This window comes from Pristis pectinata, chromosome 11 (genome assembly GCF_009764475.1).
Source record: "Pristis pectinata isolate sPriPec2 chromosome 11, sPriPec2.1.pri, whole genome shotgun sequence".
In the NCBI taxonomy this organism is placed as follows: domain Eukaryota; kingdom Metazoa; phylum Chordata; class Chondrichthyes; order Rhinopristiformes; family Pristidae; genus Pristis; species Pristis pectinata.
In genome coordinates this window covers 52,556,983-52,678,878 of record NC_067415.1, presented here as the reverse complement: position 1 = coordinate 52,678,878, position 121,896 = coordinate 52,556,983, and the positions used below count along the sequence as shown (strand labels likewise).

The 121,896-nt window shown below is 40.0% G+C and overlaps 1 protein-coding gene across 6 annotated transcripts; it reads left to right on the top strand.

The window, feature by feature from the left end:
• The first annotated feature begins 1,948 nt into the window (after window positions 1-1,948).
• tdrd3 (tudor domain containing 3) lies at window positions 1,949-77,400 on the top strand. Of its 6 annotated transcripts, XR_007957147.1 has the most exons (15): window positions 2,012-2,237; window positions 14,004-14,088; window positions 17,166-17,231; window positions 24,114-24,274; window positions 26,304-26,445; window positions 27,104-27,175; window positions 28,953-29,099; window positions 33,206-33,352; window positions 42,411-42,567; window positions 45,591-45,716; window positions 50,215-51,071; window positions 53,800-53,925; window positions 63,859-63,955; window positions 66,784-66,897; window positions 71,341-71,409. XR_007957147.1 is itself a non-coding variant. In XM_052026097.1 (14 exons), the coding sequence occupies exons 1-13, from the start codon at window positions 2,200-2,202 to the stop codon at window positions 71,458-71,460; spliced, it is 2,244 nt and encodes a 747-aa protein (XP_051882057.1). In that variant the 5' UTR covers window positions 2,012-2,199; the 3' UTR covers window positions 71,461-71,465; window positions 76,911-77,400. The 6 variants fall into 6 exon arrangements, 3 of the variants coding, with proteins under 3 accessions (XP_051882059.1, XP_051882057.1, XP_051882058.1); XR_007957146.1 differs by lacking the exon at window positions 66,784-66,897 and having other exon boundaries at window positions 71,341-71,407; XR_007957148.1 differs by lacking the exons at window positions 63,859-63,955; window positions 66,784-66,897; window positions 71,341-71,409 and adding exons at window positions 58,328-58,442; window positions 62,739-62,922.
• The last annotated feature ends 44,496 nt before the right edge of the window (window positions 77,401-121,896 follow it).

The following is a 121,896-nucleotide window of genomic DNA, read 5'->3' as shown; positions in this document are numbered from 1 at the left end:
TTTGAAATACAAACCAGGAAAAGAAATGGTGCTAACAGATGTACTATATCACATAAAATAACATGAAGTGAGAGGTCCAATAAAGACCCAGTAAATATGATATAAATAAAACTTTGTAAAATCAGGGAAGAGATCAACAAAGATGAGAAGTTAGAAATGCTTTCTCAAAAAGTTATTCACGGATGACTTGAAAAGGTGAAATGAACAAACAATATAGGTCAATCAAAAATAACATCTCACTGGAAAATGGTGTCCTATAACCCCTATTAAGAATTATCATACCAAAAAAGATGTTGGAAGATTGAATCCAGAAGACATATGAGAAAGACAGTTTGGACCTAACTTAGTTTTACTCCAATTGTAAGAGGTGTAGCCTATAGTGACAGTAAGGTTTGATTCTTCCTTTGCCTCTCTGCATTTGATAAGTGTCTTTTTGACTGAACATCCCCATCAGGATGAAATTACTGTGATGAACTTGCATCACTTTGTAAACTCTCCAAATTCCCTGGAGGTAAATTAGGTTCTAATATGACACACCAGGTATTTCAAATCCCTTGTTTTGAAATCAAAATTCAACCTGTTGTGGTTATTGTTGTAGATCTCAAGTTTCTCACCTTCCAATGAAAGAGAACATGGAGATACCATTCTTGGTTGGGCAAGAAAAAACAGCTCCCACATAATGCTCTGGCATCTTCTCCTTTTGTTCTTCTGGCCAACACTCCATGTTGACACCTCTATCTCTGTAGATGTCTGTCCAGTTTATGGCTAATTTTGGAGACAGCAATGCCAGACATATGCTAAATTGTATCTGAATTGTTGAGAGGGCAAGCAGCGTGTTACTTGATTTAATTATTACAAACCTGAAGCCCAGCAAAAATTACTGACAGAAAGTCATTGTTCATCATGACTGAGACAGGCAAGTAAGAAAGATGAAGAAGACTGCATCTTCCAGCAAAGACCTGAATTGATTGAACAAAAGTATCTGCCACGTCACTGACAACACAGCAACAAGTGAAAAGTTTAATTTCTACAAGAGTACTACAATGCACTAATGGACATTTTTTGTTCTAATTGTGTTGTTTCTTGTAAAAATTGTTTAATTTATGTTTTTCTTGTGAATGCTGCTTACGTGATACTATGTGCCTGTGATGCTGCTGCAAGTAAGTTTTTCATTGCACCTGTGCATACATTTGTTTGTGCATGTGACAATAAACTCGACTTTCCAGTAACATCACCAACACGATGCATGAACTCTTCGCAGAGGATGACAAGTTCACAAAGTGGGGATGCAATAACTCATCACGTAAGCGTTTTGTGAGGAATGCTTTAAGAAATTTGCCAAATTGTAACAGAATGTAAGTTATTTTAAAACCGATCATCCAACTTTAAGAAATGGGAACATTACATTACTCCAAGAACGACGAGGGATGCATTTGCTAGAGGCACAAGCATACCATTTGTACTTACAGTATCACATCATTTGTTACGGTAAGTTTTGTGTAGCAGCCACATTTTGGTTTATATGACAGCACATGGCCCACAATCCGAAAATAAACATGCAATACAATTAAGAAAGGAGGCTTTGCGAACAACGTTAATGATGCCGGGATACTTTGTGGAAGAGCAATAAAGTTCACCTCGACCCCTTCCCAACAGCTCTTTCTCTTACCAACAATATGAATAACTCAATTGCTTTTTGTCGAATCTTGCTGCGTTATTTCCAAATCAAAATCTATTTGATGGGATGGGAAAACAATCCTCAGAAGAAACGTTGATGTGTCCACGCAGGACAAACTCGAATCAGGAACGCGTTCCTTCGCAGGTCAGCAGGATTGAACCTTCCGCCAGATGAGCAGAAGATGCAGCGACTGTGCAACTCTCCAATTAGCCCCACCCCTTGTTCGCTCAGCTGCCGGTAATTTATGAATGGCCATGAGTCTCCGACGTTGACTGGATAATCCAACTGTCAATCATCGCACAGCTCGCGACGTGACTGTTGGCGCTTGTACGTCGTGACGTGTCTGTGAGGAGTTTGAGGGACGAGGTCGGTGAGCTGAGGCCTGTGTGGTCAGCCTACAGCTCTCTGCCGTTTAATATGAGGTTCGCCTGCTGTCTCTTGGCGGACTGTTGTGACCGGCGGCCTGCCTTCTTTTCGTGCACCGGTTTTGCTGCGTTCGCGTAAGGGGCGGCTTGGTGAAGATGGCGGATGTGGGCCCGGCTCTGGCCCGGGAAGGCTGGTGAGTGTCGTGTGTGGACAGGTGGCGTGAGGCTGTGGCGGGCACCGTGCAGTCACTGAGTCAACCCGCGGGGTCCGCTGGCCCTGCTACTGCCGCAGCTCCACTGGCTGTGGGTGGGCTCTGTACATGCATTATAGTTGGTTCCATTTGTACAATAAGCTTCACCAGAGTTTGTTCGTGTGAATCCGGGCATCTGCTCCCGCAGGGTTTGTGGAGTCGATGCCAGGTTGGCTCAGTGACAGGTCCTCTCCATGACACACACAGAGTTGTGAGTTTAAGTGATGGCGGATATGTAATGTTAAACCGACCTTGTTTTAGCTATTCATACTGCAGTGGTCAGTAAAGATCTAAAGAGCAGGGGATTGTGCCAATTTCCTGATCCCTGGAGAGGCACAAGAGACTGCAGATGCTGGAATCTGGAGCAGCTAACAAACTGTTGGAGGAACTCAGAGGGTCGAGCAGCATCTGTGGAAGGAAAGAAGTTGTCGACGTTTCTGGTTAAAACCCTGCATCAGGACTCTAATAATCCTCCCACAGATGCTGCTCGACCCGCTCTGAGTTCCTCCAGTAGATTGTCTGTTGCACCTGATCTCTGGATTTCTCGCTCCTGATCTCTAGATTTCTCTTCCTCTGCTCCTTTCTCCCTTGGTCTGCAGTTTGTTTATGACTTGCTTTCCCAGGAAATGTTTATTTCTTTAACCAATTAATTTTATTTTCCATTCATACTCATTTTCCTTAACACCTTTTGCCAATTTTAAAGTTGCCCTGGTCAGCATTCTTTCTTTGAACATGTCAAGATCAAGATAGTTCTCTTTACTGTGTGAAGATTCTGCTACATATGTTTGCTTAGATTGTCATCATTAATCTGAAATGGAAGGGGGTGGGTGGGAACAGAAACTATTGGAATACAGAAATGGTCAGGCAGCATTTGTAGAGGTATAACTGAGTTAATGTTGGAGATGCATCAAAGCAGGCCAGTCTGACACAAAGAAAAGGCTAGCTATTTAAAAATGTTGAATTGGGTATTGTCCTGAAGGTTGAAATGAACCTGGTTGGAAGATGAGGTACTGTTCCTCGCACTTACGATGGTTTTGCTGGAAATGTAAGAAGCCCAACACATAAGTTAGAATAGAAAATTAAAGCAATTACCAATAGGAAGCTTGTGGTTAATCTTCTGAATTGAACAAAGGTTTCTGCAGATTGGTCAATCGATCTGCATTTGGTTCTTAAGTTGTAGAGGAAACTACATCATAAACACCAAATGCAATGTAGTGAATTGCTGTTTTTTTGGAAAGAAAGTTTGGGGTCCTCAAATGGTAGGAAAGGGCAGATGTTATATCTCTTGGGTTGTGTATATATGTGCCACGAGATGGGGAGAGGTTGGTAAGATGGGAGAGTTAAGGATGGGAGGGTACTTTCAGAATGCTGAATGGGCAGGGAACTGTATGTTCAGTGGTAGAAACTCACTGAAGATAGTAAAATTGGTCCAGGATGATTTATTGAATTTGAGGTTGGAAGGTGAGAACAAGGGGAACCCTATCCTAGTTTAGCAGAGAAAGTGGGTGAGAACAGAACTGCTGGAAATAGAGGAAATGGGGTTAAGAGACCTGTCAGCTTGGTAGAGGGGAAGCCATGGTTAAGGAAAAAGGAAGATGCCCCAAAAGTTCTTGTGTGGGAAGTCTTCACATCAGACCAGATCAGACTTGATTGCTAGGTATCTTGATTGCTGCTTATCCCAAAGGAAAGGAATGCCTAGAGGAAGCAGGTTGAGAGAAGGAGAAATGAAGATAACCGGGAGTCTATGGGCTTGAATTAAATATTAGGCACAGACCTAGTCCCTGAGATCGTAATAATGAAATAAAGGGCAGAAGCAGAAATGGGCCATGTGAAAGTGAAAGCAGGTTAGAAATTGGTAGTAAAGTTAATGAAACTTTCCAGTTCAGTATAAATGCAAGCAGTTTTGCCAATACAGTTGTCAATGTAATGGAAAAAGAGTTGGTGGAAAAAGCCTTGAGTCTGACTTTTTTAATATCTTTGTCCATTTTTCCTGACTTTTAAATACATTTATTTAAATTACTTGCATTATTTAATACTAACTCCTTTGGATCATCAGCTAGTTTGGATCTTTTATTTCTCTTCTGAATTGCACCCTATTTGTTGGAAACTGTCTTGGATGAACATAAGAATGAACAACAGGAGCAGGCCATCTGGCCTTAGCAACGTGCTGTGCCATTCATCAAGATAATGGCTGATCTTCTACCTCAGTGCTGCTTTCTTGTGCTATCCCCATACCCCTTAATTCCCTTAATATCCAGTAATCTATTTTCTTTTTTGAATGCATTTGGTGTCTGAACCTCCACAGGTCTCAGCAGGAGAACCATTTCAAAGATTCACGGCCCAAGTCAACAAATTTCTCCTCATTCCAGTTGGAAATGACCTCCCCTTTATTCTGAGATACTGGCCCCTAACTCTAATATCCTCATCCAGGGGAAACTGCCTCCATGCATCCACCCTGTCAAGTCCTGTAAGAATGGCACAAATTTCAATGAGATCACCTCTCTTTGTTTTAAGCTGTAGGGAATACAGGCTTGGTTTGCTCTCTCTTCATGTGGCAAATTTGCCGTGTCAGAAATCAGTCTGGTGAATCTTCACTGCAGTTATTCTATGGTGAGTAAAAGAGACCAGAGCTGTATACAAAACACAAGAGGCATTTTCACCATGGCCTTACAAAATTGCAGCAAGTCATTTGCACTTCTGTAAATCCCCTAATAAAGGCTAACATAGCATTTGCCTTCCTAATTGCTTGGGGCATCTGCATGTTAACTTTCAGTAATTTGTGTACACTTACATTCAGTTTCCTTTGCATATCAATATTTCCCAATCTCTCTCCATTTAGAAAAAATACTGCGCTTTCCTTGTGCACCAAAGTGGATGACCACCTTATATCCACCTGCTCACTTGGGATGTCCATATCTCCTTGAAACCTCTTAATGGTCTCCTTGTACGCAATCCCACCTAATTTTGTATCATCAAACTTGGAACTGTGCTATTTGGTTCCTTCAGGCAAATCATCAATGCAGATTGTGAATAGTTGGGGCCCAAGCACAAATCCCACAGCTACGCCCCTAGAAATAGTCTGCCAATCTGAGAGACCTGTTTATTCCCACTCTGTCTGTAAACCAATTCTCAATTTATTATCCCCAATTCCACGTACCTTAATCTTGTTGATCAAGGTCCTCTGAAGGACCTTAGTGAAAGCCCTCTGAAATTCTATATATGCTACTTCTACTGTTACCTTTTTTATTAGTCACATCTTTAAGGACCTCCAATAGGTTAGTAAATTATTATTTCCCCTGCATAAATCCATGCTGACTCCACTCAAACCTGTTATTCTTGGTCTTATTACATTATTCATTATAAATGCACTATTGTTTCATAATTTGCTGTTTAAAGTCGAAGGAAGAATTATTAAGTAAGATTATGGTTTTCCATGGCCACACTAATTTTTATTTTATGGTTCTTCTGATCTTTCAGGTTGCTGCTGTTAAGGACTTTTGTAAATGTTATGAACTTCCAAACAATTAAGTTCAATAATATTATTAAAAATCCCAGGTTAATAGAAATCAGTAGAAAAAGGAAAATAAATAAACCATTTCCCTACACTTTTAATCAAGGTCACTGAGTCAATTCAAATGAGTGACTGGCAAAAGTCTGAGGAGCCAGACATGAAATGCATTCCTCTGCTCAGCTCGGGATTTTTGTGTTTCACCACCCTTATTCAGTGGTGAGTCCAGCAGTGGAGCAGGAGATGAGTGGGCTTCTGATCCATGTGATTCTGACATGAGTGCTTTATTATGCAGGCACGTAAGTCAGAATTGAACTGATCCACGAGGAGGACATTGCTAGTGGTTCTCTATAGAACCAAAAGTCAAAGTAAGGGAGGTTTGGCCCAATACCATTTTGGTAGGGTAGAGAAAGTGATCTGTATTTTCAAGGAGATGGCTAAAAATGTGGGGAGGCTTAAACTTCTTCCTAAAGGTGGTTAAGGAAACTTTGTTGAAATAAATTATTAAATCTTGAGGGTGAAGTTAAAAATAAACTACATGGGAGACCTACAAAGTGCAGGAAACATTGGCAAAGAGTAATAGCTACAAAAATAAGTTTGGAAGGTATATCAGAAACTCCCCACAATTTTTAAAATCATTTTGGGAAAAAGAATGTTGGGTATCATAGACCCCTTTAAAACAGAAAATGAAGCTATTGTAAATTAAATTTGCACAAGGAAGACATGTTATATGATTTCTATGCCTCTTATACAGATGAAGAGGATAGTAGAGTCATAGCACGGATATAGGCCCTTGGGCTCAACAAGTCCTTGCCAACCATGGTGCTCACCCAGCTCATCGTAATTTCCTGCGTTCGACCCATATGACTTCAAGCCCCACCCCTCTATGTACCTATCCAAGTGCTTCTTAAATGATACTATTGTATCCACCTCAACCACATTCTCTGGCAGCTCATTCCATATACTCACCACCCTCTGCATGATAAACTTGCCCCTTAGGTCCCTTTTTAAATCTTTCCCTTCTCATCCTAAACCTCTGCCCCCCTAGTTTTGGACTCTGCTACCTTGGGGAAAAGTCTGTTACCATCCACCTTGCCTATGCCTCTCATAATTTTAAACACCTCTATAAGGTCGCCCCTCATTCTCCTACATTCCAAAATGTACATCTAAAGGGGCTTTATACTGAATTAGGGACAAAGACTCTCTAAAATTAAAGCAAATCTGAGGATACACATGAAGCATGTAATGAAATGAAAAGTGACAGATGCCCAGGAATGAATGGTTTCCATCCATGGGTGTCAAATGAAGTTGGTGAGAAATTTGCAGATGCCTTAACTATAATTTTTTTTCAGTTCCCTAAACTTACAGAATTCTGGATATGATGGGGCTGTTTAAGGATTATGGGACAAGTAAATTGGGGTACTTTCAGCATCTGTGACAGGGATATTAGCTTAAAAAATGAGGATAAAATGATTGAATACCATTCTTAAAAAAATTCTATTGATGACAGCCAGCATGCATTGGTAAGTGTAGATGCTGGAATTTTGTAATGAAAGTACAATGTTGGAAATGTGTCATGTCCAGATACCATTGCTAGAGAACAAAACTGAGTTTGTTTCAAGTCGATAACCTTTCTGTCAATGATGGTTGCTGGCTGATGCTAAGTGTTCCAGCATTTACATTTTCTTCTGAATTTGTGAGCAGTTATTCTTGCTTGGTTAAAACATTCCCATGTTTTAGGTGTCTGAAGTTGTTTTATTTATTATTTTTAGATTGGTGTGTCATTGATAGGATCAGAATCTATTTCCCATTACCTAGCAGTGCTCTGTCACTTTCTTAAACAACTGCAATCTTTGTGGTGAAGGTACTCCCACAATATTGATTGGGAAGGGAGGCTCCAAGGTTTAGACCCAGTGACAATGAAGTAATGGTGATGTGGTGTCACATCAGGATAATGTGCGAATTGGAGGACAGCTTGCACTTGGTGGTATTTTTGTACTGCTTTTTCTGTTGGTATTCTTGGTGGTAGAGTTTGGTGATGTTGGAGTAGCTGAGGTGAATAACTAGAGTGCACTTAGTATGTGGAGCACGTTGCAGCTGTGATGAGATGCACATGGAGTGAATTACAGTTTCAGGTTGTGGAAGATGTGCTACTGAAGTTGGTTGCTTTGTCCTGGATGGTGTTGAGTTGCTGGAGTTCCAGTCATCCAGGCATTTTTAGAGTGTTTCATCACACTCTTGATTTGCACCTTGCAGATGGTGGAAAGGCTTTGAGTGTCAGTGAGTAATTCAGCATTTGACATGCCCTTGCAGTATTTGTGTGGCTGGTGTAGTTGAGCTTTTGACCACCAGGGTGTTCGTGGTGGTGGACTTGGCAGCAGTCACACCATTAAATGTAAAGGATTAAGGTTTTGGTTCTCTTGTGTTGTAGATGATCATTGCCTGGCAATTTTATGGTGCAAATGTTACTTGTCACCAATTGGCCCTTGCCCAGATTAGAGTTATAAAGAGATACAACCCTTTGACCCACTGATTCTGCGCTGACCATCACCCACCTACCCATCCACACTAATCCAAAATCTCATTTATTATTCCTGCCAATTTCCACCCCTTGTGAACACACCAGGGGGAATTTACAGTGGCCAATTAGCTTATCAATCTGCACTTCTTTAGGATGTGGGAGGAAACCAGAACACTTTGGAGTACTGCGAGAACGTGCAGACTCTACAGGTGCCAGCTGAATTTAGGATTATATTTTGTTTTGCTGCATGCTGGCATGGATTCCTTTGTATGCTGAGGAGTTGTGAATGAAATTGACCAATGTGCAATCAATCGTCAATGAACATTTTAACTTCTAACTTTATGATGCAAGGAAGGTCATTGAGCTAGAGATGTCTGAGTCAGCAATACTACTTCAGAACCCTTCTAAATAATGTCCTGGGGCTGAGAAATCACCAACCATCACAATCATCTTCATGTGCAAGATTTGATTTCCAAACCTTGAAGTTGTCCATTGCTTATCTTTTTACCACGGCTTCTTGCTGCCTCACTTAAGGCCAGTTACTCTCACCACATCCTGAAATTCAACTTTTTGGTTCATGTTTGTATCAAGTTTTTGAAGAGTTTGGAAGCTGATTAGTCTTGTTGAAACGTTTTTTGAGCAAATCGTTAAGTGCTATTTGAAGCACTGTTGATGACAGTTCTGTTGTCTTGCTGATAATAGTAGAATAGGTGATAATTAATTGGATCACAACTTCTCATGATTCTGACATGCTTAGGGAATTTGTCAGGGAGATGGCAGTATTCTCTGGAATAACTTGGCCAGTGTTCTGAATTATTCTAGAGTACAAGTCTTCAGGTCTACAGCTGAGATATTGTCTGATCTCATAGTTTTTGTATCCCATGTTCTCATTGGTTTTATGATGTCACATGAAGTATATCAAACTAGCTGGAGATTTGGCTTCTGTGATTTTGGAAGGATACCAAGATTGACACTTGTGAGTGCTTCAGCCTTCTCTTGGTAACTCGCATGTTGAATCCTGGTGTCATTGAGGAAAGGATGTTCACAGAGCTTTCCATTATCTCTTTTGTTTGTTAATGGTGGTGGATAATTGAGATGACGCAGAGCTTTGATTTGATGTATTTGTTGGGTTGCTGTTTTTGCTGTCATAAGCATGCAGCTTCACCAGGTTGCCACTTCATTTTTGGGTATGTCCTATGCCGCCCATCTGAAGTTTTCCTGGCTTGATGTCAGAGGTAGATGAAGATGTCAGACCATGAGAGTTTTGGTGGTGAAGATGAGACTTCATAAAAGTTCTCCTTGCCTGTGTTTAACCTGATGCCATGGGGTCTGGAGTTGCTGTTGAGGACTCCCACCTTTCCCTTTCCTCTGGTGGGTCTTCCTACCAGTGTAAAAGAAATATTTTTGTTAGATGATACTTTGCATAAGAAATGTTGCTTGATTTATCTGGGCTGTTTTTGAGGAAGACTTTGCAAGTTTCATTAGGCTGGGAGTCACTTTGCCTTGTTTGAACTTGATGCCCGGTTCATGCTTGGTAGCTTGTCCAGTTTTATCCTTTTTCTGTTTTATTGTAGTTGTTGTAATACAACAGTGGCTTTTTGATTAAAATATCAGAAAGCGGTCACAAATTCTTAATACTGTTAAATCTCAGGAATGATTTCTTGCTGTAAATATTGGATGAAGCTAAGCATCAAATATTGAACTCCAATCTGGTATTGGAGACACAAGAGACTGCAGATGCTGGAATCTGGAGCAAAAAACAAAATGCTAGAAGAACAGTGGGTCAGGCAACATCTATGGAGGGAAATCGACATTTCAGGTTGAGACACTTCAAGTGGTCTCTTGCTTTTTTTGCTCTGATCTGGTATTCTCTAGATTACATCTTTCTTTGTAAACTGAAAAAACTGGGGGGGTGGGGTGGGGTGGAGGGGAAGAAGGGTGAGTTCTTGGATATTGGAAGTAATCTTTAATTTAAAATCCTTTTCGGGGGGGGAAAAGGATCTGTGCTGTTAAAAATCATTCATAACAAAGTAGTTCTCTTGAATATTGTAAATCTGAAAATTGAATATCTGGGGATGCAAGAATTTCTCAGCAAGTGGCAACTCTGGAGAAAAATAAAGTTAACATTTTCAGTCATTGACTTTTAAGCACAACTCTTACCCTTAAGATGCCAACACGGGTTGAGCACTTATTTCTGGCTGATGTTCCAGTGCAATGTTGATGAAATCCTGTATTAGTGTAAGCATCACCTTTTGAATGAGCACCATTTTTGGAGAGCAAATGATTTGGTCCTTTATCCTGCACCCAACATCACGGGTTGCCTAGTTATCATCACATTTATGTTACTGGAATCTTTTGTGTGCACATTTGGCTGCTGTATTTCCTTCTACGCTTGTCACAACACTTCAGATTAGTTTGTTGTAACTTCCATGGGAGCAGTTTGAGGTTGTAAAAGGTGCTGTACAATGTGAATTCCTTCCTTTAATTGTATTTGATATAACATTGTGCTTTTGGAGGGGAGTAAATATTCATTAGATTGAATGGAAGTGTCCAGTTGTGTTCCTCCATGCGTTATTTTCATGCAGCTCTTTTTGATCTGATTTATTGATCTTAACTATAAATTTATATTCCATATAATTAGTTTTCAAATAACTTGTATCTTGGCGTTATAGACAGTAAGTGTGCTACTATGCACCTCATTAAGAACAAACTCAAATTTGTGGAATGAACAGACGTGGCAGATGTTGTTTAATATAAACTGTGAAAAGATGTATTTTGGAAGGAAAGATTAGTTGAATGACCTTTTCCCATGTTCTACAAGCCAACACAATTTCAACACGAAAGGAATACTCAAATATATACCAATCCACGGTATATATTTCCTTTGCAACAAACACAGTCTGTGCTTTAGCATTCAGTTAGAGTTTTGAATGCATCTTTAGGGATGGTACATGCTGCCTTCTGTGTATTTGCATTGTGATCCTATTCAAAAGAAGATTCAGACTGGATGCCTACTTCACGCACAAGGTAATTCACAAATGATCACTTAGCACCACAAACTCTTAAGAGACTCAACGTGTAAAAGTTGTGCCAATACTGCTTCATCTTTTTGGATGTATGAGTGGCAAAATTGTGCAATTGTGTAAAAGGTGTTTGAAAAAGCTCGGGATTCACGTAACAACATATTTGGAAATGGTAACCGGGGTTTCCCTTCCATCACCACCAATGCTGCCCTTACCCATATCTCCTCCACTTTCTGCACGTCTCCCCTCACCCCTTTCACAGCGACTCCCTTGTCCACTCGTCCCTCCCTGCCGATAACCCCCGGCACTTATGTATGCAACTGCACCAAGTGCTACACCTGTCCCTACACCATCTCCCTCACCACCATTCAAGGTCCCAGACAATCCTTCCAGGTGAGGCAGCGCTTCACCTGTGAATCCGAAGGTGTCATTTATTGCATCAGGTGCTCCTGGTGCGGCCTCCTGTACATTGGTGAGACCCGACGCAGATTGGGGGACCGCTTCATCGAGCACTTTCGCTCCATCCGCTGCAACAGCCAAGACCTCCCAATGGCCACCCACTTCAATTCTACATCCCACTCCCATACTGACATTTCTCTCCATGACCTCCTGTACTGCCACGTTGAGGCCAGGCACAGGTTGGAGGAACGACCCCTCATATTCCACCTTGGGAGTCTCCAACCTGATGGCCTCAACATCAGCCTAGGTAGAGGCTGATAAATATGATCCTGTGAATGTGATCATACCTAGCTATTTGACCACTTTGTAGATGTTTACTAAGTTACGCCCAACCCAACCTGACCATGGCCAGTCTGTATCTGACCCAAGTCTGAGTACATAGTTTTTCCATACTTGACCTGATCATGGCCGTAAGTATGACATTATTGATATGTTTGAGGCTGAAATGACAAATATAATGAAACTCTCAACTTGGTGTTTTTTGCTCATCTTGACCTGGATAAAGTGTTGAGCTGTACTGATACGGCACGGCCTACCTAGCCTACCTAAACCCAAATGTTTAATCAGAATACACAGCCAAGCAGAACTTGAGACTTATGGGTCAGACAGCACTTAGTTTGTGTGACTACCCTCTAAAATTTGTATGAGTTCCCAGATGATAATTAAAAGCTTTCTGCTCAGAATCTACCTGTTCCTTTGTGATGCTATGACATTGAGGATTTGGAAGCCATTTACCACAGAAATTCAGCCTCTGATCTCCTCTAGTTGCCCAAGCATTTGTGACATTGAGTCACAGTGTACCATGATTCTTCCCCAAGCGTCGATTTACTTATCTGGCACTATGTAATGCCAATGTTACTTCCCACTTCTCAGATCGAGCCTGGATGTTGTCCTTCTCTTGCAGGTAGATGTAGGTAAGAGCAAATGATATTGGGGCTAGACAGAAGAATATGTTATGTATAGATCTTGAAATAAATCTGTGTGTGTTGTCTCTTCACTTATTTTGTGGGTTGCAGATTAATTCCAATGAGAAAATTCCCTTTTTTGTTGCTAATGAACATCTTTATATGCAAATCCTGTCATTAAGATCATATTATCTTGGCATTCAATATGTACAAAAATCTGAAAAATTAAATAACTCTTCATACCTGCTTCATTGATCATAATATTGGGCAAAACCAATGAATGGGACTGGCATCAGATGCTGGAACTTAAAAAATGAAGACTGTACACTACCTGAAAATGTTGAATGCCAAACACAGTTCTTATCAATTTATTTTATGTTTAATTTGTTTCAAGTCTAAGATAGAAACAGTCTTTTGTACTTGGTGAAAGTGCCATGATGTTAGCCAGAGTTTGTAATACTCTTAATTCTGTCCCACATCGGGACGAGAGATTGTTGAAAAGTTGGAGATGGCTCCTACTGGAATTTTGATAACTGTACAGGTACATACTGAAAACATCATTTTTTCTTTACTGGTTAGTGGTAGTGAATGCTGACAATTCTAAATCTAGACCATAAATTTAGATTATCAGTGTTGCCCTTTTGATTATGTTGACATTTCCATTTTGCTTCTGTATGTTTAATGAAAAATGGCTGCTGCGGCCAAACAGGAAAGTAGAAATCATTTTGTTTCACTGGAATCCACGTTTCATGTCTTTTCCCCTGCTGCCACCGGTGTCTTGGGCTTTTTTTTTTATGGAAAGCACACGCCAGCTTAATGCTGCGAAATTGTACGTGGCTTTTTTGAATATTGTATTTGCAAATTAAAGTGACAATACTATACTAAAAGTTGGTATTAACTATCTAAAATTTATAAACAAATCTGATTTCTTAATTTTTACTTCAGTTGGTAAATCCAAAATTTCCACAACTTTTTTTTTCATGTGCCTTGAGAAAGTGGTATTACTTCTGCATCTGTGGAGCCATCAAATACTGCTCCACAGGAAGAGTGCGGTTTTGTTTAGTAAATCAAGGCTGTCTGTTTAAAACCATCTGCTATACAACTTTTTTTGAAGGAAAGTATTCCTCGGGTCTTGATCAAGAATGCTGATCAGTATAACTAAACTAATAGTGGTTTTTCAATTTTCAAGTTCATCCACAAAAGAAATGGAATGGATTTGCTTGAAAATAATTAATTTATGGATACTAAGGAGTTGCTAAAATATCTTCTATAAATGTATTTTTTTTAAACCAGGTATCTTTCTCAAGAAGGAATTGAAGCCTGTACTAGTTTGTCCACAAAATCTGATGTAAAAGATATCATTCGTATTGCACTAAATGTAAGTAATTGAGATGTTTGGTCATAACTTAATTCTTTGTGGTGTATGTTTGATTTAAATGTGTTGCTATTTTAGTAATAGCCACGTGTTTCCACATGAATTTATAGCCACTACAGGTGGTTCTGCTATAATGAATGTTTGCATAACGCAAATTGGTTGTAATATGGAGAAACAAAGGACTTGCAGATGCTGGAATCTAGGATGGAAAAACACGATGACACTGGAGAAACTCAGCAGGCCAGGCAGCATCCGTGGAGAAAAGCAGGTGGTCAAAGTTTCGGGTCAGGACCCTTCTTCAGGACTGAAGATAGGAAAAGGGGAGCCCAACCTATAGGAGGGAAAAGCAGAGCAGTGACAGGTGGACAAAAGAGGGGAGGCAGGGTAGGCACAAGGTGGTGATAGGTAGATGCAGGTAAGAGAGTGATAGGCAGGTGTGGGGGAGGAGGGAAGAGCAGATCCACTGGGGGATGGGTCAAGGGTAAGGAGAGAGAGGGGAAAAAAGAGACTGGGAATGGGAAGAAAAGAAGAAGCATGGTGGGGTGGGCGGAATTACCTAAACTGGGAGAATTCAATGTTCATGCCTTTAGGCTGCAAGGTTCCAAAATGGAAAATGAGGTGCTGTTCCTCCAGTTTTCCCTTTGAATTCCCTTTCCACTGCCAGAAGGAGGCCAAGGGCTGTCATATCAGTGATGGTGTTGGGGAGGAGGGGGATGGTGGGGGGCGGAGGGAGGGAGGAGGGAGGAGTTGAAGTGACTGGCAACGGGGAGATGCCGATTGTTCTAATGTGATCTATGGATTAGAGAACACTTTCATTACGCAGTTGCATTGATTATAGTGTGATCATGAAAACCTGTTTAAATCTGTGCTTTGAAGGCAGCTGCAGCCAGTGCTGCTATCTACAACTTTCTTTAAGGTAAGGTTTCTTAGGAATGTAACTATTGTTTCAGAGCAGAATCACCTGTATTTATTTGTCTCTTTACTATAGGGTATTGGTAAGAATATACCATGTCACATTTTTTCAAAGAATACTTGATTGCATTTTGTTGCCAGTATAGTTTAAACATGATTAATTATATACTCATTTAGAGTGCAGAAATAATTTGGTAAGTCAGATCCTTCTGACTGGCTGTCTCTTGTATGTCAAAATGTGCATGAGTATCATTAGTTGTTTGAGTAGTGATTTTTTTCAGTGTTTAAATTATGCCTTATGATTTGTACTTTGGAATGAGTTGAAATTCCACTGGACTGGTAATAACTTCTGTTGGTCTGTCTAAGACTTTTTCATCAATGGTACCCCAAATTATCTTGCGAAGAGGTCCTTGTGGTTTCTTTGATCCCATCCATTCCCCTGGTTTGCCATCTTTTAAGAAGCATAGTCATATTCTCTATTCTGTTGTTTGCAAGTATCAAATGTCCAAAATGTGTCAGCTTTTGTGTTATCTTCATGGCCTGAAGGGAACAAATAGGCTTTATTTGACCCAAGACTGAATGGCTGGCCCTTCTTGATGTTGGTGTTATCTTGAACAATCGTCTGCATCACCCCATCATAAATGAGTTTCTTCTTTTTCCTCCATCTCCTGCTTTTGCAACCATACCATGGATGTCATTGTATACCATCTGGCTATCTGATTCCTACAAAAAGCTAAAAGTACTTTAAAGCAGGTTTCTTTTAATCCACCATACTGATTTTTTGTGTGTGGTGAATCGCAATAGATGTAAATTGAGAGAGATTTTGGAATTATCAAATGTCGGGTAATACTAGTGTGAGAATGAGTGGTAATTGTACCTTGATTAATGTAACATGAAAAAGAGTATGCATACTCCATTTTGAAAGTTGGTATAGGGCAGAATTTCCATTCTGCCTATCCTGAAATGGATCACAATTGTTCTCTTGTAAGATCAAGTCATTATTTGCTTTTTATTCATAGAATCTTAAGGGGGATGGGGTCATTTTGTATTTTAAGGTATCCAATGTAGATTGGAGGACATATTTCATGCCATTAAGTAGCAAGAATAAAACAACAACAATCACTTGAGGCAGTAAACATCTGCTTTCATAATGGAAATTGAATGGCATGGGTTTGAGTTTAAAATTGTAGCACTCCTAACAACTTTTGAGTTAATTTGCCATACAAATATGCTACCTGGTTAAGTGTCAGCTTCAGTGGGGTTCCCACCAACTTAGTTAACTGCTTTTTATTTGTCCTTTGAGTGAAAAGAAAGTTTCTTGACCTGCTTTGGTTTTTTTTGCCAGTTAATGAACCTTCCACTAATGCAAACAATTCCTTTCCAATCATGAAAATTTAAGTGGTCAAGGACTTCACTGGCTTCTTAAAGCTTGTCAAAGAACGGTCTTCAATATCTTATCTCCATACCATGCTGAGCAAACAAAAATGGATTTTTAGAATGTTCCCAATACTCTGTGGAGGCCAAGTTGTTGAGATTGAAGGGTGAGGTTGCAGTGTTCAGCCAACAGCCTGCAATTTTTTTCCAGTCTACTTGCTGCCACGGTTCACCTGATGCCCCATCTTGATGATGTTAGAGTGGATCTTAGAAATTAGCTAACATTTGATGTACTTGGGGGTGGGGTGGGGGAGGAAGAGAAAGAAGATTGCAGTTCGAGGAGAGAAACAACTTGATGGATTATTGAAGCAGTATAAGTAAAAAGAAGCCAAGGAGAGAAGCGTTGCAAGGTGGTTCCACAGGAACTAAGTTTTAACATTGAGAACAACAAATGTAGCTCACTGTGGCAAATAAAGTGAACTACTTGATCAAAGAATTGAACAGAAGCTGTAAAATGCCATGTCAGCAGCACTTGGTTTTGTTTTTAATTATAAGAGAACTGTAGAATCTTCACACTTACAAATATCTTAATATTTTTAATGAAAATAGAAATCATTGTATCAAAAGACTGAAATGCCTACATTTAACAATCTTAATTAATTTCAGGAACCTTTTTGAATAAATGTTATAACAAGTTTTACTATATTATACAAATACTGAGTTACAAACATAAAGAAAAATCTCAATTCTTTCAGTGTACTGGTCTGAATTTTTTTCACATGTTTGTCCTCCAGAGTGATTTAAGAGCCATTGGGAAAAAATTTCTTCCAAATGAAATCAATGGTGGACGAATGGAACAGGTAAGATTTGGAGCAAAATATTTAATTAGCTGTCTTGTTTATTGGTGCATGGCTTGTGCCACCTTTTATGGGCAACTGGGTTATTCTTTGCAGAAATTTGCCCTTCCTCTGTGAGCTGTTGAGATGTCTCTAAAATAGTCACTTAGATAACTTTTCCAACAAATGTCAAAATATTTGTTTACTCATGACTTCTTGGTAATTCATTACATCTTCATATTTGAATGGGATGTCAGTGGCTTAAATTGTCTATTGTAAAATTAATACTGCCTCATAAGTGCGGGGATATTATACTATCGTGCAAGTTCACTGCAAATTATCTAAGAATTAAATAGACATAGTGCTGGATTACTTGAAAAGAAAAGCTGCCATGCAGTCCTGCACCTACCATTTTAACCATTGCATGATGCAGTACCAAAGGCATTCTTGGAATTTAGCAAGTTATTCAGCATTTAATTGTTTTTCCTTTTGTTTGCAAATAAATACGTATTATGGTCTAAGATAAATTTTAAATGGTTCTGCCTTTGAAGCAATATTTAACATTGGTGTGATAACAATTTGATGTTGTTAGAAAACCACAGTCAAATCAAGAGGTTCAAGTGTCAGAACAAATAAAATAGCACAAGTAAACCATCTGACCTCTTGTGCGTGCTCTGCCTTTCACTAACCTTTTTAACTTCTGTGTCATTTTCCTACATTAACCCTCTGTCCCTGATTCCCTAAATATCTAACAATCTACTGATCTCTAACTTTAACAGGCTTGGTGATTGAGCTTTCCCAGCCATCTTGAATCCTTGGAATTCCCTTATTCACTATCTCAGGGTGAAGATATTTCTTTTTAACTTTGTCTGGAATTGCTAACCCTTTGTTTGATACTGATCTCTGATTTTAGACACCGTAGCCAAGAGAATATCAGCTCCACAACTATCATAACAAGCTCCTGAAGAATCTTTGAATATTTCCATGAAATCATCTCTTATTCTTAACTCTGGTGAATAGAATCCCAATTTGCTCTGTCTCTCCTCATGTGACAAACCCATACGCCAGCGACCCGGTTTCAATTCCGGCCACTGTCTGTAAGGAGTTTATATGTTCTCCCGATGTCTGCGTGGTTGTCCTCCGGGTGCTCTGGTTTCCTCTCACATTCCAAAGACATACGAGTTAGGAAGTTGAGGGCATGCTATGTTGGTGTCGGAAGCGTGGCGACACTTGCAGGCTTCCCTCAACACTCTTCGCAAAAGGTGTATTTCACTGTGTGTTTCGATGTACATGTGACTAATAAAGATATATTATGCCAAGAATCAGATGGGTAAACCTTTCCACACTCCCGGTCTGAAGAGTGTGTCCTCCTTTAATTAGGGAGACCAGTCCTGTGTACAATATTCCAGGGGGCTGCATGTAGTTGGAGCAATACATCTTCACTTTATCCTCAAATATTCTTGCAATAAACACTTTTCTTATTTCCTGCTGAGCATTCATTTAATTTCAGTGATTTGTTTAAAGGATGCTTAAGTCTCTTGGAACACCAACATCTTTCAGCCTCCCCTTTTCTTTCCTCTGGTGTTGAGATGAGCTGCCACATAATGACTGCTGAAAATTAAAGCTACTGTTGCAGAATTAAGTCACCATAATGAAGTTGTCACAAATAACGTTGGTTTACCTCTTACTAGTTTTTGTTGGAAGAAAAACGTGTTAGTGCTTTTATTGCTGTAAGCCTCTCCTTTTTCTATAACTTCAAGATCTTTGTGTAATATGTGCACAGTTGCATGAGCACTAGTTGTGTGTGACCTGTGAAGGTGAACATAAGCTAGTCAAATGATGTATGGAGAAACATGGCCAAAACTCAGCCCATAGTGAAATTCTGCATACATACATTCAGCTGAATGCTGCTCATTTGTTTCTGCCAAGGTCTTTCCATTTAATTTATCATCCATTGTGGTAATTGCAGCATAAAGTTGAAACTACATTAAATTTCTGACTCTAAAATGAAAACTATTCAATATTGCTTTTGTATATGTGCATCAATATTTGAGATTCTCAACATGATGAGAGTGCAGTTAGAAAAGGATATAGGATCCTGAGATTCAGAGGCTTGGTTTTGTATGGTTTACCTTTAAGCATCTACGTACATGAGCTGTGTCAATTTATATTTCCACCAGCTCTTCAAAAAAAAATTTGCTCCTCAGAAAATTTGTTGGTTCCCATACATTTCTTTCAAAAAGAGTTGCAGCCATATTCAGCCACTTGAAAGCAATTGTAGAAAAGGTACAGCAAATAAGAGGAAATTTATATTTTAAATCTATATCCCAACATTTTTTATCAATAGGGAAGACAGGTTTTGTAGTGAAATAGTAAATGTGTGTCCTTACCACTAGAGGGTGCTATAGCATGCAATTTGTCATTCATGTATGGGCATTTTCTTAGAGCCACTTAAGTCTTTCGGATCAAACACCAGTGAGATTCAGAAATGAATGGATGAGATTGTGAGAGATATGTCAAGTTATTTTGCAAAAATCTTGCACTTAATGATCCACTATCAAACAGCAATACCCCATTTCAAGGTCATGCAGTGACCATAAATGGCAGTATGCAGCTCGACTGGGATAGTTTGCAAGTTGTGTTTTTTTTTCACCCCAATTCAAATCTCCTTCAACTTTTTCTTTGGAAAACAAAGCTATTCAGCACTAGATTCAATAATTCACTTGGAGATTACATCCTTCTCCCTCATGGTCATGGTCAAACAGCACAAAAGCCAAACTTTGCTACTTATTGTCATGTTTAAAGCAAATGATGGACCTAGATTCAGTCAGGTAACTGATTGCTGGGTGTTCAATCTTGTATACAAATCTTTAAAGGATACAGCTAAGTTATGTATGTAAATAATGTAGCTACATACAAGAAATAGATTAGTTATACAGCACAGAAACGGGCTCTTTGGCCCACCATGTCCATGCTGACATCAAATACCCATCTATACTTAACCCATTTACCAGCACTTGGTCCATAGCCTTGTTCTAGATTGTTCTGCTAGCTGTTTCTGGTTGTGTGGTGTGTTTCTTTTTGTTGGTGGGGCTGTGATTTTTGCTTGCTGTGACACATTCAGAAGAGAAGTTCTGCCCATCTTTAGGGGCAACCTGACACAGCTGACAGATCTTTTGGGCCAGTGGGAGAATAATATTTGTAAGCTAACTCTTAACATTTAAAAACTGAACCATTTGTAAGCTGAACAGACTATGGAAGCATTGTGGCACCAACATCTGGAGGAGAAAGGATAATGTGTTCCCATGTGGGAAATTGGAGTGGGATATATTACATTTTCTGATTGAACGTGTTCAAATGATGGTGGAAGTAGAACTGTGAATGGTGGGAAGTGGGCATATATGACACCGGTGAGGAAAAACTTGTGTAGATGGAGTTCCAGCAGGCTTGTGTAAACTGAATTCAAACAGGACAAAGTAACCAAGTAAATTTGATGGTGAACTTATTAGGGAACAAGAAGTGAGTTAAGAAACAAAGCACTGCAGATCCTCAAATCTAGATGAAAAGCACTATGATGATGGAGGAATTCAGCAGGCCAGGCAGTATCTGTGGAGAAAAGCAGGCGGTCAAGGTTTCAAGTCAGGACCCTTCTTCAGGACTGAAGATAGGAAAAGGGGGAAGCCCAATATATAGGAGGGAAAAGCAGAGCAGTGATAGGTGGACAAAAGAGGGGAGGTGGGGTGAGCACAAAGTGGAGATGGGTAGATGCAGGTGAGATAATGATAGGCAGGTGAGGGAGAGGAGGGGAGAGCAGATCCACTGGGGGATGGGTCAAAGGTAAGGACGAAAAAAAGGGGGGGGGGGGTAGAGAAAAGAAAGAGGCTAGGAAAGGGAAGAAAAGAGGCATGGTGAGGGGGGGGGGATTACTGAAAGTGAGAGAATTCAATGTTTGTGCCGTTAGACTGCAAGGTTCCGAGACGGAAAATGAGATGTTGTTCCTCTAGTTTGCGCTTGGACTTCTCCTGGCAGTGGAGGAGGATGAGGACTGACATGTCTGCAGTGGATTGGAAGTTGAAGTGACTGGCAACAGGGAGATGCAGATCGCGGTTATGGATGGAGCGTAGGTGTTCTGCGAAACGGTTACCGAGTCTGTGTTTGGTCTTGCCAATGTAGAGGAGGCCACACTTGGAGCACCAAATGCAGTAGATGATATTAAGGGAGGTGCACCTGAAAGGACTGTTTGGGTCCCTGGATGGAGGTGGTGTAGGAGCAGGTGTGGCACCTATGGCGGAGGCAGTGGAAAGTCCCTGGGGTGGGAGCAAGATGGGTGGGGAGGGAGGAGTGAACTAGGGAGTTGCAGAGAGAACAGTCCCTGCAAAAGGCAGAAAGGGGTGGGGAGGGGAAGATATGTTTGTTGGTGGGGGTCCCTTTGGAGATGGCGGAGGATGTGTTGGATACATAGGCTGGGAGGATGAAATGTGAGGGCAAGGGGGACCCTATCCCTGTTAGGTCTGGGAGGGGTGGGGATGGTGGCAGAGATGCGGGAGCAGATGAGGTGGAGGAATTGAGAAAAAGCAGTTCTTAATTTCTCTGCCTCCGCTGCATCTGCTCCCATGATGAGGCTTTCCACTCCAAGATGTCCAATTTCTTTACTGAACATGATTTCCCCTCTATTGTGGTCGAGAGAGCTCACACCTGCATCTCAACACTACTTGTCTGCCCACTGCTCAAGGACAGACCCATGGACAGTTCCAGTTCTTGCCAAGGCCAGCTTGTGAACTTTTGCAGTGTGCTTCAATGGATGGATCTATAAACTTGGGTGGTTGTATGAAGTATAGTAAGATCAGTGTACAAGGAAAAAATGCAAAACTGCGCAGCTGTTTAGCTGTTGTCAGTACTTGAGCTGTATGAACCGAACACTTTGTGTGGGGGGGGGGGGGGAGAAAAAAACAGCATGTGATTAATCAGAGCCATCATGATTTTATGAAGGAGAACTAGCACCCAAGTTGAAGATGCAGAGGATAGGATAAATAAGGGGAGACAGTGGATGGTCTATATCCAGATTGAAATGACTTTTGCTAAGATTGTGCATGTGATTTTTGTTTAAATAAGGGCTGAAAGGGATAGGGTCAGTACACTTAGATTGGCTGAATTGTACATCAGTTAGTATATTCATAGAGCACCACTAGCTATCTGCCACTCGCTGTTGGCTTGTCTGTAACTTCCATGTATGCACATTGAAATGTGGAAACTGGAGATGAGCTGAAGGTCGGATATTAGTGTATTAGCAACATTTTAAAAACAATTCCATGGCCTTTGACAGTGCTTGTGCACCACAATGGATCCATGATGATCCAGTGCATTAGTAAGGATTGAGAATGGATGAATGGCCGGAAAACTGTGCAGGAATAAGTGGGTTATTACAGGTTTGGAAGTCTGTAAATTGTGTGGCTACAGGGACCATTATTGTTAACTTCATCACAGTTTAAATATGATTTTGTGCTTTAAGTGAAAAGAGATTTTAAATCTCGACTTAGAACCATCAGTTTAGATAAAAAGACTGAGGAGGCTGTTCGGCATTTACTGGGTGATTATTCACAGCTTAAAATAGAGGGAAGAGGATGTCAAATGTAATACAATGTGAGGAAAACAAGGGATTAGTGTCTTTGGGAACGACAAAAGCAGAATAATTACTTGAAAAATCGTGGGTGATCTTTTATTTCAGCACCTCTTGAGTTCTCTAACTTCATATTCCAAGATCACATTTACATTATCAGCAACTGAGTCTCCGTAGCCTCTCAAGCTGGAGAATTTCAAAGGTTCACAACTCACTGATGAAGAAATTCCTTCTGGTCAATGTCCTGAACGGCCAGCCCGTTATGTTATGACTTGGAACCCTCGTTCTAGACACTCCAGATGATGGAAATATTATCTCTGTATCTACTCTGTCAAACCCACTAAGAATATTGCAAGTTTCTTTGAGATTATCACTTGTCCTTCAGAGCTAAAGGGAGTTGGGGACCTGGTCTACTTGAGTACTCTTCAAGCAACAGACCTACTACCCCAGAAATCAATCTTGTGAATTTATGCAGCATTTCTTTAATCAGAAATATATTCTGTAGTTTGGGAGTTCAGACCTGTGCACAGTATTCCACCAGGGTTCTCAGTAATTGAAACAAGATGCCTTGACTCATTTGCAAATACTTTTGCAATAAAGTCCAACTTGCTACCAGCCTTCTTAACTGCTTGCTGTACCCACACAATAACTTTCAGCGAATTGTGTATGAGATATCCAGGTCTCTTTCAACCTTTCATCATTTTGGGGGTGGTGGGGAGCAGGGGGGAAGCTTTTCTGTTTTCCCATCCTAGTGGACAATCTTGCATTTTTCTACATTTCATTACATTCTATTGGTCATGTTCTTGCCCATTCACTTAATCAGCCATGTCCCCATGAAAACTGCCTGCATCCACTGCACAGCCCACACTACCACTCAGCTTTGAATCATCAGCAATCTTGAATATAATTTACTCTCTTCTCTCTTCCAAATCGTGGTTAGAGGATTGTGAACAACTGCGGTCCCAGCACCTACCCATGTGGCAACCAATAGTCACAGCGTTCCTCCAGTTTTCTGTCCTCAGTCCATGCCAGTATACTACCCCCAATACATTGCACTTCAATTTTGTTCAATGATCTAGTGTATGACAATTTATTGAAGGCTTGCTCTTTGTTTTATGAGAGATGTTTCGTATTTTGTTTCTCTTGGCCTTGAGTAATCTGCTGAAGTGGGTAATGGAAAATGATTACACTGCTAGTCAAGTTAGTATTTCTATTTGTAGAAAGTAAAATGTTTTAATGTACAAATTTCTGATCTCTAGTTTGAATTCTAATTCTTTTATAACAATTAGCTTGAAGGCCCATGTGTCTTACAAATTCTGAAGATCAGGAACATCTCTGCTCCAAAAGATCACGAGGAGTCACAAGCTGCACCGAGAATGTTGCGGGTGCAGTTAACAGATGGGCACGTGAATTGCATAGGCGTAGAGTTCAGCCAACTATCTAAAATAAGGTAAATATCCTGTTTTTTTTATTGTAAATCTTCATTTTCTATTTTTTTTATTTTCTGTGCTATCTCTCTGAGCCAGAGACAGCATGGAAACAGACCCTTCAGCCCACTGAGTCTCTGCTGACCATCAAGCACCCAGCAGGAAATAGCTGTGCACCCAGACAGAGAAGAACACAGTATTTTCTCGTACGATGGAGGCCATTTGATCCTGGGTGTCTATCAATACCATGCAATACTAATTGCTTGTCCCCAGCAGTGCACCATATTTGCCATGCCAGCTTGCATGAATCTCAACTCACATCTGTGCCACTTGCCCTAACCTGTCCAACACTGGCCCTTGCAGGCAGCCACTGTATTTTGCCTTGATGGCTCACTTCCACCAAGCAATCTGGCAATGAGATTCCTTTAACTGTTTCATTGATGTGGAAGCACCAGTGGAGGGCTGAACCCTCAGCCAGATTCATTGCAGAACAGCACACAGAAGCAGTGAGGGCAAGGGTTCACGTCAGGTTCCCAGCACAGTAGTGCTGACAGTAATGCATCTTGAACAATCCCTTTTACCAATGATTCCACTTGCACTCTGTTTCAGGGAATGCATCCTGAACATCAAGTATATTTGCCTATGTACATTTGTCTGTGTATTTGACAATTCGGGATAAGTCTTTAACTGGGATGTTCTTTTAAAAAAAACTGAAAGCCCAATATCATGTTCCATTGTAGAGGAGATTAAACCAAGTTCAAATTGCAACTAGGATATTCTCTTTGTAAAACAAAATGGATATTTCCTAGAGAATAGTTCTTTTGTCATCAAAACAGAAAATGCTGGTAATACTCATTAGGTCAGGCAGCAACTGTAGAGGGGGAAAACAGTTCATGTTTCAAGTTGATAACTTTTGATCTAAGTTTCTTTTCTCAACCATCCATATGAAGGGCCAGAGAGGACTTGGTGCTTTATTCTGTTACATGAGGACATGCACAATAAATTGGCACTGATGGTGGTACTTGATTGTCAGAAGAAATTATCTTGCCACCTTTGTGTTCAGACTGAAAATTGAGTTGATGTCTTATTTTCAATTTCTCCATGCAAAGGAATAATGATGTGGTTAAATTTGAACTCTATTTAATCTATATGATTGTAGGAATTGATGTGCAAATGTCGCTGAATTGGAGTAGGAAATGTACCTTTTTTTTATTGAAGCGTTTGTAAGATGAGCCTGGAATAAAATGAGAATTGTTTTTGGGTATTACTGTAATGGTAAGCTTGACATTGATGGATAATAAACTTCAAATTTGTAAATAAAGTGCTGTGGTAGCTCTGAATTGGTAGTTCTGAATCATGAGACCACAAAATCAAATTTTAAAATTAATTGTATTGAGAACTTTTGATAGATGTAACCCTGGATTTCAAGCGTGTTGATCCTTGCACTTGGAGAAGTATATGGGCTGCATGGGCTAGCTACCTTATTGGTTGGGTTCTTCTATAATTTTTTTGTTGGAATGCTGCTTCCAGTACATGAAGTCGTTTTCAAGACTCTGATGAGCTGATAAAACAGGACATTGTGTAATTGCTGTAAACAATGTTGGATGTCATTAGTGAAGGAGGTAGTACAGTAAAAAAAATACTTTTTTATTTGTTCTTTAACCTATAACTTGATTGTTTAATTGGGATAGTTACATTTTCTTAAAGTTCTGATGTTCACCTTTGATTTAGAAAAGAAACTCACTATTCTTTTGTTTATATCTTTAACTTGTCATATACACTATGTTTGAAAGGACTGCATTGTCGTGTGCTGAAATTGATGTTAAATTTTTATTTCTATTACTGGCACTGCATACATTGCAAAACTTAATTATGCTTAAGATCACATTGTATGAATCAGTAGAAATGCTGCTAATGTTGATATTATGAAATGCACTTTTTTTTCTGTTAATCTGTCAACATTATTGAGCCAATTATTGAAATGTTACTTAAAATTTAAAAACCAGATCTGATTTCATGTCTAATTTTTTTTGCCAATTTGTTTCCCGGTAGCCTCAATACCCCACCTGGAACAAAAGTAAGATTATTTGGAACTATTAAAATAAGAAATGGATTTCTGTTGTTACACGACACCAACGTTCTTGTACTTGGTGGTGATGTGGATCAGCTAATTGAAAAATGGAAACTGCAAAGGGTAAAGTAACATTAACATTTCTAGCTTCAAGAATTCTCAATTTCTTTGCCAACCAAGTTAAAAGTAGGACTAATAATTATGAATTGTACATTGTCAATGAAGATGCAAGTTCAGTTTTGTGGATTTTCGAAAGAAATTATCTGCTATCAGTGACAAATCAGAAAGTAACGCATAACAATTAAAGAAAACAAATTTGTAGAAATTGCTCAATCAATGTTGCACGTCTATTGGAATAGTCACATTTTGTTGGCTGAAGAAATAACAAATTAATGTTTTGATTAAAAAATCTACTGGAATCCTAGTTTGTGCCATGCTTCTCACGTGGATCTTTTCATTCTCAGCATTAAGATTAAGGAGTGATATTAAACTGTCAGAAGTTTTTCACAGTAAGACATGAAAGCATTCTCTCATGTATACTTGAATCAATTAAAGTAGCTCTTCAATGGCTGAGCATTTTAAAATATTTGAAAATTAATAAGCTGTAGCTTTGTGTTCAGTTTTACTTTTAGAACATCATCTTTTAATTCTCCATGTCTACTTTTTACCAAATTTTTCTCAAACTTTGAATTTAATTAGTCAAAAGAAAATTAGATGTTCACTTTGTTTTCATTGTCTATTTGAAGAGCAAGGATAATCTTGTTAATATTTTTCCCCCTAGAGTTTGGCAAAGTACAATAGAAGTAATATTGGAGCTGAAGGTGGACCACCTCCTTTCGTCCCCTTTGGGCAGGTATGATTAAATTATGCCTTGCTTACAGAAATCCTCAACTGAAAAACAAAGACCTTGCATTTATATGGTATCTTCCAAGTACCTGGAATCTTTGCATAATAGATTTTGGTCGCTCTTGTTTTGCACGCAGCTAAATATATATCGGGTACCACTAATTCAAATGAATTTCATATCCATTTGTTTTAGTGATTGTAGTTGAGTTGTTGGTCACCACATCAGCAGAGGAATGTTCTCGTCGTATGGTGCCATCTGGACAGGCAGATGTGATCATAGTTTGTTACCTTCTGTGAATGTACTCCCTTCATATTTTAGTGAGAATAATGTGCTCCTGAAAATTAAAAAAACTGTAGATGCTGAAAATGTAAAATAAAAGGAGAAAATGTTGGAAATACTCAGCAAGTCAGGCCGCATCTGTGAGAAGAGAAACTGAATTGATTTCAGGTAGAAGACAAACACAGAAGGTCAGGTATCATCTTTCAAGTTCAAGTTACTTTATTGTCATTCACCCATATGCTATAAAAAACATATGGAGGAACGAGTCCCCCAGACTCTCTCAACGGAGGACAAACATAAAGTAGTTGTTAACATTTCAGGTCCAGAATCCTTTGTCAGAACTGGGAAAGAAGAGAAAGAGACAAGTTAATTTTCAGTAGGGGAAAAGGTGGGGAACAGATGGATAGAACAGGGATTATCTCTGATCGGGTAAATCTAAATGGGTAAGTGGGGTAGTTACAAGTACATTAAGTTTCTTTGACCATATAATGTGTTGTAAGTGGCAAGGCAGTGGGATGTGCCAAGCAGGCTAGACTATACCAATAGAATAAGAAAAACTGGCCAAAATAATGGGCAGAAATGGCCAGTTCTGAGAGATGGAAAGAATGAATAAATTATCTAAAGTTGGAGATGTTGCATATTATTCTATTTGCATAATCTAGTCTGCAGCGCATATCCCAGTCTCATTGCTCACAATCTATTGTGCAAGGAGGCTTAATGTGCTGGAGACTGTCTCCATAAACCCATTTGGACTCTCCTTATGAGATATTAGTCCCCTCTTCCTCCTCATTTGAGGCTGAAAACTAACTTGTTTTTCTGTCTTTTCCACTTCTGACAAAGAGTCCTGGACCTGAAATGTGACCTGCTTCTCCAAAGGTGTGGAATTTGCTCTTTTTATTTCAGATTATCAGTTAACTGTGGTGGTTCTTGACCTCTTTCTCTGTCCCAATATTCAATTAATCATTTTCTGTCATTGATGCCACCACCAAACATTTTTATTCTCTTCATCCCCGTCCTTTTTTTTTGCATCATCTCTGCTACAGCTAGGTCTTCCCCTCTTTCTCCTTCAACGCTCTCACTTTCCCACAGCTAGTTGCCTTTTGACTTGTTTGCTTCTTACTGTCTACTATTCAGAGTCTCAAACTTCTAGTTGTCCTTGAAGCTTACCACATTCATTGCTCATTATGCAGACAGCTATACATTAGATGATCAAATGCAGATGTGTGTCTGCCAGTGGCACACATTTCGATGCATCTGCACATCTGACCTGAAGCTTTTGATTGGCACTCCCCATAATTATGTGGGGATAACTTGGAAACGTGACATGTAATATATCATTTTTCAGTTCTCATTAATAGACATCAACTTGAAGTGTTTATCTGGATCAACCCATTTTTTTAATTTGTTTTATTATTTTGAAAGTTTGTATTTTTTTACCAAGTAATGTCTGTTGCTTAAGATGTAATGTTTTCATGTTGTACCTTCCTGTAATTTTTTGTTACAGAAATGCATGTCTCGTGATCAAGTTGATAGCAGAGAACTTGATAAAAGGAAAACACTACAAGTTACTAGCACAAATAAAACCGGGGGTGATGATGAATTTGAAAAGCAAAGGACTGCCGCTATTGCTGAAATTAGCAAGAATAAAGAGGTACCATATAACACTCATGATTGATAAATATTATTTTCTACGGCTGATCAAAATGTTCAAAATTGCAGGTGGGCCTCAAATCGTTATTTTGAAGATGCTGTTTCAGATTCTATTTCTCACATAAGCAAGCTTAGTTTTGTGTGGGACTATATGAGAAGGTAAATTTTATGGAGAAAGCGTAGACTGAGTAAAATGCTTTTATAACTTCATTTATTTGATTTTGTGGTTTGCGTGGATTTGGTGCAGATGTCTTTTGCTCCTTTTAATTGACTGCAGCCCAGGTTAACCAGTCTTTTTGTTCACCATCTTGGCTTTATTCACTGTTGCGTTTGAAGCTTCAGGATGTTAATGCTATCCCTTTAGAGTTCTGGTCTGACATGCCAAGCCTGCCTATTCTGCCCAAAAGTTTTCTTGATCAAAGTTCTTCTGATTCACGAGTAGTTTGCGTATCCTTTTATTCAATTCACCTGCATATCCTGCACTTCTGAAATAGAGCAACAGGGTAAAAATTGAAGACCCCAGTACTGATTTAAGAGTGTTAAGCATGATTTTGAGCAGATTGGGATACTTCAGATTGAAATTACTCTGGAGAAGCATTGAGATCTCCTCTCAAATGTTTTTCAGCATTCCCATTCACTTTCCTGGTCAGGTGAAGTGGTTCTTAGTTTGGTTATATACACAGAGTGCTTGACGGTTTATTTGATTTCTTGTCCTGTTTGAGATTTAACATCCAGACGTTCCAGTTGCTTCCAACATTTTTCAATTTGCTACTCAGCCCACTTATCCCATCTGTTTGAGGCCAGCAGCTTGCCCATCCGGCCTTGCTTTTGACCCCGCTTGTGTTGCTAATGATCAGCTGTCTACCAGTGCCTTCACTAGAGTTTTGCTGGCCCATGTTCATGGGCCTGTGTGGTCATATACTTTGGTTTCCAGTTCCTCCTCCTCTTCCTCCTCCCCCTCCTCCCTTTTAGTTGATGTAGATATTGAAAACAAAGGTGGTTGAATCAGTTTTGAATATTAGAGTCTGTTGTTGTCTTGAGGATTCCACTAATAGGTCAGATTGAATGCCAAAATGTGATTTGGTTCGGGCTACATCTGGTTATTACTGGTAAATCTACTTGAGATTGAGGCCATTGTTGATGCCTGCAGTATTGATGCTTCTGCTCACCAGTTTCTGCACTAAATCAGTTCCTTTTGACCCAGCAATAGAAAATGAGTAAAGAAGGAAAGCAGAAGAGAATATGAAGAGGATGATAGCAATGAAACACAAATTAAAGACAACCAAGCAACTGAGAAAGATGCAAGAAGTAGAAGGAAAAAGGCAGATGAACGTTGTAGGGAGGAGGTCAAGAATGATGTACTGGATACCTTGTGATGACATAATGGAAACCAGGGAGAGAGAATGGCATTAAGCAAGTGAGGGGATGATGGAAATGATAGCAGAGTTACTGACAAATGTAGGTGCAAGGGTAGGGGGAGATGTGGTTATTTTTTGAAAATGTGTACCAATTTCTTCAAGTGGATCAGAAGTAGTTGAGACTTCTTTGAGGCTCAAACTGGAGTTTTGAAGTAGATTATATCTTAAGATATTTACAGGCAAAGGCAGCTATTCATGAGCATTTGCTAGCACAGGATTTTGCCTCTGTAAAGTTGTGTGCGCAACCTTGATCTTTGGAGATGTGACTTTACTCAGTCCTCTCATCCTTGCACACTTAAAACAACTGTATTACATTTTAACAGCTGTTTAATATAAATTGAAAACACTTTGTGATTTTCATTTTGATTTTCGTGACTGCTTGACACCCTTGTCAGTTCTATAACATAGTCATAGTCATAGAAGGTTATGCCAGACTGCAACTTGTGTTACAGTCAGGCATAACTGCTCAGTTTTGCTATTTGTCACTGCCTGTGTTTTTGTTATTTGGGCACTTTGGTCCACGTTGTTGCTCTTGCTGTGTTTTGTTTTTTTAATGGCCCACATTTCTCCCTTTTGTCCATGTCCCCCATTTTCCCATTGGTACAGTAGCTGTCTTATTGCCAGTTTATTATTTCCCTTCTAGCCTGTGCTTCTGGTCCTGTTAAACTAGTGGTGAACAATATCTTTTCTACCAGAAGGGCCAGGTTTGCAATCCATACTGGTTCCAAGGCTCATTCAAGAAAAATACACTTAAATTGTACAAAAGCTTTTACAATGGCATATTCCATGCCTCTTGATCCAATACCGCCTCATTGTTTTATTCCATCTTTCCTCACATCCCAGTCTCTTGCATAATACTGTAAATTCTGGCAGCATCTATAGGGGATGAAACACAGATGATGGCTTTATTAGTAACCTTGCATCAGAATTGATGAAAGATCAAAGCTATAAAAAACACAGCTGGAGTAACTCAGCAGGTCAAGCAACGTCTGTGGTGGGGGTAGGGGGGAATTGTCCATGTTTCAGGTCAAGACCCTGGCATCAGGATTGAGAGTGGAAAGGAAAGAAGGCCACTACAAAGAGGAGGGGAGGGGTAAGACGTCATGGTAGGTGATGGGTGGACCAAAGAGGGGTTAAAGATGGTGGGCAGAATGAGCCAGGAGGGGCAGGGATGGAGTTGGACAACAATGTTGGTGGAAGAGACAAGATGGAGATTGAGACTGGAGGGTGATAAGCAGTGACATGAAGGCTAAAGGTGCTGGAAGGTGATAATGGGAACCATTAAGGGAGAGATGAAAGACAGATGGAACCAGATGGGGAGAGGATATGGTGGGTGAAGTATATGGTTAGTAGGTGGATGGAATAGGGAGGGAGAGAGGGATGGAAATGGGTGATAGGGGTTTGGAGGTGGAGTTTGGGAAAGGGAACAAAAATGGGAAGACTGGAGTTGAATTGTAAGGGCCAGAGGATGGGTAACACGGGAGGTAAGGGTTACCTGACAATGGAACATGCAATGATCATACCATTGGGTTGTGGACTACCTAGGCGGAATATAAGGTGTTTAGTTTGCGTTGGGCCTCACCCGACAGTGGAGAAGGCTGAGGATGGGTTGGCATGGGAAGGGGAATTGAAATGGCATTCAAGCAGGAGCTCGGGATAGCCATTGCAGACAGAGCACAGGTGTTCTGCAAACCAGTTGTCTAGTCTGCGCTTGGTCTCACCAGTGTTTAACATTTCCAGAATATTGTCTTATTTCAGACTTCCAACAGTTACTTTTCAACATCTCTAATGTTCTTTATTTATACCTGAGCCTCCCTTTTTTTGAATGGTTTAGTCATAACTGGAAACCCTTGAGGCAGAGGCAAACTCTCTAAAGGCAGCACCTCAAGTCATTCTGAAACAAAAAAATACATAAGCTCCGTGTGCTATTGTTTTTGGAAAGCAGGCAATTCATACATTTCTTGAAGGCAAAATTTCCAATTCCTGTCAGTCAGAAAGCCAAACATATTTCCTCACTCACCACCTTTTGTAATCAGTGTCTGTTTAATTTTTGAATATCTCAAGTTCATGTCCACTTATTCATCCCTAACAAGAGTAAAATCTGGGGAAGAGCCTTTGGCTGAGATTGTATTTCAAAGAATCCTATAACCCACTGTGCCTGCATCAGTTTTTTTTTGTTTAAAGGATTCGTTTAAAAACTACTGTAGTGACAGCAACAGACCTGGTCCTCCAAACAGTCACCAGTGGAAATGGACATGGGACTCCATTGGGATGGGGATTACTGGTGGCAGTAGGATAAAGGCAAGAGGTCGGCTTGCCATATTAGGACTTTGTATTCTAGGAGTGGTCTTTGGCTTTTTGGAGCCCATCATCAGGGGGGGGAAAATTATTTGAGAAGGATGACATAAATTTAATTCAGCAAATTATATACTTCCAATGGTTTCAGATATATCAAATGATTGAGATTTATTTCACTTAATCTGAACGTGGAATAAGTCTGAGACCATCTTTTACATCTGCGTGCTTTACTTTTCTGGTGCGAAGTTACGCAGCATAGAATTATTGGTCAAAATTTTAAGTGGAATTTCTAAAATTCTGCTCTTTTTAAGATCCTTAAATCTGCATTTAAATCAAGTATGGTCATAAGAGGGGAATTTTTGTATACTAATTTCCTTCTGTTGTAACCAAGGCGAAGACATTTGGTGGAGGGAACAATGCCCGGAGCAATTTAAACTCGAGTGGTGCAGGCAACAGAAGCAAGGACACCTTCCAGAAGAACAAAGAGGAAAGGAGTGCAAGAGTGGATGGGAAACCTGAAGGAGTATATCGAGAATTGGTAAAGTTTTAGATTTCGTGTATCTTTCATGTAAAATGTTACCAAATATTTTGCAGATTGATTGATTATGCAAAGTTTTTGTTGTTTTGGTTTAGCGTTAACTGTTTGCCTCCTAAACTAATTTTGTTGCATTCCTCTAAAGAGGTGGGTTTTAAACAAGTTGTAAAATCACTTTCTTGAACTTCTTGACATCTATCTCGTTCTATTTGGCTGAAGACTGATACTAAACTCCATGCTGGAAAATTGTGTAATTGTTCAGCAGAATCAGGTTTATTATTGCTGACATCTGTTGTGAAATTTGTTGTTTTGCAGCAGTAGTAGTACAATGCAAGATATAAAAATCACTAAGTTATAAATAAGTGCAAAAGAGGAATAACTAGGTAGTATTCTTGGACCGTTAGAAATCTGATGGCTGAGGTGAAGCTGTTCCTAAAACGTTGAGTGTAGGTCTTCAGGCTCTTGTACCTCCTTCCTGATGATAGTAATCCCGGATTGAGCACACCTTTTGTGAGCTAGGTAACTAATATTTCTGTCAAATTGGGTAACAAGGTAACTATCAGTCCTATTTTTCTTGGTCCCAAACTTGGAGGTTGGTAGTGATGATCCCAATTTATTTTTATTTATTTTTTGGGATCTGGACATCTGGCAGAGCCAGCACTTATTGCCCATCCCTAATTGCCCATGAGGGTGAAGTGGTGCGCTGCCTGCTTGAATTGCTGCAATGCTTCTACTGAAGGTACTTCAAGTGCTTTCAGGTAGGATATAGACCCAGTGCCAATGAAGGATAGAAAAAACTTAGTCGATTCAGAATATGTGTGATTTGAAAGGGAACTTATAGGTGATGGTATCCCCTTGCACTTGATGCCCTTGTCTATGGTGGGAGAGGTCATGGGTTTTGGGGATGTTGTCGGAGTGGCCGAGATGAATATGCATGTACATGCTGCAGTCACTATGGAGAGAATGAATGTTTGGAGTGCCAGTCTGTTGTGAGTGAGAAAACCGATTCAATGGGTCTCAAAAGCAAGGACTCTGAACACAGTCTGGCAGTAAGTGATTTTATTTTAAAAAAAGATGAGCGTGCAATAATGGTAACAGGAATAACACGCGCACAGTTTAGAGCGAGCGTGGGAAAATCGCACCAGGGATAAAATACACACACACACACATACACGACAAACTAGGTACATACAATCAGGGAAAAACAATATGATACCCGCCACCCCTTGACTCAGTGCAGGCACAGCTCTATGCTACTAGGGACACTAACTAAAACGCTCCTAAGCCTTTAACAGAGCACACCTCACCAATGATTTCTCCAGTGCTGTACTCAGCCTGGAGTGAAGCAGGGTGGTCCCTCAAAGATAGCAAAAAAGAGAGTGAGCTGAGCACACGTGGTGCCCTCTACCTGGGCTGGACCCTCCAGCACTATAATTTACAGGGGGCTAATGGCTCGGTGCCAGCAAGGACTAATTGATTACAAAGGCCATGGCCCAAGGCCAAGTACGAAGGTACTTAAAGGGGCCAATGGTCAGGTGTGCACTGATGGGCAGGGCCAAACCTTGATTTGCAGTGGTGTCTTCCAACCAAGTAGTGGGCACTGCTGTCACGTGACAGCCACGACCCTCCTCAATACACAGTCAAACATGCTGCTTTGTCATGGTCAATGTGAAGCTTCTTGAGAGAGTTGTTGGCATATTCCATCACTCTCGTGACTTGTGGCCTCGTGGTGTCAGGAGGTAAGTCGTTCATCACAGGATATCCAGCCATATTCCTTCTCTGGTAGGTATTGTATGTATGTGGCTGAACTGGTTGAGTTTCTAATCAATGGGGACCCTCAGGATATTGGTGGAGGAGTATTCAGCAATAGTAATGCAACTGAATGTCAAGTGTAGGTGTGGAACAGGTGGAAGGAGCTGAATGCTTAAGTGAGAAAATACCCACCTCCCCTTCACGTACATTTATTATCCTTGTTATGTTCTCCACAAAGCCCAACCCTCAGCATCCTGAGGGTTGGGTTTTGTTGAATTGGAATTGGTTTACTATTGTCACTTGTACCAAGGTACAATGAAAAACTTGTCTTGCATACTGTTCGTAGAGATCAATTTATTACACAGTGCATTGAGGTAAAATGGGTCTAACAAGGTAAAAGCACTAACTTTGCAGAGTATCACAGCTGTAGAGAAAGTGCAGTGCAAGTGGACAATAAGGTGCAAGGTCATAATGAGGTAGATTGTGAGGTCAAGAGTCCATTTTATAGTAGCAGGAAACTGTTCACTAGTCTTATAACAGCAGGATAGAAGCTGTCCTTGAGCTTGGCAGTACATACTTTCAGGGTGTTGTATATTTGCATATATATATTCAGGGAGATGTATATTCAAGGGAGAAGGGAGAAGAGAATGTCTGGAGTGGGTGGGGTCTTTGATTATGTTGGCTGCTTTACCGAGGCAGCGAGAAGTATAGACAGTCCACGGAGGGGAGGCTGGTTTTTGTGATGTGCTAAGCTGTATCCACAACTCTCCAGTTTCTTGCAGCCCTGGGCAGAGTAGTTGTCATTCCTAGCTGCGATACATCCAGCTAGGATGCTTTCTATGGTGCATCGATTTAATAAAAAAATTGGTGAGTGTCAAAGGGGACATGCCAAATTTCTTTAGCCTCCTGAGGAAGTAGGGGTGCTAGTGAGCTTTCTTGGCAGTGGCATTCATGTGGTTGGACCAGGACATGCTATTGGTGATGTTCACTCCCTGGAACTTGAAGCTCTCAACCCTTTCAACCTCAGCACCGTTGATGTAGACAGGAGTGTGTGCACCACCCCACTTCCTGAAGTCAATGACCAGCTCTTTTGTTTTGCTGACATGAGGGAAAAGTTGTTGTCATGGTACCATGTCTCTAAGCTCTCTATCTCTTTCCTGTACTGTAACTCATCCATATTTGAGATATGGCCCACTATGGTGGTATCATCTGCAGACTTGTAGGTAGAGTTAGAGCAGAATCTGGCCACTCAGTCTTGAGTGTAAAGGGAGTAGAGTAGGGGGCTGAGGACGCAGCCTTGTGGGGCACCAGTATTAAGAGTAATCATGCCAGAGGTGTTGCTGCCTTTCCTCACTGATTGTGATCTGTTGGTCAGGAAGTCAAGGATCCAGTTGCAAAGGGAGGTGTTGAGTCCCAGGTCTCGGAGTTTGCTTGGAATTATAGTATTGAATGCGGAGCTGCAGTCAATAAACAATAGTCTAATGTAGTGTCTTTACTGTCCAGGTGCTCCAGGGATGAGTATAGGGCCAGGGAGATGGCGTCTGCCATAGACCGGTTTCAATGGTAGGCGAATTGCAGTGGGTCATGGTTGCCTGGGAGGCTGGAGTTGATGTTTGTTAAGACCAGCTTCTCAAAACACTTCATGATGGTGGATGTCAGAGCCACTGGGTAGTAGTCGTTAAGGCATGTTACCTTGTTTTTCTTAGGTACTGGGATGGTAGGAGAATGGTCACCACTAATCAAATGTGGTATAGAAGCAATAATCACTGCACCATTGTATCATTTGATTTGACACCAATGTGACCTGCATGTCAGAGGGGTGTGCTTTCAATAGGGAATCATAAGTTTGAAAACCACATATCAGCTGGGGAACTTAGATGCAAGTAATTAAATAAGTCAAACTATGAAATTACCAGATTGAGACTAAAAACTCATCTGGTTTATTCACATCCCTCAGGAAATCTGTCCTCAACTGGTCTCAGACCCAGAGCCATGTGATTGAATCTTAACTCCACTCTGAAATGGCCTAGCAAGCCCTGTGATTCAAGGACAATTAGCAATTGGCATTTAATGGTGGTCTGGATAGTGACGCCCGTAACCTGTGAGTAAATGATAATATATGTAGTTGCATTACTGGATGATGATCTAGAGAAGCATGTTCAATTCCATTAAAATTTAGAGTTGAATTAAATGATTTTGGAGAAATAGAAATGCTGTGTCATGAAGGCATTGGATTAAAAAAAAACTCAGCTGGTTTGATACTGTTGTTTTGCAGAAGGAATCCCTATCTGATCTCTGTGTGACTAAAGATCTATGACAATGTGGTTGACTCTTAACTGCCCTCTGAAGTAGCATAGGAATTCAAAACTGCCAAAAATGTCAATAATATTGAAACTGAGAGACTATCAGGCATTGATTCGGGGAATATGCCTTGTTGATCCTGTAAAATCTTCATCCTTCTCACTAATATCTTGTAACTTGAGCTGAAATTGTGACGGACAAGTCAACAATAGGTATGGTTTTATTCTTGTAATCATACTGCTTCCCATCAGTGGTAAGATGGACCTGTAAATGGTGGCACTAGGGTATTCAGGGGAAGGGAGTAGCCTTATGAGTGCTCAAGGTTTATTCAAGACTTTGTGCACACTAATAGCAGTGGCTTAAACATGACCAAGAAAACAGTTAACAGGTTTGCACCATGGCTGAGGAATTGATATTTCTCCATGTTAATCAGAATTTGAATAAAACACTAAAGGCACAGAATGTGTTCTTTGGCAAATATATTTTGTTAAACTTGCTGCTTAGAGGTTGTATTGGATTTTTGTTTTGTGTATGTTTTTAAGATATTAGTCACATGTACATCAAAACACACAGTGAAATGTATCTTTTGCATAGAGTGTTCTGGGGGCAGCCCACAAGTGTCGCCACACTTCTGGTGCCAACATAGCATGCCCACAACTTCTTAACCCATATGTCTTTGGAATGTGGGAGGAAACCCACGCAGACACGGGGAGAACATACAAACTCCTTACAGACAGCAGCAGGAATTGAACCCAGGTCACTAGTGCCGCAATAGCGTTATGCTAACCACGACACTACCATGCCTGCCTATTAACTACTGTGCATGTCTAGATAATTTGCATGTATCTAGAAACTAGAGGTTTATTTTGAAAAAGCATTTATCACTTCAGAAGTCATGTGCTCATTTTTTTTTCATTTGAAGGTTTTGAAACATTGTTAATGGAAAGCCTAGAAAAATCTAGAGAGTTTCAAGAAAATGTCTTGTCTATCCCTGTATCTAATTGCTCCTTTGCTTATCAAAAATGTACCTACCTCTGTTTTAAAAATATTCCGAGACTCCCCTTTTGAGGGAAAAGTGTTCCTAAGACTTAAAACTACTTGCCTCATTTGTCTTATTTTTAAACTGTGATCCCGAGCTCAAGATTTTCCTCTGAGGAAACATCCTCTTCATGTTCACTACTTAGGATCTTATTTCAATCAAGTCCCCTCTTAGTCTTCTAAATTCCAGCTGATACAAGCCTAACCTGTCTAAGCATTCCTCAAAAAAAACAATTTGCCTATTCTAGGTATCAGTCCATAAAACCTCCTGAATTGCTTCCAAAGGATTAACACCTTTCCATGCTGCATGTCTATGACTACTAAGACAGCCAGTGCTGTATTGGTTTATTATTGTCACTTGTACCAAGGTACAGTGAAAAGCTAGTCTTACAAACCGATCGTACAGGTCAATTCATTACACAGTGCAGTTACATTGAGTTAGTACAAAGTGCATTGATGTAGTACAGGTAAAAACAGTAACAGTACAGAGTAAAGTGTCACAGCTACAGAGAAAGTGCAGTGCAATAAGGTGCAAGGTCACAACAAGGTAGGTCGTGAGATCATAGTCTATCTCATAGTATAAAGGAACCGTTCAATAGTCTTATCGCTGGGGTAGAAGCTGTCCTTGAGTCTGGTGATATGTGCCCTCAGGTACCTGTATCTTCTACCTGATGGAAGAGGAGAGAAGAGAGAATGTCCCAGGTGGGTGGGGTCTTTGATTTATGCTGGCTGCTTCACCAAGACGACAAGGGGTAAAGACAGAGCCCAAGGAGGGGAGGCTGGTGTCCGTGATGCGCTGGGCTGTGTCCACAACTCTCTGCAATTTCTTGCAGTCCTGGGCAGAGTTGATGTCATCTTATGCCTCGTACAACTGAAGAATAACTGCCTACTTTTGTATTGTGTTCCATTAGTTTTTTTTCCACTTGCCTTGCCTGAATACCAGCTTGCACTAGGTCAGCCAGATTGATTTGCATCTCAGAGCTCTGCAACTCTCACTGCTTAGGTGACAGGCTTTTTTTCTTTTTTCCTACCAAAGTGGATAATTTTACATTTTCCTTTCTATGCTTGATCTTTGCCCATTCACCAAACCTATCTGTATACTTTTTGATAGTTATTTTTAATCCTCTTCACATCTATATTTCCTTATTTTGGTATCATCAGCAAATTTAGCAATCATATATTCAATGCCTTCATTTAAATGAATTGGAAAAGGTTGAGGCCTCAGAACTTCTGGCCTATGTTCTACAACATCCATGTGTTTATACTGTTATCTTTGCAACCACTATTGGTTGAAGAATGGGGTTAATTTGAATGGACCAGTCAAGCGATGCTCATCAAGGCACGTCCTGAAGCTCCACAGGGTCCTGGTGATTTTGGCATTTTGATAGGACTATTCAGATAAATACCCTTGCACCCCACCAAGGTGTTTTTAAAAGTGCATGGGGGATGTTGGAGATGAATAGAGCAGCAAGAGCCATCTAATTTTATCTTTTAAAAATTGACTTAAAATATCAATCTGGTGCAGTATGGCTAAAATAAAAAATATATTTTTTTTTGAGAGGCCCTGAGTGATTTGGCTTATAAATATAGCCCTACAGCTAAGTAATTTGTGCACTGTTGGTTTAAATTCAATTATTTGGACAAAGTAGATGAAAATCTCTGTTGGCTTACAACATGTGAAGTGTGAAATGCTTTTGCTGTGGGATAGTTGCATATCAAAATGAAGCCCATTGGGGGAAATAAGACAGCTTTACCTTGGATTTAGCAGTGAATCTTACTTTTCTGACTACTCATTTGGAGAAGTAATTTATTCTGCTGAATTAAACTTTCTAATATTTTTGTTGTTAGGAGCAAAGTACTAAAGTTGAGGTCCTTAATCTCTGAATGATTCGTGCTTAACAACATTAAACTGGTGCTTGATGGGTTGCTTGGAGAGGAAGTTAAAAGCATTCCTGTGAATTTGGGATTCTGAGCTGCTTTTGGGAACAGTAAAATTTGAGTCTCTTACACTGTCTGAAGTTGAGTTTACTGTTCTTTTCTCACATCATCAATTATGGGATCCCATCTGCCTGCCAACAGTTCACATATGTCCTATCAGGTTGTTTCAATTTTCCCTCTAAGATGGCGTATCCAATGAAGTGAAAACATTGGGTTTAAACTCCTTGCTTTTAAGTTGTATAAACAGTAGACATAAAATTTTGCGTAATTTGCTTGTGAAGAATGGACCAGTTTATTGCTTTCAAAGTCCATTAATAACGCTAACCAATTCCTGATCAAAATTGTGCAGTTTGGTACAGTATAAACTACCCTGTACCTGATCCAGTAACAACCATTCCTATAGCACTGCTCAAATAAAGAATGATGTTCAAAACCTGGCAGTCAAAATAGTGGTTAAGCAAAAGCAGACAATGTAAAGTAAAATATACTGAGAGAAAATTTAAAGTATACATGTGGCAAGTTGAAGAGATTTCAGGCGGAATCTGTAAAAGACTAGCATGGTTGCTAAAATGAAGTGAAGACCATGGACTGTTTGCAGGAACAGAATAACCTTGGATATAGGCGTTGAGTAGCTTTGTGTCAAGTTGGGTAAGGTTCCAGTTATTCACCACTTATACCAACAAAGACCTGAACAAGCTGAGAAAGTTTTGGAGGTGACCTGGTGGAAATCTTTTAAATCTTGAAAATCAGGAAAAAGTAGGTAAATATGAACCAGCTACCACATGGTACATGATTTTGCCCAGGTCAACTTGTAAGCTTTTCAACATGGCTATTAATGGAAACATTAATAACTGATAAATGAACATGAAAGGAAGAAATAGGAATTGATTTGGAATGGCTGAGTTAAAAAAGATGTTTCTACTTTGAGCAGTTTGAGACTAAGGGACAAATAGCATTAATATCATTATCAATATCATTAATAAAAAGAGTATACAATTCGCAAGTGAAATTTATTCGAGTTTAGTAAGAATGTTGAACTCTATCATGATATGTAACTGAGGCAAGCAGTTTGGATAGATCTTGGGAAAACTCTCTAAACTATATGGGAGGAAGGAATGGAAAGTTGAGCTAATAGCTGAGCCAAAATGGGGCAAGAGGAAGTTTGCATGAAAAATAAACATGGGCATGGAATTGTAGGTCATAGCACCTATATTGTAAAATATAGCTGTAAAATTCTATCCAATATGTAAGCAACCATGACAGACATTGTCACTTTATATTGAATTATGAATATTGTGAGAGTAGTATTTTAGTTCTGAATATGTTTATTGGAAATTTTAAAAATGTTGTGATTGGTCACAAGAAGTCTAAAAATGCTTAGTTATACACAGAATATTGTTCAAAGATTGAGTTGATGAAAATATTGCGAGTTCTATTGGATACTTAAGCAATTTGAAAGAGGATCCAAGCGACTTAAGAAATAGACAAGCCAGTATGATTTGTGAAGGTAATTGTTTGACCTTGATTATTTTGAAGATTGCTAATAATAATTGATACATAGGATAGATATCCTTGTCATTGTCGCTGGGACAATTAAGGGTTGTTGCTGTTTGAAATAGAGAAGCAGTTTACAAACTTTCAAGGGATGACAAGACCTCCAGCATTATCAAGACATGTAAAATTATTTTATGTTGTGTATGGAACAGCTAAGCACTTACTTTGAGATTTGTTGTTTTTCTTTCGGGAAATTAGATTGGACTTCTACATGTATTAGTATGAAGTATTTACTATTTTGTCATATGGAATTAACTTGCTTTGCGGTTAGGATTTCTTAAAACTTGTGTCTGTATCTTAAATTAAAGCTTTGACAACTTGGATAACTTTTTTAGAAGAGGTTGAAAGATTGATCTTAATAAACTCCTCCATCAAATATGCTAAATAGTAAAATGCAGTACAATGGAGTTGCTTGGTGTTGAACAGTAATGGGGAGAAGTGTATTTTGTGTTGTTTAATGTTGTCTTCTCTGTTGTAGGTTGATGAGCGAGCTTTGCAGCACATAATTGAAATGGGTTTCAGCAAGGAGGAAGCAAGACAAGCTCTGATGGAGCACAGCAATAGTTTGGAAAATGCATTAAATTTTCTTCTCAACAGCATCAAAACGCAACCTCCTGTGCATAACCCCGTAAGAGGTAAAATCGAAGGAATTGTAGATTCACAATTCAACTTAATTTTCCTTAACTTCTGAATCCACGCTAATAAAATCAAGCATTTCTCTTTTTTTGTGTTTAAATTTATTAGTTTTTTGTTCAGTGCACCTGAATAAGGGTGTTGGGCCTACTGTCAGTGTTGAGGGTATGAAGCTGCATCTTACGTTCTTCTAATATTTACCTTTTACAATGTTTGATTAACTGTCATCAGTAGCTTTTGGAGAATCAGGGTGCACAGCACAAATATTAAGTGATATCACAATTAGACTTTTTTTAATTGTTAATTGTATTGCTATGAGTATTAATTTTTGTTTGCTTTGTACAGTTTATCTGCTTTTGCATTTAATGTGTACCTCTCATTTTTATAAGGAATTCAAATTGAGCAAAATGTTTACAAAATGGGTGGCACTGTGGCACAGCTAGTAGAACAGCTTCCTCTTGGCGTCAGAGACCCAGGTTCAGTCCTGACTGTGGGTGCAGTCAGTGTGGAGTTTGCACATTCTCCTTGTGCCTGTGTGGGTTTCCTCCGGGTGCTCCGGTTTCCCCTCTCATTCCAAAGATGTTCAGGCTGATATGTTAATTGGCTACTTTAAATTGCCTCTTGTGTGTAGGTGAGTGATAGAATCTGAGGCAAGTTGATAAGGATGTGGGAAGATGAGAGAAAAATAATTTGGACTAATGCAGGGTTTGTATAAATGGGTTGTTGATGGTCGGTAGGTATGTAATTGATGGGCCGGAGGGCCTGTTTCCATGTTTTATCTCTCTGTGACTGTATGAAAATCAAATTAAGTTCATTTGGGTGGGAGAGGAAATGAAAATGGTGTGGATTGAAAAATATGAATGTCCTGCACCATGAGTATTTGATTTTAATCTGGGAGTAGAAAGACTACTGGTTCATGAACTGTTTGCAGAATCTTTTACTCTCCAGTATTTTAATCATTACAACAAATTATAGGAAGTTGGTTGTCAAGAATTTTCAGTGAGAATTCAAGTGTTACAGCTCATTTAAAAAAAAACAGGATGTAAATTCGAAGTTTGGATATGATTTAAATTTTATCTTTGACTTTATTAAATATCTAGCAAATTACTGAAATCAGAATCTAACTGGGACAAATTTGGTCTAAAATTGTTTGCATATTATCCATACACTTTGTGGTAGAGGCTGGTGTTCTCTTTTGAATATTAATATTTTAATGAAAACCCTGCTACATTCTTAACATTGGTATAAAACATTTCTGAACAAGTATGGGATAAATTGTACAGACATTTTGACTTAAAGTTATGTAAGGGCTGAGGAGTTGGGAAATAGGAAAAAAGCTGCTGAGTGTTACATTCCAGCACTTCTCTAGAAATGTATATCTTTAAAGGTAAATGGACTGAGTGACAGTAGAAGTGGTTTAGTCATGTGGAGTGTGAAGTATCATACGTAGCTACTTGAAAAAGATCCAGGTTCATTTGCGAACTATATTCAACATATTCCTTCACTGAGGAGAAGTAATTGGATTAAGAATAGTGTTCTGGACTCTCACCAAAATATTAATGTACAAGTAGGAAAAAAAACTGCTTAATCTTTGAAAGAGCATTGTTTGAACAAGAACATTTTGGACTTTGGGCACTACTGATTATTGAGACATAAAGACTTCCTTTTAAACAAGAACTTTGAAAGTGATCTAGGCCATACTGGTGATGTGGATTTAATGTGATGAAGAGGTATAAAAGACTGGTAAATACAGTGACTTTTTGCAAATTAAATTGTGAATAAGAACAAAGTTTCACATACTTAAAAATATTAGAAAACAAATTCGGGACTTATTTCAGAAGATCTTAAATAACTAGACTGTTGAAACAGGTTTCCAAGTAATAGGGGGGATAAAGCAGTACTTGGACATTAACATCAGGGAGATGCAGATTTTAGAAACTTTGCAAAATTGTTTTGATGAGTCAAATAATCCTTAATGTGTATTGAAGGTCTCCAGCAGATAATTCAAAAAGTTGCATAAAAGCAGGCAAAATTGAGGTTATTGTAAACATAACCATTTTACTCCTTTTGCATTAATAAATGATGTGGTGTGGAGCATCAAATAAATGCTCACAGTTGGATTATCCATCTTTTGTGACATTTTCTGATTAATGACTTGGTGTTCTGAGGCACCAAATTCTAGATCAGGACTTCACATGGATGTATTCACTTGGATTAGATGTAAACACAGAGTGAGCTTAATGTTTATATAAGACAATTACACAGTTTGGTACACAAAAGTTCCTCACTGTCTTGTACAACCTCTTTTTTTATGACTAATACCTGTCAAAACTTGGGCATGTTTATCTACATTGCTTTGCTGTTGTCTCAAATGGTCAAATTTCCACTAGTCTTCAGGTAAAGTGCAGGACTGGAAAATATTTGCTAGAAACGAAGTCTCAAGAAACAGTTTATAGCTACGGTACAGACCACATTTCCATCACAGTCCTCTGCCAGGGCATGTAACATCTTGCTATCATACAAGACACATTGAAATGTTTGCTCAATGAAAATTGGGTACACATGAGCAGAATTTGAGTTTTGGAGGGGGTTAATGCGAGGCAAATAAGAAATTTGAAAGTTAGAATGAGATTAAATTTTACATCTTCCACAAAAGGGAACATACTTGGGCAGTGAGTGCAAGTGATTGGGAAACACTGAATGTGCTTGAGGTGCAGGCAGTAAGATTTATCACGTGCTCAGTCTGCAACAGTGCAAGAAACTGTGGTGAAGTGTCACATCTGTAGATGGAGTATAGAAGGGAACTGGTTATTTGAGATTCTGATTAAGTACCATACCAGACGGCTGCTTTTAACCACTGTGCCATTGAAGGAAGCAGTTTTGTTTTTAAACTTTCGAGCAGTCCTCTAGTACATCAGTGAGTTGTTCAAATACACATGACTGTTGTATATGATTTCAGTATGTTTATGCTTAATCCATGTGCTCATTTAATGTTTTTAATTCAAATACTTCTGATTTTCATTAGGGAAAGGAAGAGGTAGAGGGAGATCAAGGTCTGAAGATGATGATGATTTAGCAGGTGCCAGACCATCTGCACCAAGCACATTGTTTGACTTCTTAGAATCAAAGATGAGTTCCTTGACTGTTGAAGGTTCGTATTTGTTTGGAGTATTGGCTGAGGGGAAAGAAAAGCATAAATAGAGTAACTTTTAATTTATCTGGTTAAAGATCTGTTTAAATTAATGAGGTAATGTTGGTGATGAGACACCCACTGTAATGTATCCAAGAATATTGGGTGGGTGGGTGGGGGAAATGTTTGTGAAAAGTTATAGGCCAACAGTGGTTGCATTAAGCTTCCTGATACTCCAGTGTTGTTACTTGCACTAGATTCAAATGTTTAGAACTTGGTGTGACACTAATTTAAGATTGAAAATCTGAAGGTTAACAAAGTGAAAAAGATATTGCAAGTTTTTGAGGTGATCAGACTCTAATTGTCTTGAGTGTGTCCGTGTCAGAATCAGGTTTATTATCACTGACTAGTGTGATGTGAAATTTGTTTCACACAGTGGTACAGTGCAAAGACATTAAAAACTACTATTAATTACAAAATAACTAGTGTTTATTTAAAAAAAAGAATAATGAGGTAGTGTTCTTGGGTTCAAGGACTGTTCAGAAATTTGATGGTGGAAGGGAAGAAGCTGTTCCTAAATGAGGCATGTCCCAGATGGTGAGGATCCTTAGTGATGGATGCCACCTTCTTGAGGCACTGCCTCTTGATGTCCTCAGTGGTGGGGAGGGTTGTGCCTGTGATGGAGCTGGTTGAGCCTACAACCTCAGCAGCCTCTTTATAATCCTGTGCATTGGAGCCTCCATACCAGGCTGTTATGCAACCAGTCAGAATGCTCTCCACCATACGTCTATAAAAATTTGCAAGAGGCTTTGGTGACATACCAAACCTCCTCAAACTCCTAACAACGTAAAGCTGCTGACATGCCTTTTTCATGATTGCTTCAATATGTTGGGCCCAGGATAGGTCCTCCGAGGTGTTGATGCCCAGAAACTTGAAGCTGCTCACCCTTTCCACCACTGACTCCTCAACGAGGACTGGTGTGTGTTCTCCTGACTTCCCCTTCCTGAAGTCCACAATCGATTCCTTGGACTTGCTGATGTTGAGTTTGAGATTGTTGTTGCGATAACCACTCAACCAGCTGAACTATCTCCCCCTGGTATGCCTCCTCATCGCATCTGAGATTTTATCAACAACAGTGGTGCTGTTCCGTTCTGCTTGTCTCGGAATATAGTTTTTTTTCACAAGGTGCTCATATCCACACTATCATCATTTCTTGACAAGACTCCCATCCTTTGTGATCTTTATTGCCTTGCTAAAGTAACATGCAGTTCCTGATTCTCCAGGATTTCTTTATATTTTTTTGTAAAATTTCAAACAAGATGAATGGGTACCTCCTTTCAATGTTCCAAGAACAGATTTGTCTTGCTGAGGTCTCAATCTTTAGCTGTCTAACTGTTGATGGTGCAAATTTTATTTAGAAAATAAGGAAACCTGTCAAGCTATTGCTTGAAGTGAGAATTTATGCAAAAACTTTCTGAAGAAATGATGGGAAAATGCAAAAGCAACTATGGCAGTGATCCATAAATGATATGGTCAATGTCTCATACATATCCAAGGTTACAGGACCGCATGGGGATCAGGACTGTTTATTTAATGTTACCATAAGCCTCATTTTATGTTTTAAATGTCTTTAATCCAAATATTTATTTAATATGACTATCTTTGGGATTAGCTATTTAGTAAATTATTGTGACAGACAAGTAGAGCTCTGACTGATTATTTTTACGTAAACATTGTTGTTAAATATGGATGGCAGTAGATAATGGAATGCTTGTGTGTTAAATATGGATGGCAGTAGATAATGGAATGCTCGTGGGGAATGCACATATTTCAGGGAATATTTCTGTTTGCGAGTCCTAATTATATGTTGTGAAAATGTAACTCTGGGTTCTCTTATGATTGGATTAGCATGCTTTATGGATGTTAAAGATGAAGGCATTCTTCAATTTTTACTGCCAACTGTGTTTGCATGCCTGTTTAAATTTATGATTCAGTTCCTCATATTTTAAATAGAAATCACTGATATTGGAAAGCTGGTAAGCAATGGAATACTAAATTTTAGCCTTCCAGCACCATATTATTACTGCCTTAAGATGCTGCAGAAATCATTGTCATGTTTATTCAGCAAATATGATTGCCATTGAAGGCAAAAGTTTAGAGTTATTTTAGCAGATGATGTGCTTGCATAGGCATGAAAATGAGCCATGTTTGAAGACTATACAAGGGAATCTTTAGAATGGGGAGGATGAGATATTGAATAGGATGTTGTGGTTGAACCAGGGATGGGGCAGATATCAGTGACAAGGATTTGGTTGTTGTGGCAGAAATGATGGCAGTTTAAATAAATTTAATTCATGCAGCTGCATTGTTATCACCTGCATGCACTTGAGTTTTCAAGTCAAGATTGCATTCCAATATTGTTTCACTTGTACATGTCTTGTGTCCCACTTTGTGTCATGGAAAAGGAAGCTTCCCTATTTTGGAGTAGGAATCCAGTTCTTAGATGCGAGTGTGAGGGAATAGTAGTCCCAAACTTTGTTTAATAAATAACACAATCCATAACTGAGCTGTACTGGATGCTATTGTTAACCATTTCAAATGACTTATTAATCTGCTGCTGGATTTGCCTTCTATAGTATGAGTATTAACATTTCACTGAAGTTGTAATCCACTGGAAAGGTAGTGTCTAACATCAAGGTGTTTACATTATTGCAATTAATGTGAAAACTGATCCAAACAAAAACTGTATATAGAGCACTATTCCCATATTAATACAGACTTGAGCTTCACACATGACCGATCTAATTGAAATGAATTTTGTGTTAAATGTTGCAGAAAGATTGTGTACAGTTAAGCTAGTATTAGAAGTCTTGTATATCCATATCTATTTTGCCATTCTGTGAAAATAAGACTGCCATGAGGCCTATTGATCTAATGCTATTTGATTTTTGTTTTGGATGAGTTTAATTTTAACCAGTGTATTTAATGTTGCATTTTACTAAGATCACTGTCACAAATGGATGTTTTCCAGATATTTACCATTTTTTTTCCTGCTGGATGCTGCTATGACTGCCTGATGTTGAGGGTGATGCATCCAAACCTAGATGGGGGTTATAGTTATGCCTCCTTTTTTGGTCGTAGTCCAAACCAACATGAGGTTATGCATAAAGGTGTCATTAACAATTTGTTATAACTATGGTTTAAAGAAGACATTCCACTCCAGTAATACATGGGGCCCTGGTGAGATTGCATTTGGGAAATTGTGAATAAGGAAGAATGCAGTAGAGGGAGTATATCAAAGATTTGGTAGATTCATTCCTGTAATGGCAGATTTCTCTTAAAAGAGATTAAGCTGCTTGGTTCTGCATTCTAGTGAGTTTAGAAGAATGAGCGATGATCTCATTGCAATGTACAAAATTCCTACAGGACTTGGCAGGGTAGATGCAGATTTCGTGCATCTCCAGTATGCATGTCTAGACCAGAACTGACAGTTTCAAAATAAGTGGTTGGTCATTCAGGACCAAGATGAAAAGAAACTTCATCCAGAGTAGAATCTGTGGAATTCTCTACTGAAGAGAGTTGTGAAGGTTCGGTCACTGAGTACATTCAAGGCTGAGACTGATATGTTTTCAGATATTGATGAATTTGAGAATGGACTGGTCAGTTGTTGTAGGTTTTACTTGTACAAGCAGTTTCCTTAATTGCAATCCTTCAGGCATTCACCACCAAGAAAAAAAACATTGCCAGACTAATCATGCTTCCCCTTTGATTCCCTTCCTTTCCCTCACCTCCCTCCCACCTCCCCCACAATATTAAATCGTACTTCATTCTTCATGAGACTTCTTTTATAAAATGGAAAATTGGACTGAATGCTTTGACAATCTATGGTGTAATAATCACTTTTGATTATTGCTTTTGTAGCCCAATGATTAGTGTTAAATATTTTTACTATATAGTGGTGTGAGTCTTCTCTCACTTATTGAATCGACCAAATTGGAGTTATTTGCTTTCAAACCATTGTGAATTTCTTCCAGTATAGAAATAAAGTTGGTGGAGAACTTCTGCCTAAATTCAGTTTGTGGAGGAATTTTTAAAATGGCCACAAAATAGATATTCTTCATGAAGTATAAAAGATTTGGGGGTGGAAATTTGACCCTAGTTGTTTTCATTAAATGTCCACATAGCAACAACTATGCTTTGCACTTCACTTGTGGAATTCATTTCCATTGACCTAATTGAGTCTTGCCTTAGGAAGTAAAGTATAAAGCCAGCTACCATTCCAAGGTACATTTTAACACAGTTGACCCAGGCTGAATTTCTTCCTCTAAATCTCTTTGTACATAAATTGCATGCGATTTGATTGCTTTTATTACATATTTTTGGCAATGGAGGAAAAGAGTCTTGAAACAGTGCAGATATTTTGAATAGTGTTTTCTCTATATTGTTCATACAGTGCTAATGTGAACAGAGGTTACAAAGTGTGCTCGAGTCATACACTACTGTTTGTTTTTTGTCTTAGAGTCAAAACTGCAACCTCTACATCATTCAGGTGCTGATAAAGATATTGCTGTGAAGGGCTTTCAGCAGAAGAATACACCCTGGAATAATGATCGACCACAAAGACATGACAGACCACCTCGTTTTCAAAGGGAGAATATACTGGCAAGGCAAGCTTCTGAGAACTGTGGTCCACAGAAGGGCAGAGGTCCTGATAGGCAGACCTCTTCGGGATGTGGCCACTGGATAGATGATGGAAGAAGAGGTGGCAGACATTATGCTGGGCATGGACAAGTAGTTCACTTGGATAATGAACCAACTAGAAAGGGTAAGGGAGAGAACCCAACAAATAAATTTGGAGATGGTCCAAGTTCAATGGAATTTAAAGGCAGCCTGAGTCAAAAAGATAAACTGGAAAATAATACTCAACAGAGAGCAAAATTTGAAAACCAACGACATAATTATAATCTTTACAATGAGCGGAAAGCCATGGAACTGTCGCAAATGATAGGTAGTGGAATCTCTAGAAATGTGAATAATGAAAAGGACTTCAATTTTCATGCTGACGACAACTATGATGCACAAGTTGTTGGTGCAAATAACACATCTAATGGACAAATAGATCCCTTTCTGAGAAAAAGAACAGGACCTATAAAATCCACAGAATCTGTCCAGTCAAAGTTTGCTGAATATTCGCCGAGCAATAATGGAATTTATGATTCAGTGTCAAAGAAAAGAACTGGGCCAATTAAGCGGGAAAGAACATGGGAAAAACCGTACGACACCGAGAATTCAGCTTCGGCACTGTCGAGTAAAACACAGCTTAGTGATTGGAGACCAGGGGATCAGTGCTTAGCTCTCTACTGGGAAGATAACAAGGTAAGGTTGGTTGGCATGGAGTTTGCTTAATTGATATAGTTGACTAGAGATTTAAATAAATTTTCTGCTTGCCTTGGTGAAGAGTATGAAGAAATGGAAACTTGTACCCATTCTGAATGTTAAGTGTCAGTATTGACCATTCCCTTAGTCAAAGATAACATAATTAAATGCATGCAAAAACGTTGTTGATTTTAATTCAACAGTGGCTCAGAATAAACCATGCATCCTATATGTTTAAACTTTCGCTTGCTCCACCACAGACCAGAATAGGCTGTAGCTTGGTGCCAAATTTTGAATTGCACCTCTGACAATTTATTTTGAGGGCTTTCATTCCACTTCAGGATAGAGTTCAAATACATATGACTGGATGAAAGGCCAAGGCATTGCCAAGTACCTTCAATAAAAATTTTAAACCATTTTTTGAAAGCAGTGGTTAAAAGCCATCCAGTGTTATATTGTATGGTATATGCTAGAATGAGTGAATTTTGCTTCTCTCTCGCTCTCCAGATGACACAAAAATTGGAGTTGTGGCTAGCAAAGAAGGTTGTCATAGGATACAGCAGAATATATATCAGTTGCAGATATGGGCAGAGAAGTGGCAGATGGATTTTAATCTGGGCAAGTGTCAGGTGTTGCATTTTGGGAAGCCAAATGTAAGGGGAAAGTATGCAGTAAATGGCAGGATCTTTAAGAACATTAATGTGCAGAGGGATCTTGGTGTCCAAGTCCATAGGTCCCTGAAACTGTCAACACAAGTAGATAGGGTGCTATAGAAGACATATGGTATGCTTGCCTTCATCAGTCAGGGCATTGACTATAAGAGCCAGGAAGTCATGTTGCAGTTGTACAACACCTTGGTTAGGCTGCATTTAGAGTTTTGTGTGTCGTTCTGATCACCCCATTCCAGGAAGTCTTTAGAGAGGGTGAAGGAGAGGTTCACCAGGATGCTGCCTGGATTTGAGAGTATTAACTGTAAGGAGAGGTTGGATAAACTTGAATTGTTTTCTATTGTGTGTGGGTGGCAAATGGGAGAGTAAATTTTTTTTTTAAATTGAGAGGACTAGATTGGGTCTTTTTCCCAGGGTAGTAATGTCAAATACTAGAGAGGGTGTAGCTTTAAGTTGAGAGGGGGAAAGTTTAAAGGAGATGTGTGGGATAAGTTTTGTTTTAGAGTGGCAGGTGCCTGGAACACGCTGCCAGGGGTAGTGGTGGAAGCGGACATGATGGTGGAGTTTTAAGAGGCATTTGCACAGGCATATGAACATGCAGGGAATGGACAGATGTGGATGATTCTGTGCAGGCAGATGGGATTAGTTTCATATGGCAGCGACTTTGTGGGCCAAAAGGCCTGTTCCTCAGCTGTACTGTTCTGTGTGCACTAGTAATCTTTGACTTTTCCAAATCTATCACTTTGCATGTACTTTTTGTACATCACGGAATCACTAAACTTTGATTATTTCTATGGATCTCAGAAGGACAGTGATAATTTGTTGTTTATTAAGGACACTTTTTCAATAAAAGAAACTACTTTATCTTTTGTTTTTTCTGTGCTGCCCGGTTACTCTGGCTTCACATCCTTTCAGCTTTTGGTGGAAGTTAAAAATTCTCTTCCGCTGCTAATGAAACCTTCAAGAATTTGTTTTTCCTCGGAACTCCTGGTATAAATTTTCTGCATCAACTAGAAATAGGTCTGCCCAAAATGTGAATACTGCTTACTTTATTAATCGTCACTGTTCTGAAACACCATTGTTTCCTGAGATGTGTAGCATTTGAGAAACAGCCGACAATTATGATATTTTGTTAATCCTTGGATGAAAGTTGTGACCTATTCCTTGTATCTCTTGCTTGTTAGTACATCAGTTTGTCCTCTTTACCCCTTCTACATTCAGTGGTTCAGATGCACTCAATATATTGTAAAAAAAAAATCTGCAACAAAAAAATTGCACCCTATCATAAATACTGCTGATATTTTTTTTTCTATGCATGGATGCTGTGGTAGCCTCTTTTTATACTTCACATAGCTGTTTGTAAGTTTTTGTCTGTTTCTGCAGTTGATGACACAGTGAGAACCATGGAAGATGAAGAGTTTTACCTTTTAATTAAAACAGATCCAATTTGCAATTTCCCTTGATTCTAACAGAAGAAAAATAAAGCTTGTGTAAAGTAACAGTAGCTGAACTATAAATTGTTAAACTGCAATTTCAGACTCTATAAAAAGCCTTTTATTTTGAAGAGTAGTTCTAGCAAACAGTATGGTAGTCACTGGAAGCACACATTTTTCTTAAAACCTAGAAGCTCAAATTCAGAACCCCCCCCCCCCCCCCAACACGTATGGGGGAAAATGGTACAGAGGAGGAGATTTGACCCGGTGTACGTCAGGCATAATCATATTGAATGATGGGGTAGGCTTGAGGGGCCAGGTAGCCTATTCTGATATTTTCTTGTGTTCCTGTGAATTTGTATTTGTCTTTTGGGGTACATATTATTTAACTCTAAACAGTAAATCTCACTTTTGATCTGAAGATTCCGGTGCTAATGGATTTGGGTTACAGTTTTTTACTTTGGTTGAAACAAAGTCATTTTTATCAAAATCATAGCCTAGAGAACAACATGCAGAAGACTGAAATGCTCTGCAATGGTGTATTGTTAATAAATTATGCTGCACTACTATACTGTTTGCTTCTCCAGTTTAAATTTCATTTTCATTGATTTCTTCCCTTTGTTTCAGTTCTATCGTGCTGTCATCAAGGCACTTCATCCTTCAGGAGTGACAGCAGTTGTTGTGTTCAGGGGTTATGGAAACTATGAGGAAGTACTTCTAAGTAATATTAAACCACTTCAGGAGGAATTCTGGGTGGGTACTCCTTTTCAGTCTTTGTGTTTTTGTATTTCCTAATGTGATGTTGAAATTGCTTGGTTTGCTCCAATACTTCCCCTCTGGTGGTCTCTGTTATCCACAGACTTGAGCTTCTGTTTCCTAAGTAGACCTGTTGTTTTGTAATTCCTTTCATGATTTCAAAATGGGGGTCTCAATTAAAATAAATTACTATTACATGAGACCAGAGTACAGATGCCAACAAATAATCAACAATTCTATACCTATAACTTGCATTAATCTTGCCATTGATACAAAAACATCATTTTAAAGAAAATGTTTTTGCTGCCTTTTTCATGGCCATTGTTTATTTGGACCATCCATGGTCTTTTCCTGGCATGCATAAAATCCTTGTTATAATTTTGCTTCTTTTCATTTTGATGTTGCTTTGATCCCCATTCCCTATTGGCCTTGAAGTAACAAACAATAACTCTGTTTCTGGTACCATAAACATACAATAGTGGAGAGTACTTTTCAAAACTTACATAAAAATCAATAAAATGAAGCAGAGGAATGTCAGGGAGATGCTTTGGAGGTTGTTGGTGAGGTGGACACATGTTGGAGTAAATTTTTATGGGTATAGGTCAAATGGGATAAGGAGAAGTAAGATCAATCAAAAGAAAGGAAGATGAAAAAGAAAGCAAACCTAATGGATCAGCTGAAAGATCATTGGGGAAAAAGCAAATAATGGAGAACATGAGAGTTTTATTCTTTGATGTTTTTTTTAAAGTTTGTTTCCTTTTGTTAGTGGAAAATAACATCTTTTGGGCCCACATTTGCATTAGCCTAATTATTATACTTATGGATTTTGATAATTGGAGCCCTTCTGTGTCTTCTACTTTTTTCTGAGGCAAAACATATAAGTGATCTGAATATACAGTACTAATTTAAGTGCAAGGCTTGACTCATTGGTTTTATTCTGGCCACTGAGTGAGCTGGCAACGCTCCATGATGAATTCTGAGCTGCCACTTCATTTATTGAAGAAGTGCTGCACTATTAGGTATGTTAATGTCTTCTGGGAGAGATGTTTAAGTACTTTGGCTGGGGTGCACTTCAGATTATAAAGGCAACTAATTAATATAAGCTATTTTTTTCATCGTATATCACTGAAAATATTAAGATTTTGGATCCCAATTTTAGGACTCATATTTAGTCTTGTTCAGTGGACATTTTTGGCATTCAAAGGCATGGTTTTGCATAAACATTATGCTTGTTGTATTTGCCTTTTTTCTGTTCTATTTGGTAACGTTGTCTTTATCACATCTGAGCATAGTATCTTGATTATCTAAGAGAATAAGTAGACGATCAATTCACAACTCTGGAAAAGGTGCAGGAAAGCAGTCTCAGCCTTAAGATTTTTCTTTCCTTAAAATTATTTTCTAACTTCTTGCTTTCATCAAAATTAATATTAATGATGGTGAAGAAAGCTGGGATGAAGCAGAAGCTGTAGTCCAAGAAGAGTGTCTGTGTTGATGGTGCCAGTCCTTGTAATCTTTTGACCTAGGTAGGAATAGTGATGGGCATTACATTTGTGCTGGTGATCCAAAAGTACTACTCAGTGACAATTTGAGTAGAATTTATGTTCTCAATAAACAAAAACATTCTTTCCGATTTAACAACTGAACTTTTGTAATGGCCCTTATGTGATCAGAATTGGTAGTTTCTTGTAAGGATTTGCAAGTGTTCAGTTACTCTGACTGCAATCTGTTTTTGCAGTTCTTCAGTTTTTTTTAAATATTTAAAACTGTTGCAAGGAACTAGTGAGATTTGACCTTGGATAATAAAATCAAATTAGGTGTTTATAATATAAATTTATTGTTAACTAAGAACATGTTCTATTTATTGTTGTTATTCACCTGAAAATGCTGACTAACCCTCAGGAATGAACCCACAAATATATCTCAATAATAACCAATGAGCCTGGAAGGTGTTTAGTCTCAGAATGTATTGCATCTTGCTCAACAAAAAACAGTAGCATTTGTGCTCAATCATTAGCAAATATAATTCGTGTATGATTTTTTTTCCCTCCATTTCCAAGGAGATTGAAGCCTGTTGTAGTATTGAAGTTGTTTCCAATGTTGAGAGCAAATACTCAAAAGATACCATGAGATGCACTAGCTGAAGTATACTAGTGTGTGGGCTTTCATGGAACTATAAGAACTATTTAAAATAAAACTCTAATGCTTTGAAAGAAAATATAATATTTTAATGAACTTTTTGTGGGAGGTTAAAATACAAAATGAACAATTTCCACATGTAAACAAAGGAAGAGGATTAAAATCTTGGAATGGGCATTAGAGAGCTGGGGTAAGATGGAGTGTAGGTACCTGTCAGTGAATTTGAAATAAAAAAAATTCTTGTTGCACAAGTATAAACATCTTTCAAAGCACTCACATGGTTTTAACAGAAGCACATTTGGATGTGGGGAGATGCCTACTCACTGAAGTCATGAATTTAAAAATTGAAGCCATTGGGATATTATTGTAATTGATCTCTCGAGGAGACGATGATATGGTATTGTAAATGGCATTTGACATGCTGCACAGATCAAATTTGGAGCCAAGTTTTTCATTCATGGGGAATCAACCCAGGCAACTAGAGAAGAGATTGAGCAGCAGTTCAAATAGTCGTTTAAACTTCGACCCATCTGAATAGAAGCACACTCATGGTTCCAGTTGTTTCATTTTCTTCTTACTATATAGATATGGATTTTTTTTGACCTTTGAAGTTGTGGCTTTTTTTATTTTTGGATGTTTCAAATTGGCATAATTGTACCTTGGATTTGTTCAGCCTAGCTGAAGCTCATCACCATTGTCTTGTGGCAAGATCAGTAAATGCAAAAGAGGGAAGTGCATAGGGAGATGTGAGCTGAGGTGATACGAGGCAAGTCCCGTACACAGGATTTACAGTACAGCATTGCTTAGACATCTGCATCAGTTTAAAGGAAGACGCCTTCCAGATTAGCCACATATTATCACTGGCTATGAAGGAGACTATCATTTCAGCCTCCCGATCCACCCAGTTTGCTCTTGGACCTATATGCCAGGATGACTCGCAAATTTGTGAAGCAAGTTTCCAATAGATTGGGCATGTGCTGGTAGGTGCTTAAGTTTTTCCTATGCTGATAATAGCCAGAGAAGGAACAATCTTTTAGATTCCTACAAATATGAGCTTGGAAATTTGAGCATAGATGCAACAGTGTGGAGCTTTTGCAAATTGCAAGGGTTCTTTTTATCCATCGATGTTGCAGCTGGAGATTAGAGATTAATTCCAGATTGTATGGAAGCTATCCCAGTGTCGTCTTGTTACAGAAATCCAGAATTCCAGAGCTGCTTGTTCCAGGCAGGTCATCTGAGAAGTGGCTCAATTGATTTAAAGAATACCCTCTTCAAACTTGGTTCATGACATGTAAGAATCGTACCAATGAGGTGCCGCAGAACTTGCATATTCACTCCATAGGTAATTGAGCACCTACTGGAGAGCTGACAATGTGCTTCAGGCACCTACGTGGATCTGGATCCAATGTCTACTAGTTTCAAAGTGGTTGAGTTGTGCTGTGTCCTCCACAGTATTGCAGAGCGGAAAGGATTGAAGGTGGAGGAAGATGTAGGGGTTCCTTACACTTGTTTTCTCATAGAGATCAAGAGGAAGAGCAGGAGGAAAGAGAAAGAAAATAAATACTTTTTCACAATGCCTACCGTGACTTTAAGAAATATGCTTTACATTTCCTAAGTGCTTGTATGAATTCAATCACTGTTGTAAGGTGGATAAATGCTTAATTACCAGATGATCAATTTAATCAATATACAACCCTTTGTTGTATAGCTTGTAAGCCAAGTCTGTGATTTCTTCCGTACATAGACCAAAAACTGGACACTTTGCTGTAGGTATGTCATCACCAAAGTCTTTATTTTCATATGGGTGGTGACTTGCTTCCCCAGCGAAGGATATGGTAACGTTGGAACATGGGGATATGATTACATGAACAAATGTTTTGTTCTGTCTTTATAGTGAAAAATGAGTAGAGCAAGCAAATGTCTCTGAAGTGCAACATTGCAAAAATGTTTTGGGAATAACAGCAAGACTTTGTGCACCAACCCACTTGCGATAAATGCCAACATCTCATTTGCCTTCCTAATTGCTTGCTTTAACTGTATGTCAACTTTTGTTTTGTTTGTAAGGGCACCCATATATCTCTGAATACCAACCTCGAATAGTTCCTTACCATTTTAAAGAATCAATGCTTTTTGTTTTATTTTGCCTAGCAGAGTAAATAATATTTTCCTTGCATTAAACGCCTTTATCAGTCTCCAGAACTGGCTCTATTCCTTTGTGATTTACCATCAAAGTTTACTTTTCCATTTAATTTTATCTCATTAGTAAACATGAATACTTCATAGAGAAACAAAGGACTGCAGATGCTGGAATCTAGATGAAAAATGCCATGATGCTGGAGGAACTCAGCAGGCCAGGCAGCATCCGTGGAGAAAAGCAGGTGGTCAACATTTCGGGTCAGGACCCTTTTTCGGGGCTGAAGATAGGAAAAGGGAAAAGCAGAGCGGTGATAGGTGGACAAAAGAGGGGATGCGGGGTGGGTACAAGGTGGTGATAAGTAGATGCGGGGGAGGTGGGTAGTGCAGATCCACTGGGGGATGGGTCAGAGGTAAGGAGAGAAGGGGGAAAAGAGGTAGAAAAAAGAGAGGCTTGGAAAGGGGGGGAAAAAAAGAAGCATGGTTGTTGGGGGGGCTTGTGGGGAAGGGGTGTGGGATTACTTAAAGTGGGAGAATTCAATGTTCATGCTGTTAGGCTGCAAGATTCCAAGACAGAAAATGAAGTGCTATTCTCCTGGCAGTGGAGGAGTCTGAGGACTGATGTATCCGTGATAGTGTGGGAGGGGGAGTGGAAATGACTGGCAACGGGGAGATGCAGATCACCTCTGAGTGAACACATAGTTGAGGAGCCAGAGATCAGAGGGGGAGCAGTGAGAGAGGGACTCACGAAGCTGCTGTCAAAGAAAAGAAGAAAACTTCTTCAAAGTGGGCATCCTTGAAGAGACTGCAGTGGAGCAATAATACCAGAGAAACCACCTTATTTTAGTGCAAGGAATTGGTCTTTTTAAACTTATTGAAATGGCTTATAAGCAGCCATGGTCCCATCATTGATGCTTGTAACGTCCATTTGTTAAGCGTTCCCACTTGAAAATCATACATTTACTCACTTTTTTCCCCTTGCATTTAACCCATTCATTTTCAAATTGAAGGGTTTGTGTCTTTTCGTGCTGATGATATGTGCTTCAAAAGGGTGCATTCATCAGGTCAAATAGACAATGAATTTCTAGGCTGTGAGCGAAGAAGTTTTCTTAAGTTCAACTTTCATCCCTATGGGGTCTGTCAGCTTTAGGCTCTGTCAAACTAAGGTAGACTTGCACACAGGCTTGTGTGTTCATTCTAGTTGTTTGTGAGTGGGAATCACAACAGTTATGTTCATTAGTTTTATTACAGCCAATAGTTACAACATATGAAAAGTAATAAGTTTCTATGGTGCTTTTCATCAGCAACATTGATAACAACATACTGAGTTGACTGGCTGCAGATCTGAATAGCCTGTGTCTGAACTTTGAGGCTGAAGCTTCCTGAAAGTTGGGAGGAGTCCTTTTACTGAGTAAAATCAGTCAGCAAACTGGGGAAGCCAAGGGGGTTGAAAGCCTTGCCTCCACTTACCATGTCTCTCTGAAAATGAAAATCCTCATCCCCATAAACTGTTTCTTTTGAGGTGAAAACATTGTCCTCATTAACAGTTTGCTACCCTGTCTGAAAGCTTTTATTTTCTCCCATTTTTGCACAAGTATTGGCTGATTTAAAAGAATAAACTAATAATTCTTGTGCTAAAGGAAAATTTTTGAGTGTTCTCCATGAGTTGAGGTGGTTTAGTTTGAGCAATATTTGTTCAGTGGATGTTTTCCTATCAGTCGTGTTAAGCGGCATTTATCCATTGCTATGTACTGTGGTTGTTTTTGTTTTACTCTATGCAAATAGTTTTTTTGCATTCTCTCCTAGATTTGGTGTTTGTTGCTGATTTTCATTTTTTGTGTTAGCCTTGATGTACATTGCCAGCCTGGTTGATTAACATTTAGCCTGATCCTATCTTTGACATATGTTAACACCCACAAGGTGCTGTGGAACACTTAAGTGGAATTCAAACTTACTTCTTAATTGTCCTTTTAATTTTATAATTTATCCACTGTGCATTAATGTTGTTAGGGTTATTCTTCAATTAATCTGAGCAAATATGGAGCTTGACCATCATTAAAATACTAAACAAAGAAATGGTGGAAGTACATGGACCAGGCATCATCTGTGGTGAGAGAAACAGAGTTAATGTTTCATGTTTTCATCAAAATTGGAAAAAGTTAAAGGGGAAAAAAAAACAGGTTTTATCTGCAGAGAAGTGGGGAAGGGAGGAGTAAACAAAGGAAAAGTTCTTTAATCAAGTGGAAGGCATGAGATGTCTTGATAAAAGGAAAACTATGCAAAATGAAATAAGTGACATAAAATGTTGGTCTTGAGGTAGTGCAAATAGAATAGAATCATCATCTGAAATTACCAAAAGAATACTGTGAATCTGAAATAAGTGCTGCAAATGCTGATTATTTGAAATGATTCACCTTGATGTTGAGTACAGAGGAATATCTCTCTTTGGAAGATGAGGTGCTGATCTTTGAGCTTAATTTGATTTGCATTGGAACATTAGGAGACTGGAGACAGAAGGGTTGGAATGGGACAGAGGATTATGTTGGAAGCTTTGAGTCAGACTTGTGGACTGAACGACAGCATTGTCCAAAGCAGTCACCAAGCAGATTCATTGTGAGCAGACAGATCACTATACTGATTTCTAATAACTACAAGAAAATCATCTGGAAATTCAGTCTGAGAAACTGAATGGTGGAAAGAGAGCTAGTAAAAAGACAATTATTGCATCTTCTGTCATTTAAACATGAATGTCAAGGGAACAGACAGGTCTGTTCGAGGAGTGAACCAGTGTCCCAGAGAGAAAGCAGTCATCAGACTGCTAAAAGGGGGATTAGAAGAAGTGGTTGATGGCATCACTTAGTTGATATTTGAAATTTTAGAGAATGATCTGTTGAACGTGGAGGCTATTGGGTGGAAGGTGGGGGTGGGGGGAGAAATACTTGAAGGAAATACAATGGAAGCATGGGTGTGGAAGGTGCTAATTAATGTGATGTAGAACCTGGGAGAATGAAAGAGCCATTTCAGGTAGTGAAGTGGTAGGAAATACTGTGTGGGTCAGTAAGAATTTTTTTTATATACACTGCCATGTTTTGAATCATTTATCGTGTATAGGTTTAAAATACTGAAACATTATAGGATGGTCCACAGCATTCGTAAGCCCAAGGCATTCGCTTCCTTTGAGGGCCACCATATTACAGTGAAATTGCACTGGAGATGGTTCAGGGAAAGTTACAAAGATGTTGCCAGTACTGGAAATTTTGTCATTTTGAGCAAAAGGTTAGACAGTCTAAAGTTGTTTCTTTGGAATGGGGACCAGTTAGGGAAAGCTTAAGTCAAGTGTGTAAAATTGAGGAGCCCAGGTAAAATAGGAAGGTCCTGTTTCCCCAGAAGAATCAAAAAAACAATGACTTAGATTTGACGTATTAATACAAGGGTGGTGTGGGGTTGGGGAGGGGTGTACTTGTGCCTTAAAAACTGAGAGGCAGAAACCCACAAAACGTTTCTTTCAAATAAATGTTTGGATATTTGTGACTGGTTGGGCCACAGACCAATGATGAACCATAACAGCCTCCTTGTGTGCCATCAGCTTTCTATGAATGATTTTATTTTGAGTAATGAGACAAAAACAAATTCTGCAGATGCTGTAAGTCTGAAATAAGAACATAGTACTCAGCAAGTCTGGTGTGAGGAAAGGTCATAACTCCAAATATTTGTTTTTCTCTCTTCAGCAAGTTGTTTGACATGCTGATTATTTTGAACATCTTTCATTTTTATTTATCCTTGCAAATGTGACTTCTCCAGATAAAAACATGATCATGGAATTAGCCCTGGTGTCTCCTAAATCATTGTTTTTGTTTGGTGTACCTGAAAACACTTTAAAAGTACGTTACATATTTTATTGAGGCAGGGATATTGAAATTCATTATTACAAGTTGCTATCATGTGAAACATCACGCTCCTGATTCAAGCTAGCAGTACATGGGGTTAAACAGTGTTTTTCCTAAATAATTAGAAGTAATTGCTAACCAAATTGATAAGATGAGAGGTGGTGGTAGATTAATGCTCACTATTGCATTATCAGAACTTTTGTAACTGTACTGGTGCCATGCCTAAATTTACATGAAAAGCTCTTACTCTATAATGAGAAAGGTTTAGTTTCCAATTTGTTTTGGTTTATCTGAAAGCTACATTAACCAAATACTGAAGTATCCAGTTTCTGATGAATCTGATTATGCAGAGTTTTTTTTTATCTTGCATGAAAATTGTGCTTGATTCTGTGTTTGGATATCCATACAGACATTTGTTTGGCTGATTACAGGGTGTTTTTTATTTAAGCGTAGGAATATTCTAGACTACATTTTTACCCTTTTAATTGTGGGGACTGACAAGGTTACATCTGCTAATAATTCACTGCTTAAACTTGGAACTAATTAACATTGAGCAGCGAATAACGACTTGTTTCATTTTGGATTCATTCAGTAAGCTAGTTCAACAAAACTAGCTACAACAGGTAACGTTTTATTTTATTCACCATATTTTAGAATGCCCTAATGGAGTGAAGGATCCCTAGTCCTCGACCATATCGGAGTGTGCACCGACGATTGCAGCCTTTGAGATGACCCAATTTCACATCACAGCTTGAATGCTCTTTAAAAAAAAATAATAACTTGAATCTTAAACAGTGAAAAAATGTATTAAAATGTATTTCTGCAATAAAAGTTTTATACATTTTGTCACAACCTTTTCTGTTTCCTTGCAATTTCTCTTCTATTGTGTCTGTTGACTTGTATTGCTAAGACAACTGAAGTGAATTTAACTGCAAAAAGGGATTTTTTTTTAAAAAAGTTCAATTAACTTCAGTAGCTTGAGGCCTGAAGTTTTATTTCCTTAAACCCTTGGTCAGTTCATTCGGTGCTTGTTTTGATAACTAAGTTGTTGTAGTCTGCATATATACATGAAACTATATGGTGTTTCAGCACAGTGTGGCCTTTTTTTCCCCCTCAGTTTTATCCTTTTTTTCCTTCTCTCATTTATTCTGGTGCTTTTTCCCAGTTCTTTCCCTCACACTTTTGCTTGTCCAGTTTATAAGTTTATTTTGCACTGTCACACTCTTTGTACATCTTTCCTTGTACATCTTGCTTTCTAGTCCAAGTAGTTCGACCTATTCCATTTCTTAGACTGAAACCCAAATGTTATGTCATGGTAGTTTGGCTGTTTTGTTCTGCAGTACACTTTTTGTCCAAAAGGGAATCAAACCAACTAACTAATCACTACACTGGAAAATTAATTAGCTGGACACAGACTAAAGACTGAAAATTGGGATGACTTGTTTGCATGACTCTGGTCAATGCTTCTGGGTCGTTGGGGATAATGGGTGGAGGGGGAGTGAAAACACTCAACCTTGATAGGAAGGAAATGGAGTTCAGGATTTTTCTTTGTTCCAGTTTATGAATAATTTGGAAAATATTTGTTCAACATAGGTTTGCTGCCATTAAATAATTTGCTATTAATATATTTGGTACTCTACAGCATTGTTTGAAAGACATTCTGTGAAAGTTTTGTTTACTTAAAAGTTACTTGTTTGTGGTTTAACCATTGTAACCCTTCTAGAATTGCACATCCTAATTTTCCAAATACTCAGCAAGCATTGTCTGCTTCTAGTTTAGGAAGTGAATCGCAGCTCCCAAACTGCACCCTGGAACAAAAACTATGTTGAACTCCAGACTTCCTGGTAGACAAGCTCAGTGATCAAACTGATGTAAGTGAAATCTGTCTGTTGTTCTGAAATGTTCTGGTGGCTGCAGAGCAGCTGTTCATTTAAGGTCACGCTGAAAAGACCTGAGTTACAGAAATGTCAAGTGATGGCAACATGATTTTGGAAGCGAGTAATGTTTTTGGGTAAATCTGACTAAAATAGAAAGTCCTTGTTATCATTAAAGAAAATAACCATAATTTTTAACATTCTATTGATTTAAATGCAGTGATCCTCAGTATTTTTTTTTACCTTGAATGGGCTCCATTTCAGTATTTTTTTTAAACCTTGAATGGGCTATATTTTCAGGAAAAAAGTTAATTAACACAATCAATTCAAGCGGGCTCATGTAAGCTATTAACTCAATTAACACACTTCTAATGCAGTAATACTCAGTGTATTTGTGGTATACAAATATTAATGTAAGTGAATATTGAGAACTTAATTCAAGAAGAAATAATGTTTTATTGTAAAATTGTTAATTTTAAATCCAAACATTTTGCATTTATTCTTGAGTTAGAAATTGGAATAGGTGAAGGTTAATATGAAAGCTTGTTCTCAACTGCAGTGTAACAACTACCTAGAATGAATGTCCACAACTTTTGTTACATTGCATTTAGGATCAATGATTATTCTAGAACTGTTAAATTGGACACAGTGAGTCAATCAGAATCTTAAGATAATATGCATGTAAAATATTTTTATTTTCATTATTAATACAAAACATCAATCTATCAACATTAATATTTTTCACCCAGTGCAGCATTCTGTTTTGCTGTATTAACAGTGAATGTTCAAATATAAACTTTTGCTTACCATACTTGAACTCGGTAACAGTTCTATGAGAATTAACAAAACTTAATTAATTCCTTATTAGATGCTGTCAAAGGTGTAGGTAAAATAATCAATCACTTCTGACTTACTTTACTTCAGTATCAAAGAACATCTGTCTGTCTAATCAATACGAATGTTTCTGTGTACTCATAGTTGTTCCTCTCTCATTGTACATTCTCATACTCCCAAACTGTTTTTTTTAAAGCTTTCAAAACTACAACCATTAATCTCTTTGTCCCTACAATTGCCAAGTCCCCATGATTTGGTAATATCTAATCCCCAATTACTGATTTACCAAATGTTCAATTTTAGTGGAGTTCTTCATAATATAACATAGCACTCTGTTTCTCACTTAAAGAGTATCATTAATATTATGTCAAGTATTGAATACCTTAATTGCCAAGCTACTGGCAACTTGGATTATAATTTTATTAAACTACAGCATCCAATCATATTGGATTCCAGAGGATGATGGCACTGAGTAAACTAAAGTGGTGGCCAGAATTCCATATCTATTTTGGTGATTGAGTATTCCTTTGATAGTCAAAGAAATTGATACAGTTATCTCAAATTTTTGTTGTTACAGCTGGATTTTCATGAGCTTTTAGTTGACAGCTTAACCAAATTTGTACTTTTTTAAAAATTATTAGTCCATCAATTGCAAATGGGCACCACTGCTCACATTGGTCAAATTTTCTGGCCATGCAAATATTCAAGTGTTTGGAAATAATGGAAATGTGACACTTCTACAAATTATGAGCAAAGGAGAAAAAAATAAGCTTGTACTTCACATCTTTCTCGCCATTTGAGCGAATTCTGAATCAAGTTTGATATTTTTGTGTTTAACACCATCCATTCTGAGAAACCTGCATCAGGCATGATTTAGAAATCCTGTTATATTTTATTATTTCTGATTTTATCTTTGTTCTTTTGAAAATGCATAGTATTATGCACATTTGAAGTTTATACGTATGAGAAATTGTCAGATGACTGATAGTAAAATTGTGTTGTGCTTTACTGGTGATTTCCCTATACTTGGTGTTTGTTTACCAAAAAAGCCCAAAAAAAATCCACTTCGTGTTGCTGTCAATTTTCTGAAATAAATGTAGAATCTGCTGAAAAATGCAAACCACTTTCCTCAGCATGAAGAGAATCGGAGTGGAATCCTTCTCTGCAGAGAATTTTCTTTAGTTTTGGGACACCTGGAGCTTGAGTGCTTATATTTGCATGGGTGTAACTACATTTTTTTGGTGTGAGGATCTGGATTACACACTTATTATTGGCATCCTGCATTTTGATATGGTGCTTTGTGGGGGAGGCTGAATATTTTTAATTTTAGTGATAAGGGGACATTGACTTGTAAATGACGACTGGCCATTTTATGCACTTTCATGAAATGATTGCTTGGTGGCTTGGGGAAAGGATTGTTAACCATAAGGACTGACAGTTTGAAAAATGTGTTCCAAAGGTGAAAAGTTGGCCCTCAATAGTGCTTCCTGAAGGTCATGGTTGGCGCAGTAAAGATAAGGGATGTGATGCTCTCCACATGTAGGATAACAATACTTAATCACAATCATGAAACTAGATCAGTATGGCTGAAAATCCACAGCAGCACTGTACTACTGAGAGGCTGGATTAAATGAAAGAAATGTTTCAATAACTTAACTACGTCAGGGTTTGTCCATATTTGACCATCTCCTGTAAAGTCTCTCCTTCCACTCCCTCTTGTCCTTCCAGCATTATTTACATTTATTTCTTATCTCAAATCATGAGGCATTGTATCGTCTTAGACTTGCTCAATTGCTGTTTCCTCCTTTCACTGCTGCCAACAGCACCAGCCAAATCTAATTTCTTCTGGCCTGTTTAACCTCCCTTCAGCAAACTTCCAATTTACCATCAAATTTTCACTAAAGGTATCACATTCATTTTACATTTGGCTGTCTCTTACTATGCATGGTATTCGTTATAGTTGCTTATCATGACATCCACCTGCTTTGCAGGAGGAGAGTGCAGGATACCTGAGGGCAGCCAGGACTGGTGGAGAACCAGTGGAGTTCATGGAAGTCACCCCAGTGGAAGAACGGGTGTCTCCAGCATCCTGAACATTTGTGATGGTGAGACTGGCAGAGCAAATAGAAAGATTACAGATTTATTCTTATGCTCCCCTCCCTCCCACCCCCCAACCCACATCTTGATGAATACACCTTCAGCCAAATTTGAGCTATTAAGTCATTTGCTTTATTTTTATTGAAACAGATCTTTTTTTTCATGACCCCTACGTGAAGAACATGAGATCCTTGTCAAAGTCGACCCGTGCTTCTGTAAAAAAAAATCAGACAACAGAATCAAAGAACTTACGATAAATGCTTTATTAGCTTTCGCTAGCGGGAGTGGGGAATACAGAGAGAGAGAGAGTGAACCATGTAACCCTAACTCTATTGAAACCCACTCAAAGAAGACTAGGCTACAGCGTACCTTTATACCCATTTTCGAGGGAAAACTAGGTGAGAAGTTACACTTACACAGGCAATTGTTTACATAAAGTTTCTAGCATAATAAGATGTGTATTTAAAAAAAACTACTTCATTGAAACTAGACAAAACTAAATCACACCATACATGAGGTCATTCTTTACCTTGAGAACCCGTTTACAATGGGAAGCATACTATTAACTCTTACACTGCCAGTTGTTAACCCTATCATTCCCAGCTATCTTTTACATCCTTATCCATAAGTATTGAAAACAATTTGTCATGGAACGTCATCATTTATGAGGAAGCACTATCAGATGCCATTTAGATATTTGAATGGGTTTGTTAGGTAGGTGGGCCAGCCCCTAGAGTCTCTAAAGCATGTGAACGGGTGCACTTAGTGGTAGTAGGGACTGGAGAGAAGAATGTAGACCATAGCCTGCTGTTCTCTGAGCCCTGTTCAACTGAATGGAAATGTGGAACTCTTGAGTGGCAGACATAAAAAGAATGCTGGATGTACAACAAAATGGATGATGTACATGTAGTAATCCTGGCTCTATCCACTTTGGCAAAACAATTGGAGAAGTCTGCTTCCACTATCAGTGTGATGCTAGCCACACTGCAATCTACTAAGGTGTGTCCATCTCCATGGATGCTACAACTGCACCTTTGCTACTGTGATCAACACAGGAATCAATGCAGCAATCAAATTTTCTGGCATTTCTAGTGGCTCTTCAAGTTTCAATGTACGTTTCAACATTGAAGTTAGTAGACAAAGTAGTTCAGTCTGCTCACCTGCAGGAGAGCTGGATTGATGTGTCAACTGCATCTTGGCAAACTGCTCAAAGTTTACCAAGATGCAGTTGACATATCTGCATCTTGGTAAACTATTGAAGTAGCATCTTGTAGAAATTTTAGATTTAGTGTGATATGAATAGCTTGATTTCTTGGTAGTTGGTTAAAATTTGATTTCTAGTGCACATAGAACTCTTTCCACCCTTGTGTGACCTCCTTTTGGAACAATTTCTGTTTGTTCTTAATGACCAAGACCAGGATATTCAAAGGGTAGTTTTGAAGATGATAGGCAATGAAGTGAAAATTGACGGTGTGTTTAAACAAAGGCATTGGAGCACCTATTGGTAATAGAAATGACAAATGTCCAAGCAAAGCCACAAAGTACAAGAGCATGTTCTGCATCCTGAGCCATTGCATATCAATGTGCTGTGCCAATTTCTCCAATTTTCTCCTTGCTCTCTCTCATAAGATAGATTTTTCTAGCACTTGGACCTCTTGCTGAGACATGTAATGCAAGATGCAGTGTGCCACAATTATTTTGAATGCCTTCAAAAAGAAGTATTGCAGCAAACTTCCAGACTTAATGTAGTAACCAAACCTTGATTGTGCATTCACCTGTGCTATGACTTACCTTACTGACAATACAGCTCGTCTTCTGGTTTGGAGTGGTGATTTTAGTAACGGTTAAGAGCATCCTTTGTTCTCCAAATAGCCATCCTGCAAGATTGGAACAAGGGGAAATATGTTCTAGATTCAGATGAGATATGAAGACCTCCTAGCAGTTCTTGGGCATGTGTTCATGAGCTGCTCCTGTGTGTAAAATTGTGGATATGAGTGCAATTCCATGTGTTGACAGAAATCCATCTGGGGTGCCCTTACAACTATGTATATAGTCTCTACAACATTCTGTACTGATGGAAATGCAACCACTGAGACAAATTTCAGTGCCCTTTCCATCCATTATTATTGTATACTTCTAATGATGCAGAAGGAGACCATTCATCCCATTTGGTCCATGTTGGCTCCCAGGTGAGCGTTTTTTGTCTGTGGTAGTCAGTACGTTTCCCCGTCAACTGATAAAGCATCGATCACGTCTTATCCATTGTGCACCACTGACATAAATGTAGCATGTCTAGATGTGTCTCAAGTAAATTGTCTGATGTTTCAGTCCTTTAACAACACCAATCTATTTCAAATGAGGAGGGGGGGGGGCAGCGGCGGAGGGGGGAGAAAAGCAACTGGAGCTCCAAAATGTATCATTCTATTCGCCTTTTCATTTCAAATTTCTCATCAGACAGAGGTATGGAGATACTGCAACGTGATTGCTGGAGAGCATGTATCCTGCAGAATTTTCAGTTGCAGAAAGGCCCAATTAAGAAAATAGAACACAAGAAATAGAATTTTTTTTGAACCTACAACAATATGTCGGAGTCTTTTTATTTAGAAATAAAATCAAAATATGGTGTGATTGTATGTTACATGTAACATTATTAGAATACAAATATTTTGTATGGCAGTTTCTAATTGGTATTTAATATTTTTAATGGAGTGTATTTTTGTAAGTTGTTCATTTAACCCATTAACTGCAGCAATGTGCTGGTTGCAATTTGCTATTCTCTTCCAACGGAAAGCAAGTTGCCCTTAAATTGTTAACTGAAATATAATTGGGACAACTTAAGCACTTCTTCCCTTAATTGGAAAAATATCATGTAAAAACAAATTTAGTCACTGCGCTTTTCTTTTAATGTTTCTATTCAATCGAACTTAGTGTTGCTAAGTAAATTATGAATATTAAAATTCACTTAAAAGGTATATAGAAAATAACCTAAGGTTGGGATTCCTATGATCTAAGGCGTTGGAGTAGATTTTTGGGCTTCAAACACTGCTTGGGTGAAGCACAGGAAAGTAAATCTGTCTGGAAGGTCACACATCCAGTATAGATCCTCTTTTTAACAAAAGGAAAATTTGGCATTTCTTCTAAGGAAGATCAATCAGTTGGACGCAGTTTTACTTCCTATACTGTAACCTTCATGTGCAATCTTAAAAGGGGTAGAAGCTGAACAATACCAACTTAATGAGAATTAGTTAAGCACTTAAAGGAAAAACATGCAATTCTGTGCAGCTATGAGGAAAGAATAGAGAAATGGAATAATTGCATGTTCTTTCAAAGACTCATTAGCACAGTTGGTGAATTGCCTCCCACAGTCCAAGGTTCATTGACAGTTTCACTTATGTTTCAAATTTTCTCATTCACCAGCTGATTAAACATTTATTTCCCCTTTGCAAATAGTGGTGTCCTTCACAAATGTAACTGCAGCTGAAGCTTTTTTTGTTTCTCAGTGACTTGGTTAAAGCAGTAAAGAACCATGTATCCAAGTTTCCAGTGTTGTATGCTGCAGAAAGTAGTGTTGATGGGAGCAGAATGTTGTGAAGGGATGTTCAGGAATTCAGTAAGTGGGTGAAACTGTTATCTATCAAGGTAAAGGTGTGATATTTATGCACAAAAAGATCATTTTTTCTGAATGTTAAGTAGCTATGGAGGAGCAGAGGGATTCAGAAGTTTATGTATAGAAATTGCTAAAGTTAGTGTTGAAGTGTAACGAATTGAAATAGACTGGTGGCCTGTTAGTCATCATCTCAATGGGGCTTTAACACAGTTCAGAAGAAGCTAGGATAAGCTATCGCTAAATTACTGGAGTATTCTGCTTCCGGGATTTGCAGGAAGAACTTTTATCCATGGACAGAGAGCAGTCCAAATACCCAATCTCAGAGTTGCTTGGGCTGTAGAAGCTAAAGTGTAAGGACAGGTTGCATAAACTAGGCTTCAAATTCTTTGTGTGCAGAAGAATAATTAATAGAAGATCAAATTGTTTAACATGATTAACATGCTGGATAAATGTTGAGGAAAAATACTTGCAAAATGGGGATATGACATGGAAAGTAGAGCTCTGCTATTGCACGGGTTATAAAAGGGAACGCTGAACAAAGTCGAACTAGTTAGACCAGAAACAATTGATGTTGCTAGGTTTTTGAGGCAAGGCTGTTAGGGATTTGGAAAAAGCAGTGAGTAGATTGAGCTAAAATACAAATCACCCACAATCTAATTGAATATTGCAATACACTTGCAGATATTGTTTAAATGAAACCACTTGTGGAATTTGAGACCACCTTTTTTTCTGAAATGAGGAGGCATGGAACCTAAGAATAATCAGCACCTTATTTCTGATTTAGAAAGTTTATTTTAATGTGAACATTTGAAGTTTGATTGCACTTTTAAATGTATGCAAACAGGAAGAGGAGGAAGAATCGTTTGAGAACACGTTAGAATTTTGTCATGGTGGAAATGGACAGCCAAGGCGCTCAACAAGACCTACTCAACAGTATTACCAACCACCCGGTGCAAGAAAGTGATGCAAGTAAGTGGTAAATATCATTTGCAGATCATATTCAACCAGTAGCATCTAGTTGGAGAGTCTGTAGGCCATTGAGAGGCAATGAGATGTAGTCACATGGAGACAGGTTACTTGATTAACTTCTGGTGGATGCAAAGAATGATAATGTGATTTTCATGTCCCAAATTTGAAGCGAGCAAAAACAAAAAGATTGGGGGTGGGGGGTGGAGGTGAAGCCTGGCTATCTCTTGTCATGACTAGATCACTTAATTGAGAGATGTTGCTTGATTAGTTTTTATTTTCCAGCAAAGTTCCACACATTATGCAAGTTATCACATTGGCAGCAGTATAAAGAACTTCAAATTTGAGCAATAAAATTTGCTGGGCTACCATCACAAGTATAATGTGGTATTTTAATTATACCCTTTGGTATCATTGCAAGAAAGAACATCTGCAGCTCTGTAATGCAGTGCTTCAGAATAACTGGATATATATAAAAAGAACAAATTGTGCATTAAATTTGTGTTTTCAAAAAAAACCATTCTTTCAGTGTATTTTATATAAACTGTACACTATCAACCAGTTATTGAAATTAAAACCTTAAGAATTCCATGTGGACCCTTTTCAAGGTACCTTGGGTATCCAGTCAAAAAGCAAAACACTACAGAGGTTGGAAATCCAAATACAATGCTGGAAATACTCAACAGGTTAGGAAACACCTTGTGGAGTGAAAAATGGTGCTAACTTTTTGGATTAACAACCTTTCATTATATGCCCGATGGAGGTCATTGACCTGAATTGTTATGGAGCCATTAACTCTGTAAGCAATTCAGAATCAGATCAGATTTTGTTTCAAGTTAAATTGCTAAATTACAAAATAAAAGCTGAACAAAAAGTTACTGGGTATAATTATACACTTGTAGCAGACATTCTTCCACTAGTGAGCCCAGGTTGATGTCTACAGGAATAGTATGCTTCTTCCTTCTCCTGGCAAGTAGAACTGTGGCTGATGTTGCTACCTTACTGCTGCAAAGTACTAGTGACTGACAAACTTCATTGTATCTCTTTTCATTTAAGGTGTTGGATGGCCTTCATGTCATTCTACCTAAAAGCACATCACAGATCTTAAGAAATAAATTAACTCTTGCAAATTAGTAAAATAATGCAGTGATTTGAATTCCTAAAATTTATTTGAAATTGTGGAAGCTGAATAAATTTATACTTCTATTATTTTTTCTCTTGGTCAAGAGTTGTAATCTAACTGGTGCCTTTCAGAATAGTTCTTCAAACAAACTGAAAGAGCTATTCAGAATGCTTGGATTTTGAATAAGGGCAGGAATTGTTGGATGAAAGAAGACTGGGGTCTAGTTAGTTCACTTTCTATCATATTGTAAATGGCAAGAAATTATGATCAAATAATTTCTTGCCTGACTAGTAGTAGCCATGAATCTACAGCAGTCTCAGACATGTCCAAGAGATGGAAAGCTTTAGGAACCATGGGTCCAAGGTTATCTATTACAGCCAGAATCCCATATTAAGGAAGTGTTAATAAAGCATTTATCAATAAGATTAGGTAGAATCAATGTAGATTTATGAAAGGAAAGTCATGCTTAACAAATATGTGGGAAATCTTTGCGGTTGTAAATAGCACTAGTTTATGTGGTGCATTCAAAAGGCTACACAAGATTACTAATCAAAATTAGTGTGTGAGATTTGGGAATAATATGCAGAAAACACATTACAGATTTTTAAAAAAGTCATTTATGAGTTAGGAGAATGTGACTAGTAGGGTGCTGGGGGATGAGTGCTGAGGCCCCCTACTATTTACAAACTGTATAAATGTTTTGGATGAGGGGATCAAATACAATATATCCAAACTGGCTGCCCATAAAGTTGGGTGGCAGTGTGGGCTATGGGGAGGATATAGAAAGGCTGCAGGGTGATATAGGCAGGTTAAGTGATTGGGCAAGGACACGCCAGATAACATACAATGAGGGGGAAAAGCTAAGATCATCTACTTCGATAGAAAAATGGAAATGAATTTTTTTTTGAATGGGTGAAAATTTGAATGGTGTTGGCGTTCAGAGGGATCCGGGTGTGACTGAAAGATGACTTGCAGGATGCAAACAGTTTATGGCCCTTTATTGCAAGAATTTGCACAGGAGATACCTTGCTTCAATTTTATAGGGCCTGGGTGAGAACACGTCTGGAATACAGCTCTCCCCCAGTTACTGAACATTAATAAACCTTTGCTGCAACGAAGTGTCTTATCTAATTAAAATGTTTAACAAAGGTTTAGTTCACTATTGTGAAGGGCAGGGAACCCATTTGGAGATGTCAAAAACAGGACTGTAAAAAGACAAAAAAATTAACATTTAACAGTTTTGATAGGGTTAATGGAAAGGAGTTTGTTAAATAAGTTATTTATAATGGGGGGGTTGGGGGGGGGGTGGAGATTGACTAGCTTCTGACTTCTCACACCATCCATGACAGCTGGTACCCTGTGTGAGCATTAAGGGTTTGCTGCACTCCCACTTTGAGTTTTTGCATCCCACAAACTTTAGGCATCTAACCCCAGGGGATGGGCTGTTCTGTATGCAGGTATGGTCTCCCTACATAAAGATAGATATACTTGTGATGGAAGCTATGCAATAAAAGTCTATCAGTTTCATTGGGGTGGTGAGTTTGTTGAATGAGGGGAGGTTAAGCAGGGTGGGCCTATGCTCTGGAGTTCAGAAGATTGAGATGTGATTTCATTGAAATGTTCAATGGGCTGGGCAGGCTAAATTGATATCCTTTAGATATCTTTATTAGTCACATGTATATCGAAACACACAGTGAAGTGCATCTTTTGCATAGTGTTCTGGGGGCAGCCCGCAAATGTTGCCCCACTTCCGGCACCAACATAGCATGCCCACAACTTCCTAACCTGTACGCCTTTGGAATGTGGGAGGAAACCCGAGCACCTGGAGGAAACCCACGCAGACGTGGGGAGAACGTACAAACTCCTTACAGACAGTGAGAGATGTTTTCTCTCCATCTACCCATCACCTACACTCTCCTCCCACTGATTCCCCTCCTCACCTCCCTCCCCTATCAGATTCCATCATCTTCAGCCCTTTGTCACTTACATCTATCACCTCCCAGCTTCTGACATCATTCCCACTCTTCCCCCTCCCTCATCTGCTTATGGTCCCCTCACCTGGATCCACTTGCCAGCTTTTTGGTATTGGTTTATTATTGTCACTTGTACTGAGGTACAGTGAAAAGCTTGTCTTACAAACCAATTGTACAGGTCAATTCATTACACAGTGCAGTTACATTGAGTTAGTACAGAGTGCGTTGATGTAGTACAGGTAACAACAATAACAGTACAGAGTAAAGTGTCACAGCTACAGAGAAAGTGCAGTACAATAAGGTGCAAGGTCACAACAAGGTAGATCGTGAGGTCATAGTCCATCTCATTGTATAAGGGAACCGTACAATAGTCTTATCACAGTGGGGTAGAAGCTGTCCTTAAGTCTGGTGGTACGTGCCCTCAGGCTCCTGTATCTTCTACCCGATGGAAGAGGAGAGAAGAGAGAATGTCCTGGTTGGGTGGGGTCTTTAATTATGCTGGCTGCTACTCCAAGACAACAAGAGGTAAAGACAGTCCAAGGAAGGGAGGCTGGTGTCCGTGATGCACTGGGCTGTGTCCACAACTCTCTGCAGCTTCTTGCAGTCCTGGGCAGAGCAGTTGCCGTACCAAGCTGTGATACATCCAGATAGGATGCTTTCTATGGTGCATCAATAAAAGTTGGTGAGAGTCAAAGGGGACAAACCAAATTTCTTTCTCCTCCTGAGGAAGTAGAGGCGCTGGTGAGCTTTCTTGGCCATGGCATCTATGTGATTTGACCAGGACAGGCTGTTGGTGATGTTCACTCCCAGGAACTTTAAGCTATCAACCCTCTCGACCTCAGCACCATTGATGTAGACAGGTGCATGTACACTGCCCCCTTTCCTGAAGTCAATGACCAGCTCTTTTGTTTTGTTTTTTTCTCCATTCCATCCCTTCCCTCCACCTTTTTTATGGTGGCTATCTTCAAACCCCCACCCCTTTTTTTTCCAGTGTAGATGAAGGTTCTCGACCTAAAACGTCAACTGTCTATTTCCCTCCATAGATGGCTACCTTGACCCCCTGAGTTGCTCCAGTGCTTTGTGTGTTGCTAAATACAGGGATGGTGTTTCTCTTGCCTAAGGTGTCTAGAATCAGGGGTCACAGTCTCAAAAAAGGGGGTCTCTCTTCTGGACAAAGTTAAGAAAATCTTTGAGGGAGTGTAGAATCTTTGGAATTATCTACTCTAGAAGCCTGTGGAAGCAGAACAATACCTTTTTAGATATAAAAGAACCAAAGGATATGAAGTTAGTGCAGGAAAGTAGCACTGATGGAAAAAGTTAGGCACAATCTTATTAAATAGCAGAGCAGGCACAAAGGGAAGAATAGCCTATACCTGTTTCTTTCTTTTGTTCTAATGCAATAAAATCACACCTTTTTATTTGTAAATATTTAATCAAATGTTTTTGATATTCAGTGCTTGTATTAACCTTGACTTTCAACACTACTTTTCATTTGTTTTGAAGTAAAGTTTCTTCACTGTTTGATTTTTCCCATTTTTTTCCCCCATTTATTGCATGATAATACAAGCATATTGCAGGCATGAGTTGTGCAGATGAAAGTAAAATCTTGTTTTTCCACTTCAGATACAATAATGATATGGTTGCATAGTTCAATGACATTTATGAGTATCAATTGATTCCTCTGGTCAATTGAATAGCATGGAATTCCACAGTATGTGTGAAATATTTGTAACATTGGAAAATATGTTGCATTGTACCAATTCAACCATTAAGACACTTGTTTAAAATATCTATTTCTTTAAAAGTCCCATCTTCTGTGAAGACAAGAATTAAAACCATGCATATTATTTTATTATGGAAATGGGAATAGGAGGAGGCCACTTGCCTCATTGAATTTCTGCCAGTTCTCAAAGCAATCCTATTAGTTCCATTCCCCCACTATTTCCCTGTATCCTATCATCTCTCACATGTGCATTCCTTCCACCTCCCTGCCCCAATTTTCCTTCCATCTACTTACAAGAAGGGCAATTTACAGCAACCAAGTAATGGATTTGAGAGAGAACCCATGTAGTTACAGGGAGAATCTGCAAACTTAATGCAGACAGAACCCGTGCCACTGAAGCTGTGTGGCAACAGTTACAACTGCAGCAAAACTTTGCTACCTGTTCTTCCAGAATCTGTAAAACATCATTTGTGTTTCATATTCATAATTAACTTTGATGTTAAAATGGTAAAACTAATTTGTTAACTTGAATATCTCAAGATCCTGCATACAGCTCTTTATTAAAGATGTTGGGAAATGCCACATGGTAGATATTGTATCTAAGTTTTTTTATCTCATTCTTATTTTAGGTACTTAAATGGATTGCAGAAGTGGAGTATGGTTTTGTTTCCAGCTGTATGGTTTACAATTAATGAATATATACTGTGCAAAGGAAAATACTGGACCCTCAATGATGGACTTGAGTTCCATAATGTACAGCCTGAAGAACTTTTTGTACATGTAATAATTTTTAATCCTATTAATAAAACTTGTAGTGTATTGAGATAATATTTTGCCTTTGTAGTATCATTCAACTACAATATTCCATACCACTAAAATGCTTCATGACAATTTGTCTTTGGTTTCCTTTTTGTGTTTATCAGTGAAGGTTTATTAAATATTTAAAGGGCATAAAATTGTGCTTTTTGAAGATCTGATGGAAAAAGAAAAATGTGAATGTGGGAAATGGAGGGATAAGTATAGAGAAGATTTTTAATAATTTAATGTAATCATTCAAAATAACTCCCTTTTTCTCAAGTGCACTTTAAAGAATGCAGTTACAAAGTTCAATAGTTTTGGGGATAAGCACAGACTTAAGTGTTCAGTTAATGTGTGAATTTAAGTTGCTTTCAAATATGTATTACTAGTATAATTATTAAACGTACATAAACAAAGTCTAGTTTCAGTGGTAATTTCAATTCTTTGCAACTCTTTCCAAATAGTACTTAAAGCAAATACAATTTTTTCAACCATGTAGAGCTTTTAGTTTAAAGACATGTGTCACATGTCTGTTTAATGTTTATTCTGAGATGAAATAATCCCTAAATAAATCACTTCCAAAAGAAAAACTGGAAGCAATAGAAGGCAAAATAAAATCTGGTACTTAGTGAAGTACTGAATCAGTGACATGGCTGTGCTGAATCCTTCAACGGGTTATCATATTGTATGGTGCTTCAAAGCATCTTTAAGTGTAGCTTCCAAATTTGACACTGCCATCCCACAGTATTTACTTGCTTTTGTGATAATTGTGTATGTAGTAAAAGAAATTACACCCAGATAGACTTTTATTGCCAAGGGTGTTTTATATACTAAAAATATTTATGTGATATCAGTGCATCACAAATTTAGTGGTGCACTCACAGTTACTGGGTACATTACATTAACACTGGCATAGATCATCTGGGTAAGATGGCCAGTTACTTTGCTGTAAATTCTAGTAATTTCTGCCCAAAAGATAAGAGTTTGTGATCAAATTTTGCTTTATTCATTGTGTAAACATTTATTGATATAGTGTTTATTTACTTAACATTTAATATATTGACACCAGCAAAGCAATGGTGCTCTCGGCTAACCTTGAGGTGGGGGGGTCGGGGCCTGGAGGAAATATTCCTTATTAAGCCCAAGCAAGTTCTGTGGCAATAATTTCCTCTTGTTATACTAAGGGGCCAATTCTGTTGGATCACTGGTGTCCTGCAGTAGTAGTGTCATTAAGCTGGTGGTCAATCACTAAAGAATTCAGTTGACCCTATTACCTCTTGGAATATCAACTGACACATCGAACAAAGAAAACCAAAACCAAGGTTTAGTGCAACCTGATCTTTATTAACACTCAAGTTACTTAAGCATACGTGTATACCATTGACTTCTCACAATGTCACATTTGATTTACTGTTCCAACTTATCAATTCTTGTACTAAATCACAAGACTCACAGCTTGGACTTGAATACTAGCCGTATGGAATAAACTGACCAGGTTCACTCCGATGGGAATGGTGTTCTTTGAGTTCTAAACTCTGGGTGGTGGTGGTGGGGGGCCTCCTTATGATGGATGTTCCTGGGTTGTCACCACTGATGTCTCTGAGAGCCCATTTGTATGATTTGTATGATTTCGTTCTTGCTCCTGCCCAGGACCCTCATGACTGAAGATGGTCATTCAAATTGCCATTCATTTGTGGACTGGGTAAACAAAACATTTCTGTTTCTCTTCAGATAGCATCTAATTACTCATTCTCCCATACAATCCTGAAGTCTTGTTAATCACATATCCACTCCCTTATCCATGCGATAATGTTTCTTTGATCCCCCTTCAAATTCCTGCTGGTGCAATTCCACAATTACCTCAACTATTTGGTTCTTTAATTATAAGGGAGCCTGTTTGTGCTTTTGCAATTCATCAGACTTTCTCTCAGGATAGCAGTTCCCAAAACATTCTTATTTACTTGTTCTGTGCCTAGGGTTAGCTCTTTGTGGGCACAACAGTTTTCTCATATTTACTGACCAGCATGTGGCTTTTCTTCACTCTGCTCTTTGTTTCCTCTGGTTCCCAGCATTTCTTTCTCATCCATGTCCTCCCAAAGCCTTATGAGATACTTGACATCTTTGTCTCTGTCTACAATTCTCACAGGAAGCCAATCCAGTTTTTAGCTTTTTATGAATTATATAGAGAGAATGAAAATTGGAGTATAACACATAGCAATGATAGAAGTTGAAATATAAACTTTTCAAATATTTTATAATTCTCAAATCACTTGTATTTTGGAATATAGGGAATTGGTTTATTATTGCCACATGTACCAAGGTACAGTGAAAAACATCTTGCATACTGTTCATACAAATCAATTTATTACACAGTGCATCGAGGTAGTACAAGGTAAACCAATAATAGAATGCAGAATAAAGTGTAACAGCTACAGAGAAAGCGCAGTGCAGGTAAACAATAAAGTCCAAGGTCATAACAAGGCAGATTGTTAGGTCAAGAGTCCTTCTTATTGAAGTATTACGACATGTAGATTTTAAAACATGAGCTTGCAAAGCAATAAAAGTGATATAGTATGCCATTAAATACTGGAGCACCTTGTGTAATATCATTAAAATTTTCAGGGTATTTTGTTTTGAAGAACTGGTTCATTAGAAATTAATTTAATCTTGAGTGATTTGATTTGATTGCAGTAGAAGAGTCTGCAGATAGAACTACCTCTGCTGAATCATTTAAGGCAGTTTCAGCATTTTCTTGATAAACTTGTATGTGTACGAAAAATCTAAAATCACTGCTGGTTTCACAGTAAATGTCAATATTTTCAGTAACAGGACTGCAAAGTCATGTTGGATCCTATTTGTCATTTTTAACTGGGCTCTTTTAGATTATTTTCTCCTAAATTACTTTGACAATTTTTAAAAACTTAATGCTTTTCTTTAACTTGGGTTTCATTATCCTAGTTACTTTTCTGATTGTATGCTTTGTCTGTCCATGTGAACTGAGCACCAAATGAAGCAAAGCTGATAGAGCAGTTTTTGTTTTCAGGGCATCAGTATACACAGTACATTGAAAAGCCTAAGCCACCGTCAAAATACTGTGTGGAACTATCCTAATCCTTTTCCTCTTTAAAGATACAATGCTTACAGTGAATTGGAAGTATGCATTTCTTGTTTTAAAACCTTATTCTCTGACAGCTATCTGACCATCTGCAAGGCACAATCAAGAATGTGTTGGAATACTCTCTGCTTGCTTGGATAAGTGCAAGTTCAAGAACTCTTAAGAAACTTGTCACCATCCAGAAAAAAGCAACCCTTTGATTGGTACCCTAATCATCCATTCCCTCTATGACTGGTGCTCAGTGGTTACAATGTACTGTATATCATCATCAAAATGCATTGCAGTTACTTGCTTGGGTTACTCTGACAGTACCTCCCAAATTGGCCACTTCTTTCACCAAGAAGGACAAGGGCATCAAATGCATGCGAACAACACTACATGCTGTGCCACTCAGGGCAGTAAGTCACTGTCCAGACCTGGAGATACTTTGGCTGTTCCTTAATTGTCACGGGGCCTAAATCCTGGGACTCCCTATCCAACAGAATTGCAGGAGTGCTTTCACTGGTAGTACTGCAATGGCTCAAGGAGGCTGCCACCAACTTCTCAAGGATAATTAGGAATGAACAATAAATACTGGTGTAGCCAGCCATGTCTATGTCCCTAAAAACATTTTTAAGAAGTATTGTTTTAACTTCTCTTCTTCTCATAATGTGCCTTTGCAGGTGTGGAAAATTTGGTTTTAAGCAAGTACCTGAAAGCAGCATACCAAGAGGCCAAATGCTCACAAGTTCTGTCAGTAAGTCCTACTTGGAGTGCACATTCTGAAACTGCTGCCTCTGGATAATTGTGGAAAACTCAAAACATATGTTTTGCACTTGCATTACCAGTTGTCTGAATCTGGCAATGTTGGATACCATGCTGTTGCCCTGACTATAAACAAACGATATAAATGTTGAAAACACTCGGCTACTCATTTAGCGTCTGCAGAAAGAGGAACAGCTAACACTAACTGTTCTTTTCTTTCTGCAGATGCTCTCTGACCTACTTAGCATTTCCAGCATCTTCTGTTTTTATTTCAGAACTTGCAGCATCTGTGTTTTTTTAATTTTCATTCTATAAACAATCGAGTTGACTTGCATGGTTTTCTACATTTGTGATTGTTCCTTACCCAGTGCTGCTTTTTCAAACTCACTACCATGATCCTAATCACTACAATTTAGCAATACTATGACCACTTTGATCACCTTGCACTAAAGTGGACTTTCTTTTGTTCTAATTGTGTTCTTTCTTGTAAAAAAAATGTGTAAACTTTATGCTTAATTTGTTTTTCTTGTGAATGCTGTTTATCTGATGCTAAGTGCCTGTTATGCTGCTGCAAGTAAATTTTTCATTACACCTGTGCATTGTGCATATGATGATAAACTCTACTCTGATTAAACTCCAGGATGGTGGTACTTGAGGTAGGTAGAGTGTGCAACATACAGGGTCAAGTGCCATGTTGTCACTCATTCATGCACGATACTGGGACACATCCTAGGAAGAAAAAAGCAATGAGAATTTAATTTATATCATCAAGACACTGCCTTTAAATGGTTGGATCATAGACAATGAAGGTATTTGATATATGGCCACTTCAGCTAAGCAAGAAACATACCATGGTTCAAAACTCATCCTTTCAATTCTTGACAAAAAATGACATCTCCTAATAGGATGAGCTGAAGGTTTGTGCTCTGAAACAAATCGTGCTCCTAGTGATAAACAACATGCTGGAGGAATACAGTGAGTCATGCAGCATCTGTGGGAGGAAAGAAATTTTTGACATTTTGGGTTGAAATCCTGCACCAGGACTGAGGGTGGAGAGGTGAGATGGCCAGTGTAAAGAGGAGAAGGGGTGTGGTGAGGAAGGATTCAGAGGTGATTGGTGAGCTGAGGAGGGGGGTGAGATAGGGGAGGTGAGCGGGGGGTGGAGTTGGAAGCCATCCTGATCTCCCAGCTGCAGACCATTTCAACACCCCTTCCCATTCCCACACTGACCTGTCCGTCCTTGACCTCTACTGCCAGAGTGAAGCCCAACTCAAACTGGAGGAGCAACACCTTGTATTCCACTTGGGTAGTCTACATCCCAATGGCATGAATATTGAGTTTTCCAGTTTTAGGTAGCACCCACCTTTCTTTCCTCTTTCCTTGCCCCCACCCACATCATCCTCTGGTCATCCCACTTTTGTCTCCCTTCTCACCCTCCCCACAGCCCACCTCACCCATCTTGGTCCTCTTCCCCCATCCTGGCTCCATCCACCCACTTCACACACAGGTTCCCCCCTCCCCCCCCACCCATCCAGTTCCAACTGTTGTTCACCTCTCCCCTTATGGTTCCCATTCTCACCTCCTTTACTTATCTGAAGCCAGCACTGGGAGCGCTTTGTGTTCCTGCTTCTCTCCCTCCAGCAGCCGTCTCCCATCCTCACACTCCCCTCCCCCCACCTTCCTCCTCCTGTTGTTTTTCCTCTCTCTCTTTGTCTGCTCCCATCTGCCATTCACCTGTCACAGTCTTCCAACTCCACCCCCGCTCACCTCCCCTACTTGGCACTACCTACCTCCTCAGTCCACCAATCACCTCGGATTCCTTTCTTACCACACCCCTTCTCCTCTTTACACCGGCCATCTCACCTCTCCACTCTCAGTCCTGAAGCAGGGTCACCCGAAACATTTGACAGTTTCTTTCCTCCCGTAGATGCTGCTTGACCTGCTGAGTTCCTCCAGCACCTTGTTTGTTGCTCCAGATTCCAGCATCTGCAGTCTCTTGTGTCTCCGTGCTGCTTGTGATATTCAGTACAGCTGTATCAATGTTGTCAACCTGACACAGTGAAATGTTGCTTAGGTTTGCCCTAAGCAAACAAAATAGAAATAAAATCAATCTGGTTGATTATTCCTCTTAGATACTCCCTTAATCATCAGCAAATTGATGGAAGGTGCCATGACAATGACTATCAAAGGACACAATATGGTCACTGATGCTCAGTTTGTGAACTGCCAGCAACATTTGAATGTGAGAAGTAGGAGCAGGTGTGCCATTGGACAGGTTCCACCATTCGTCAAGATCACAACTGATCTTTACTTCAAATTCATTTTCCTGTTCTGTCCCCATATTCCTTGATTCCTTTAGTGTCCAGGAATTTGAATTTCTGTTTTGAATGACAACTAAGCCTCCATGTCCCATTTGAATGGAGAATTCTAAAGATTCACCACCCTCTGAAGAAATTTCAGTCATCTCATTCCTCAGTGGCTGATCCCTTATTATAGGACAATAGCCCCTGCTTCTAGATTCCTCAGCCAGGAGTAGCATCCTCCCTGCAGTTAGCCCTGACTCCCTGTACAGATTTTGTAAGTTTTCTGAGTTGCCTTGAGGATTGGACAGTGGTGTTCTGCAAAGGGCAAATGTTGCCTGTTACTTTAATTTTCTATCCCATTCCCACACTGACCTTTCTGATTTTGGCCCACATTGCAATGATGCCTAATGTAAACAAGGAACAGCATCTCACCTTCCAAAGGCATGTTGTAGCTCTTGGGACTAGATACTATTTAACAAACCCAGGTAACCATCCACTTTTCCTGATATATATACTGTACATTATCCTCCTCTCCCCCTCTCCCTAGTTTGTTTCTTTTTATCCCTTCAGTATGTTACTGCCAGTTTTTAAAATTGCCAGCTTGACAACTTTGATCTGCATCTACCAGACATTCCCTCAATTTGTTCCATCCCACCCTCACTTTGCAATTTACACCAGAGTAATTTTCTCACTCATTTTTAAGATCTGACGAAACATCCTTAACCAAAAACTTTGATTCTGTTTTTCTGCCCACTGATGCTGCTTGACCTGCTGAGTTGAGATCAGGGCTTGGAGCTGTGCTTTGTTGGGCAGAGCACATTTTGCCACAGTCATGCTGGAGAACCTGGCTGGTATATTCCGAAGGGCGCTTCTAGACCCATACAGCACGTGAAGTGCATCTGCAGCTTACCATTGGATCACACAGTTGTAGGCCGTCTGGCAATCACTGAGATGGTGCTGGAGTTAATTGGGTTTAGTTAGAAGTGTGTATTCCTTGTCTTTAGCATTTGTCCCTTAGGTGCGCAAAGATATCAGGGAGTATGGGTTGCTGCACAATAAAAGCACAGTTCCCTTTTGAGAAGTATCATAATTTTGTTGCAAGCTGGATGCACGTTGATGGAGTGAAGAGTCTTACATTTGACAAATGTTCTTTGGGTATGGGGTGCACAGCGTTCCCATCACTGCACACATGGCCCTTCCAAGTTGCACGTTTAGATATCCACTTAGAGGTGCAAACTTGACTACGTGTTCATTCTGACTGGCAACAATCCAATCCCTGCTAAGGCATCAGTTAGTCCTCTTATGCATTTGTGGGCTCCCAATTCTGAGATGCTGGATATGTCAAAGGCAAGGACCAGCAAGACTCCAGAGGCAAAACGGTGACAGTATTGTTGACTTTACCATAGGTTGTCAATGTATGATCACAGTATCCAGCAGGAGTTAGTCTTTTTGGAGGCTGCAGATATCTGTTACCGTCAAATTGAGGCTGGTGCAACCCTGTGATTTGGGCAATACCTGGAAATACAGCCTCCATCTGTAAGGATTGTATTGCACATAATGGTCTACAAACTGCTCCTTTACCCTCCATTTAAAGTGTCTCAAGGTCATGCTGATGTTTTATTTCCACTTGTTGGTGGTCATATTGGTCCTCATCCAAAATCCAATCTAAAGAAGCAAAGTTCCAAACTGTAGAAAGAAAACTCAACAAAACCATTGTGTCAAATGCTTTTCACTTTCCAAATCTGTGTTTTCTGAGTGTCTAATTAAGTATTTCTATGAGTTTGAATCAACCTCCTAATTTTGGTAATGGAAAACAAATAACAATGCAGGTGCTCATCTTCAATAACAAGGATTGATTAGGCACAGAGAAAATCTGTATTAACTGGCAAATACCTGGATTGGTTCAGTTAACAACAAACATGCAAGTCATACAAACTAAATATCTGTGCACATACCTACTAGGTTTTCCTGAACAGTCAAAGAATAGAAAAGGTAATATCCGGGAATAGGAGTTCACTCTGGCCAGGCGTTCCTCTTGATCCCAACATAATCTCCACTTTTCCAACGTGGGGGTCATCCATTTCTGTGATGGTTGGTCTCCAGAGTATTTGCTGCTTCTACTCCCAAAATCCTCCATTCTTATCCTCTTTCTTATCAGATTGAACTGTTGTGTTTCAATGTGTCTTGTGCCTCGTGTCACTTTCTTTGTTCTTTCGGAATCAGACCAGTTCAAACCAGTTTAGCCAGGTCAGCCAAACACTAGGCTCAGGTTACTTCAGGCCACGAGCTGTTCTTTCCACAAGCCTGCCATTTCTACCCAACCAAATAAATAGCTTCTTATTTGGAAATGATCGCAGGTATAGCAGATTATTGGCAGAGAACTCATTGTGTCCACTTTCAATTGCTCTGATCAAACCATCCCTGAACAAGAACCAGTTCACAAAATGGTGGCCACAAAAACAGTCTCACAAAATGGCAGCCTCCATTCCTTCGAACATATGGCAAGAACAAAGACATTTGGTTTGTCTGCTTCCACTGTCCTTGACTCATTCCAGTTAGATGCTTTGCAGATTTTAATTCTTTCTGGCCAACAATGAAACAAAAACAGACCTGCTGGAAGAACTCAGCTTTCAGTTCTTTCTCAGTTCTGACTCTCTTTATCAGTTCTGATGAAGGGTGTTTGACCTGAAATATTATCTGGTTGACTGGCAGAGTTCTTCCAGCATTTCTTTTTTTGTTTCTTATTTGGTAATCTGACTTTGCCTTTCTTTCATAAAGATAGGGAAATCTGTGGATCCACCATTAAATTTGAAAGTGTTTTGCAATAGCCAACCATCCCCATCACCATCAATTCTGTTACTGAATGATTTATCAGCTGTTAAATTAATTCCGGAGTTAATTATTGTAGTGCCAAGGTCAGCTTTTAAAGATTGGTTCAGTAGGTGATTATAGGAAAGGGTGATTAAGTGGTGTGGAAGCAGGACAGGGAAATTGAACTAGGTTCACATCTCCTGTAAGACATGAAGATCAGCACTGGCAACTGGTCTGACCATCTATTTCTGTATTATAGCTTCAATGTAATTCTATTTATTCTTTAACAAAATAAACAAAGCTTAGCAATTGTACTCCATAAAAGTGATGAGTTGAGATCAGAGAAGAAAAGCTGTTGAATGGTTGAAAAGGAACAAAGTTTTACATTTGTAATAAGAAGGATGTGGATGATGCCCCTTCTTAATGTTGTAATGAAGACAATCTGAACATCATCTGGAGTAGTGCATGCACAGTTAAATAAGGAAATGCAACAGAATCAGGAATTTAATAAGAAACTTCAGCTACCATCTACAATGTGCACTGCAGTTACTTGCCTAGGCTACTATCACATCCCAAACCTGCCACCCTACCCTGAAGAAGGACAAGAGTAGCAGGTGCATGGGAACACTACCACACGAGGTTTCCCTAATAAGTTGAAGCACATCAACTTTATTTGGAAATACATCATTGTTTCTTCATCTTCGCTCAGTATAAATTCTGGAGCTCCTGACCCAATAGCACCATGGGAGTATCTGGCAGTGGATCAAGAAGACAGTTTGCCATCCTCTTCTCAACAACAATTAATGGAAGGGTAATAAATGTTGGCCTTGCTCGTGCCATCTAGATCCAAACAAATGAATAAAACAAACATTCCAGATATTCTACGAGATTATTCCGTTTGCAATTCAGCCTTGCATACCTGAACCAATTTCCATATTATGCAACAGGGTGATGTTATTCCCTGTGCAATGTTCCTTTGGAGCAGTGTGAAGCATGTTGATTTGTGGGGGGTGGAGGTAGTAGGGGTAGTGTTGGAAATAGATCAAGTTCCAACAATCATTGTTGGGTGGTCCTGCGACAATCAGGCCTTCACGGTGTAACACTGAAATGGGACTCCATGTTTACCTTTAACCTTCAGTGCCTACTTTCCCACGTGGTACTGACATGTGACCATCCAATCTCCCTCATGTGCCCCTGATTGCCCACCTAACCCATAGTTTACTTACTGATCAGCAAGGCCAAGAACCCTTGAATCAGCTGAGCCCATACTGAAGGTCCTCTTCCCTCCAGCCAGTCACTTGGTCTCCATTGTCCTCCTCCCCCCCATGCTCATCGTTCCCATTGACATTCCACTCACTTACTTCCCTCCATTTACCTTGCCTGTTTACCTGACCTCAGGCCCAATCCAAGGCCTACGGATGCCAGCTCTCCCTCTCCCCATCTGACTCAATCCTCTGGGACTTGGTATCAAAACCAGGTGACGCATCTTTTCAGCAGTACCTGAGGACTTGGGCATCACTGAACTTTGTTCTGTGGTGATCATCGTAAACCTTCATTAGAGTGTACTAGAACTTCTTGGCTCAGAGATCCTTTATGAATTCTGCCTGGCTACTGCTGTCAGAGAAAGGAGGAATTTGGATAGTGATTGCTGAATCATGGTGACCTTTTTTTTTAAGGTCATGAACCAGCTCTTTCATTTAGCTACTGATTAAAAAAATACAGGCCTAGAACAGATCTCATCAAAAGGTCTGATGAGTTGGAGCTCGTGTAAGATGGGCTGATAGCTAAGACAGCATTTTCCAACTGCAAACTAAATCAGAGATTGGGAAGACCCAACCAGAATGAAGATGCTTAACCTGGTACATTAATTGTATAACTTATTTGTACAGTAATGTCATATAATAATTCATTTATGATTGCTTGATTTCTGAGTTTGCAAACTGTTGGTTGTATAGAGCCACCTAATGGTCAGAAATGGATCTGGTATTTGCCAAGTGTGCAGGAAAGATCTAATATCTGGAATGAAACTTGTAGCATTCTACAGACAATACCCTAAGGATGGCAAAACAACAGCTGGCCCACCAATCACTCCTATATTCTCATGGAGCAACTTAGAATGTACTCCACCTGTACTGCACACCAACAAGTCCTACACTATTCTGGACAAGACAAAGAAGAAGGAAAACCTTAAGGCAAACTTATGGGAAAACACTGGGAAATTCTTCTCCCATCCCATTTTCAGCCATATCCTTGCATGGTAGGCTTGTCTAGAAGGTTAGATCAGATTAGCTTAGATGGAATCTTGGTCGGCAAGGACAAGTTGGGCTGAAGGGCCTGTTTCCATGCTATATGACTCTGAAGGAGACTGCAGACAATGGAGCACACATTACCCAATGTCTGCAAAATGTCTATATAGAAGCCACATATAGGACTCGCATAGCTCCAGGTTCCTTTTTGAATGTTTGCAGAGAATATCCTTCACTACTGATTAAGAACATAGAACAGTACAGCACGGGAACAGACCCTTTGGCCCACAGTGTTATGCCAATCTATTTAAACTAATGATGCCTAATTAAACTAATCCCTTCTGATTGCACATAGTCCATAAGCCTCCATCCTCTGCAATATTCATGTGCCTATGAGCCACTTAAATGCTTCTATCATATCTGCCTCCATCATCACCCTTGGCAGCGCATTCCAGGCACCCACCACTCCCTGTGTGAAAAGGCTTGCCCTGCACATCTCCTTTGAACTTTCCCCTCTCACCTTAAATGCATGTCCTCTAGTATTAGACATTTCGACCCTGGGAAAAAATACCATCTGTGCCTCTCGTGATTTTATAAACTTCTATCAGGTCTCTTCTCAGTCTCTACTACTCCAGAGAAAACAACACTAGTTTGTCCAACTTCTCCTTATAGCACATGCCCTCGAATCCAGACAGCCTCCTGATAAACCTCTTCTGCACCTTCTCCAAAGCCTCCACATCCTTCCTATAATGGGGTGACCTGTATTGAATGCAATACTCCAGATGCAGCTTAACCAGAGTTTTACAAAGCTGCAACATAACTTCCTGACTCTTGAACTTAATGCTTTGACTAATAAAGGCAAGCAAGCCATATGCCTTCTTTGCCATCCTATCAAATTGTGTGGTCACTTTCACGGAGCTATGGACTTGGACCCAAGATCTTTAGGTACATCAACGCTGTTAAGAGTCCTGCCATAAACTGCTTACTTTCCCTTTACACTTGATCTCCCAAAGTTCAACACCTCATACTTGGCTAGATTAAACTCCATCTGGCACTTCTCTATCCATATCTGCAACTGATCTATATCCCACTGTATCCTTGGGCAATCTTCTACACTGTCCACAACATTACCAACCTTTGTGTCATTTTCAAACTTATTAACCATCCATGTTTTCAGCCAAGTCATTCATATATACCACAAACAGCAGAGGTCCCAGTATGGATCCCTGCGGAACACAATTAGTCACAGACCTCCAGCAGGACTGAGACCCATCGACCACTACCCTCTGTCTACTATGGGGAAGCCAATTCTGAATCCAAACGGCCAAGTCACTGTGGATCCATTGCATCTTTCAAATGTTCTTGAAATTTTAAGCTAATTCCATGCTAGTTATGCTTCTTCATCTTCCGTAAACTATCTGACCCAAGTAGTCTATCCACACAGATTGAATTGAATTCTTTTAGTCTAGAGATTGTAAAATGCCTGAAAAGTTGCGATGGAGATAATGCTGGAAGGTGGTGCACTGTGCTGAACTCTATTACTGGAAGAAACTCCAAAGGAGACACTGGAAAATGTTCACAGATGTGCTCAAAGCCTCCTTGAAAACATGCAACATCCCCACTTACCTTTGGGAAACGCTGGCCCATGACCATTCAACATGAAGAAAGAGCCTTTGGAGTGGTATTGAAAACAATGAGGCCATGCACAGAAGCCCAGTTTAAACAGCGAAAAGGGTGTATCCTTGCCAGCTACCCACCTGCCCACCTCATCAGGCATCTCCTGCACCATTTGTAAAAGAGTCTGTGGTACCCTTCAAACCCCCAAGAATGAAGTGGAAGCAAGTCATTTAAGATCCCAAGGGACTGTCTAAGAACAAGAATTGGCATGGAATAAACTTTACACAACTGGAGTCAGGGACAAAGATTTTTCTTCTGTGAGCTCTTCTCTCCAATACAGGAGTTTACAGAGAAAATTTATGACACTGGAGAAAGAGAGTTAACAGGGGAGAGATGATCAAAGTTGGGAGAGAAATCATTTTTTGAGGGGGTGCAATGGTGGGATGGCCAGAGGAGGAAATCATTCCTGACAATTTTCAATCTCTTAAAAAAGTATCACTTGTGGAAGATGACAGATGCCTTGGACACCCTGAGAGTTGTCCAGGTAAGACATGGACCCCTTAAATCACAATGAAACACACCTCAGCCCTTTGTTTGAGACTAGCAAGACCCACACCATTTCCCAGCTTTGTATAAGCAAGCAACTTTATGCATGAATTTGTGTGCAGTCTGATGAATGCCTAATGTCCAATATGTGTTTGTGTATTGTGCACAGAGAAAACACCAAGAAAACCCAGGAAGTGCACCAATATGAGATAAAATTCTGTTGTACACTGTATCCAAAAATGTTACTTTTTTTAAGACTTCAATGAAATCTTGAAGTCTTCATATTCCTAGAAAAAGTACCAAACTTTAAGCCTGTTATGGCAACTAAGAGAAATAAATTAGGTATTAATCTAATGATCACCAGCTGAACATAATTCAGGGTTTCTGAATCTTGTACCACATGAGGGGGCCAGAACCATGTACAGTCCTCTAAGTGAGGTTAAAGCTAGACCTTATAACAAGATGTACACACTAAATTCTATTTAACTTTGCAAAATGTTTGCAACAATGATAATTGAACTTAAGTAGCCAATAATAGTCAAATCTTCCTGAGGCTCAACAGGTTTGCCCCACAATCATGCAAGGTGTCCAAGCACATCATATTTGTGAGATTCAAATGCATAATATTATATTCATTTATATCAAATGACATTTACCAGGAGCAGGCTCAATCCCTAACACATCCAGAGCTGCCTGAAATCCTTTTTTTTATTTATTATTCACAGGATGTGAAGGGGGCTTTCAGAACACAACTCCCATTTCTTTGAGTGCACTTGGGCCATCAGTCTGATTTGTTTTGGAGATGCCATGTTCTCATCAGGAAAATTTCTCAATGCCTTTTGCCATTAATAGTTTTAATATCACACAGTATTGTTAACTCAGGGCCTGGACAAGACTGTATAAAACCTTGTGTTCCTGGATTTTCCTGGAGGAATTTTTTAATAATATATACAGTCCATCTGATTCCTAATGTAGCTGAAAGTGAGCTGCTATTACTGCCATGGCTTTCCACCATCACCTTCCCCAATCTCCTTTTGCCTGTTCTGCAGGTAACTTTTGTTGCCTTGAGCTAAGGTTGATGCTGGTCCTTGTTCTCATGAGAACTATTTTCTTTAAGTCTAATTCTGCTCAGTTTCTTTTGTTTCTGAACATGATTTGCTGGCCATTTTCTTTACAATGTTATTTTTACCTATGGGGACACGTATTGTTTCCCAGTGCTTTAGGATAACTTTGATGGCATTTCATGTTGCCGCCTAGCACTAAGGAACTCACCTATTATTTATTGTAGACAATCTAAAATATTACTTTGGCTCTTTTGGAAAACTGTTCCCCATTCTGGCTACTAGACTTTAGGAAGAATGTGATGGACTTGTAGAAGGGACAGACAAATCTTTCTGGAACTGTTCTCAGGTTGAGGAGTTGCAACTACACTGAAAAGACTGAAAAAGCTGGGCTCTTTCTCTTTAGAGCAGAAAAAGAAGATTGATGCATGTGCTTAAAGTCACATGGTGTTTTGAAAGAATAAATAAAGAGAACCCATTTAAAATGGCTCATTAATGTTTTAGTTTCATGACCTTTCATCAAAATTGGGAAATAGTAGAAAACAGACATGTTTAAATTTAGAGAGAAGGGAGAGGGATGGAGAAAAGAAAGAAAGTATCAGTGTTGCAGTGGAGACCAGGAAAAGAGATGACACAGGTTGGTGTCGAGAGGCGAGGCTGCTGTTATTAGCAGCTGATCTCTCTGAAGGTGTAAATAGCAGAAAGAAAGAAAAAACCCTAATGGAACTATAGTTCTTTGCTTCCCAGTCCCTGGTCTATTCTATGTAATTAAATGTTCCTCTCTCCACAGATGATGCTTATTCGGCTGGGCTTTCCTAGCATTCTCCTTTATTTCAGATTTCCAGCAACTGTGTTTTGTAACTCACTGTTCCCTTAGTATTATAAACATGACTCTTGAAAATTGTTGTGAAAATAGGCTACAAACCTTTATACCTTTATTACTTCATTCCTCAGAATGCTTGTAGTAAAGATTAGGAACATGAATTCACTGAACACAGTATCCTACATGGTACTGGCCTCTAATCTTTGTTCAACATAAATAAATTGTCTGAACTATATCATTTCACAGATGTAATAAATATAGTTACATAGACAATTGGTAAAAGATAACAGAATAATTGAATTGAAGGTCAAAGATATGTTACTTCTATACACATCCCTGTAAATATTTTAAATCATACCTTCTTTAATTCACCTGGCTGTTGTGAACTGTAATGTGGCAGTTTTTGTTTGGAAAAATAAATATAATTTTTCAGATATAAATTTCCATTTATCCTGAAATTCAGTATACCCGCATAATATCAATCTTTATTCTAAATGCATGGCGACCCTAATTATGTGGATGGAACATTTGGTTTAAAATGGAATCTCATCTGTGAATTTACTTATCTTAGGTAGAATAATGCTTAAAATAATTGATTAATGTTTTAGTTTATTCATTCACCTACCTGCTAAAATGAGGGTGAAACTTCAATGTTTACTTTTTGATTTTTAATGTGCGGTTATTTAACTCCCCACCCCCACTCCCACCCCCACCCCCAAATGTTAGGAACATTCCAGAGCAATGCAGTAGATGAATTTGCAAGCTCATTGTGGTGAAGGGTATTTCTTGTTTGTTAAATATAAACTTCAGCCAGTAATTGAAGTGGTAAATACCGGGATCACTGAATGGGGAATTATAGAGCAGTGGCTACTCTTCCATTCTCCTTGGAACAACGTCACCTGATGAAGTATGAAACACTGCAGCTCTGATTTGCCCCTGGCTTCTTCCAGCTACATCTGTTGGAATCAACAATGTCAGATAGCTTCACCAACGTCACATTTCACACCTTCATGATATTCCTTACAAGCACCAGAAATCCAACCAATAAGGCAATGAGGCTCATGAAGAATGCTGGAATCCCCAGGTCTTATTAGTTGAATTGATTATCATCACATAGGTTTCTATCATACTGCTAGCTGCATTAGCCTAAATTGTGAGGGCTCCATTGCCAATGGTTTACAACTGATGTTTGATCAGCAACAGATTATTAAACAGGCTGTTCCTGTGCTTTGGTTCACTGCTATAATAATATTGTGTTGTGGAAATCCTGCAAATCACCACCTCCACCACCAGCCCCACCACCCTGACTGACATTTTGTAAGTACATCGTGAATAGGAGACTGTTTGGGGACTAGAGCAACATGTTATGATGGGTATTTTTCATAATGCAGAAAGATTCAGTCCCCATATGACAAGAATGTATTCATGTATGCAGAGTGAAAAACTCACACCCAATGTACAAGTTATAAAATTTCTTTCATTGTAAAAGAACATAAATCACAATTTTTGAGCTCACTGACTCTCCCTCTCACTTTCTCTGTCTTCTTCCCGTACCATCCTCAACCCGGACATTACAATTCTACGATCTTGCTCTACTACATTATTTGTCCATGACCTTGGATGCGCCCTTTCTCACCATCTTATCAAATGTCTATGGCTTGAAGTACTTATCTATCTCTGATGTCTATGATTCCAAGATCAATAGATTGGTGTTTAGTGATAGAGCGGCACAGATTACAGTCACAGATAAATTGGATTGAAATGTAAACAATGTGCAACCTGGTCAAGAAGCCAACTGGTCACAACCTTCAAATGGAAGTGGTATTGTTAGCCTTCCAAAGCTTTCGACTTTGAAAGTTAAAATAAAAATGAACTTAGCACCAATACAGGCAGTCTCCAGGTTTCGACAGGGTTCTGTTCCTGTTCATAATCTGAACAATTGACAAGGTGAAAGATGAAAAATGGCAGACAAGGTGAAAGAGAATCCCAAGGGGTTCTATAGCTTCATTAAGAGTAAAAGGGACAGCATGGTCAGATCAGCATGGTCATCTATGCATGGAGCTGAAAGAGATAGGGAGATTTTAAATGGATTTTTTGCATCCATATTTACTCTGGAGACAGACACAAAGCCTATAGAGCTGAGGCAAAAGAATAGTGAGGTCATGGGTTGTATCCGGATTACAGAAGAGAAGGTGCTGGCTGTCTTGAGGTGAATGAAGGTGGATAAATCTCCTGGGCCTGACAAGGTGTCCCCTTGGACCTTGTGGGAGGTTGGTGCAGAAATTGCAGGGGCCCTGGCAGAGATATTTAAAACATCCTTAGCCAAGGGTGAGGTGCTGGAGGACTGGAGGAAGCTAATGTTGTTCTGCTGTTCAAGAAAGGCTCTAAGATTAAATAGGGAAATCATAGGCCAATGATTCTGACGTCAGTTGTGGGTAAATTATTGGAAGGTATTCGAAGGGACAGGATATATAAGTATTTGGATAAACAGGGCCTGATTAAGTATAGTCAAATGGCTTTGTGCATGGTAGGTCATGTCTAACCAATTTTATAGAGTTTTTCGAGGAGGTTACTAGGAAGGTTGATGAAGGAAAGACAGAGAACGTTGTCTACATGGACTTTAGCAAGGCCTTTGACAAAGCTCTGCATAGGAGGCAGTCCAGAAGGTTTAGTAGCTTGGCATTCAATTGGATTCAACATTGGTTTAGCAGGAGAAGCCAGAGAGTGGTAGTAGATGGTTGTCTCTCTGACTGGAGGACTGTAACTAGTGGTATGCCACAGGGATCTGTGCTGGGTCTGTTGTTTATCATCTATATTAATTATATAGATGATAATGTAGTAAACTGGATCAGCAAATATGAGGATGACACCAAAATTGGGGGTGTAGTGGACAGTGAGGAAGGTTATCAAAGCTTGCAACGTGATCTTCACCAGCTGAGAAAATGGGCAGAAAAATGGAAGATGGAATTTAATGCAGACAAGTGTGAGGTGATGCACTTTGGGAGGACAAACCAGGGTAAGACTTAGACAGTGAAGGGTAGGGCTCTGAGGTGTGCAGCAGAACAAAGGGAACTGGGAATGCAGATCCATTATTCCTTGAAAATGGCATCACAAGTAGATAGGGTTGTAAAGAGAGCTTTTGGGTTATTGGCCTTCATAAATCAAGGCATTGAATACAGGAGTAGGGATGTTATGTTGAAGTTGTACAAGGTGTTGGTGAGGCTGAATTTAGAGTACTGTGTGCAGTTCTGGTCACCTACCTACAGGAAAGATATTAATAAGCTTGAAAGAGTGCAGAGAAAATTTACAAGGATGCTGCTGGGACTTGAGGACCTGAGTTATAGGGAAAGTTAAAGTCCTACCTTCAGGAGAATGAGGGAAGATCTTATAGAGGTGTACAAAATTCTGAGGGGTATCGATAGGGTGAATGCATGCAGGCTTTTTCCCCTCAGGTTGGGTAAGACTAGGACTAGAACTAGAGGTCATAGGATTAGGGTGAAAGGTGAAATACTTAAGGGGAATCTGAGGGGAAACTTTTTCACTTAGAGGGTGATGTGAGTGTGAAACGAGTTGCCAGCAGAAGAGTTCAACTGTAACATTTAAGAGAGGTTTGGATAGATACATAGATGGAAGGTGTTTGGAGGGTTATGGTCTGGGTGCAGGTAGATGGGACTATGCAGAAGATCAGGTTGGCATGGACTAGATGGGCCAAAGGGCCTGTTTCTGCGCTGTAGTACTCTCTGACTCTAACTTTAAGTCAGAAGTGAACTAATACAGTGTGTGGGAGAGGATCACAGAAACAGTTGTGATGGGAGAGTGAGCAGGCATGGCTCAGTGACTCAGTGATGAAGCAACTGAACCAGTTCTGCTTAGCTCGACTCAGCCCCGGTTGCTACGGCTTGATTGGGGGGGGGGGGGTGTCAGTGGCGAGAGAAGACACATGGAAACATCCCGTCCTACCCCACAGAAGATGCCTGCAGCCCCAAAGCAGATGGCAAATCCATCCCCATCTATCCCACTCATTCATATGTACAGGATGTCCATAAGTCAGCTGTTCATAACCTGGGGAGGACCTGTAGATTCTTTTCACATGTCTTGATCCTAATCAATAATGCACTTACTTTATGTGAGAATGGGAGCAGCATGAAGATGAGGTTGTGCATGCCGGAGAACTGAAAGCTATGGAAGAGTTGGAGAGTGTGTGATGTGTCATGAACGTAGGTGGGAAGGGATTGGACCGGGGGGACAGGATAGTGTCCACTTACTTTACATGGTATTTAGGAAGTAATAAGATCACAGTTGATTCTGATAAATCTTCAAATATCAATTTCAATGCAATAATGCAAATAGAGTATTATTCAGAATGCCATTCTGAACAAGATTCATTGTTATTTTGAACATTGTGTGCACACCGGTCCTCTTTGGTTTTAGATATGTATGATTTCTGTATTGCTATTCAACTAATTTTCATTGTGCTCTGCAAGCTTAATCTGGTTTCGTATACGGAGGATGATAATGAGGAAAACTGAAACAGGATGGAGTATTAACATTTCCAAAGATGTAATCTGTAAAAACAGCAGCATGAACCCAATCCATGATACTAGTCATACAAGTATTCACTGGTGCCAGAAACTGAACATTTGCAGAACTTGAATCCAGAATTTACAAAGGATAATGAGTGATGACAAACTGCAAACTGAATGCCTTGCTCTTACTCATAGGGGGTTAATTGTACCTCATGTGGGTGTAGGCATTGGAGATAATTTGCCCTTTTGCCCAATTAACTGGGCAAAATCTGCACATCATTTCTAGAAAACATTGATACAGAGAACTCTATGAGAATGAAAAACTCCTTGATTCATTGCTGTGTATGACGCAAATGGATTTAATTGTTGCTTAAGTTTGTTACACATGGGAATTGTGACCTGGTGTGCAGATTATTGAGATTTACATAGGTGCCATAGTCCCACTACTAATGTGTGTATAATGTGCATGTTCAAATGTAACAGCATTAGAGGAACTTCTACACCTCTCCCATATTCACATTTATTATAGTACATTTTAAAAACTTTGGAGGCACCTGTAAAGGTTCATTGAAGGATTGCTGATAAGATCTCCTGAATGCCACATTGCCCTGAAAATTGCTGATACTAGTGGGAATCCTTTATCTAATTCACAAGGTCACAGTCCCTCATATTAACTTGACACATACACTGCCTACAGTGAGACTGCCTCTAATAATGACCTTGAGACTCCACTGCAACAGCCAGAGGTAGCTAAGTTGGTGTATGAAAGAAACTGGAAATTTTTCCTTCCAGGATAAATCCTGGATAAATCCATTCAAGCTCCTCTCACCTGTCTCCACATGAATTAATCTAAAGTACCTGCACTGGGGTGAAGTGGACTTGGCTCACCTGGTTCTTCAATTCCTTGCACATTCCCATATGTTTTTAATGGTATTGGTATTGGTTTATTATTGTCACTTGTACCGAGGTACAGTGAAAAGCTTGTCTTACAAACTGGTCATACAGGTCAATTCATTACACAGTGCAGTTACATTGAGTCAGTACAGAGTGCATTGATGTAGTACAGGTAAAAACAATAACAGTACAGAGTAAAATGTCACAGCTACAGAGAGAGTGCAGTGCAATAAGGTGCAAGGTCACAACAAGGTAGATCGTGAGGTCATAGTCCATCTCATTGCATAAGGGAACCGTTCAATAGTCTTATCACAGTGGGGTAGAAGCTGTCCTTAAGTCTGGTGGTACGTGCCCTCAGGCTCCTGTATCTTCTACCTGATGGAAGAGGAGAGAAGAGGGAATGTCCCGGGTGGGTGGAGTCTTTGATTATGCTGGCTGCTACACCAAGACAGTGAGAGGTAAAGACAAGAGTCCAAGGAGGGGAGGCTGGTATCCGTGACGCGCTGGGCTGTGTCAACAACTCTCTGCAGCTTCTTGCGGTCTTGGGCAGAGCAGTTGCCATACCAAGCTGTGATACATCCAGATAGGATGCCTTCTATGGTGCATCAATAAAAGTTGGTGAGAGTCAAAGGGGACAGACCAAATTTCTTTCTCCTCCTGAGGAAGTAGAGGCGCTGGTGAGCTTTCTTGGCCATGGCATCTACGTGATTTGACCGGGACAGGCTGTTGGTGATGTTCACTCCCAGGAACTTTAAGCTCTCAACCCTCTCGACCTCAGCACCATTGATGTAGACAGTTGCATGTACACCGCTCCCTTTCCTGAAGTCAATGACCAGCTCTTTAGTTTTGTTGACATTGATTTATGATTTATGACATTAATGTATGATTCAATAAGGCTAGAGACCCGTGTTAAGTATATTTAGACAATTTATTTCAAATCTTTAATAACCTCGGGAAAATAAGGAGTGTGGCCATTTCAGGAGACCATTCATCCCCACATTTTTCTTTCTTGTTAGAATCCCAATTTAACTTCACCAATTCCAATATGCGATTCATCTTTATTGACTCTGTAATGAAACTCAGATTGGAATATGCTGAGTAAAAATTCATTCCCTAACTCTGGCTAAATAGTGTCATTTAAGTTTTCCATATCTTTTAGCAAATCAGGTAAGAACTGGATAAGAAGGCAACAAAGATAGTAATGGTAAGGAAGAAGGGAGAGTTGGTGATACTTTTCAGCCACAGAATTTTACTGTGGAATTCTTCAAATAGCAAGTACTTATAGGTAAAATCTCAGATGTTTTGTATAATGCTAATTAGTATCACCAATTTCTTTGACCATCTGCAGATCACAAACTGAAGAACTTGCCAAGGAAGAATCACAAATAGTGAGAGATTAGCAAAAGTTTGCAACTCTTCTTTCTTGGTTCACAGTTGAAATTTTTTACATGCTCTACTCCAAGTATTCTGCACAGGTCACTGCTACAGTTGTGTGGAGTGGATTGTGGTGTTTGGGCCCACCAGGAAATGATGCATAGTTTGCTTCCCCTAACATATATAAAGAGAAAGAGCCAGATAGATTCATAAAGGTGCGACACTTGCCAGTCTGTCGGGCTCTGCCAATATATCCACTTGTGATGGAGCCAGCTGCCAGCTGCTCATTAGGCCCAATTCCTTCAGTACCACTCAACAGCTTTGTTGCCTGGTGGAGAACAAAAGCCTGTTTCTCACTGAGAGGTGAAGGTACAGTGGCTGATGACCAGAGAGCAGTGGCGGCCATCTTGTACATGTTGATCACTATTGCCTGCTCCGTTTCTGCAGGAGTTGGGAACTGCCATGCCAGACAAAATGCTGGAATGACCAAGCTGCCACACACTTGGCCTGCTGAGAAGTTGGAGGCCTCAGGCTAAGTGGGGCCTCAGGAAGAAATGGGACCTACTCCGGAAACTGGAAAAAGGAGGGAAGTGTAGAAAGCCTTCAATAGCAAAAGTTAACAAAGTACAAAGTTGCTTCCGTTCAATAACATTTGATCAAGGTCATTACGAAACAGGCCCTTCGACCCACTTGAGTCCACGCCGACCATCAACCACCCATTTACACTAATCCAACATGAATCCCATTTTTATTCTCCCCACATTCTCATCAACTCTTCTCAGATTCTACCACTCAGCTACACACCAGGGGCAATTTACGGTGTAATGCTCTCTCTCCTCAGATGCATTTTCTGCTTCCATTTTAAACTGAGATGTTAATTTTTTTAAAACTAGTGCTAGTTCTCTCTGGCTGTGCCAGTAGTCACTCAACTGCTCTTGCAACAGTGTGACCGGCCTCTAATAAGATGATGCAGCATCAGCTGAAAATATGTGCTAATAATCAACCTTGGTGAGAAACCATCTTTGTTGTACTGGGTGAGATTAATTAGCTGACCTGCATCAGATTACTCTGTTTTGAGACGCCATATTATGCTAATTTAAATGCCGGATTAAAAAGTCTCAAAACTGTGGTGAAAATATTTTTCACACTTATTTCACATAATAAAAGCCTGCCTTTATGTAGTATCCTTGTGACCTCAGGATAGCCCAACTCCAATTGTTTAATTACTCCTGTAATGAAGGAGCCATGGCAACAAACGTCCGTGCAACAAGCACACACAAACAGCAATGTGATAATGCCAGGTAAAGGCTTGAAGTTATTCACTGCTGTGAAAGACACGTTAAAGTTTTGTGTGAGGTTCCCCAGTGGCAACATTCCACCACCACTAAGTGCAGGTATTGTACTTGATAGAAGGGGCCTTGCACAGTTTTTGCAAAGAAAGGCTGAAGGACAAGTCAAGTAGCTTGTGAATTGTGATTATGTGGGAAGGTCGAACCAACACACCAGGGGCAATTTACAACGGTCAATCAACCTACCAACACACATGACTTTGGGATGTGGGAGGAAACTGGAGTACCTGGAGAAAATCCACATGGTCACAGGCAGAACGTGAACACAGACAACACCCAAGGTCAGGCTCTGTGAGGTAACAGTTTGATTAGGTACACCACTGAGCCACCCAGTTTTGTTCTAACAGAAGGTATTTTATTGTTAACTTAATAAAGTATGAAGTCTCAAAATAACAATTGTTCCTATTTCACTTGCACTGAGAAAAAATGAGAGACATTAAACCTGAAATTTTAAAACTGAGCACGGTAAATATAATTGACTTGTGATTACTGTTTAGAGTTAAAATCACAGCACCAACATCCATTATATTTAAATGTAGCCTTTTTCCTATTAAAATAGCTACTGTATTAAAAACCAGGTTAGACAAATAAACATGCACCACTGCAGTGAAAAAATATCCCACCCTGATTCAGCCTTGTTTGCTCTTGAAAAAAATAGTTATGTGGAATTCTCCTCATGAACTTCATTTTTTGACAGTACTTACTTAAAAACATAACAGCAAAACAATAAAGAAAACTGTCTCCTTTATAGAAAATTAAAATCCATTCAACTTCATTCAAGGCGTTGTCTGTACCAAGGGCTGCTGTAAAACCCATGTCACTGGCAGACAGTAGGGGCAATGCATTTCCCACCATGCAGACAAGAGGCATCACAAGGTGCTAAATGGCAGGCTCCACCATCCCATCCATCTAGACAACCACAGGTTCCTGGAGCCCGACTGCACCCATCATTGTGACATCCCTGGGAACAGATGGCTTCCTGACATCTTGGTCCCATTCAGCCAGAGGAATATAGACTCATCACAACATTATTGGCAGAAATGCTCTCTTCACAATTCAGGCAGCCACATTCACACGTAGTTTACACCATTTGGGTGGTGCTGACACCTATGAAGTAGAGTACATTTTGCTGAAAATAGAACTCCTGTCTTTAGGCATGAACAAGTCGAACAGTGCTGATGGGGAGTCCGCAGCTAATTTAAACTTCATACAGCTGCGACAAATATGTCAAACTTAGCCCTTGGGCCTCGGTGCCAGTGAACATTGTTGTTTAGGGGTCTCAAATGTGAAAAAGACTTTGCACAACTGATGCCCAGACATGGGTCATATTCTTTTGACCACACCTATATGCCAGGACTTCGTACATTTACGCATCAGATGTGCTGAGGATCCAGGCTGAATTTGTAGAAGTATTCCATGAACAGAAGGGACCTGATCTTGTTTAATGATTGGATTTTAGATAAACTTCACTGGTGTGGTGCATAGAAATGTGTTGCTATGCAAGAACAGTTCTAGTCCAGTCTGTTTCAGTGTAGTTGAGGGAAGATAAACATCAGTCAAATCAACAGGAATACCTCCCAGATCTCCTTCTAAGAGGACTGACAGGGTCTTGTTTTAACATCTCCTCTGAGAAGCAATGCCTTTGACAGTGCATCACTCCTTCAATGTTCCACTGGAATATCAGCCTAAATCTTGTGCTCAAGTGTTTGGTGAGATTTAAATCACCTGCCTCCTTTGACATGGGGTTAATAGTGCTATTCATAGAGCTATGGATGACATAACGATTCAACCTCTTCTCTGGTTGTGGTTGACTAAGTCCTAAAAATTGGAAACCAGATAATGTGAGAGTGAGCAGACTTTTCTAATCTCCTTAACGTCAGATGCCAGTGTTCCCAGTTCTATAAGGGCATGCCTAGATAAGCAGATATCTTGCAAACAAAATCTTTGATTGTATTCAGTGTAATCAAAAGCTCTATCTGGACTTTTGCAACCTTAACATCTTGTTTTGAAAATAGAATATAGAACAAAGTTTGCTCTTTGGATGAGAACAAAACATGTATTGTAGTTAGGTGGCGTCAACCAAATTCAAGATTGACTTGCCTTCATGCAAGGTGAACCTTTGTTAGGTGCAAGGATGCATGAAGAATTGGGGATAAGATCTGATCTTAAAATAACTTAGCTTGGAATTTGACACAAATATTTTGATCAGCTTGCTATAGTGTAAAGAAGCATGTAAACTATCCTGTAATCTGAGTGCAACTATCTTATGTTCTTTGATATATCTGATTTGTTCAGGTTTAAAGGGTGTTGGTTGGAAGTTGTTTCAGCTCTTAAAAAATTGCTTACTTGCTCAAAAGCTTGAAATGTCTGTACACACACAAATCCATTCTAAACATTCTACTATCATGAAGCTTGAGAGTGTAATTTCTATCTTTAAAAGGGCTTAAAAATAGGGAACAGCTGAGGTTAGGATGTTTGTCAAAACTTTACGAGAGGGAAAACAGAGCACCTTTAAAGAAGAAATGCTTTGAGAAAAGAGCAAATATACGATCAATAAACAAGCTCAGTCCAAACCTAAATAAATTAACAAAGCAACATATAAAAGAAAAGATTTAAGATAACGACAATTCCTATAGGGTAGATGGATAAATATTGGAACAGGTAGAAATAACTTGAAATGTTTTGAAGGGGTTCCCAAAAGAGCAATAGAATAAATTAAGGGAGCTAAAGACCAGGAATGTTATATAAATTGTTAAAAAAAATCCTGGAGTTCTTGCAAAAATGTGAATTGGAAACATACCTCTGACGTTGATTAGACGCAAGGTTTATATGGTTGATCCAGTTGAGTTGCTGGTCAGTGGTAGCCTCAGGGTATTGATAATGAGCGACCTGATGAAGGTACTGTCACTGAATGTCAAGTGGATGTGGTTTTGCTCTCTTTCATTAGAGATCATCATTGTTTCATGGCATAAATGTTACTTCTCAATTATCAGCTCACACTTATGTTCTTCTGATATATCTAATTTGTTCAGGTTTAAAGGGTGTTGGTTGGAAGTTGCTTCAGCTCTCTTACAAAAACTGCTTATTTGCTCAAAAGCATGATATTTCTGTACACACACAAATCCATTCTGTACACACCAAATCCAGGTATGCCTGGGCCTGCTCTGAGGAATTATAATTGAAACAAGCATGGTGCAATCATTAACAAATGGCCATTTTCTGACATTATGCTTGAGGGAAGGTTATTCATAAGATATTGAATATTTCTTGGTAGATGGCACACTCCAGAGCAACTTCTGCAGTGATCTCTGCAGCTGAGATAATAGGGCACCAAGCACTCACAACAATAACGTGTGGGAATATTCATGGAGCTTTTCACTCCCCCCATCCCCAGCTCCGCATCACTCCATCACTCCATCACCAACCTGCCTCTATAACAATTGTTCATCCCAATTAACCACTAAATGTGGCATGGTCACAGAGCCACATTTGATTGGTTGGATGTTGGTTCATTTCATTTCCTTATTGTTACCCATCTTTGCTCTTTAGCATGCACTCTTGTGATGTAGGAGTGCACCGTGTGACCACCCAGTTATCAGGTGTGCCTGGAAGTACATGCTCTTCTATACTTGCATTGAACCTGGGTCGGACAGCTGGTTCATAGTGTTGGAGGGGTACTGGTTCTGTTCACAATCTATCAAGGAGCATGTGGTGGAAGTTCCACACAACTCAGGACATGGTCTGTGTGAGGACTGGGTGGTGGTCACAATATTACCAAAGACTAATGCGCTTGCAGCAAGTGAAAGGGGAAGCTGCAGGTCTAACAGCTGAAGGCCCGATTTATCTACCTCACAACTAAAACACAAAGCAGGAGGAGGTCACCAGGTCCCTCGAGCCTGCCCCTGCCATTCAATACAATCATGGCTGATCTGCCTCAGGCCTCAACTCCTCTCCTGTGTCAGTCCTCCACATCCCCAATCTTTCAGACATGTATCAACTTCAAGAGTAAGTGCATTCAGGCCATTCAGCACTACCAGCTCAATCTACCAAAACATTCATGGGAGGAACATCAGAACAGGATCAGGAGTAGGCAACTGGGCTCTGCTACTCCATAACATCATGGCTGATCCAGTCTTGGTGTCAACATCACTCTCCCATTCTCCCTGATACCCTTGTAGTATACATGTCTGTCAGTCTTGGCTTTTGTGGGTACTGAGATTGTTGGCAAGACCATTGTGGGAATCACAGACTCTTTGACAGTTGGGGCAGGAGGTAGCGACAGGGCAGCTGGGTGGGTAGTTTGTGAGCTGCTGCACTCCTTCCACTGCTTACACAGTGCCCCTGTTTGCTCCCAGTGCTTTGCCTCAAGGTTCACAACACCATCCCAAATTTTTCTTCAGCATTCTGAGTAGAGATGGGCCAGAGGATGTTGCTTCAAAGAAATTTTGGGGTGATAATTAGTGGGAGGTTCCCTTGCCTATTTTTGACATAGGATTATGAGCGTTCATGTGGTTCACTGTCAATTTTATACACTCCCAGAGCCATCTCCATCAGGCCATCTCCACCAATCAAGTACGACTTTTCTCCGTCCTCTGATTGGTCAGGCTTCTGGTTGGACAGTGCATCAGGATGTTAGCTGATGGGTGAGGCAGTTGCTTGTGGGTCCAGTTTCTGATCCTCCAGCTTTGGACTGGACTCCACATGTGAGTGAAGGGCACTTTGAAAGGCTGAGTGACTGAGTGTGCCTTTTGTCCAGTCACGTTGTCCACCTGGTTTGCTCCTTGTTTGTCATTGCTATGGATACAGCTAAATGGCTTGCTCAGCTCTTTCAGTAGATTTGGTAAGAGGCCTCTGAAAAACGTCAAGACGCCAAATGCAAGTCTGTGTCATATGTCACACTAGACTGAAAGGTGAATAGAAAGCAGAAAGGAAGAAGTTGGTATTAAGGTATGCACCTCAGGATGGTATGACTTACGGCAGTTAGCTGCCTTGCAGCTCCAGCGATGAGGGTTTGATTCTCTCATCAGCTGCTGTCCACGTGGAGTTAGCATATTCTTCCCATGATTGTGGAGTTTCTGCTAGGTTCACTGGTTTTCTCCCATGTCCAAAGACACGATGGTAGGTTAATTGGCTCCTGCAAATTACTTCTAGTGTAGGTAAGTGACAAACTAATCAAAGGCATGTGAGAGAGAATAATTAGTAGGGCTACAGGGAAAAAGGGAAAGGAAATGGGACTAATGGGATTGCTTTGTTGTAAACAACATGGATCTGATGGGCTGAAAGGCTTCGTTCTGTGCCTAAGAAAGTAAGGTTGAGAGTAAGTGGGAGGAAGTGTCATGCCCAGGGTCTGTGCTGGGACCACTGCTCTTCATTACATAGGTAAATTATTTGGACACAGCAATCTGGTGTTGTAATTTGCAGATGATGCCAAATTAACAGGTCAAATTAATAATGTGCAAAATTGAACAAAACAAAGGAAGGCATGACGTGATTTGCATATGGGGGAGTAAAAATAAGGTTTGATTCAGTTTAGCAAAGAGAGAGGTGTTTCATTTTAGGAGGGAGAATTTTGAGGCTACTTGGCCTTGGAAGGTGCAAAACTAGATGGGGTAAACAGTAAAGAAATCAGAGAAATAAATCAGCAAATGTAGCAATCCTTGGTAAGACCATAATAAGCACAAAGTACTGGTGTTCATTTCTGAACTGATTGAAGGTGATGTTCTGTTTATTTAAAGCCTTGTTTGGACCACACTCTGGATACTGCCTGTAGTTTGGATCTTCATACCATACATAGAATATTGAAACACTGGAGGAAGTGCAGGGAGCTGCTATCAGAATGAAGACCATGTAACTCTAAAGAAAGAAAGAATGGACTGAAGTTCTTGGTCAGAGAAAGAAAAGAAAACTGACAGAGGTTTTTAATGTGGTAAACTAGTTTGACATTGTGATGGTGACAATGACCGTACTTGCAGAGGAGTCCCAGACCTTTAAGAATTCTCATTAGGTATTTCAGATGTTTGGGGGAGGGGAGGCCTTTCATGCTATTGAGTTCTGAGCAAAAATAACCATACGTTGGGAGCAGACAGCATTCCCACTGAAATCCAAGAATTCAGTGATGAAGAGCTTCAGTCACAAATCCACAAATGGTGTCTCACATCTGGGAAGAAGAGGGTATATCAGGGGACCACAGCAATCCAGCTTCTGGCTCCTGCTTGTACATTCTATGCCAGAGGGACAAATATAATTGGTTGGAAGATCTGCCCTCTGGCATTGAATTTATGCCAAATTCTGTCAATTCATTACATGGCAGCAGAATCAATCTGCTCTGCTAGAAGAGAATTTCTTGTTCAAATTCAAATGTATAAAAGCAAATCTGTGTGATAATTGCTTTGGTGTATTTCTAAAAGACAGATGAAAATAAAACATTAGACTGCAAAGCCCTACAATTATATTCCAACTTTGTCCAAGTCAAAAGCCTATGCAACTCAACTCTTACCAACATTTTACATTACTTCTTTCTAAAGTGACTGTTGGTGATCAGGAAGTTCCTTGATATTCAGGACTTTGGAAATAGCAGAGTCACAATTTAATTTCATTGATTAGTGAGTATCAAAAAAAGACTCCTTATTTTCATTATATGTTTTGGGTGACACACTGGTGCTGCTAGTAGAGTTTCAGCTTCCCATCTCCATCGACCGGGTTCTCAGATGCTGTGGGTGTGGAGTTTGCATGTTCTCCCCTGGGTTTCCTCTGGGTGCTCCTGTTTGCTCCCACATCTCAAAGATGTGCAGGTTGGTAGGTTTGTCTGTCACAGTAAATTGTAGTGTGTAGGTGAGTGGTAGGATCTAGAGGAGTTGTTGGGGATGTGGGGAAAATAAAGTGGGAATGGTGTAGGATTAGTGTAAGTGGGTGCTTGATGGTTGGAGTGGTCTCATTGGGCTGAAGGGCAAGTTTCCTTGTTGTGTCACTCTGTAGCTCTATACATACAGTGACAAACTTCCACCGTAGGGTCTACAAGTGGGCCAAGCAGTCTTCATTTGGGCCGGAAAAGGTGCCTCCTCAGGCGTGCAGTGGTGGAAGATAAACCTGCCATCCTCTCTCCGCATGGTAGCATTCATGATCTCATCAGGTTATTCTTCCTAGATCTTCCCATTGCCCAACATATACATTAAGAGGGGACAGAGTGTATTGTATCTAAATTTGCTGGTGTAACTAAATTGAGTGGAAAAGCAAATTGTGCAGGGGACTTGGAGAGTCTGCAGAGAGGTATAGATAGGTTAAGTGAGTGGGCAAGGGTCTGGCAGATGGAGTACAATGTTGGTAAATGTGAGGTTATCCACTTTGGAAAGAAAAATAGAAGATCAGATTATCATTTAAATAGTGAAAGATTGCAGCATGCTGTTGTGCAGAGGGACTTGGGAGTCCTTGAGCATGAATTGCAAAGGGTTGGTTTGCAGGTGCAACAAGAAGGCAAAAGGAATGTTGGCCTTCATTGCTGGAGGGATTGAAGTTAAGAGCAGGGAGGTTATGCTGCAACTATACAGGGTACTGGTGAGGCCACACCTGGAGTACCGTGTGCAGTTCTGGTCTCTTTATTTGAGGAAGGATATACTGGCTTTGGAGGCTCACCAGGTTGACTCTGGAGATGAGGGGGTTAGCCTATGAGGAGAGATTGAGTCGCCTGGGACTATACTCACTGGAATTCAGAAGAATGAGAGGGGAATCTTATAGAAATATATAAAATTATGAAAGAAATAGATAAGATAGAGGCAGGAAGGTTGTTTCCACTGGTAGGTGAGACTAGAACTAGGGGACGTAGCCTCAAGATTCAGGGGAATAGATTTAGGATGGAGATGATGAGAAACTGCTTTTCCCAGAGAGTAGTGAGTCTGTGGAATTCTCTGCCTAGGGAAACAGTAGAGGCTACATCGCTAAATATATTTATGAAGAGATTTTTGCATAGTAGAGGAATTAAGGGTTACGGGGAAAAGGCAGGTAGGTGGATTTGAGTCCACGGCCAGATCAGCCATGATCTTATTGAATGGCGGAACAGGCTTGACGGGCCAGATGGCCTACTCCTGCTCCTGCTTCTTATGTTCTTATGTTCTGACAGCTAGTCAGCCCAGACTGCTGCCACTCCTGCCAAGAGCTTCAGTCACAAATCCACAATCTCCACATCTGGGAAGAGAAAGATAAACTGGGGACCTCCAGTTGTAATCTTGAGCAGCTTCAAAAAAGAAGGCATATCTGACTGTGGTAACTACAGAGACATCTCCTTGCCATTCTACATAGGGAAGATCGTCACCAGGGTACTCCACAAATATTTCTTCTCAGTTGACACAAAGCTGCTCTCTGAACCACAGTGTGGATTCTATTTATCTGGAAAGGACCCTATCATCACTGAACAACAAATCCATGGGAAAAGGCATAACAGCATACATACCATACATAGCCTTCTTCAACCTCACTGTATCCTTCGGCTCTATCATTCAGGAGGGACTATGAGACACCATCCTCAAGTTCTGCTGCCCATCTCCATCTTATGCTTGTTGTATGATGGTGTACCTACTGTGATCCTAACCAACAGGTCTACAACAGAACCATTCTCAGTGAAGATCAGTGTCAAACAAGGCTATGTCTTTGCCCCAACACTTTCCCCAGTCTTCCATGCTGTAATTTTGCACCTCACCTCGAACAAATGGGAGTGGAGCTAATTTTCAGAACTAATGGAAAACTTTTTAACCTATGGTCTACACCTCAGAACCAAGGTTACCCAGTCTCAGTAGTCAAGTTAAAGTATGCAGACGGTGTTTACATTTGCTCAGAAACTGAACTCCAAGTAATTATTCAATGAAGCATATGAGAGGACAAGCCTTACATGCAACATTCTCAAGACAAAGGTCTTCTACCAACTTACATCCACTGCACTACACTTCTCTCTGAGAATAAAATTTCAGGATGCAATTCTGGAAAACATGGATTTCTTTCCCTATCTCAGGAGCTACCACCTGGTGAAGGCAGGCATTGGTGATGAAATTACCTACTGCCGTTAGTGTGCCAGTATGTGGTTGAAAAGGATACTTGATGATCAAGACAGATCTGGCACAAATCTTATGGTCTATCGGGCAGTGGTAATCCCTGCCCTCCTATATGTTTCTGAGATCGGGACTACTTACAGTAGACAGCTCAAAATATTGGAAAAAGACCACCAATGTTGTCTCCACCAAATCCTTCAAGTTCACTGGAAGAATAAGTGAATCAATATCAGGGTTCTCTCCCAGGCAAATACCCCCAAAACTGAGACCATAATTATTCATCTAAAGAAAACTGCTGAGGAATTCAGCAGGTCAGGCAGCATCTGTGGAGGGAAATGGAACGGTCGACGTTTCGGCTTGAGAACCTTCACTGGACTGAAAGACGGGGGAGATGGCCAGTATAAAGAGGTGAGGGGAATGGGTGGGGCAAGAGCTGGCAAGCAATAGGTGGATCCAGGTGAGGAAGGGTGATTGGCAGATGGAGGAGGGAAGAGTGGAAATGGCGACAGAGGCTGGGAGGTGATAGGTGGAGGCAGCAGAGGTCTACAGATGATGGAATCTGATAGGACAGGAAGGTGGAGCATTGAATCAAATAAGGGAGGTGGGGTGGTCAGATAGGAACAGTAGGGGGAGGGGACCCAGTGTATGGGTAATGGCCAGAAGAAGTGCGTGGAGGAGAGAGAAAAGGGACAGAAAGGGAGAGGGGAGCAGGTTACCTGCCACCTTAATGACACAGTTGGCTACGTTGAACTGGACACATTGTTCACATGCCCAACACCAGATTCCTGAAACAGAGACTCCATTCTGTGCTCAGTCATGGGAAGAGATTACCAGGCAGGCAGAAGATGTGCTCAAATCCTTCTTAAAGTAATGCCACATTCCCACAGACTCCACGCTCCCACTGGATGCCATCAAGAATTCATCTCTTTCTCCTTTGGCAGGGAGTACTGAGGTTTGCTGTCTGTTTGGCATTCCCACTGGTGGGTGAGTGATGGCACTCACATCATCTTGAAGGTACATTCCAGAACCCAGATTATATTGTAACCACAAGCAGCTTCCATCTCTATCTATTCAGGTAGTCTTTGTGAACACACCCAGAAAACACTAGTGGTCAATGCCAGACACCCGGTGAGCTTGTACAGTATATTCACCTTACACCAGCCAGTTGTTCCTGTATCTTTCAACCATAAGATCAATGGATATTTGCTTGGGATTAGGAGAAATTTTCCATACACTCAGCCCTGACTTCAGGGATTGCTGCACCAACGAGGATGGGGTGTTCTTTTTAATGAAAGCCATGCAGCCACTAGTAGTAATAACAAGCTCACCTTTAGCAAGTTGAAGCAATTTCTCTGCCTCTTGCTTTCAGTCTAGAGGTGTACCTGAGGACACTCCAGACCAAGGTCTCGTTATTCATGATAGCTGGTTGCACCCAGCACTATCTGGCAAGTATAGGGACTGCTATTTCCTGTGGCTGTGTAGCAGCAGGAAGTGGAAGATGAGGAGATTTAAGAAGATGATGAATAAAGGTCCTTTCTACATGTGCAGTCAGGGAGGGATTTATTGTTTTGTGGTCCTTGTGAAGAGAAGCCTGATTCAAATTGCCAATGCTCAGGTGATGAAGCAGTCTGTGCCTGCATCCAACAAAACCTGTAAATCACAGAGGCTTGGCTTGTAAGTGGCTAAGAACATTTGCTCTATAAAAGCATCAGGCGATCTTAATCTCCAACATTCAAGTTTACACACTCTTATTAAAATTCAATGGGATCATCATTGCTGAATGCCCCCACCATCAGTGTTAGGAGGATTATCAAAAGCTTACTTGGACTGGCCGTATAATTATATTGAGTACAAGAGAAGTTTAGTGGCCAGGTTTTCAATGGCATTAGCCTCAACTTCTGACACTCCTAAGTCTTTTCATCATCAGCTATAGGTCAGGAGCATGAAGGGATTTGCTCCATTAGTCATTTCACAAAGGATGTCTCCCAGGTCACCCTCAGGACCTCATACTTCTTTTGTCTGGAGATGGGCAAGCTTTCCTCCTGGTCCTGCATCTCCTCCATGGTTAGGCCTATCGGATGTCCAGTGTAGGGGAGAATGAAGCTTCTGGCAGTGCAGCATTATACAACCCGCTGAAACACAGTGTTCCATGTAGGCTGTGAGCTTCTCGGCACCTCACTGGATACATGAATACAATCAACAATGTGCTGTTTTTATGAGGATCACAATGTAGGAAAATTTTCCCAGAATGATATCAGGGTTTAAAGCATTAAATGTGAAAGCACGTTGCTTTCATTTTACCAAGAAGCTTGAGTAATCATCTATTTATGATCTAACATGAATAAAGGATTTGATAAAGTAAATATAGAGAAGCTCTTTGCTCTGGTTGGGAATGAGATCAAGAAGGCAGGACCCTACAAATAGAATAAAGCCATTTATAATTACAAAACCCAGAAGCTCTCTTTTTTCCCCAATGAGAAGCAGAACTCTGGAATTCCCTTTTCCAAAAGGTGTACACAGGTGTGAATCTGAGATTGGCAGATTTTGTTAAGCAAGGGTATCAAAAGTAGGACAACCAGATACAAATCAGTTACGTTCAGTTCAATGGAGAAACAGGCTTAAGGGCTGAACTACCTGCTCCTGTTCCCCTTCCTCAATTAGACTATCCTCTTAATCTCCATCCCTGCACCATCCCAGAAGCTTTTGGATCATGTGGAAAATGATGAGTGTTAACCTGGTAAGTGACTGATCAGTAATTGCTTGATGTACCTACACACTAAGGCAGCTGTTGTCCTCTGCCATAGCTGAGATGAGTTGTGGCACAAACCTTCAATGCTGTAATGTCCTGAACACTTACAATGGCATCCCTGTAGTTGTGACTATCCACAGGTCCTTTCCAGACAAAGCTACCAACTAGATAAGGGTTAGATAGCTGGGCCTGATCCAGAAGACACAGACGTATTTGATCTCCAGAACAAAGTGGTGCAGGGCTCAGATTAACAGTGCAGTGCAATTAGGAATGCATGAATAGGAGTAGGTCTTTATGCCTGTTATTCCACTGAATTAGATCATAGCTGTTCTGTACCTGATTTACTTAATTTATAATAGTCTTTCATCCCAGCATTCCTCTTCCAACACTTTCCCATCCAATAAAAATAATTGATGCCCCATGTGTTGAAGTTAACTTGTAGCACTTAAAAGATTTCTTCCAAAAATACCTTGAACTAGGTATTCAAAAATCAGAATTTACAATCCATTTCTCAAAAACGCGAAGTTCATAATAAAAGGTCCTCTCATGAGACGTTCAATGGCTCACATATTCCTACCTTATTACGTGCCTGACCTCAGCAATGATTTTACACAGGTAAACTGTGCATTTGGCACCTTTTGCCCTTGAGTGAATTAAGGAATTGTGCCAACACTCACTAGCATATTATTACCATCACTAATAATAATTGACTCAAATTTTCTGATGACTTTATTACTGCGATGATCTAGTTAGAATCTGGCAAAGAGAATTCCTTACCCAACTTCCTGGTTCCTGCTTGTACATTCTATGCCAGAGGGACCATAATAACTGGTTGGAAGATCTGCCCTCTGGCATTGACTTTATGCCAACACCTCAAGTGAATTAGCTGTCAATTCATTAATGGCAGCAGAATCAATCTGCTCTGCCAGAAGAGAATTTCTTGTTCAAATTCAAACATATAAAAGTAAATCTGTGTGATAATTGCTTTGGTGTACTTCTAAAAGACAGATGAAAATTATACATTAGACCTTAAGCATCAATTATATCCCAATTTTATCTGAAGTCAAAAACCTACACTTTGCATTATTTATTTCTAAAGCGACTTTTGGTGAGCAGGAAGTTCCTTGATATTCAGGACTCTGGAACTAGTAGAGTTACAATTTAACTTCACCAATTAGTGAGTATCAAAAATAAGATTATTATGCAAGGATATTTATAGGGGCTGTACTGTAGGTGGGAGTGTCCCCAAAATAGGTGCGGTTATTGTGAGGAAGGATAGTCTTGAATCCATTTGGTTGGAGGATTGAGCCTAACTGGTGCTGACTTCTTAAAATAATGGTTCACCAATCAGCCAGCATTAACTCTTCAGCAGGACATCCAATTTTGGAAGAGGCTGGAATCAGCTAAACCTGGCTTGAACAGCCCAAAGCCCCTGCACATTTTAAGGGTGAGTGGGTGGTGGTTGCAGCAAGTGACAGGAGTCACTGTGGAGGTAATTGCTGCCTGCTAGTACACTCATGGCACAACACAACTGAGGACACGTTTTTGATGCTGTGGCAGAGGCCCTGATGGAAGTGGTAGAGACAGAGGGACGTGGAAACTTCTTTTACATACAGGGGACCTGGAGGATATCTAGATACAGACTTAAAAGGCAGCTATGTCAAGTGATAGCTTCAATGGAAGACCCCAGAAAGGTGAAACATATCCCACCACTGTCTCCAGAGCTTCAATGACTAGTTCATGTACCACAGCTCTGTCGGTTACATACCAACAAGTTCTATCACTCAGGAATCGTACCTTATATTTATAATCGTCACCTCACACCCTTAGAAGGCTGCGAGTTTCACAGCACATCTCACTGATACGGCATCCATATCAACCAAAGTAAATTTTTCACATTTTTACAGGCTAATATTGCACACAGCCAAAGACAGCAGCTACTAACCAGTTGAGGACAGATATGGGCACTCTATCCCCCTGGAAGAGAGGGAACTCCAGGGTAGAAAAACATCAAAGATAACAGGATCCTCATCCATCTAATGGTCCTTTTCACATATCATATTCCTCATCCCAAAACCTCTTCTGCTGTAATAGCTGCAGATGGTCTGAACATCCACCCCTCAACAACTCCAGCGTTGTGCCTTTTTCCCTCAAGCCCACAGATGGATGATGGCAGAAGAGAGAGAAGGGACACATTGTCACTAAATATAACATACAGCTACCAAGTACTGACATTGCAAAGGCAGGATCTGCATTTTATGAGTGACCAGGCATAAGTGGGAGGAAAGGGTGGTCCAGGGTCCTAGCTTCTCCACTGTCAGGTTACACATCAGTTGTGCTGCAGAGGGTACAGACGACCGACAGGAGAAGGTGGATGTGTACACGCAATGAAATGTTTACTGTATTGGTAAACCTGCCTGAAAGCTAATATGCATTTTCAAGGAGAATGGAGAAGTCCAGCATTAATCTTGCATCTTGGAGATCATCAGCATTAAAATGACGGACAACTCCATTAATATAGTTGCAGACACAACAGTAATGCAATGTGTGAGGGCCAATGTCTCCAGGGCACAAGCAGAAACCTTCATCGCCTGAGTCCTGCAGTGAAAGCTGCTGTAATGTCTAAGAATGATGGGAGCATGTTTAGATGGGGGTTGGAAAAGGTGCCAAAGCAGTCCACCGAACTGTCCCGCCGTGGCTTCACCCCGGCGTGTAACAGTGGAGGATAAACTTACTGTCTGCTCTCAGTGTGATAGAGATTATGACCTCATCATGTTATTCTACCACTAGTCTTCCTGCTGCCCAACAGCCAGTCAGTCCAGATGGCTGCATTCTAGCCAAGAGGGTGCAGTCTAAAGCTAGACAACCTAGCCTCAGAGCTACTCAAGGTCATTCTCTTCAACTATCAGCACCCTCCTCCACTAGAAGTCAGCAGTCTTCCATTAACTATACTGAAGGCACAGAAAACCACTGCATAGGAGGACTAGTTAGGAGGACTAGTTCAGGCAGAGGCACACGCAGGATGGGCACTGGCACTGACAGAATATACAAGAGTGAGTTGACGTTTGCATGTAGTTAGGCATGTTTTGATTTCATAACAGTCATTGATCAACTGTGCTCACACACTACAAATAAGTCCTAGTCAGTTAAGTATTGCTTATTGGGTCAATACGTCTGACTTGTGAGAACCTCTAGCCTGAGCCACTCAAAATGAAGCCAGAGCATATACAATGCTACTGAGCACCTTGCATCCCTTTTGTGGGAGCATGCAAAATCCAGCTTAAATGGCAGAATGAGCCCACCAACACCTAAACTATCAACAGATCTGTTCTGTCCTGTCCTATCTGTGGATCCCATATTGTCCTCATCGGCCACTTCAGAACTCATGGAATTGGAGTGAGAGCAACTCATCCTTGACCTTGAAGGAATGCCTCAGAAGAAGTTTAGTGTCAATCCAAGGTCAGTCCCATTCCAGGACAACCAGCAGTGTGACAGGGCATTGTAATCTTAATGATTTGCCAAAGCGCAAAAATTCATTGATGGCCCCCATATGTTATCTTCATCAAGAAGGAAGCAGGAAGAGGGCAGATGGAGTATGATGTGGGAAAACGTGAAGCCGTCCTTTTTGGAAGGAAGAATGAAAAAGCAAATTATTATTTGAATGGAGTAAGACACCAAAATGTGGCAGTACAAAAGGATTTGGAAGTCCAAGTATGTGAAACACAATGGGTTGGCATGCAGGTACAACAAGCAGTTAGGAAGTTGCATGGAATGTTGGCTTTTATAGTAGGAAAGTTTTGATGCCATGTTACAGGGCAATGGTGAGACCACACCTGGAGTTCTGTGTGCTGGTTTGTTCTCCATATTCAAGGAATGGTATACTTGTGCTGGAGATCATATGGAGAAAGATCACCAGTTGTTTCCTGGGATGAAGAAGTTGATGTATGAAGGAAGGTTGAGCAGGTTTGGCCTATGGTCATTGGAGTTTAGAGAATTAACCTCTTGAAATATCTAAGATTTTGAGAGGGATTAGCATGGTGGATCGTGAAAAGATGCCTCCCCTTGTGAGGGTATCTAGAGCTAAGTGGCATAATTTCAGTATGTACAGCCGCTCATTTAAGATGGAGCTGACAAAGAATTTCTTCTTTCAAAGGGTCAAGACTCTTTGGAATTCTCTATGCCAGAGAGCCGCAGAGGCGGTGTCATTGAATGTATTCAAAGCTGAGGCCTAAAGGCACTTGAACTACAATGTAGTCAAGAGTAAAGGGAGAGAACAATAAAGTAGCATTGAAGCAAAGATTGGATCAAGCGTTGTCTTATTGAATGGTGGAGCAAGCTCAAGGGACTGATTGGCTGACTCCTCCTCTTGTTTCTTATGTTCTTTTATTCTTTTTATCACTTTGCACTCAAAAGAAAATATTCCATTCCTGCAAGGTCCAGCTCATTTCAAACTCACAGCACACCAATAAGTGCTTATTGCTTAGCTTTTCTCCCTAAGACATCCACATTGCCTGCACTTGCAACCAGAAAGGGAGTCTTCTGTTCCAATCCTGTGACATTAATCCTGCTCCCCTTAGCAATTGCTGCTGACATTAGTCTGCTTTTCCAGGAGACCAATTTTATGCTGTAAATTGTTATTCAGGATTATCACAATGCACCATGATATGTTGTCCTTCAACTAAATTGTTACAAAGCAAAATATTCTCTGTCAGTCAACCTGTTTCATTTCTTTCTCATTTATTTTAAATTGAAGTTTCCAAAATGATACCTGTACATTTGTCATTGGTAAGTTAAATGGAAGATCAAAGAAACACAGTGCTTAATCACACTGTGGTTGTTATCAGTCAGAAATGCAAAAACCTTTAATTCTTGCACAGTAACATCACACACAGTGCCCAAGTAAGGTCTGAGTTGACTGCCTTGACCTCCTTAAGCATTCATTCATGAGTATAACCCTTCTTAAAAAATGATTTTTGATGATTCATACTCAATAAATGTTAATGCACTGGAATGTTTTCTATTTATACATCTTAGTTTAGTGTTTATTTGTCAGTTGGTTACATTGATGTCATTATGTGCCACCCACATTACATATTTCATCTCTGATGGTGTAATTGGACAATTCTAAAATTAGGATAAAGTAAAAGAAACCAGAGTAAATGGGAAATAATGGCCTGCATTAATGTCATTCTGTGCCATTCCACATCTGGTGATATTACCATTAATAGGAACAAATAAAACATTTTTTTTTGAGAAGAAGCTTTGAAAAGATGGAAGTTGTTAAAGCTTCCTGAATCTAGCTTTCCATATGATGATCCCCAAGTAAGAACAGAATGATTATATAATGACAGAGTGTCTGAGCCACCTTCCAGAAGGTGCTGGAGTAACTTGTTTCCTGTCAGAAGGTGGCCTGCTGATCGCAGATCTAGTTACCTCTGACCATCCATTTCACAGACAGGTTGGTCTCTCGCAGCGCTGCAGGAAACTAGAATCCCCAGCTCCCCACCAATAGTGACAGCTCAACTAGGGTCTCTGACACTCGGGATGGAGGATGAGTCGGATGAATGGGGAAGTGTATACATCATAGAGTCATGGGACAATGCAGCACGGATACAGGCCCTTCAGCCCCACGAGCCCATGCTGACCATGGTGCCCACCCAGCTAGTCCCAATTTCCTGTGTTCGTCCCATATCCCTCTAAGCCTTGCCCCTCCATGTACCTACCCAAGTGCTTCTTAAATGATACTACTGTACCTTCCTCAACCACTTCCTCTGGCAGCTCATTCCATGTACTCACTACTCTCTGCATGAAAAAAGTTGCCCCTCAGGTCCCTTTTAAGTCATTCCCCTCACCCTAAATGTATGCCCCTAGTTTTGGACTCACCTATCCTGGGGAAAAACTGTTCCCTTCCACCTTATCTATGCCTCTCATAATTTAAAATATTTCTGCAAGGTCACCCGTCATTCTCCTACACTCCAAGGAATAAAGACCTAGCCTGGCCAACCTCTCTCTATAACTCAGGCCCTCGGTCCTGCCAACATCCTCATAAATCTTTTCTGCACTCTTTCCAGTTTAACCACGTCTTTCCTATAACAGGATGACCAAAATTGTACACGGTACTCCAAGTGCAGTCTCACCAACGACTTATACAACTACAACATAATGTCCCAACTCCGATACTCATTGCTCTGACTGATGAAGGCCAGCGTGCTAAACACCTTTTTCACCACCCTGCCTACCTGTGACCCCGCTTTCAATGAACTATGCACTTGTACTCCTCGGTCCCTCTGTTCCATTTCACTCCCTAGTGCCCTACCATTCATAGTATAAGTCTGACTCTGGTTTGATTTCCGAAAATGCAACACCTCACACTTAGCTGTATTGAGATCCATTTGCCACTCCTTGGCCCACGTCTCTAACTGATCAAGATCCTCCTCTAATCTACGATAACCTTCTTCGCTATCAACAGCACCTCCTAATTTAGTGTCATCGACAAACTTACTGATCAAGCCTTGTGCATTTGCATCCAAATCATTTGCATAAGTAACGAATAACAAGGGTCCCAACATCGACCACTGAGGCAACCATCACCCTCTGCTTCGTACCACTGAGCCAATTTTGAATCCACCTAACTGGCTCTCCCTGGATTCCATAGGACCTAACCTTCCAGACTAGCCATCCATGTGGGACCTTGTCGAAGGCCTTGTTAAAGCCCAATTAGACAACATTCACTGCTGTACCCTCATCTACCTTGGTTACTTCTTCAAAAAACTCGAAAAGTTTCATAACACCATAAGGCATAGGAGCAGAATTAGGCCATTCAGCCCTTCGAGTCTGCTCCGTCATTCGACCATGACTGATTTATTTTTCCCTCTCAACCCCATTCTCCTGCCTTCTCACCATAACGTTTGATGCCCTTACTAATCAAGAACCCATCAACCTCCGCTTTAAATATGCCCCATGATGCGGCCTCCACAGCCGTGTGTGGTAATGAATTCCTCAGATTCATCACCCTCTGGCTAAAGAAATTCCTCTTCACCTCTGTTCTTAAGGGAAGTCCTTCAATTCTGAGGCTGTGCCCTCTGGTCCTAGACTCTCCCACTACTGGAAACATCCTCTCCACATCCACTCTATCCAGGCCTTTTAATATTCGGTAGATTACAATGAGATGCCCCCTTGTCCTTCTAAACTCCAGTGAGTACAGGCCCAGAACCATCAAACACTCCTCATATGTTAACCCTTTCATTCCTGGGATCATTCTTGTAAACCTCCTGGTATCGGTATTGGTATTGGTAAACCTCCTGGTATTGGTATGACCCACCCACCCGGGTCATTCTCTATTCTCTCCTCTTCCATCAGGTAGAAGATACAGGAGCCTGAGGGCATGTACCACTAGGCTCAAGGACAGCTTCGACCCACTGTGGTAAGACTATTGAACGGTTCCCTTATACGATGAGATGGACTCTGACCTCACAGTCTACCTTGCTGTGACCTTGCACCTTATTGAACTGCACTTTCACTGTAGCTGTGACACTTCACTCTGTACTGTTATTGTTTTTACCTGTATTACATCAATGCACTCTGTACTAACTCAATGTAACTGCACTGTGTCATGAATTGACCTGTACAATCGGTATGCAAGACAAGTTTTTCACTGTTACCTCGGTACAAGTGATAATAATAAACCAATACCAGTACGTTGCATACAATACATTGCATTTTCCTTCCTTACTACTGACTCAACCTGTAAGACCTGGCATGCATATTGAATTCTCCCACTAATCCCCACCGGCCTTCACCACAAGCCCCCCTTCCCCCACCATGCTTCTTCCTTTCTTTCCTAGCCTACCTCTTCATTTTTTTACCCTTTTTCTCCTCTCTCTCCTTACCTTTGACCCATCCCCTGGTGGATCTGCTCTCCCCTCCTCCCCCACACCTGCCTATCACTATCTCTTACCTGCATCTACCTATCACCGCCTTGCACCCACCCTGCCTCCCCTCTTTTGTCCACCTATCACTGCTCTGCTTTTCCCTCCTATAATATTGGGCTTCTCCTTTTCCTACCTTCAGTCCTGAAGAAGGGTCCTGACCCAAAACGTTGACCACCTGCTTTCATCCACAGATGCTGCCTGGCCTGCTGAGTTCCTCCACTGTCATTGTCTTTTTCAACCTGCAAGTCAACCTTTAGGGAATCCTGCACTCGGACTCCCAAGTCCCTTTGCACCACCGATTTCTGAATTTGCTCCCCGCTTAGAAAATAGTCTACGCCTTTATTCCTTCTACCAAAGTGCATGACCATACACTTTCCTACACTGTATTCCATCTGCCACTTCTTTGCCCATTCTCCCAACCTGTCCAAGTCCTTCTACAGATTCCCTGCTTCCTCAACATTACCTGCCCCTCCACCTATCTTTGTATCATCCGCAAACCTGGCCACAAAGCCATCAATTCTGTCATCCAGATCATTAACATATAACATGAAAAGTAGTGGACCCAACACCAACCCCTGCAGAATAACACTAATCACCGGCAGCCAACCAAAAAAGGCTCCCTTTATTCCCACTCATTGCCTTCTGCCAGTCAGCCAATCTTCAGTCCATGTTAGTACCTTTCCTGTAATACCATGGGCTCCTATCTTGTTTAGCAGCCTCATGTGCAGCACTTTGTCAAAGGCCTTCTGAAAATCCAAGTAACCAACGTCCACTGATTCTCCTTTGTCTATCCTACCTGTTACTTCCTCAAAGAATTCCAACAGATTTTTTTCGGGCAAGATCTCCCCTTAAGAAAACCATGCTGACTTCGGCCTATTTTATCATGAGCTTCCAAGTACCCCAAAACCTCATACTTAATAATGGACTCTAACATCTTACCAACCACTGAAGTCAGGCTAACTGGCTTATAATTTTCTGTCTTTTGCTTCCCTCCCTTCTTAAGATTGGAGTGACATTTGTGATTTTCCAGTCCTCTCGAACCATTAGTGATTCTTGAAAGATCACTACTAATGCCTCCACAATCTCTTTAGCTACCTCTTTCAGAACCCTGGGGTATAGTCCATCTGCTCCAGGTGACTTATCCATTTTCAAACCTTTCAGCTTCCCAAGCACCTTCTCCTTAGTAAGAGCAACTACACTCACTTCTGCCCCCTGACCATCTCGAATTTCTGGAATGTTGCTGGTGTCTTCCACAGTGAAGACTGACACAAAATACTTATTCAGTTCATCCTCCATTTCTTTGTCCCCATTACTACTTCTCCAGCGTCATTTTCCAGTGGTCTGATGTCCACTCTTGCCTCTCTTTCACTCTATATATCTGCAAAAACTTTTGGTATCCTCTTTTATATTATTGGCTAGCTTACCTTCATCTTTCATTTTTTCTCCCCTTATTGCTTTTTTAGTTGTCTTCTGTTGGTTTTTAAAAGCTTCCCAATCGTCTAGCTTCCCACTAATTTTTGCAATATTGTATGCCCTCTCTTTTGCTTTAATGCTGTCTTTGACTTACCTTGTCAGTCCCAGTTACCTCATCCTCCCTTCAGAATGTTTCTTCTTCTTTGACATGAACTGATCCTGCGTCTTCTGAATTACTCCCAGAAACTCCTGCCATTGCAGTTCTACCGTCATCCCTGCT

Bases quoted from the DNA above. Each gene is read 5' to 3' on its own strand.
- tdrd3 (XM_052026097.1), top strand. From the start codon at position 2,200: ATGGCGGATGTGGGCCCGGCTCTGGCCCGGGAAGGCTG. The intron at 14,089-17,165 runs GTAAGTAATTGA...TTTGTCCTCCAG, and splicing joins TCATTCGTATTGCACTAAAT to AGTGATTTAAGAGCCATTGG. The intron at 45,717-50,214 runs GTTCGTATTTGT...TTTTTGTCTTAG, and splicing joins GAGTTCCTTGACTGTTGAAG to AGTCAAAACTGCAACCTCTA.